This window comes from Oncorhynchus keta, chromosome 19 (genome assembly GCF_023373465.1).
Source record: "Oncorhynchus keta strain PuntledgeMale-10-30-2019 chromosome 19, Oket_V2, whole genome shotgun sequence".
Taxonomy (NCBI): domain Eukaryota; kingdom Metazoa; phylum Chordata; class Actinopteri; order Salmoniformes; family Salmonidae; genus Oncorhynchus; species Oncorhynchus keta.
In genome coordinates, this window is record NC_068439.1 from 37,750,322 (window position 1) to 37,894,500 (window position 144,179).

At 42.8% G+C, this 144,179-nt stretch overlaps 6 protein-coding genes, 1 long non-coding RNA gene and 1 pseudogene across 41 annotated transcripts in view; 1 reads left to right on the plus strand and 7 right to left on the minus strand.

Moving 5' to 3' along the window:
* The window catches only part of LOC118397754 (vesicle-associated membrane protein 2-like), a 7,120-nt gene extending 1,510 nt beyond the window's left edge, over positions 1-5,610 (minus strand). The window contains exons 1-3 of one of the 2 annotated variants that reach the window (XM_035792640.2): positions 5,357-5,610; positions 4,219-4,336; positions 2,074-2,232 (exon numbers count right to left, since the gene is read on the minus strand). In XM_035792640.2, coding sequence (XP_035648533.1) covers positions 2,074-2,232; positions 4,219-4,336; positions 5,357-5,358 — 279 coding nt within the window. In that variant the 5' untranslated portion in view covers positions 5,359-5,610. Of the gene's footprint in view, positions 1-2,073; positions 2,233-2,386; positions 2,555-4,218; positions 4,337-5,356 lie in introns of those variants that run through there. The other variant, XM_035792641.2, reaches the window with a different exon arrangement.
* Positions 5,611-10,206: 4,596 nt separating this feature from the next.
* On the minus strand, positions 10,207-25,224 carry LOC118398214 (non-homologous end joining factor IFFO1-like). 7 transcript variants are annotated; one of them, XM_035793340.2, is made up of 9 exons: positions 23,855-25,224; positions 19,367-19,427; positions 17,909-18,004; positions 17,505-17,645; positions 17,039-17,220; positions 15,220-15,340; positions 14,662-14,754; positions 13,994-14,124; positions 10,207-12,113 (listed from the first exon to the last, which is right to left on the minus strand). In XM_035793340.2, exons 1-9 carry the CDS (start codon positions 24,871-24,873, stop codon positions 11,951-11,953), a joined length of 2,007 nt encoding a protein of 668 aa, XP_035649233.1. In that variant the 5' UTR covers positions 24,874-25,224; the 3' UTR covers positions 10,207-11,950. The 7 variants fall into 7 exon arrangements, with proteins under 7 accessions (XP_035649233.1, XP_035649231.1, XP_035649232.1 ...); XM_035793338.2 differs by having other exon boundaries at positions 14,662-14,757; XM_035793339.2 differs by having other exon boundaries at positions 17,039-17,223.
* A 2,751-nt stretch (positions 25,225-27,975) lies between these two features.
* On the minus strand, positions 27,976-32,909 carry LOC118397685 (glyceraldehyde-3-phosphate dehydrogenase-like; annotated as a pseudogene).
* Positions 32,910-48,210: 15,301 nt separating this feature from the next.
* On the minus strand, positions 48,211-56,340 carry LOC118398216 (glyceraldehyde-3-phosphate dehydrogenase-like). The gene is made up of 12 exons (XM_052470481.1): positions 56,225-56,340; positions 55,643-55,688; positions 53,208-53,307; positions 53,007-53,116; positions 52,642-52,732; positions 52,261-52,376; positions 51,933-52,014; positions 50,021-50,172; positions 49,776-49,854; positions 49,554-49,637; positions 48,957-49,054; positions 48,211-48,482 (listed from the first exon to the last, which is right to left on the minus strand). Exons 2-12 carry the CDS (start codon positions 55,663-55,665, stop codon positions 48,413-48,415), a joined length of 1,005 nt encoding a protein of 334 aa, XP_052326441.1. The 5' UTR covers positions 55,666-55,688; positions 56,225-56,340; the 3' UTR covers positions 48,211-48,412.
* A 7,395-nt stretch (positions 56,341-63,735) lies between these two features.
* LOC118398218 (inhibitor of growth protein 4-like) lies at positions 63,736-69,680 on the minus strand. 4 transcript variants are annotated; one of them, XR_004828582.2, is made up of 9 exons: positions 69,564-69,680; positions 68,949-69,020; positions 68,611-68,777; positions 68,195-68,309; positions 67,776-67,887; positions 65,707-65,851; positions 65,523-65,584; positions 65,175-65,236; positions 63,737-65,023 (listed from the first exon to the last, which is right to left on the minus strand). XR_004828582.2 is itself a non-coding variant. In XM_035793351.2 (8 exons), exons 1-8 carry the CDS (start codon positions 69,673-69,675, stop codon positions 64,984-64,986), a joined length of 825 nt encoding a protein of 274 aa, XP_035649244.2. In that variant the 5' UTR covers positions 69,676-69,678; the 3' UTR covers positions 63,739-64,983. The 4 variants fall into 4 exon arrangements, 2 of the variants coding, with proteins under 2 accessions (XP_035649244.2, XP_035649245.1); XR_004828581.2 differs by having other exon boundaries at positions 63,736-65,023; positions 65,175-65,584; positions 69,564-69,679; XM_035793351.2 differs by lacking the exon at positions 65,523-65,584 and having other exon boundaries at positions 63,739-65,023; positions 69,564-69,678.
* A 14,956-nt stretch (positions 69,681-84,636) lies between these two features.
* On the plus strand, positions 84,637-107,399 carry LOC118398217 (protein FAM131B-like). Of its 6 annotated transcripts, none has more exons than XM_035793347.2 (9): positions 84,637-85,138; positions 93,138-93,185; positions 93,620-93,657; positions 98,448-98,541; positions 99,734-99,958; positions 101,994-102,134; positions 103,371-103,693; positions 104,066-104,314; positions 106,723-107,399. In XM_035793347.2, exons 1-9 carry the CDS (start codon positions 85,111-85,113, stop codon positions 106,936-106,938), a joined length of 1,362 nt encoding a protein of 453 aa, XP_035649240.1. In that variant the 5' UTR covers positions 84,637-85,110; the 3' UTR covers positions 106,939-107,399. The 6 variants fall into 6 exon arrangements, with proteins under 6 accessions (XP_035649240.1, XP_035649239.1, XP_052326442.1 ...); XM_035793346.2 differs by having other exon boundaries at positions 84,638-85,138; positions 98,448-98,550; XM_052470482.1 differs by lacking the exon at positions 93,138-93,185 and having other exon boundaries at positions 84,638-85,138.
* Positions 107,400-110,605: 3,206 nt separating this feature from the next.
* LOC118398220 (chloride channel protein 1-like) overlaps positions 110,606-144,179 on the minus strand; it is a 39,666-nt gene continuing 6,092 nt past the window's right edge. The window contains exons 2-23 of one of the 2 annotated variants that reach the window (XM_052470483.1): positions 136,857-137,166; positions 136,439-136,570; positions 133,096-133,224; positions 132,532-132,665; positions 132,349-132,426; positions 132,049-132,127; positions 131,656-131,781; positions 131,444-131,528; positions 131,005-131,106; positions 128,068-128,152; positions 124,738-124,893; positions 124,205-124,274; positions 123,886-123,996; positions 123,060-123,273; positions 122,727-122,860; positions 122,451-122,635; positions 120,489-120,570; positions 119,958-120,040; positions 116,167-116,214; positions 115,588-115,692; positions 115,346-115,432; positions 110,606-115,124 (exon numbers count right to left, since the gene is read on the minus strand). In XM_052470483.1, the coding sequence (XP_052326443.1) occupies positions 114,654-115,124; positions 115,346-115,432; positions 115,588-115,692; positions 116,167-116,214; positions 119,958-120,040; positions 120,489-120,570; positions 122,451-122,635; positions 122,727-122,860; positions 123,060-123,273; positions 123,886-123,996; positions 124,205-124,274; positions 124,738-124,893; positions 128,068-128,152; positions 131,005-131,106; positions 131,444-131,528; positions 131,656-131,781; positions 132,049-132,127; positions 132,349-132,426; positions 132,532-132,665; positions 133,096-133,224; positions 136,439-136,570; positions 136,857-137,166 (3,006 nt within the window). In that variant the 3' untranslated portion in view covers positions 110,606-114,653. The remainder of the gene's footprint in view (positions 115,125-115,345; positions 115,433-115,587; positions 115,693-116,166; positions 116,215-119,957; positions 120,041-120,488; positions 120,571-122,450; positions 122,636-122,726; positions 122,861-123,059; positions 123,274-123,885; positions 123,997-124,204; positions 124,275-124,737; positions 124,894-128,067; positions 128,153-131,004; positions 131,107-131,443; positions 131,529-131,655; positions 131,782-132,048; positions 132,128-132,348; positions 132,427-132,531; positions 132,666-133,095; positions 133,225-136,438; positions 136,571-136,856; positions 137,167-144,179) is intronic. The other variant, XM_052470484.1, reaches the window with a different exon arrangement.
* On the minus strand, positions 120,918-122,165 carry LOC127909383 (uncharacterized). 19 transcript variants are annotated; one of them, XR_008071001.1, is made up of 4 exons: positions 122,083-122,154; positions 121,918-122,016; positions 121,060-121,323; positions 120,918-120,993 (listed from the first exon to the last, which is right to left on the minus strand). It is a non-coding gene; the product is annotated as an uncharacterized LOC127909383 (long non-coding RNA). The 19 variants fall into 19 exon arrangements; XR_008071004.1 differs by having other exon boundaries at positions 121,918-121,983; positions 122,050-122,154; XR_008071000.1 differs by having other exon boundaries at positions 121,918-121,983; positions 122,017-122,144.

Below are 144,179 nucleotides of genomic sequence, written 5' to 3' on the forward strand. Positions count from 1 at the left end.
GAGTGACTGATTTCCTTATATGAGCTGTAACTAAGTAAAATCTTTGAGATTGTTGCATGTTGCATTTATATTTTTGTTCAGTGTATATTGCTCTCAGTTGCTTCTCTCCCATCGTTATTTACAATGTACAGTAGATGCAAAAAGGGCTTTATAAATACATTTCATTAATTGAATGATAGATACCGATCATTAACAGATTAAACTGTCGTTCGTCACATCGGCTGGGATTCAAATCAAGGCGCGCGTTATAAAACAGCGCACTGGAAATGTCACGGATCCCTCTGGAACTTTCATTGTGCACACCTGGCTCCTATTCCCACTGATTGTATTTGTATATATGTGCCCTTTGTTCACCATGGTGCTGTCCATTACTGTTACTATGTCCGTTGGTGCGTGTGAGTACCTGTGCTGTGTTTTTTGACTTTCGTGCCCTTGTGGATTGCGCAGATGATTACGGGTCTCGTCCCGTTTGTTAATCATTGTGCGCTTGTGTTATTTATTCGAGGTATTTCACGCTGTTTTCTTTGAGTTTCAACCTGTGTATACTTGTTTGTTTGGTCCTCATCCCCATGCCTTTACATGGCATGCTGTAATTTGGGTTAAAAAAAATATTAAAAAATATTACGCATTCCTGCGCCTGTCTCCCGAATCATTCATACCAACGTGACAGGAAAGCCAACAATGCACCTTTTTTTAAAGGCAATTTCCCCAATATTCGCACCCGTTAAACAGATGCACATGTCGGATCAAGAGTAAATTACCTTAAAAATACTGATCTATAACTCCCTTTTGAAATCCCAGCCATAGTATAAACAAATAACACTAATGTGATACTGCTGCAGTACGTCACATGGATTATGTGCCAAGAGGGTGTAAGCATTACTATGACACTACTGCAAGCCAATGACCTAAACAGACACACCTGGGTGATGTAGTTTATGCCTGTATGGCAAAGAATGATTCGATTTCAGAGTGTGAGGTTAGCCGTGATGAATATTATATTAGAGGCGGCTCTGTAGAGCATAAGAGAGGAAATAAATACAAATCAACTACGAGGCTTGCAGATCAAATGACTGAGATGAGGAGAGAAACAAGTGGAGCGAGAGAGAGCTATGGAGGGAGTGAGGGAGGAATAGAGGAAGTATTAGAGTGATAGGGATGAGCTGAAGGGGTTACATCACGAGTTGAGCCACAGCTGGGTTTTGGGTTTAATCTTGCATCACACTGTAATCCAGATTGGGTTTTCTAACCCCTCCCCCTCTTCAACAGACACACATGATTGGACTGGCAACGGGACAGCCATCTGTGCTCAAAAGCAGAGGCGGGAGGGGGGGGGGTGGGGGTTGGTTAAGGGTTTATAAATTCATGCTGTGAGAAAGATGGATTGAAGGATAGTTGGATAGAAGGATCTACATTTTTTTTATATAGCAAGGGCTCTATTCAATCCATATCGCGGAAGTTCAGCGTGATTGAAATGTAAAGGCAATGTTCCTGCGTTAGCGGCTGCATTCGCGATGAAAAATGTTGCAATTGTCGGCTCAATCGGAAATTACCTTCACATTTCTATTGCGCAATCTGTAAAGCTTCAGCGATCCAGATTGAATTAGAGCCTTAAGTGAGGTCACAGGAGAACAGAGCAAACAAAGGGCTAAAATGGTAGTTGTAAGTACGAAGAGTCACAGACTGGCAGTTATTCCTCCATGTACAGGGACATCATTGGTATAAATTGTCTGAGCACTGTGGAAATACCCCAACGCCTTGTCATAATATACAGCTAGTGTGTGACTGCCATGGTGTGGCGGCCTGCACTATAGAAGCCTAAGCATAAAACAGCAGACTCACTTTAATTATAAAGAGTGACCCGTGTGAAGGGTGTATTACAAATAATTCCTGCCTGTGTGAAGAGTTGCCTGAGACCTGAAGACTTGTGTTAGCCCCGTGAGCTAAAGCCTAGGCTTTTACTAAGAGGGTTAACGCAGACATGTGGTGTGTAGGAGAACCGGATTCGAACCCAGTCGGTTACATATACACACAGACAGACAGACAGACAGACAGACAGACACACACGCAAACCTTGAGGTTTTTCCACCAGTACTTGTTCTTAAGCTTGGCAGCGCTGCTCTCAAACTGTGAGGCCCCGGCCTGCAAAGCATCGGCCCTGTCGTCCAGCTCCGACAGTCTCTGATCCCTCTCCAACACCTTGTCCACGTTCACACGCATGATGTCCACTACCTGTAGGGGGCAGGAGTGGAATGGAGAGGACAGTCAACATTTTATTATTGTTCATGAAGAAACCTACAGGTAATTGCCAAAATAAAGGAAGGGCCAACATAAAGTGTCTTAATAGGGCGTTGGGCCACCATGAGACAGAACGGCTTCAATGCACCTTGGAATAGATTCTACAAGTATCTGGAACTCTATTTGAAGGATGAGACACCATTTTCCCACGAGGAATTCCATCATTTGGTGTTTTGTTGATGGAAAACACTGTCTCAGGCGCCGCACCAGAATATCCCTAAGTGTTCAATTGGGTTGAGAACTGATAACTGAGACGGCCACGGCATATGGTTTACATCGTTCTCATGCTCATCAAACCATTCAATGACCACTCATACCCTGTGGATGGGGGCATTGCCATCCTGTGGGGGCGTGGTCAAGGTAACCAAAATATTAGCCTGCCCAGCAATTTTATAATTTTATGCATGACCCTAAGCATGATGGGATTTTAATTTCGTAATTAACTCAGGAACCACACCTGTGTGTAAGCACCTGCTTTCAAAATACTTTGTATCCTTCACTTACTCAAGTGTTTCCATCATTTTGGCAGTTACCTATAGAACATCTGCAGTCGAGGCGAGCATTGCACCTAACAGTCGAGAAATCAATTCTTACTGAATAGAAATAATGTGAACTTTTAACTGCCAGTGTCACTAAATGTACAGTAGACGGCGAGGAAGGGACAGAGTCGGCATTGCTCCATGAGAAGGTAATCAATCACGTCTTATCAGAATGTAAATACCAATGTCACTGTTACCCAATGGTCAAGGAATCAATTGACTGAGAAGAAATGATGTGAGCCTCCACTACAATTGTTGATGCCACAGGTGGTGAGGACAGTCAGCATTTCTGAATGAACGGTCAAGAAGTGGTCCTTCTGTAGCTCAGTTGGTAGAGCATGGCGCTTGTAACGCCAGGGTAGTGGGTTCGATTCCCGGGACCACCCATACGTAGAATGTATGCACACATGACTGTAAGTCGCTTTGGATAAAAGCGTCTGCTAAATGGCATATATATAAGTGAGTTATTTCAAAACTAGTGCACCAACATCCAACGAACAGGTGTGGCGTACAAACAATGCCATAGGAAAAATCAGAATACCTGCATAGCACACGCTGGTTGAATGATCCGGTATTTCATTAGGAAAGTGTTTACCTCTATGGGCCCTCTTCATCCTCATTAGGAGTGATTGGAAAGGATGTGTACACCTCATACAGATGACCAGAGAATATTCTGTGATCAATGTTTATGCCCTTGTAAACTCTCACTGACTCATCCCTCTTTTCTTTGACCATTCTTCCTTTTACGGACCACTGCCTCCCATCCCCTTGCCCATCTCCTCCACTTAGGAGCCCGTCCTCCCATCGTTCTTGAATTTGATTCTCTCAGGAACAATTTTCATCTTTCGTCACACAACAATAAAGAAAATGCAGTATCCTTCATACTTTCATCTCTTCTTTCCCCTGCCTTTATCCTTTCATCCTCCCCTCTATTCATTCCCATCATTATCCTTTCATCTCTTCTTTCCCCTGCCTTTATCCTTTCATCCTCCCCTCTATTCATTCCCATCATTATCCTTTCATCTCTTCTTTCCCCTGCCTTTATCCTTTCATCCTCCCCTCTATTCATTCCCATCATTATCCTTTCATCTCTTCTTTCCCCTGCCTTTATCCTTTCATCCTCCCCTCTATTCATTCCCATCATTATCCTTTCATCTCTTCTTTCCCCTGCCTTTATCCTTTCATCGTCCCCTCTATTCATTCCCATCATTATCCTTTCATCCCACCTTCCACACGGTCTTTATAATTGTTCACTTCACATATAAGTATTCTGTACATTTTTGACAAATAAAGGTTGTTTACAGGGCTGCCTAAATGAGTAATCGCACTGATATATCAAAAGATCAACACTTCAAAAATGGTACTCTTCTTTGAGTCTTACCTCGTCCACCTGTGCCTGCGTCTGCTGCAGTCGTCGGTTACTGGTGAGGTTGGGGGCTGGGGCTGGGGGGCCCCCTTCTCCCTCAGGGGCCCCCGGGGTTCCTGCGTCTGTGGTCGACCTGTGTAGAGAGAGGCATTAACTTACTAACAACAACAACAACTGCCAAAACCGCACCAAAACTGGTAAGGAAAATGAACGATAAAAAGTATGTATTATGTATTATTTGTGTACCTGTTTGAAATGTTATTGCATTGTCAGGAGCTAGTAACATAAGCATTTCCCTGCACCCGCATAGACTTTGATTTGATTTTGATTTGATCTTGCTAAGCCATACAGCATAGTAAGTAGGCAATACTAGTAATGGTGTCTAAGTGAAGAATAACTTGAACTGCTGAAATAGCCCTCTTCAAACACTAAGGACTAATAAGCACAAAGACTGAATGAATGTGAACTATATCGGCTATGGTAGAAAATGATACATGTGATGTTTAAACCAGAAAAGCCAATCATAGAGGCCTGTTCTCTCATCATGTCTGAGCCACATCCTGAGCAAACAACCACTCTGATTTGATTTGGTACAGAGTCTGTATTAGACAGGCTTGATTTCCACTAGCAAAATGGAGAGAGATTAGAGGGGGAAAAAACGTGAAGGCTGCTCTTTTCAAAAATGGATGAATTTTGCTCCAGATTAACAAACCAGGCAAGGTGCTGTACACTAATTATTCAGTAGATAACAACAACAAAAACAACTAAAAATCATATATATATATATATATATATTTTAAATATTACAACAGCTAGCTTCATAAAGAAGATGGATGATGAATATTGACTGAGTCATTGTGAAGGAGTCATTCTACTATTGATATTGTGAGACTGAGAGACATGTAGCCTAATATTCATTTGCAATAGGCCTACTTTCTATGATATATTTTACGTTTGGGTAAACTATTCAAATCCTAAAATGAATATATAATAGCAATGAACTATTTCAACAGATGTTTAGTCTTAGCAGTAAAACAATCCATAATTGCAATTAGTTGACACAACAATACAATTACTCTAACATCCTTAAATAAGTATTCAAAATCACACATATCATATACATTTAGCTGAAATAAGAAACACATTTACTCACATGTCGATGGTAGCTGCTTTATAATAATCCGCGGTCAAGGGGGAGTAGGGAGTGGGGGCACGAAAAAGACAGAGAGAGATACACTATAGCTACAGTATATTTGAGAAAGTAGTACTATCCACAGGCACGGGAACGATTGTTTCAATACTCCGAAGAAATCCAGCCGGTTTCTGTCACTTTTGTCCAATTTCTAACAAATTCTGCGAGCCGACGCCTGTGGAAAATGTCGACGCGTCTTTGACGCACAAACTCGCAGTCTGTACACAGCGGTAGATATAACGGTCCCAAATCGATGGTTGTAAAAAAATATTCTGTACATTTTTATATATATTATTTTTTACAACCATATGCAGTACCAGTCAAACGTTTGGACACACCTACTCATTCAAGGGTTTTTCTTTATTTTTTACTATTTTCTACATTATAGAATAGTAGTGACCACATCACAATAATGAAATAACACATATGGAATCATGTACTAACCAAAAAAGCGTTAAACAAAATATATTTTAGATTATTCAAAGTTGCCATCATTTGCCTTGGTGACAGCTTTGCACACTCTTGAAATTCTCTCAACCAGCTTCATGAGGTAGTTACATTTACATTTACATTTAAGTCATTTAGCAGACGCTCTTATCCAGAGCGACTTACAAATTGGTGCATTCACCTTATGACATCCAGTGGAACAGCCACTTTACAATAGTGCATCTAAATCTTTTAAGGGGGGGGGGGTGAGAAGGATTACTTTATCCTATCCTAGGTATTCCTTAAAGAGGTGGGGTTTCAGGTGTCTCCGGAAGGTGGTGATTGACTCCGCTGTCCTGGCGTCGTGGGGAGTTTGTTCCACCATTGGGGGCCAGAGCAGCGAACAGTTTTGACTGGGCTGAGCGGGAACTGTACTTCCTCAGTGGTAGGGAGGCGAGCAGGCCAGAGGTGGATGAACGCAGTGCCCTTGTTTGGGTGTAGGGCCTGATCAGAGCCTGGAGGTACTGAGGTGCCGTTCCCCTCACAGCTCCGTAGGCAAGCACCATGGTCTTGTAGCGGATGCGAGCTTCAACTGGAAGCCAGTGGAGAGAGCGGAGGAGCGGGGTGACGTGAGAGAACTTGGGAAGGTTGAACACCAGACGGGCTGCGGCGTTCTGGATGAGTTGTAGGGGTTTAATGGCACAGGCAGGGAGCCCAACCAACAGCGAGTTGCAGTAATCCAGACAGGAGATGACAAGTGCCTGGATTAGGACCTGCGCCGCTTCCTGTGTGAGGCAGGGTCGTACTCTGCGGATGTTGTAGAGCATGAACCAGGTAGTCACCTGGAATGCTTTACCAACAGACTTGAAGGAGTTCCCACATATGCTGAGCACTTGTTGGCTGCTTTTCCTTCACTTTGCAGTCCAACTCATCCCAAACCATCTCAATTGGGTTGAGGTTGGGTGATTGTGGAGGCCAGGTTAGCAGATGCAGCACTCCATCACTCCCCTTCTTGGTCAAATAGCCCTTACACAGCCCACAGGTGTGTTTTGGGTCACCATCAAAGCACCCCCACACCATCCTACCTCCTCCTTCATGCTTCACGGTGGGAACCACACATGCAGAGACCATCCGTTCACCTACTCTGCGTCTCACAAAGACACGGCAGTTGGAACGAAAAACTCAAATTTGGACTCGTCAGACAAAAGGACAGATTTTCAACGGTCTAATGTCCATTGCTCGTGTTTCTTGGCCCAAGCAAGTCTCTTCCTATTATTAGTGTCCTTTAGTAGTGGTTTCTTTGCAGCAATTTGACCATGAAGGTCAGATTCAAGCAGTCTCCTCTGAACAGTTGATGTTGAGATGTGTCTGTTACTTGAACTCTGTGAAGCATTTATTTGGGAGGTACAGTTAATTGACGGTTTCTGAGGATGGTAACGCTAATGAACTTATCCTCTGCAGTAGAGGTAACTCTGGGCCTTCCTTTCCTGTGGCGGTCCTCATGAGAGACAGTTTCATCATAGTGCTTGATGGTTTTTGCGACTGCACTTGAAGAAACTTTCAAAGTTCTTGAAACTTTCCATATTGACTGACCTTCATGTCTTAAAGTAATGATGGACTGTCATTTCTCTTTGCTTATTTGAGCTGTCCTTGCCATATTATGGACTTGGTCTTTTATCAAATAGGGCTATCTTCTGTATACCAACCCTACCTTGTCACAACACAACTGATTGGCTCAAACGCATTAAGAAGGAAAGAAATTCCACCAATGAACTTTTAAGAAGGCACCTCATGAAGCTGGTTGAGAAAATGCCAAGAGTGTGCAAAGCTGTCATCAAGGCAAAGGGTATCTATTTGAAGAATCTCAAATATAAAATACATTTAGATTTGTTTAACACTTTATTGATTACTACATGATTCCATATGTGTTATTTCATAGTTTTGATGTCTTCACACTATTATTCTACAATGTAGAAAATAGTTTTAAAAAACAACAACAAAACACTTGAATGAGTAGGTGTGTCCAAACTATTGACTTTTGACTAATGTATCCATTTTACAACCATATATTTGTATATATTTTTTAAAAGTCAAAGTTTAGAGTCTATATTGTCGACTATTGCAAAAATATAGTGAACGGAAATGGAAGCGATCACTTGCGGAAACGTGCGGTCTCTCAGAAATGATCATTCCATTTTTTTTAAACGACAGTTCCTCTGACTTGCCTTTGTGAACCTCTATGGATAGCCTACTGCTTTGTTTTGTTTTTCTTAGATCAACAACGCTTGAAAGTACGCCATGTCAGTGTCTAAGTCAATCCACTGCTAAACAGAAATGGAGCTCAACATAAAGTGTTTGTTGGTGTCTGTGTTCGTGTGTCTACTGGCCGCTTCAAGCTCAACGCAGAAGCAAGAAATACAGTGTAGGCAGCAGATTGTGATGAAGTTGAGCTCAGCTGCTGCCGTGGCCACGTAGCAGACGTGCTTTCGAGCAATGTCTCCTCGGAGTCCACAATGACTTCAAAGTTCACAATGCGACAGTTTTCCTTTCAGCCAGAGGGCACAAAGGATTACTGGTACAGTGTTTAAATGCGCTGAACTGGTAAATGAATGTTTTTGCAATGGGCTTGTTCTCTGTTTTTAGGGTTGTTTTAGTGCTCACTCGTTGATTTGCTTGGGTGCTTCCTCCTTTTTACATCATTTCATTCTTTTAGGAAAGTCCAAATGGAAAGCGAATGATACAATCATTAGGGGGTATGCCTAAGGAAAACAAACTACAGCCATGGAAATGAATGGAAACAAATACAACTCCAGGGACCACCGTCTCCTTCAAGATATTTTATTTTGTACACCACTTCCATTAATACATTGATTGTTTTCCTATTGTTTCCAGAAACCTGGAGGTTGTGATGTTACACAGATGCATTGTATACACAGTCCCAGATCAATTATATTGGTCTCAACGGAGTACAAGTCTTCTTTTTGCAACCACTTAATCATTATAACGTCTCCATACAATGCTGCTGTTTGACACATTCATATTTGTAAGTCACCTGCATTTCAATCATGTTGACCGATATACACTGAGTGTACAAAACATGAAGAACACCTGCTCTTTCCATTACATAGGCTGACCAGTCAGGGGTGGGCAATTCCAGGCCTGATTGGTGTCACAATTTTGCCCCTGCCCCAGCTAATACACCTGACTCCCATAATCACCTAATCATGATCTTCAATTTAGAATAAAATTTGATTAATCAGCTGTGTTTGCTAGGGATGGAGAAAAAGTGTGACACATATCAGGCCCCCAAGGACTGGAGTTGCCCACCCCTGCGTGAAAGCGATGATCCCTTATTGATGTCACTTGTTAAATCCACTTCAAATCAGTGTAGATGAAGGGGAGGTTACAAGTTAAGGAATTATTTTTAAGCTTTGAGACAAGGATTGTGTATGTGTACCATTCAGAGGGTGAATTGGCAAGACAAAAGATTTAAGTGCCGGTTGGTGTCAAGAACTGCAACGCTGCTGGGTTTTTCACGCTCAACAGTTTCCCGTCAAGAATGGTCCACCACCCAAAGGACATCCAGCCAACCTGACACGACTTTCGGAAGCATTGGAGTCAACATTGGCCAGAATCCCTGTGGAACGCTTTCGACACCTTGTAGAGTCCATTCCCCGATAAATTGGGTCTGTTTCAATATTAGGAAGTTGTTCCTAATGTTTGGTATACTCCGTGTATATCATTTGAGACTGGAAATGTAATTGTTCAACTCTTTCACCACATATAATCGTCATTCTCACACAGCTGTTGCTAATATTCATATTTCAACATTGATGTTTTCAAAAGTTTACTTGCTGAGCTTCTGTACACAGTTGCATCACGAGGTATGGCAGTCTATTGATGGCTATGGCGATGCACGTTTTAACACGGCTTTTGCTCTTGTTTTCTTCCGTGTTTACTCTTTTGCGGTAAAGATGAGAGAATTTACTAGGCAGACATTCAAGTTTTATAATATGAAAGATATGTTTTGATTCCCCAGAGAGGCGAACAAGTAAACTCTGAAACATTCTTGCAATACAAGACAGACGGCACGAGACAGAGGTACATGCACGCCAACGAAGCCAGTCTCAGAACACGCAAAGACACTCCCTATACAATGGCCACCTTTTCACTCATACGGTCTGAAATCTCTTCCATGCATTCCTGGCTTCTCTTACATGGATTTGTCTTCTCAGTGTACATTGACATGTTATTTACATTCAGTAACAGCTAGTACAGGTGTTATATGTTTTCAGTTTTTATACAGTGTTTATCATTACTGTTGAATATAGATCCATTTGTGCAACCTATATATGGAGATTTACAAACTGTACAATATAGGGGGAGTATTTACAATAGGCTTTCAGACATCAATAAACAAAGGAGCGGCTCGATTCAATCCGGAGCGCGGACATGCTGTGTTTGTAGTGTGATTGAAATGTAAAGGTCGTTTCTGATTGAGCCGAGACATGCAGCGTTCACCTTGAACGGGGTCTCCGCGAACGCGGAGTCTTGCTTTTAAATGTCAATCGCGCTGTAACGCTGATCTTCCGCGCGACTGATTTGAATCGAGCCCTAGTTATGTTTGTTTTACGTTTTCTCCAACTGTAAACACTGAGCATGTTCAAGTGCAATGAAACTGTGCCACATCCAGAGACAAAACCGCAGATCTCACAAAGCAGATGGTTAAACACACTGCCCGTGTTCAGATAATGAAGGTCTCATGTGCTACTACATAAAACATGTCACAGTTTGAGTGCCCTTGAACGAGCTCCCAAAGAAGTTATTCGCCTGCTAGCAGTATGTTAGATTGTCCTGAACAGGACCAACATCTACTCTAGCCTACTTCTCCCTTTGTCCACGTCCTTTAAACTCATACCGCTTGGCTGTCCATTTTAAAAGTGCACCAAAATAGCAGTCGGATTCCCCCGTTGATTGATCAGAGAGCTTTTTTGAGTTCAAGATAAAGTCACTGCTGGCTGGGGATTGATACGCTAGCATTGAGTGTGTGCTTTTGTAGGTCTTATTTATGTGGGTTGTGATATCAACACTATCCATGGGTCTAATGCAGTATGCTTCTATGTTTGCTTATAGCTTGGAATCCCAGCAATGTGCATGACAGTGCAAAGCTAACGGTACCAATGTTTTACTTTTGACTCTAGACTTTATAGCAATGGCTTTTGTGAATTATCTTTGCAAAACTACATAATATTATCCTCTGCATTTCATGTTTTAAAAAATCTATCAACTATCATACTTTCTTTATAGTTATTTGAATATAAAAAAAAGACATAGCGATCTGAATTTCAATGATGACTGAAAAAGGGCTGAAATAAATGAATCAAGTATGTATGAATATGTAATCAAATAAAGTAAAGGATAATCAATTTAACATAAATACAAATGTTGTGAACTTCTGTTAATAACATGTTGTGTATATACGAATGTTGAAGGATGTAAAGCCTTTTTAAGCAATCTTTCTACAGGTTTCCTAGAAGTGGTATCCATTCTTTTAAACAAAGGGAAAATAGATCATGAGAAGGACATTAATTATAAAGAAAATACATTTTCATAGATGACTATCAACAGCTCGGTCCTTTCCTTTTAGCAAATTGCAAATGCTAATTTTGTTTGTCTGCAACAGACTACTAGATAATTACTTATCCTGTGCAAATAGTTTGCCATTTTTTTGTTTGCCATCAAAAATGCAGCTGTGGTTTCAAATCTGTAACTGCAATGTAACATAAGGCATTTATTCCACAAAAACTGTGTGCAAATAGTTTTTGGGTGGACCTTGCTACAAACAGCAAGGTCAATGTGCAAACTTAACAAAAATGTATATATTTTGATCATTCATATCATATAAGAAGAGATATAAATAGCACAATGTTAAGAAATTCATTGAAATGTTTTTAAGTGCCATTTAGTCCTATCCTCAGATTAGGTATTGTAATAACCTGAACCACAAGAGGGCAGTGATGACATATGGCCCTGGAAAGAGTCTGCTAGTTTTACATAATTGATGGCAAAAAATGTAAACAGCAGCACTATCCAAACTATGGTACATCTACAGGGCATCATCAGTAAGGATTAGGACTTCCTCCATGGTAAGTGAGGGACCGTACCACTATTAACCTGTGTTTCACAGTAGGGTTCATCACTTTCAGAGTCTGTGGGTGGGGACGCCTTTTTCCACTCCTTCTCTCCGTCATCAGAGTCTTCCATTGCCGCAGTAATGAGAGGGGGAGATTTCCTGAAAGGGAGTCAGAGAGGTGGAGTCAAGACAACAGGCAATAAATGTTCTCGAGACAAGATGACTCAATGGTCCGTAATTCCTAGCCTGGTCCCAAATCTGTTGAGACGTCTTGCCAACTCCTATGGTCATTGGAGTAATAATGACCATAGGAGATGACAAAACAGCACAAACTGATCTGGGACCAGGCTACCACACTCACAGACGGGTCAATGTAACGATAGTACAGTGAGGTACAGTGTGGCTAACGACAGGACCTGTATTCTCCATTGCGTATACCTGTCTACAATCTTGTGTGTTTATCGCTGCCATTGTATGATATGTTGTCCTTATCCCTCTGGCATCGTGGAATAGAATATTGTTCTTCTGTCACTAGCATTTCCGTCTGTCTAGTATTGCATAGACAGACCTACATCCACGTCTCTTCGATATACTGTATGAAATCTATCAGTACAGTTGTGAGAATTAAAGAGTTAACCTGAGTGCCAAATCTAGGTCCAAAAGGCTCATTAGCTTCTACCCCCAAGCCATAAGACTGCTGAACAATGAATCAAATGGCTACCCGGACTATTTGTATTGACCCCCCCCCCCTGTTTATTATCCCTTTACCCCTACCTACATGTACATATTACCTCAATTACTACGACTAACCTGTACCCCCGACTCGGTACCGTGCCAATGTGACCACAGACGGTGTGGTGAAGAAGGCACAACAGCATCTCTTCAACCTCAGGAGGCTGAAGAAATTTGGCTTGTTACCTAAAACCCTCACAAACTTTTACAGGATACTTATGGCACCCATCCTGCCGGGCTGCATCATCGCCTGGTACTGCAACTGCACCGCCCATAACCGCAGGGCTCTCCAGAGGGTAGTGAGGTCTGCATAACCTATCACCGGGGACAAACTACCTGCCCTCCTGGACACCTACGGCACCCAATGTCACAGGAGGCCAAAAAGATCATCAAGGACAACAACCACCCGAGCCACTGCTTGTTCACCCCGCTACCATCCAGAAGACGAGGTCAGTACAGGTGCATCAAAGCTGGGGCCGAGAGACTGAAAAATAGCTTTTTTTCTCAAGGCCATCAGACTGTTAAACAGCCATCACCAACACAGAGAAGCTGCTGCCTACATATAGACTTGAACTCATTGGCCACTTTAATAAATGGAACACTAGTCACTTTAATAATGCCACGTTAATGTTTAAATATCGTGCATTACTCATCACATATGTATATACTGTATTGTATACCGTCTATTGCATCTTGCCTATGCCTGTCAAGCCTGTCTATGCCTTGGTCATTGCTCATCCAAATATTTATATGTATATATTCTTATTCCATTCCTTTACTTATTTATTAGGTAGTTGTTGTGGAATTGTTAGATTACTTGTTAGATATTGCTGCACTGTCGGAACTAGAAGCACAAGCATTTCGCTGCACTCGCAATAACATCTGCTAACCATGCGTATGTGACCAATAAAATTTTATTTGATTTGATACCGGTACCCCCTGTATATAGCTTCGTTATTGTTATTTTATTGTGTTACTTTTTTAAACTTTAGTTTATTTAGTAAATATTTTCTTAACTTTTATTTTCTTAAAACTGCATTGTTGGTTAAGGGCTTGTAAGTAAACATTTCATGGTAAAGCCTACACCTGTTGTATTCGGCACATGGGACAAATTAACATTTGATTTGATTTTGATTTGACATCTTGCTATCTTTGACCTCTTTCTGGTATCTAATACCAGGGCATCTCTAGGTATCCCTAGGGTATCTCGTTGACCGATTGCATATCTCATACAGGTATCTCATACCTAGGGTATCTTTCTGAGCGTCTAGGGTGAGCGTTCAGCACCATGCGGAGGTGTCTGATACCTGTCCCCACTCTGGGTGATGAGTCTCCTGCACGTCTCCATCTGCACGTCCAGGCCTCGCTTCATGGAACACATCTCCATGTACTCGTGCAGGTGTCGGTTCATGTCACTCTTAGCCGTGGCCAGCTCCAACTGTGGAGACGTAACGTGAGACAATCCATACTGTAAGTTTGCTGTCTGGTGTTGAAGTGTCACCACAAACATGTTGGAGTGATGAGGGGCAGGATCTTTGCAAGCGCAAAACCAAACAGGCTGCAGTCGTTTGCATAAATCTTTTTTTTCTTTCTAGTTTGTTGTCTTCTTTTAGGTCGATTGTATTTGTACTTCCTATCGTTGCCACGGGGGAACAGAGAAACTAGCAAATGAGCAAGAAAGAGGAGAGCTTCTGGAAAGACTACACTGCCTTCAATTGGTTACTTCAATGTATCTTATCATCTACATAGGAACTCATTTCAACGGTGATTCATGTAAGCACATGGAATGGCTGACTTGTTCATTTCCATCATTTAATAATCCCAGAGAAACGTCTATGTATTTACGGCTCTGTTTACATCTCTGCAGGCTTATAAATAAGCCTTATCCTGCAGCAAAGTCCTCATATTGTACAATCTGCAGGGGGACAACTGTGGTACTTGGAGAAGGGCTTTTGTATGTTTGGGTGTGTCTCACCTCGATCTGGTCGATTGTCTCCTGATACTCCTTCTCTCTAGTCTGGAAGAGGGACTCTGTGTCCTTTATCACCTTCTCTATGGACTCCTCCTGCTGCTGCGTGGTGTGTGTGCATGTGTGTGTGTGTGTGCGTGTGAGAGAGAGAGAGAAACACATTGTTTTGTGCTTATTTGCCTAATATACATGAGATAAAAGGAATGTCAATCAGTATATGGAAATGTAATATACTGCCAATCCATTGCATAAGTACAGCTCAATTCCAAAGTGTCTCTATTGCCCTGCCTCTCTGTCTCTCTGTCTCTCTGTCTGTCTGTCTGTCTGTCTGTCTGTCTGTCTGTCTGTCTGTCTGTCTGTCTGTCTGTCTGTCTGTCTGTCTGTCTGTCTGTGTGTGTGTGACAAGGCAGCCCAACCATAAGAATAATTAATAAGCATGAGGTACAGTGAAACACGCCCTTTAACACAGTTCTGGGATCAGCTTACCTAGCCAGCTCCTAACATTAACCATTACAGTGGTAAATACAAAACTTAAATCAGCCAGTGGCAGGTATAGTGGCCTACCTCTCCCTGGGTCTCCACTGCTCCCAGAGTGTATCCTGGAAAATCCTCCCACAGCAGCAGAGTCTCCTCAGTCTCCTCCCAGGCCAGGCTGTCACAGTCGTCCTCAAACTCACACTCCCTCCTGCAATAGTATGGCTTACTAGTTGTACATATATTTACATACAGAACAAAAATATAAACGCAACATGTAACGTGTTGGTCCCATGTTTCATGGGCTGAAATAAAAGATCCCAGAAATGTTCCATACGCACAAAAAGCTTATTTCTCTGATTTTTCCTGCTAGTGAGAATTTCTCCTTTGTCAAGATAATCCATCCACCTGACAGGTGTGGCATATCAAGAAGCTGATCAAACAGCATGATCGTTACATAGGTGCACCTTGTGCTGGGGACAATAAAAGGCCAGTCTAAAATGTGCAGTTCTGTCAAACAACACAGTGCCACAGATGTCTCAAGTTTTGAGGGAGCGTGCAATTGGCATGCTGACTGCAGGAACGTCCACCAGAGCTGTTGCCAGAGAATTGAATGTTAATTTCTCTACCGTAAGCCCCCTGCAACATCGTTTTCGAGAACTTGGCATTACATCCATCCGGCCTCACAACAGCAGACCACGTGTAACCACGCCAGCCAAGGCCCTCCACATCCGGCTTCTTCACCTGTGGGATGGTCTGAGATGAGCCACCCAAACGGCTGATGAAACTGTGGGTTTTCACAACCAAAGAATTTCTACACAAACTATCAGAAACCGCCTCAGGGAAGCTCATCTGTGTGCTCGTCATCCTCATCAGGGTCTTAACCTGACTGCAGTTCGGCGTTGAAACCAACTTCAGTGGGCAAATGCTCACCTTTGATGGCAACTGGCAGGCTGGAGAAGTGTGCCCTTCATGGATGAATCCCGGTTTCAACTGTACTGGGCAGATGGCAGACAGCGTGTATGGCGCTGTGTGGGCGAGCGGTTTGCTGATGCGACAGTTTTCAACAGAGTGCCCCATGGTGGCAGTGGGGTTATGGTATGGACAGGCATAAGCTAAGGACAACGAATGCAATTGTATTTTATCGCTGGCAATTTGAATGCACGGAGATACCGTGACGAGATCTTCAGGCCCGTTGTCGTGCCATTCATCCGCCGCCATCACCTCATATTCTGTACATAATTCCTGGAAGCTGAAAATGTCCCAGTTCTTCCATGGCCTGCATACTCACCAGATGTCACCCATTGAGCATGTTTGGGATGCTCTGGATCGACGTGTACGACAGGGTCTTCCAGTTTCACCAATATCCAGCAACTTCACACAGCCATTGAAGAGGAGTGGGACAACATGCCACAGACCACAATCAACAGCCTGATCAACTTAATGCGAATGACATGTGTTGGGCTGCATGAGGTAAATGGTGGTCACACCAGATACTGACTGGTTTTCTGATCCACGCCCCTACCTATTTTTTTAAGGTATCTGTGACCAACAGATGCATGTCTGTATTCCCAGTCATGTGAAATCCATAGATTAGGGCCTAATTCATTTATTTCAATTGACTGATTTCCTTATATGAACTGTAACTCAGTAAAATCTTTGAAATTGTTGCGTGTTGCATTTATATTTTTGTTCAGTGTAATTTACTGGCCGACTCTGGTCCGCTCATTGCTTACAAGTGACAGACTAGTCCTGGTGATGAGCAGTGTGCAAGCTTTTAATCCAGACCAACTCTAACAGTCCTGATTCAAATAATCATGGTCTGAAATGTAGAGTGTCTCCCCAGTTGTGGTGATTGAGACTTTATCAGACCTCGATTGCTGACCATTTCCACATAGTTAGGACTCACAGCTGGTTCAGCATCCTCTGCATCTCCTCGTTGATCTGATTGGCTGACGTGCTACATGACTCCTCATCATTGCCCCTCTCGCTCTCAGAGATGCTCGTTGGTTCATCCCCATCACCGCCTTTAACCGACTGGGCCGCCTGCTTTCGGGGCCGGCGATTCAGAGTGGAAGGAGGTGTGGCCATCTGCTAGATAAAGGTGGAATAACAGTGTAATAGCAGTGTGATAAAGGTGTAATTAACATGAATTGACCTAGAAGATATGAGTGGACTTGCTTCCACAGAATGGGTCATGCTGTAATTATACCAATCGACGATTTCTCCAACAGATCTAGAATCAGCTTACCTCGGGAAAATCCTACACTTAACCATTATGGTGGTAAACGCTAAACGGATCTCATATCAGTGTCTAGGGGCTACCTAACATATAGTATAGTTAGTTGTATAGTGGCCTAATAAGCAGTCCTGACCTGGAAGATCTGGATCATGTCTTCACAGTTCCTCTGCTGGGCCACATCACACAGGCGAGCCGTGATGTCGATGCGTCTACAGATGTCCATGTCCACCTTCATGGCCTTCTCCTGGATCTTACTGTCCAGATCTGACAGGTTCTGATAGAGAGAGAGAGGAGAGGAGAGTGAGTGACCATCGCAATAGGAAATATGTGTTCACAAATCTTTTTTTTATTTTAAAATACATTTTTGAAGTAAACCCCACCAATGTGATACCAATTAGAGATGTTCTATGATTTTATAACTCAAAAGTGAGTAGGACAAAACTCCTATTCTAAGCCATCTCTCATGGGACTACTTTTGAGGTATACAAATCTCAACAGCTTGAGTGAGCTATTCCAACGTTGCTATGAGGGACTCACGTTGCTCATTAGGCCTTTGAAGAGGACCAGCTCAGCTTTCAGCTGTTTCACCCTGAGAGCCAGCTCATCCTGACACACCTCACTCTCCTGGAGATCCTGTACACACACGCACGCACGCACGCACGCACGCACGCACGCACGCACGCACGCACGCACGCACGCACGCACGCACGCACGCACGCACGCACGCACGCACGCACGCACGCACACGCACACGCACGCACGCACGCACGCACGCACGCACGCACACGCACGCACGCACGCACGCACACGCACACACGCACGCACGCACGCACGCACGCACGCACGCACGCACGCACGCACGCACGCACGCACGCACGCACGCACGCACACACACACACACACACACACACACACACACACACACACACACACACACACACACACACACACACACACACCTTATTTGCATTGCAAGTATGACATAAACATAACTGATTATAAGTATGCATAATAAATAGAATGGGTGGTGTATTGCATAGTTCATTTGTAGTTCTTTCCAGCTCAAGTTACACAATACACTATCTCTCTACTACTGCTTTCCAATCAACCCAGCTGATCTGAGGTGGAATCATAATGTTAGTGTGATGGGAAATTTTAAAAGGGGTAAACTGCAGTTCAAACGATAACAAAGCAGTCGCCCTCCAGCTTTTTAGGTACACAGCTTAGGGATGGGGGGTTCGGAGAAATGCAACCACTATCAAATTCATAGACGGTGCTATGGACACAAGGACTCACCATCCATGAGTTCAAAATGATAGATTTAACATGTTTTAAAGCTACACTATACAGTGTTTGTTTACAATGACATTGTTTACCAACAATGGAGTAAAACCCACTTCTATTTTGGGTTCTGAGGGGGTTTGACTGTTGAACTAAGCTCACGAGGCATTTACATATGTTTTGTTTTTCAATAATCAATGGCTATATGTAATTTATTAAAACATGTATGCGTAACCGATACAGCTAGTTAGCGGTGGTGCGCGCTAATAGCGTTTCAAACGGTGACATCACTCTCTCTGAGGCCTTGAAGTAGTGGTTCCCCTTGCAGAGGCCGCGACTTTTGTGGCGCGATGGGTAACGATGCTTCGTGGGTGACTGTTGTCGGTGTGCAGAGGATCCCTGGTTCGAGCCCGGGGCGAGGGGACGGACAAAAGTTAAACTGTTACATTGATGCTGTTGACCCGGATCACTGGTTGCTGTGGAAAAGGAGGAGATCAAAAGAGGGGTGAGTGTAATCGATGTGAAATGGCTAGCTAGTTAGCGGTTGTGCGCGCTAATAGCGTTTCAATCTGTGACATCACTCGCTCTGATGGGTAACGATGCTTCGTGGGTGACTGTTGTCGGTGTGTGCAGAGGGTCCCTGGTTCGGGGGACGGACGAAAGTTAAACTGTTACATATGTTGCCCTTTATCATTGACACAGCTAAGGGCTTACCTCCTCCAGCTCAGCCACTTTCTCCTGGAGGTCCACTCTGAATGTATATTCTTCCTCCCATCTGTTGAAACACACACACACACACACACACACACACACACACACACACACACACACACACACACACACACACACACACACACACACACACACACACACACACACACACACACGCACACAGTGATCATATAGATAAGAATGGAGATGGATGAGGAAGTCATCACCACAACATCGCACTATCATCACTGTCTCTTCTGGGAAGACAACTTCCAATTACACACCCAATTTTAGCAGTTCAGTCCCACAATCACCATTATTGTCTATTTAGGCTATTCTAGTACCTCAATTTTCCCGACCATCTGTGACTGAGTGTAAATAACGTTGTCAAAGGCAACAATGTCTCACAAATAGTATGATAGTAACACTGGATCAAATCCCCAAGCTGACAAGGTAAAAATATGTCATTCTGCCCCTGAACAAGGCAGTTAACCCACTGTTCCCCGGTAGGCCGTCATTGTAAATAAGAATGTGTTCTTAACTGACTTGCCTAGTTAAATAAAGGTTAAATAAAAATGTATGTAAAAAAGTTCCAAATAACAGATAGATAGAAACCATCTCCTATAGGCTACAGTGGTGTGATTATGCAGTTCAATTAACCAATAAGGCCCAAGGGTGTGTGGTATATTGGCCATATATCACAAACCCCAGAGGTGCCTTATTGCTATTATAAACTAGTCACCAACCGTGGAGGCTACTGAGGGAAGGACGGCTCATAATAAGGGCTGGAACAACGCAAATGGAATGGCATCAAACACCATGGAAACCATGTGTTTGGTGTATTTGATACCGTTCCACTGATTCCGCTCCAGTCATTACCACGAGCCCGTTCTCCCCAATTAAGCTGCCACCAACCTCCTGTATTACCAAAATAACTAGACCAGTAAAAATAAATGTTTCGTCATACCCTTGGTATACGGTCTGATATACCACAGCTGTGAGCCAATCAGCATGCAGGGCTCGAACCACCCAGTTCATTCTAAAGTTTGATGGAGTCTGTATATCCACGTTGTGTGTCTAATCTCCCTTACTCAGCTGTGTTACGGAACAGGACACCACGTAGTATGCATATAGAGCACCCTGCTGCAACACTTACTGAAGGTGAAGTGGCCTAACCCAGGAGGGTGCATGTGCCATAGTCCACGTTGCCTATACACACATCAGTCTGCTCAAGTGGGGATGCAGTAGCCTGTGGTTAACAGTATACGTGGGTAGCCTATGCTGTAAATTCAACCTGGTCTCATAGCATTTTGTATTATTCCGTACGTAAATCCGAGACACTCCATTTAGTATGATATGTTATGTTTCGTACGGTATGTATTAAATTGTGGATGTCCATCACCCATTTCATATAATATGTTACAAATTACAAAACGCACTATATGCTACGAATTTGCAAAACTTATGATATGTTAACCTTTGGGGAGACGATCGCATTGTACATCCACCCAGACCAACCAGTTTTTTTATCCCACAGGCCATAAACTTTCTGAATCTGCACATAAAATGAAATAATATATTTGTATTGCTGCATTTTTATACAATTAATTTAACCCTAGTAAAAATTCCCTGTCAGTTAGGATCACCAGTTTATTTTAAGAATGTGAAATGTCAAAATAATAGTAGAGAGAATGATTTATTTCAGCTTTTATTTCTTTCATCACATTCCCGGCGGGTCAGAAGTTTACATACACTCAATTAGTATTTGGAAGCAATGCCTTTAAATTGTTTAACTTGGGTCAAACATTTTGGGTAGCCTTTCACAAGCTTCCCACAATAAGTTGGGTGAATTTTGGCCCATTCCTCCTGGCAGAGCTGGTGTAACTGAGTCAGGTTTGTAAGCCTCCTTGCTCGCACACGCTTTTTCAATTCTGCCCACTAATCTTCTATAGGATTGAGGTCACTCCAATACCTTGACTTTGTTGTCCTCAAGTAATTTTGCCACAACTTTGGAAGTATGCTTTGGGTCATTGTCTATTTGGAAGACCAATTTGCAACTAAGCTCTAACTTCCTGACTGATGTCTTGAGATGTTGCTTCAATATATCCACATAATTTTCCTACCTCATGATAACATATATTTTGTGAAGTGCACCAGCCCCTCCTGCAGCAAAGCACCCCCACAACATGATGCTGCCACCCCCGTGCTTCACGGTTGGGATGGTGTTCTTCGTCTTACAAGCACCTCCCCCTTTTTCCTCCAAACATAACGATGGTCATTATGGCCAAACAGTTCTATTTTTTGTTTCATCAGACCAGAGGACATTGCTCCAAAAAGTACAATCTTTGTCCCCAAGTGCAGTTGCAAACCGTAGTCTGGCTTTTTTTATTGCGGTTTTGGAGCAGTGACTTCTTCCTTGCTGAGCTGCCTTTCAGGTTATGTCGATATAGGATCGTTTTACTGTGGATATAGATACTTTTGTACCTGTTTCCTCCAGCATCTTCACAAGGTCCTTTGCTGTTGTTCTGGGATTGATTTGCACTTTTTGTACTAAAGTACGTTCATCTCTAGGAGACAGAACACTTCTCCTTCCTGAGCTGTATGACGGCTGCATGGTCCCATGGTGTTTATACTTGTGTACTATTGTTTGTACAGATGAACGTGGTACCTTCAGGCATTTGGAAATTGCTCCCAAGGACAAACCAGACTTGTGGAGGTCTACAATGTTTTTTCTGAGGTCTTGGCTGATTTCTTTGGATTTTCCCATGATGTCAAGCAAAGAGGCACTGAGTTTTGAAGGTAGGCCTTGAATTACATCCACAGGTACACCTCCAATTGACTCAAATGTTGTCAATTAGCCTATCAGAAGCTTCTAAAACCATGACATCATTTTCTGTAATTTTCCAAGATGTTTAAAGGCACAGTCAACTTAGTGAATGTAATCTTCTGACCCACTGGAATTGTGATACAGTGAATTATAAGCGAAATAATCCGTCTGTAAACAATTTTTGGAAAAATGACTTTATGTCATGCACTATAGGTTGTTTACAAGAAATGTGTGGAGTGGTTGAAAAACGAGTTTTAATGACTCCAACCTAAGTGTATGTAAACTTCCGACTTCACCTGTATATGGTTGTCACTGTTTTTAATGTTGTTGTTTTATATTGTTGAACCCTGACTGCACAACACATTTCCCAATTGGCACAATAAAGATAACTTGAACTTGAACCCTACTTTCGGTTTTGCCTTAAGTATACACTGTATAAGTTGAATGGAAAATGAAGTTACATTCTATTCCAGCTTCACACAGCCCCCTGGAGACTTATTACACAAAAACTAATTGTATTGTTACTGTATTGTTATGAGACAGTCGTTTTTCATGCGATCTAAGGCAGATGATTGGAAATGTTCCCATGTTGAACAATTTGACCTTCTCAATAAAAGAGAATTAGAGGAAGGTGTTTCAGCTGGCAAGGCATAGAGGCTGGTGAACAGAGAGTTGACGTTGCCCTGTTGCCATTAACATTCAGACAGTGGATTATAGGCTGTAGTGAAGGTTACTGGTGTCATTTAGTGATGTCAGCATCTTCTCACAGATGCTGCAGAAGGCGAGTGCGATGGGTAGAGGGGGTGAGAGAGAGAGAGAGAGAGAGAGGAACAGGGAGTTTGTATGTGGAAGAGAGAAATAGAGTGGGAGAGGGTTCAAGTGAGAAAAAGAGGGGCAAGAGAGGGAGTGATAGAGAGAGTGTGAGAGAGGAAGAGAAAGTGGGAACAAGAAAAGGAGAGAATAATGTGAACAGCCGCTAGCGGCCCCACTAGCGGTCACAGGTTTCAGTACAGTGCTGCATTGCAGGTGGTGAGACGAAACGCAGATGGGCGGAGGAGGGAGAGGGAGCGCGAGAGAGAGAGAGGCCATGTGAGAGAGAAAACATTGTACTGCTGACTTCTCCCCAGCCAATTCAGCCCTCTCTAGATAATCTCCTATTGGATAAGAGATTGGCCAGTGCTGTTCTTTTAAACGCTGTGATTAGCCATGTTTGAACTATGATCCCCAACCAGCCTATAGTGAAGCCTTGTAATGGCATATCACTTGGGAAGTACAGGGGCAATTTGAAGAGAAAAAGTAGAGTGGCTAAAACCAGAAGCCATCTTATGGAGGATGATGATGCCTCTTCATTTCAACTTAGTTCTAAGAAAGCAAAAACACACTATGGTTGATTAGGCTCAAATCAGGTTACTGTTAGACAAGACTTTGGCAGAAGGACACAGATGTTAGGGTATCTGTAACTATAAAAAGGATCACTGATTAGTAGAATCGGGTGTGTAATTAGAGCAGGGCTGGACAACCCCTTCACTCTCCAGGATGAGGGTTGGCCAATCCTGGGGTATAGAGACAGTAAATGACATCACACATCAGGCCTACAGTTGACAATAACATCGGCTTAAAGCCCCAGGCCTTTAACTATAATGGTTAGACCGCTTCATCCATACCTGCGTTTATACTCATCCCTCTCTCGTTTCACCTTGCCCAACACGTTGTACAGGGCCCGTATCTCAGGGGTGATGGTGTCGATTTGTACACCTACTCCGTCCGTTTGGGCACAAGGCACACCCGTGCCTGTTATGCGCGAATCCCTCCCCGCGCCAAATCTGCGGTCGTGGTTGTAGGACCAAACTGCGCCGGGAATGAACCGGGGAGGCGGGTTAGTAGACATACCAGTCCCAAAACGGAAATATTTCTCGTTAATGTTGGATATCGTCTCGCAAGGATCGGTAGGGGTTAATAAAGGACTGATGGAAATATGTGGAGTGAGTTGGTTGGAATTGAGGTTGCAATTCGAGTCAGTCAGAGTCGAGTTCCTAAATACTGATTTGCTGTTGGACTCAAAGACGGGAGTTGTAGGCCTGTTGAGTGATGGAGAGAGAAGGCCTCCGGGCAGGTATGCAGAATTATTTACGTTCTGGAGGGGGATATGTCCGGGCCTAACTGCGATGGACCCTACGAAACCAGTCTGGACTCCCATTTCCTTAGTCAATGGCTTTTTCCTGTGTCCTTCTCCTGAATTGTCCTCATTATTTTCCAAAGCCTGCTGAAGCTGCTTCTCTAAAGCTTTATTCCGACGCTCCAGCTCATGAACTTTAGCCAAAAAGCAGCGGAAGCGCAAATTCAGGGTCTTGAGAACACTGATGTTGGAGCCCAAGTCATTACGCAGGGCCATCGCTGCAGGGGGCGGCGGCGCACGGTGCATGTTGTTCAGGTGCAGATACCCGAGTCCCGAAGGTGGCAGCGCACTAAATTCCAGACCAGACAGCCCATCTTGTCCAAAGCCAGTGTGCTCACCCAAGATGAAGCCTGAGTCAGGTGCACCGTATGAGTCTAGGCCTGTCATAGAAGAATCCGAATTGCTGCCCATCTGGTTATGCTGCTGTTGCTGAACCAGGTACGCGTTCTCCCCCAATAACGGATTCATGCTTGCGTATGAAAATCTGAAATGTTCGAAATCCGGCATGAAAACAGACTTCTTAATTTAGCTTATTTGATTTGATTTGATCTTGAAAGCTAACTCCTGATGCAAATAATGGCCTTACTTGCTCTATCCCTAATAGCCTTGCCCTGTGAAGAGTTAGCATATGCGTCCTACCAGGACAGAATAAGATAACTGAACAAAATCAAATCATTTATAGGCTATAGGTAAAAAGGTGCTATTGAACAAGTAGCATATTCCACGTCTTAAAATTACACCCGTCAGTGACTAAAAAAGCCGCAGCAATCAAGCGGTGAAGGAAGGCTACCTGGCTGGCCGCAGCGCAACTACTAACTTTGGCGTAGGGATGGATGTCTGCCGAAGTAACAGTACAGTCAAGACCATGGCCAGGCAGAAATAAACAAGCTACTGCGGGTTTTAACTACCGCCATGACTAGAGTAAACGCGCAATCACCTACTGCTTGGCTTGAGTAAATTCTCGACACGTTTCATTAATGTCACATTGTGTGTTTATTTGACCCTACACGTGAGTAATATCAATGCCATTATTGTCTGTAAGTCTAACTTTGTCACCATTATTTCAATCAAATATGGCTCACGATTTAGGAGTTTTACGGCACCCTCAGCATCCCCTGGGGACGTCAGAGAGAGCCCATAATAACGTTGCCTGTAAGGTTCTCTGCTCATATTGTCTAAAAGCTATGGGCTACTGGCTTACTGAAACGTTTGGACTGTGCTTTGGGCAAAAATAGGCCTACATCTGGTTGAAACGTATGCTACACATCCTCCATTACACAATTTCCTGTTGTTTGATCGAGGAGGGCTGAAATATGGTAAAATACATTTGATTTCATTTGACACATACATAAAAACAATAGAATAAAAAAAAAAAGTTGAATGTTGGCAATTGGATCAGTGGAGAGAAGAGTGTGACTTGCTGACAGGCCACGCCCTCTTAGTGTGGATAGATGTTGCTGTTGGTCATGAATTCCTGACGCATCTTGTGTAGATCTCCACCCCCCCAGCACCTGATCTATGTCAATCTCTGGCCTGCTGTTCACTGAAATGGCGGAGGGAATGACATCTCCACCCGGCACAGCCAGAAGAGGACTGGCCACCCCACATAGCCTGGTTCCTCTCTAGGTTTCTTCCTAGGTTTTGGCCTTTCTAGGGAGTTTTAACCTAGCCACCGTGCTTCTACACCTGCATTGCTTGCTGTTTGGGGTTTTAGGCTGGGTTTCTGTACAGCACTTTGAGATATCAGCTGATGTACGAAGGGCTATATAAATAAAATTTGATTGATTGATATTTACTAACATCACAAGATCCTCTTCCAATAGCATTTTGAACATGTACCGTGTGTCCCCCACAGGAATCTATCTACCCATTAAAATCAGACTGATGTGTCGTAGTGCAACTGGAAGTGGCATTCCCAGTTGCAATGGAGGATGTTGCTCTTTTCTCAATGGGGGTTTTCACAGTAATGGTAGAATGGTCGGGTGTATACTGACTTGTAATTGAGGAGAATGGTGTTATCTCAAAAGTTCTGGTGGTCTTCGTTGCGGTAGAATTGTCAGGGCTAAACAGACTTGAATTTATGGATGTTGGTATCATTTCAGTGGTTGTATTCTGTGTTCTGGTAGCATAGGGAAGGGCATAAATCAAAGATGTAGCTGGTCTCTTCTCAATAGTTGCTATGTAACCATGGTCCTGTCCTGAACGAGTGAAAGGACAGAAACAATCAGTTTAAAGAGATTGTTTTCTACAGAAAGATCTGTGAAGTAAACAATGCATAGAATGTGTTTGCCACGCTTCTCTAAAAACATCCCAAAAATGCCTTGTCGATACTTAAATCAGACTTCCATTGCCACAATATCACTCCAGAAGATCTGTGTTCATCTACGTTTATGGAACATAACTTTTCCCAAAGATTTTTAGTATATGTCTTTACTCCCAAGCCATACATAGTTTACTTCATTAGGGCTTTCTGTAGAGCCTGTATTTTAAACAAATCGACTGTATTTTAAATAAGTTAGAACACAAACCAGTTAGGATTGCAGTAAAAACCCAGCAAGCTATCCCTTTAAGTAGTAGTTAAAGGGAGCATCCAGCCAGGACGGGTTGTGCCGGCTCAGCGCTCCTGGTCTCCAGTACTTCTCCTCGGTCCAGGATATCCTACGCCGGCTCTACGCACTGTATCGCCAGTACGCCTTCACAGCCCAGTGCGTCCTGTGACAGCGCCCCGCACTTGTCGGGCTAAAGTGTGCAAGCTCTACGCTCCAGACCTCCAATGTGCCTCCACAGTCCAGTACGTCTTGTGCCTGCTCCCCGCACTAGTCCTGAGATGTGTGTCACCTGAGATGTGTGTCACACCTGAGATGTGTGTCCGGAACCTCCAACGACGGTCTATGGTCCAGAACCTCCTGAGACGGTCTGTGGTCCGGAACCTCATGAGACCCTCCCCTATTGAGTCAGGTTTTGCGGTCGGAGTCCGCACCTTTGGGGGGGAGGAACTGTCACGCCCTGACCATAGTAAGCTGTTTATTCTCTGTGTTGGTTGGGGCGTGATAGAGACTAGGGTGGGTCATCTAGGTTTTTTGTATGTCTATGTTGGCCTGATATGGTTCCCAATCAGAGACAGCTGTTTATTGTTGTCTCTGACTGGGGATCATATTTAGGTAGCCATTTCCTCATTTGTGTTTGTGTTTGTGTTTGTGGGATCTTGTGTATATTTAGTTGCCTATCACGTTTCGGTTGGTTGGTTGGTTGTTTTGTTCAGTGAGTTTCGGTTTATTAAAATTATGTGGAACTCTACGCACGCTGCGCCTTCGTCTACTCATTACGACGAGCGTGACAACATGTGACTATATTTAGTATAGTTTGATCTAAAAATGTGAACTTTAAACATTTTACCATTTTAATTTTGGATAAATTCACTGAGGATGCCCCCCCCCCTTCCTCCTCTGAGGAGCCTTCACTGCTAGCTGTTGAAAATACATAGTTGAACCATTATCTTGTCATGATAATTAAAGGAGTTGACTATAGGTGGAAGAAGGTTCCTGTTGTCAGACTTGAGCAAATGACTGGCAGATTTTGGCATGCCATTCATGGTCCAAATGTTTTGTTTCACAGCCTCTGTGCAGCTTTAATGAAATGTACCATGACAAGCCTGCTGGAATGTACCATGAGAACACTTCAACAACAGAAGACGACAAACACTTCACAAACAGAATACTTCTATTGTGTGACCGAGTGAATTAAGGCACGGTGCGGTGGACAGAAATATTTTGCAGGCAAAAACAAGACTCCATCCTCTGCACAGAAATGTCACTTATTCTAAACCTGTTGCTATGTACTTTGCTACCGGTTCTTTCTCTGGCGGTGGACTGGTGGGATGTCCATTCAGGAGAAGGAAGATGTCATGGGATGTATATTGTGTATATGGGATGTATATTGTATATATTGTGTGTGTGTGTGTGTGGGTCTGGATACATACCATGAGACCAGCTTGACAAAGTGGTCATTGAGTGCAATGCCTACGCCGGCGTCGAAGATTGAGGAACGTTTGTCACCATTGAAGTCAGTGGAAACCACCTGAGGGGAGAGCAACAGGCTCATTATGTGAAAAACAGAAATGTTTTAGTTCATATGACCTTTAGGTTCAGTTCATGAGAGCAGGGAAAGCCCTGTTCATGTAGTCTTAAAATGCATCCTTCCTTATTTCCTTCATTGTGGTACTCACTGACATGATTAGGGACTGCAACACAGACCCTTGCTCACACCTATCAAATCATGTTCGAACAGTGATTTCTATAAGTATGGAAGGAATGATTCATTTGATAGTATTCAAGCAGGGTCTTGGAATGGGAAAATATTTACCTGGTCCTCTGTGTATCCCATAATTCCTTTCATGGGTCCTGTGGAGGCCTCCTTGATGACTCTCTTGATCTCTTCATAAGGGGCCTGAGGCAAACAGGAGAAAACATTATTCATGTAGAACAAGAATGTACCTAAAGGGAAACAAATTACGATGTATTAAGTCCCTGTTGTGTGTTACATTTACAGTAACTACAGGAAAGGTGCAAAAACAAGGGTAGCTTGTAGTTGGGTTGGGAGGGTGGTCAAGGGGAATTAAGTAGAGCTACTCTGAATTCCTGTTTTTTTACCCCTTTTTCGTGATATCAAATTGGTAGTTACAGTCTTGTCCCATCGCTGCAACTCCCCTACAGACTCGGGAGAGGCGGAGGTCAAGAGCCATTCGTCCTCCGAAACACGACCCAAGCCGCACTGTTTCTTGACACACTGCTCGCTTAACCCAGAAGCCAAGAACACATCAATGTGTCGGAGGAAACTCCATCCATCTGGCGACCGGAAGTCAGCTTGCAGGCACCCGGCCCGCCACAAGGAGTCGCTAGAGCACGATGGGACAGGGAAATCCCGACCAGCCAAACCCTCCCCTAACCCAGACGACGCTGGGCCAATTGTGTGCCGCCTCATGGGTCTCCCGGTCATGGCCGGCTGTGACACAGCCTGATCAAAGAGTAGCTCTACTTGTGTAGAACATCTTGTATTTCAATAAAATACCCCAAAAAGTGTAGAGAGGTGACAAGACTTACGGCCTTCTCAAGACAGACAGTCAGGTCAACCACGGGCATGTTGGGGGTGGCTTCGTGTGGGTCAGATGGTTCAGTTAAATCTACATTCTGGGTAAATAAAAAAATGACAGCCCTGCCACTTGTTTTGATATACAGCTGAGGGATGAGGCTATAATACTTTTTTATCATGCTTTCGAATGTTGAGACGCGCCCTTAGTGAAAAGGACTATACAAATCCCATCCATTATCACTATGGTCATAAAACCTCCATTACGAAACCAATGGTCCTGGATTGGTTCTTACCCATTCAGCTCGGGGATAACCTTGCTCACCGCCTTAGAGGTGCCGGTGGAGGCAGGGATAATGTTCTGGCTGGCACCACGTCCATCTCTCCACAGCTTACCGGAGGGCCCGTCAACAGTCTCTTCTGAGTGGCTGTGACGGAGTGAACTGTGTTCTGGGGGAGGAAACAAGTGATATGGATGCTAGTCTATCCAGGGTTTTGTTCATAAGGCACCAAAAGGAAGAAAACAGGAAGTTACTATCTGAAATTAACCATATTTTCTTTTTCTGTTGTGTGCTCCGATAAACATGACTCAGAACTTGTGCAGAGCAGAAACATGAGCGTTGTTAGCATGTACATTAATCAAGATCTCAATGTCAACATCAGTGCTGACCCACTTTTATCAACTACATTCCAGTCCGTGTGATAATTGTGCTTTTAAACACAATTATCATTCGTTCTTACCATGGAGACCCTCAATGATGCCAAAGTTGTCGTTGATAACCTTGGCGATGGGAGCCAGGCAGTTAGTTGTACAGGAGGCGTTGCTGTGAGAACGTGACATCATTATCAACATAATCTATTTCCTCCCACTAGGAAAAACCCAACATAATTTCAACTGTATCGTCAGCAGCACCAAGTCACTCCTCCACCCACCTTTGACCCACATTAAATCCTGCCTTTCCGAAGTAAAATAGTTTCCCATGTTACCTCATCTGAATTGTTTTCTTACCTCAAGGAGTTATACAACTTCCATAGAATTTGAAGATAAGGCTTATGGAAAGCAATGGAAAGTAAACAGTGCTTAGAATGAGAGTACATTTTTCTTTACAAAACCATTGTTGAAAACAGTTATTTTCCAAAATCTGTCAAACACAGGACCTTGTTTAGTGATATTGTCCCAAAGTTTAATTGAAGTGTGTGAGCAATTCTAGGATGTGTTTAGGGCCTTTTGTACTGCTGGAACTGAGTGTGCGTGTCTGTCTGTTTCAGCAATTGTTTGTACATGTGACATGTCACCCTGTGGCAGGAATGTTTGTACATGTCACACTGCTCCATCACGAACATGGGGGCATCGGCGCTGGGGGCGGAGATGATGACTCTCTTGGCACCTCCTTGCAGGTGAGCCTGTGGGCGTGATGGGTGAGAGGTCAACGGGTATGTTTGTGTAACAACAAATATAACAGCATCAAGGCTGCCTTGCTTGGTTCAGTTGCATTCAGCGGATGCAAAATCGTCAGTCTGTAGGAAAAAAATGAAGGTAACAATGTAGACAATTTACAGCATAAAAACACATGCTCACAGCATAAAAACACAATGCTCACTTGCTGCTCACCCACAACCTTATAGCCATGAGGTCTTATATATATATATATAAATATATATATCCACCAAATTCAAGTATAGACCATTGTCAATATGACCTACAGCTAGCGAAGAGGTACTTACAGAGGCCTTGTCGATGGTGGTGAACACACCGGTAGATTCCACAACACCGTCAGCTCCAGCCTCGCCCCACTTGATCTGGGAAAGGTCCCTCCTGAAGATGGCAAAGAGATAGAAGTTAGGATTATACCATAAAACGAGTGTTAGAATTACAGAGAAAAGGGAAAAGGAACAACACTTACTCATGGAAAACTGGGATGTGGAAGTTGCCAATGATCAGCGTGTCATTCAAACTGGGATGTGGAGGTTGCCAATGATCAGCGTGTCATTCAAACTGGGATGTGGAGGTTGCCAATGATCAGCGTGTCATTCAAACTGGGATGTGGAGGTTGCCAATGATCAGCGTGTCATTCAAACTGGGATGTGGAGGTTGCCAATGATCAGCGTGTCATTCAAACTGGGATGTGGAGGTTGCCAATGATCAGCGTGTCATTCAAACTGGGATGTGGAGGTTGCCAATGATCAGCGTGTCATTCAAACTGGGATGTGGAGGTTGCCAATGATCAGCGTGTCATTCAAACTGGGATGTGGAGGTTGCCAATGATCAGCGTGTCATTCAAACTGGGATGTGGAGGTTGCCAATGATCAGCGTGTCATTCAAACTGGGATGTGGAAGTTGCCAATGATCAGCGTGTCATTCAAACTGGGATGTGGAGGTTGCCAATGATCAGCGTGTCATTCAAACTGGGATGTGGAGGTTGCCAATGATCAGCGTGTCATTCAAACTGGGATGTGGAGGTTGCCAATGATCAGCGTGTCATTCAAACTGGGATGTGGAGGTTGCCAATGATCAGCGTGTCATTCAAACTGGGATGTGGAGGTTGCCAATGATCAGCGTGTCATTCAAACTGGGATGTGGAGGTTGCCAATGATCAGCGTGTCATTCAAACTGGGATGTGGAGGTTGCCAATGATCAGCGTGTCATTCAAACTGGGATGTGGAGGTTGCCAATGATCAGCGTGTCATTCAAACTGGGATGTGGAGGTTGCCAATGATCAGCGTGTCATTCAAACTGGGATGTGGAAGTTGCCAATGATCAGCGTGTCATTCAAACTGGGATGTGGAGGTTGCCAATGATCAGCGTGTCATTCAAACTGGGATGTGGAGGTTGCCAATGATCAGCGTGTCATTCAAACTGGGATGTGGAGGTTGCCAATGATCAGCGTGTCATTCAAACTGGGATGTGGAGGTTGCCAATTATCAGCGTGTCATTCAAACTGGGATGTGGAGGTTGCCAATGATCAGCGTGTCATTCAAACTGGGATGTGGAGGTTGCCAATGATCAGCGTGTCATTCAAACTGGGATGTGGAGGTTGCCAATTATCAGCGTGTCATTCTCTTGCCTCACTTCACTGTGTTTCCAAACACCGTGGGTGGAGTGATATGTGAACATGTCGACCTATGGAACAGTGGTAGAGAGCTGGTGATATTGCATACAATCTTTAGGGAGGTGTTGAATATGTGTACAGTAAACTTGTGCACCTGAGATATTTCTTGTTAAACCGAAACAGATCTGACCCACTCAAGGTCTGACTTCAGTAAAACAGGTTAATATTTCTCAATTTATTTCAATTTCCATACCTTTTAAATTGTATATTTGTCAGTATATAAAGCAGGAGCCTATATAAAGTTCTCACCATGTGGTCCAAGTCGATGGGGTCTTAGATGGCAACGATATTGACCTCTCCGCACTTGGCGGTGGCACGGGTCACCGGGCGTCCAATACGCCCAAATCTGTGAAGCGAAATCAGATAGTTTTACGATTAATCCCCATGTATCCATATGACCATACCAGCAGGTGGCAGCAGCCCTATACTGACAACTCTACAAGGCCTGCCAACCTTGACTGATAACAATTACTTGACATTTGTAGCCCAGAGCCTTTGTTTATGCCTAATATGGTTGGGTTTGTGCAGCACGCTGACCCATAGAACAGACAAGTGCGGGTTGAGGACACAAATTGTAGAAGCAGGGAAGGGACAAGGCTGGTCAGTGTAACATTTGTCGTTTACCTATCCAGTAGTCTGATGTCAAGATTAATCCACGCTCCACACTATCAGTTGTGCATATCTAGCTCCCTCAACCCCAAAATAATGGAAAAGAGGAGTACCGCAAATGACATGGTGCGCATCTTGGGTAACACGGACTTCAACAGAAAACCACTTGTGTATGAAAATAGTTCAGGAACATGGAGTGTAATTCCCCTTTAAATGCCCAGTTGCAGCATAACTTGGGGGGTAAAGTTCAGCAGAATACATACTGTATGTACGGTATGCACCGTTCCCTTTACTGTTGAACTCGAGCAGACTACTGATAGGCATACATTAGTCAAATACTGTCAACACTGGAGACTTAAGTTGTCACCACTCACAAACGGTTGAGACACGTCTAGACTATTCGCCATACTGCAGGCTCTTGTAGACAGTTAGTGAAACGATATAGAGAGAGCTAGATAGACCAATCAAGTCCACCGACAGTGGAAGATCAAATCTTTGTGATTGAGGAGTCGGTGTGACGATCGTTGTTCGAACAGAACATATTGGAACGTTGCCCAGTGACACCAAGCAGACAAACCCCCACCTAAAATGAGCCCTGCACACAAGGGTCAATGTATGGCCCGGCAAAATAGTCAAAGTACGTCAGAAAGGAGCCAGTGTACAGCGTGTCAGAAACAGTGGAGGCTGCCGAGGGGAGGACGGCTCATAATGGCTGGAACGGAGACGAATGGAATAAAACTGTGAAACCAGGTGTTTGATACAATTCCAACTCTTCCGTCTCAGCCATTACCACGAGTCCGCTCTCCACAATTAAGGTGCCACCAAAAACAAGTGTTTGGTAACAGTTTTGTCAAAGTCATTTTGTTCTGCGCCCACTTTCCCAAAAGCTTTAAGATGCTAAGTTCATTGTTAGAACCATAGAACCATACGATCCTATGGTTCTATGATTAACTTAGCCTTAAGATGCTTTTGGGAAACCTGGCCCAGGTCAATAAAGTTAAATCATAACCATACTCAACAAACCATTTTTCAATGGGTCAACAAGATTGGCTTTGCCGGAACTGTGAACAGCCAGCATGATCAATTAGTCAGTCATTACGAGACACATCATTTAGTTGTCATGCTAAGGTTGATAGCAGGAGTGAAATATCAAACTGCAAGGCACAGTGTTTGGTCTTTCAAGTAGGTACAGTTAAACATTCGGGTTGATTTGGGGAAAGGGCCTATCAACGCAAACTTGAATCTTCCTGTGGCTCTGCAGTGACAGCTGCAGATTGGTCAAATAAAGGTTAGAGGGATATGATTGGTCTAACAGCTCCTCCAAACAAGTCTCAGTGTGACCTCTGAACTTTAGCTGAGAAGCTCAGCAGGATATTATTAGATGGATAGAATAAAGGAATGTGACAGCTGAGGAGAGATACAAGAGTGTTGCAGAGAGGCGTTTGGAAAGAAGTAGAGAATGGTATTGGCCAGACCAGGGTCTTATTCATTAGGGCACAAGGTGACAAAAAAAATGCAATGGAAAATGAAAAGCAGCATCTTATTGGACAAGTTCAGGTAATCCCTTCTCATTTCGTCCTGTTTCTAGTGAAAACTGTACAACCCAGGCTTGTGAACTTAAGAGCAAGCACCTACGGTTTGTACAATACAGAAGTGCAATGCAACCCAGGATCTGTCCTGTGACCCGATCCTGTCAATTGCCATTCCTTATGTTCTCTTTAAGATGTGCAATTTTAAATATGCAATTTTAAATATGCCATATAAAAAAATGCCCCTTGACAGAAGCAGACACACCTCCAACTAAAAAAGGAGTCCTACACACAAGGGTCAATGTACGGCCCAGCAGTTTGGTCAGACTTATGAACTTGATAGCAAGCACCTATGGAACGTACAGCACGGAAGTGCAATACAACCCAGGGTATTATCTTGTCACTCGATCCTGTCAAGTCTGTCCTTCTGTTCTTTTGAAAATATATCATTTAAAGGTTAATTTGCACAAAAAAAAGCAACATCACCATTTTCCTGATATGGTCTAAGACCTCTGAAAGTAAAAAAAGAATATACTTAATAACTTGTTTTACTTTAACTGTACTTGGTTATATTATGTATGAGGCAACATTTGAATAAGTAACTAAAATCCTCTTGGTACCTCACTACATTAAGCATCAGTGATTAACAGTCACTATAGAAAGAAACTAGCTGTGATAGATGCTGATCTATTTTGTGACATCTATAGAATCCCCAATAATTGTACATTCCATATATTACAATCATTTCAATCATTTCAAAGAGCCCATTTAAAATGTTTTGCTCCCCTAAAATATTCAACTATGCACGCCAGGTAATTTATTATCTCATCTACACCAATTGTAGCCTACATCTATACAAATTGCAGTCATACAAGACAGCTATTCAAAATGCCAGATAGAACTTCACCTGCCAAAGTGCAAATTGCCACATGTAATCAACGCATAATTGTATAATTAAATGTCAAGTTGGCTACGAAGGCATAAAGAGCTAAAGAAAAAAATAATAATTGTAAAAACATTTTTTTGTTTTACAATTGTGCGTTGCTCTGTCCACAATGTTGGCAAGGTGTGCTCACAATTTATGTTCCTATAGGGTACCTGGACACGCCCCCGCGTGAACACAAACGCAAGTGCGCACACCCCTTCAGAATGTCAAGTCCCAGATGGACAGCAGAGCCAATTGGTCATTGTCCCAATCGACTTCGATTTGAATTACAGAACAGGACAATCATTTGGATGACACCGCCCCACTACTGATGTGATCATCATGGCAACATTGCGTATGTAATGAACTCGATGCATCTTTGCAAAAAGTAGGAAGATGGGAAATGTGTATTCAGATTGATTTGATAGTTGGATAATAATTGGATTAACCAATTGTTTAACTTGAACTTTATTGAAAGGCTATAATCTTTGGGGGAAAAAAACATTTATAATCTTTGGGGAAAAAACATGTAATAATATTTCTTCCATTTCACTGGGTGTGCTTGGCTGCAATATAGTATGTTGCAATGAAAGGTATTTTAAAGAACATGGGATAAAGCCCAATGATAACAGTGTGTCCATCAGTTGGAATTTTGCAAAGGTAAGACCACCAGTACACTTGGACTAGTTTACAGTCAAGGGCGCTCATCTCAAATTCAGAGTATGACACTTTGAGCAGTGCTTGACTTGGGCAGGAGCTCACTGGAGCTGAGTACCGGTACCTCAAATCAAATCAAATTTATTTAAATAACCCTTCGTAACTCCCTAGAAAGGCCAAAACTTAGGAAGAAACATAGAGAGGAACCAGGCTATGTGGGGTGGCCAGTCTTCTTCTGGCTGTGCCGGGTGGAAATTATAACAGAACATGGCCAAGATGTTCAAATGTTCATAAATGAACAGCATGGTCAAATAATAATAATCACAGGCAGATCAGTTGAAACTGGAGCAGCAGCACGGACAGGTGGACTGGGGACAACAAGGAGTCATCATGCCAGGTAGTCCTGAGGCATGGGCCTAAGGCTCAGGTCCTCCGAGAGAGAGAAAGAAAGAGAGAAAGAGAGAATTAGAGAGAGCATACTTAAATTCACACAGGACACCGGATAGGACAGGAGAAGTACTCCAGATATAACAAACTGACCCTAGCCCCCCGACACATGAACTACTACAGCATAAATACTGGAGGCTGAGACAGGAGGGGTCAGGAGACACTGTGGCCCCATCCTGATACCCCCGGAGACAGGGCCAAACAGTCAGGATATAACCCCACCCACTTTGCCAAAGCACAGCCCCCACACCACTAGAGGGATATCTTCAACCACCAACTTACCATCCCGAGACAAGACCGAGTATAGCCCACAAAGATCTCCGCCACGGCACATCCCGAGACAAGACCGAGTATAGCCCACAAAGATCTCCGCCACGGCACAACCCAAGGAGGGGGGCGCCAAATGTTCTACTGCTTGAGCTCCGGTTTTTCTTATAGAATATTAGCTCAAAAGTATTGTGGAGCTCCTGCACCTAAATATAAACAGTACCAGCACCAACTCAAGCACTGACTTTGAGAAATTATGGGTCATGTGATGATCTGGTGCCATTTTCTATGTGATATCTTGCACGAGGTTTAGGATGCCTAATGCAGCAAGATAAATTAACGCTATCCTACATTCTCAGAATTTGGATGTAAAGGGAACTAAAGTGTTGGGGGTTCTATATTACTTATGAACCTAGGCATCAATGTTCTCGGGACCAAAATAAATCTGGAGAGAGAGAGAGATAGAAAGAGAGACATATAGAGAGCGAGAAAGCAGGAAGTGTGTGAGTCCATGTAGGAAAAAAAAAGAGGAGTCACTGGTGGTTGACATTTACAAGACCCTCTAAACCCCCATCCCCCTCCCACATGTCATTGTCTCAGGACCAAAAGAAACCTAGAGAGAGAGAGAGAGAGAGAGAGAGAGAGAGGACAGGGAGTGTGAGGCCATGTAAAAAAACAACAACAAGAGTCACTGGTGGTTGACATTTACAAGACCCCCCCCACCCCCCACCCCAGAGAGGTCTGCATAGTGAGGGGATCTGTTAGTGCATAACCTGAACTACCCATGCCCAGAAACACTACAATAGGCTAATGTAAATGCAGCATTCAAGCTTAATTTATAGCCTACTTAAGTATGGAACGCAAGTTACAATTACGTACACTTAGGTTGGAGTCATTGAAACTCGTTTTGCAACCACTCCACAAGTTTCTTGTTAACAAACTATAGTTTTGGTAAGTCGGTTAGGACATCTATTTTGTGCATGACACAAGTAATTTTTCCAACAATTGTTTACAGACAGATTATTTAACTTATAATTCACTGTATCACAATTCCAGTGGGTCAGAGGTTTACACTAAGTTGGCTGTGCCTTTAAACAGCTTGGAAAAATCCAGAAAATTAAGTCATGGCCTTAGAAGCTTCTGATAGGCCAATTGACATCATTTGAGTCAATTGGAGGTGTACCTGTGGATGTATTTCAAGGTCTACCTTCAAACTCTGTACCTCTTTTGCTTGACATCATGGGAAAATCAAAAGAAATCAGACAAGACCTCAAAACATTTTTGTAGACCTCCACAAGTCTGGTTCATCCTTGGGAGCAATTTCCAAATGCCTGAAGGTACCACACCCATCGGTACAAACAATAGTATGCAAGTATAAACACCATGGGACCACGCAGCTGTCATACCACTCAGGAAGGAGACGCGTTCTGTCTCCTAGAGACTAACATACCTTGGTGCGAAAAGTGCAAATCAATCCCTGAACAACAGCAAAGGACCTTGTGAAGATGCTGGAGGAAACGGGTACAAAAGTATCTATATCCACAGTAAAAATGGGTCCTATATCGACATAACCAGGAAGGCCGCTCAGCAAGGAAGAAGCCACTGCTCCAAAACCGCCATAAAAAAGCCATACTACGGTTTGCTAATGCACATGGGGACAAAGATTGTACTTTTTGGAGCAATGTCCTCTGGTCTGATGAAACAAAAAATAGAACTGTTTGGCCATAATGACCATCGTTATGTTTGGAGGAAAAAGGGGAGGCCTGCAAGCCGAAGAACACCATGCCAACCGTGAAGCACGGGAGTAGCAGCATTATGTTGTGGCGGTGCTTTGCTGCAGGAGGGACTGGTGCATTTCACAAAATAGATGGCATCATGAGGGAAGAAAATAATGTGGATATATTGAAGCAACATTTCAAGAAATCAGTCAGGAAATAAAAGCTTGGTCACAAATGGGTCTTCCAAATGGACAATGACCCCAAGCATACTTCCAAAGTTGTAGCAAAATAGCTTAAACTTCTTGAGTGTAGGGGGCAGGATTTTCATTTTTTGCAAAAAACGTACCCATTTGAAACTGCCTATTTCTCAGGCCCAGAAACAAGAATATGCTATATAATTGTCAGATTAGGATAGAAAACACTCTAAAGTTTCAAAAACTGTCAAAATATTGTCTGTGAGTATAACAGAACTGATATTGCAGGCGAAAACCTGAGGAAAATCAAACCAAGAAGGGTTGTTTTTCCTGAAAGCACTCTGTTCCATTGGATGCCTTGCCTCCATTTAAAGGGATATCAAACAGATTCCTTTTCCTATGGCTTCCTCACGGTGTCAACAGTCTTTAGACATAGTTTCAGGCTTTATTTTGAAAAATGAATGAGAAAGATAACATCGCGTCAGTGGATAGCTGGGTGTTCGCAGAGTTTTGCTCGCGCAACAGAGTGGGGCAGCCATTGTCTCTCCCTCTCCTATTGAAAAAGCGACAGTCCCGGTTGATATATTATCGATTATATATTTTAAAAACAACCTGAGGATTGATTATAAAAAACATTTGACACCTGAAAGACACCTGAAACCCCACCTCTTTAAGGAATACCTAGGATAGGATAAAGTAATCCTTCTCACCCCCCTTAAAAGATTTAGATGCACTATTGTAAAGTGGCTGTTCCACTGGATGTCATAAGGTGAATGCACCAATTTGTAAGTCGCTCTGGATAAGAGCGTCTGCTAAATTACTTAAATGTTAAATGTTAAAATGTTAAATGTTTCTGTGGACATTACGGATACTATTTGGAATTTTCATCTGCGATGTCGTGACAGCTCGAGCCTGTTGATTTCTGAACATAACGCGCCAAACAAATGGAGGTATTTTGGACATGAAAATAATCTTTAAGCAACAAAAGTAACATTTATTGTGTAACTGGGAGTCTCGTGAGTGCAAACATCCGAAGATCATCAAAGGTAAGCGATTTAATCTATTGCTTTTCTGACTTTCGTGACCAATCTACTTGGCTGCTAGGTGTTTGTAATATTTTGTCTACAGAGAGAGATGTTCTTACATAAACGCTTGTTATACTTTCGCCGAAAAGCTGTATTGAAATCTGACACGCCAGGTGGATTAACAGCAAGCATTTTTAGTAATTTAATTTGAATTTGGCGCGCTGCAATTCAGCTGGTGTTGATGAAAATGATCCCGCTAATGGGATGGGTGCTTCAAGAAGTTTTAAGGACAACAATGTCAAGGAATTGGTCATCACAAAGCCCTGACGTCAATCCTATAGAAAATGTGTGGGCAGAACTGAAAAAGCTTGTGTGAGCAAGTAGGCCTACAAACCTGACTCAGTTACACCAGCTGTCAGTAGGAATGGGCCAAAATTCACCCAACTTATTGTGGGAAGCTTGTTAAACAATTTAAAGGCAATGCAACCAAATACTAATTGAGTGTATGTAAACTTCTGACCCACTGGGAATGTGATGAAAGAAATGAAAGCTGAAATAAATCATTCTCTCTACTATTATTCTGACATTTCACGTTTTTAAAATAAAGTGCCGATCCTCACTGACCTAAGACAGGGAATTGTTACTCGGATTAAATGTCAGGAATTGCGGAAAAACTGAGTTTAAATGTAGTTGGCTAAGGTGTATGTAAACTTCCGACTTCAACTGTATGTCAAAAAAAAAGAAGTGAGGTGGTGACACTGAGTGGCAGGCTGTGGGATAGAGGATAGTGGATGTCACTTGGATGGTGAGTCTCTTGAGTCGCTATGCCTCACTCCCTCGTTCCTCACAAGCTTCCTCATGTTTTACTGTCTGTTAAGAATACCTGTTTAGGCCCCTGGAATGGCACAGCGGTGTGCTTGAGGCGTCACTACAGACCCGGGTTCGATCCCAGGCTGTGTCACAACCGGCCGTGAACGGGAGTCCCATAGGCCGGCACACATTTGGCCCAGCGTCGTCCGGTTTAGGGTTTGGCCGGGGGTGCTTTACTTGGCTCATCGCGCTCTAGCGACTCTTTGTGGCGGGCCGAGCGCCTGCAGACTGACTTCGGTCGTCAGTGTTTCCTCTGACACGTTGGTGCAGCTGGCTTCTGGGTTAAGCGAGCGGGTGTTACGCAGCGTGGGTGTTTCGGAGGACCTTTCGCCTCTCCCGAGCTCGTTGGGGAGTTGCAGCAATGAGACAAGATCATAATTGGATTGCAAATTGGATATCCCGAAATTGGTTCGGAAAAGGGGGTCAAATAAAATAATTTAAAACATATATAAAAAACTGTTTTGAGCTGTGCTGGTAAGCTCTGACACCTACTTCAGCTCTTTCTCAAGCTCCCCGACACTCAGCTTTACTGCAGAAGACAGCAGAGACATAAAACAGGAGGATGGTGAGCTTCCCACTGTGCCCAGACGTCTAGGTTTCTAGATATAACAATAATATATTATTAATAATAATAATACACTGGCACACAAAGTTTCTCAAAGTGTTTAAAAAAATCGAACCAAATTGCAAATTCAAACATACTGTAGCATACAAAAACAGAAATATGAGATCGGGAAGGGAGTTGAAGCAGTGTCTTTGGAGTGACGAAGCATCTCAGCCACCTGTAACTCTCTGTAACTGTCCGTGACCTGAATGACCAGGCATCCCATCGGTCCCATTACAGCCTGCCCAGAAAATCTCCTCACCTCTCCCACTAGCCACAGTTTCCCAGCAGCAGTGCAGAGTCTCAACACCTGGCACCCGATCTTCTGAGCGGCTCTCATAAAGTTGAGTGCCAACTGTACGTCTGGCATTGTTGTCCCTATTCTTATTCATTGCGTCGAGTTTGTATTGCTACCTTTATACGGTCCTTTGTTACCTTAAAGTGGCTGTTTCTCTATTGTGCCATCAATAGTTTATTATTCTATTTCCTCTGCACTTCCATTTCATGCTTATTCTTCCTGTTGTGATCGTTACATTCATGCATACAATCCTACTTCTGAGTCAGGAGGATGATTTCTTATCGCAGGGTTATCACCCAGCAGAGGAATCTACGGTGGATCCAGAATTGCTGCTGGAGGTTGGACCAGGGCCAGGCAAAGATCCGGGGAGGGCTTTGGCAACCACTGCTGGTGCCGGACAAGACTCCACAGTAGGAATCTTCTAAGGTTTCCGTCCAAGTCATAATATGTCTCAATTAAAGCCGAAGGCAAATGTTTACATAGTGACTTGGATAGGGGCTATTTGGTTGAAATACCTCTGGCATCCTTTACAGTAAAAGCCTTTCAACTCCATTCCTTCAGGGTCAGATGTTGGCAATTGCTCCAGCACCACTCTTCATACCATCACTCATGACGCGATTGACAATTGAGTTATTTAGCAGATGCTCTTCTGCAGAGCGACTTGCAACCACATAGCTTAGTCATTGCATGTAGACCCTTCTTCAAAAGGCTTGATTCGTTCGATAAACCCACATTTCCGTTTAACGATACACCACTTTTAGGATGTTATTTGAGCTTTCAACATCAACATGTCTCGACTAGACTAAACTTGGGAGAGTTTGGGGTTATTAAATTGGATAAATTGATGAGTAACAATACGACATTTGCTGCATAATCAGTGTCCCTGCGGATATTATCACTCACTGAATGGAGATGAGTGATTAGACTGTAGCTTGTTCAACTTGCACCCTACAGTGAGCTTCAGAAGTATTGGGACAGTGACATATTTTTTGCTGTTTTGGCTCTGTACTCCAGCACTTTGGATTTGAAATGATTCAATGACTATGAGGTTAAAGTGCAGACTGCTACCTCTATGGATAACCCTGAATGAATTGTGAATAATGATGAGTGAGAAAGTTACAGGTACACAAATATCACCCCCCCCCCCAAAATGCTAACCTCCCCTGTTGGAATGGTGAGAGGTTAGCATGTCTTGGGGGTATGATATTTGTGCGTCTCTTAAGTTTCTCACTCATTACTCATGAATAATTCAGGCATATCTGTATTCATGGTAGCATCCACATGAATGTAGAAGTGTTTAGAAACATATTCTATTTTTTATGTACGATAATAGTGTCTCCAAAATGACACAATACATTATTTACCATTCATTTCTATTGGGGACAGAATAATCTGAAACACAACCAAAGCAAACAGCAAATGCATCCAACAGGTTTGTAGTCACAAGCTTGATGTAATCATTGCGTGCTAGGAATATGGGACCAAATATTAAACGTTTGACTACTTTAATACATATACTGTATAAGTGAATTTGTCCCAATACTTGTGGTCCCCTAAAATGTGGCGACTAGGTACAAAAAGGGTTGTAATTTCTAAATGGTTCACCCGATATGGACAGTCTGCACTTTAACCTCATAGTTGTTGTATCATTTGAAATCCAAAGTGCTGAGTACAGAGCCAAACTACAAGTTATAACCAATAGGGCCATGGTCTGCCCTTTTCATGGACTACAGGTTATAACCAATAAGGCCATAGTCTGCCCTTTTCATGGACTACAGGTTATAACCAATAGGGCCATGGTCTGCCCTTTTCATGGACTACAAGTTATAACCAATAGGGCCATGGTCTGCCCTTTTCATGGACTACAAGTTATAACCAATAGGGCCATGGTCTGCCCTTTTCATGGACTACAAGTTATAACCAATAGGGCCATGGTCTGCCCTTTTCATGGACTACAAGTTATAACCAATAGGGCCATGGTCTGCCCTTTTCATGGACTACAAGTTATAACCAATAGGGCCATGGTCTGCCCTTAGGGCCATGGTCTTCATGGACTACAAGTTATAACCAATAGGGCCATGGGGCCATGGTCTGCCCTTTTCATGGACAGGTTATAACCAATAAGACCATGGTCTGCCCTTTTTGGACTACAAGTTATAACCAATAGGGCCATGGTCTGCCCTTTTCATGGACTACAAGTTATAACCAATAGGGCCATGGTCTGCCCTTTTCATGGACTACAAGTTTATAACCATGGTCTGCCCTTTTAGGGCCATAGGGCCATGGTCTGCCTTTTCATGACTACAGGTTATAACCAATAGGGCCATGGTCTGGTCTGCCCTTAACCAATAGGGCCATGGACTACAAGTTATAACCAATAGGGCCATGGTCTGCCCTTTTCATGGACTACAAGTTATAACCAATAGGGCCATGGTCTGCACTTTTCATGGGGCCATAGTCTGCCCTTTTCATGGGTTATAACCAACCAATAGGGCCATGGTCTGCCCTTTTCATGGACTACAAGTTATAACCAATAGGGCCATGGTCTGCAAGTTATAACCAATAGGGCCATGGTCTGCCCTTTTCATGTTATAACTAGGGCCATGGTCTGCCCTTTTCAGGTTATAACCATATGGTCTGCTTTTCATGGACTACAAGTTATAACCAATAGGGATGGTCTGCAAGTTATAACCAATAGGGCCATGGTCTGCCCTTTTCATGGACTACAAGTTATAACCAATGGTCTGCAAGTTATAACCATGGTCTGCCCTTTTCATGGACTACAAGTTATAACCAATAGGGCCATGGTCTGCCCTTTTCATGGACTACAGTTATAACAAGTTATAGGGCCATGGTCTGCCCTTTTCATGGACTACAAGTTATTATGGTCTGCACTTTTCATGGACTATAGGTTATAACCAATAGGGCCATAGTCTGCCCTTTTCATGGACTACAAGTTATAACCAATAGGGCCATGGTCTGCAAGTTATAACCAATAGGGCCATGGTCTGCCCTTTTCATGGACTACTACATGGAAGGTTATAACCAATAGGGCCATGGTCTGCACTTTTCATGGACTACAAGTTATAACCAATAGGGCCATGGTCTGCAAGTAGGGCCATGGTCTGCCCTTTTCATGGACTACAAGTTATAACCAATAGGGCCATGGTCTGCCCTTTTCATGGACTACAGGTTTAACCCAAGGGCCATGGTCTGCCCTTTTCATGGACTGGTTATAACCAATAGGGCCATGGTCTGCATGGACTACAAGTTTCATGGGCTACAGGTTATAACCAATAGGGCCATAGTCTGCCCTTTTATGGACTACAAGTTATAACCAATAGGGCCATGGTTGCACAAGTTTTCATGGGTATAGGTTATAAAATAGGGCCATGGTCTGCCCTTTTCATGGACTACAGTGTTATAACCAAAATGGTCTGCAAGTTATTATGGGCCATGGTCTGCCCTTTTCATGGACTACAAGTTATAACCAATAGGGCATGGTCTGCCATAGTCTTTTCATGGACTGCATGTTTTAAGTTAGGGCCATGGTCTGCACTTTTCATGGACTACAAGTTATAACCAGGGCCATGGTCTGCAAGTTATAACCAATAGGGCCATGGTCTGCCCTTTTCATGGACTACAAGTTATAACCAATAGGGCCATGGTCTGCAAGTTATTAGGGCCATGGTCTGCCCTTTTCATGGACTACTAACCAATCATGACATGGAAGTTATAACCAATAGGGCCATGGTCTGCCCTTTTCATGGACTATAACCAAAAGGGCCATTTTCAGCCCTCTTCATGGACTTCAACTTATAACCAATAGGGCCATGGTCTGCCCCTTTCATGGACTACAAGTTATAACCAATAGGGCCATGGTCTGCCTTTTCATGGGCTATAGGTTATAACCAATGGCCATACCTTTTCATGGACTACAAGTTATAACCAATAGGGCCATGGTCTGCAAGTTATAACCAATAGGGCCATGGTCTGCCCCTTTCATGGACTACAAGTTATAACCAATATGGTCTGCCCTTTTCATGGACTGCAGGTTATAATGGTAGGGCCATGGTCTGCACTTTTCATGGACTACAAGTTATAACCAATAGGGCCATGGTCTGCAAGTTATAACCAATAGGGCCATGGTCTGCCCTTTTCATGGGGTTATAACCAATAGGGCCATGGTCTGCCCTTTTCATGTCATGGACTACAGGTTATAACCAATAGGGCCATGGTCTGCCCTTTTCATGGACTACAAGTTATAACCAATAGGGCCATGGTCTGCCCTTTTCATGGACTACAAGTTATAACCAATAGGGCCATGGTCTGCCCTTTTCATGGACTACAAGTTATAACCAATAGGGCCATGGTCTGCAAGTTATAACCAATAGGGCCATGGTCTGCCCTTTTCATGGACTACAAGTTATAACCAATAGGGCCATGGTCTGCCCTTTTCATGGACTATAACCAATAGGGCCATGGTCTGCCCTTTTCATGGACTACAAGTTATAACCAATAGGGCCATGGTCTGCCCTTTTCATGGACTACAAGTTATAACCAATAGGGCCATGGTCTGCCCTTTTCATGGACTACAAGTTATAACCAATAGGGCCATGGTCTGCCCTTTTCATGGACTACAAGTTATAACCTAGGGCCATGGTCTGCAAGTTATAACCAATAGGGCCATGGTCTGCCCTTTTCATGGACTACAGGTTATAACCAATAAGGCCATGGTCTTCCCTTTTCATGGACTACAAGTTATAACCAATAGGGCCATGGTCTGCCCTTTTCATGGACTACAGGTTATAACCAATAAGGCCATGGTCTGCTTTTCATGGAGCAAGCATAATCATAGGGCCATGGTCTGCCCTTTTCTGGACTACCTGAGGCCATGGTCTTCCCTTTTCATGGACTACAAGTTATAACCAATAGGGCCATGGTCTGCCCTTTTCATGGACTACAGGTTAAAAACCTAGGCCATGGTCTTCCCTTTTTGGACCATTTATGATGGTCTGCCCTTTTCATGGACTACAGGTTATAACCATAAGGCCATGGTCTGCCCTTTTCATGGAACAGGTTATTGGGCCATGGTCTTTTATGGACTACAAGTTATAACCAATAGGGCCATGTTCTTATAACCAATACATGGTCTGCCCTTTTCAAAGCTACAGGTTATAACCAAAAGGCCATGGTCTGCCCTTTTCATGGACTACAGTTATAACCAGGTCATGGTCTTTCTTAGGGCCATGGTCTGCCCTTTTCATGGACTACAGGTTATAACCAATAAGGCCATGGTCTGCCCTTTTCATGGACTACAAGTTGTAATACTTTTCATGGACTACAAGTTATAACCAATAGGGCCATGGTCTGCCCTTTTCATGGACTACAGGTTATAACCAATAAGGCCATGGTCTGCCCTTTTCATGGACTACAAGTTATAACCAAGGGCCATGGTCTGCCCTTTTCATGGACTACAAGTTATAAAATAGGGCCATGGTCTGCAAGTTATAAATAGGGCCATGGTCTGCCCTTTTCATGGACTACAAGTTATAAAAAGGGCCATGGTCTAGCTTTATGGACTACAAGTTATTGAATGGTCTGCCCTTTTCATGGACTACAGGTTATCAGTAGGGATTTCATGGACTACAAGTTATAACCAATAGGGCCATGGTCTGCACTTTCATTTACAGGTTATAACTAAATAGGGCCATAGTCTGCCCTTTTCATGGACTGCAGGTTATAACCAATAGGGCCATGGTCCAAGTTATAACCAATAGGGCCATGGTCTGCCCTTTTCATGGACTACAAGTTATAACCGGCCATGGTCTGCCCTTTTCATGGACTGCAGGTTATAACCAATAGGGCCATGGTCTGCACTTTTCATGGACTACAAGTTATAACAATGGGCCATGGTCTGTAAGTTATAACCGATTTCATTCTGCTACTGTTCTGGAGCAGTCAGGCTAGACTTACAAGATGGGTTGTCAGGTCAGACAAGGGGGTACACACAAGGCCATGCTGGCTTACAGGGCAAAGTTTAATTTAGAACCACACTAAACAAGTCCTACATTTAAACAAAGAATCCATTCAATACTGTGGTTCATCTTAAGTTAAACCCTTTATTACATGTCACAGCAGTTGGGTACGTCAACTAATTTAGACCAGCTGCATTGAAATGCCTCTCCGTATGACGGCTTTAGAATTGAGATTTCAGCCGAGTGAAAAGCAGTACACCAATCACAGGTGATACCCTATTAGGGACAGTGGTCCTGGATTGGACAGCCTTAGTGACACGAGTGATGTTCTATCTGGTGCCTCTCCAGCTTACTGGAGTGCCCATCTGTTCTATGGCGACGTGAACTATGGGCTAGGGACGTTAGTCCATGCAGGGTGGTTTATTAGGCACCAACTGGAATAAAATAATTTATTTTCTGTTGCACAAAGTAAAGATAATCAGAATGCTGTTTGCGCGCCATAATGAAAATGTGCTCTGGAAGAACATGGACAGTTTTCACAAACGGGACCTTTATTGTCAGAGTGCAAATTTAGCCATAGTGCAGTAAAAAGATACTATTCAAGCAAAAATCATATTCAGTCCTCACTAGAGGTGACGTTGAATGAAAATGTTGCCTTGGAGTTCCCTACAGGCTCTTTTTCCTCTGGTGGGATGTCCGTTCAGAAGGATGTGCGGGTTTGGAGTTGTGTTCACTCCTTGGAGGCCATGTGCAGACACAGGTCAACGACACGGTTGCTGTAGCCAAACTCGTTGTCGTACCTATGGAAAAGAGAACACAATACCATACATATTACAGAAAAGACTATACTAATTCAATGACTGTCGTAATTCACGATTGTTTCTGGGTGAGTGACACCAATGAACTGAATTCAACAGTGTGGTCCAACAGAAGTCATTAATCTTCAAATCCCCCCCCCCCACACACACACTTGTGTTGCATTTCACCATCCCACAATAACAGGACACTTTAATAAGCTATTGTGTTTACAATTTTTTTGGCCTGGTTTAGATCCTGACACGGTATCAACTTGTTGATTGAAAATCAAATTAAAGGGATGTTGCTCAAGGCTCTGTGCATTATATATATATATAAATATTTACACTGACCTTGGCAAGGTTATAACAGCACATTCACTGCAATGCAAATAATACACCGCTGTACATCAATGAAACATTGAGTCGGTGGACACCTGGTGAGAGATTGCAAGGGTGTGTCGGTTCCTGCATACATACCACGAGACCAGCTTGACAAAGTGGTCGTTGAGTGCAATTCCTGCACCGGCGTCAAAGATTGAGGACCGGCAGTCACTGTTGAAGTCTGTGGACACAACCTGCAGGGGGGGAGCACTTGGAGCTTAGACATTTCAGCCCGACTTTGAGGCCCCGGGCATTAGAGTAAGGAAATGTTGCCTGTTCTTGGTGTGCACTACAGCCACGTAGTCGATGCATCCCAGAAATAGCACAGTAGTCAAATTGTCAACTAATAAGCCCTCATTCAAATCAGATGTACTAGTTCTGGAATACATCATATAGAATGTCTTAGGAATGAAGTTCAAGAAAACTGATCTAGACAAGGGTTTCTCCAAACTGCAAGTTTTGGTTTTTGCCCGAGGACTAAACAGCTGACTCGGATAATCTAAACTTGATAATACATTTTTGGAGTCAGCTGTGTAGTGCAAAGCAAAAACCAAAACATGCATTGGGGGAGGCGTCAGGTCAGTTTGGTAGACGGATCTAGACTAATCTAATTGTTTTAATCATAAGGAATATTATACAAGTGGACACTACGAAAAAAAAAGAGATTGGGATAGAGTTACTAGGGAAATTTACCTGGTCCTCTGTGTATCCCAGAATTCCCTTCATGGGTCCTTCAGCAGCAGCCTTGATGACCTTCTTGATCTCGTCATAAGGTGCCTAAAGCAGACGAAAATGTTTAAAAATGCTAGACCATACATACATGAAGTGCCTGTTGCTGTAATGCCAGTAACGCATCCCAAACACCCAGTTTAACCCTAGTAGACAAGCGAACGTATTAAGTGGTTGGAGACTTACAGCCTTCTCAAGACGGACAGTCAGGTCAACCACGGACACGTTGGGAGTGGGGACACGGAAGGCCATGCCCGTCAGCTTGCTGTGGGTTAGAAAGAGCAACAAGGTTCAGGAGCCACACCATTGCACAATTCAAGTATATACATTTTTTTTTCAAAACTTGTCACTAGTAAAAAGCACTAGGGCCATATAAATCACAGCCTTTATCACGTGTCAAAACCATTAAAGTGATCCCGATTAGTTCATACCCGTTCAGCTCGGGGATAACCTTTCCCACGGCTTTGGCGGCGCCGGTGGAGGCAGGGATAATGTTCTGGCTGGCACCACGTCCATCTCTCCACAGCTTACCGGAGGGCCCGTCAACAGTCTTCTGTGTAGCTGTGACGGCATGAACTGTGCTCTGGGGGAACCAGTGGTAGGGATGTTAGTGTAGGTATGGTTTATGGAGGGCACCAAAATTAAATGGATATGACAGTCCAGAATCTAGGTTTTGGAAATGTTCTCAATAGACTACATTTGAGTTACGCCCATGAGTCGTCGCAGACTGATATAACAAACATTGCAGAAAAATGTATAATTCATTGATATACTAATAAATGAACCAGGAGAGTTTGGATAGATTGATACACTAATTTGACTTGGCTGTAATGACCTTGTTAACACTGATAATGTAAATGCTAAGTACACACTTTACTACTTAACTAAAAAAAAATTGTCCCTTTTTCAGGACCCTGTCTTTCAAAAGATAATTTGTAGAAATCCAACTTCAGATCTTCATTGTAAAAGGATTCACTGTTTCCCATGCTTGTTCAATGCACCATGAACAATTAAATATGCACCTTTGGAACAGTCTTTAAAGACAGCAGCTTACAGACGGCAGGCAATTAAGTTCAGTTATGAAAGGACACTAAAGATGCCTTTCTATTGACAAAAAAGCTCAAGATGCCCAGGGTCCCTGCTCATCTGTGTGAACGTGCCTTATAGGCATGCTGCAAGGCGGTATGAGTACTACAGATGTGGCCAGGGCAATCAATTGCAATGTCCGTACTGTGAGATGCCTAAGACAGCGCTACAGGGAGACAGGACGGACAGCTGATCGTCCTCGCAGTGGCAGACCACGTGTAACACCTGCACAGGATCAGTACAGCTGAACATCACACCTGCGGGACAGGTATAGGATGGCAACAACTGCTTGAGTTACACCAGGAATGCACAATCCTCCATCAGTGCTCAGACTGTCCACAAGGCTGAGAGGCTGGACTGAGGGCTTGTAGACCTGTTGTAAGGCAGGTCCTCACCACACAGCAACAACGTCACCTATGGGTACAAACCCACCGTCGCTGGACCAGACAGGACTGGCAAAGAGTGCTCTTCACTGACGAGTCACAATCTTGTCTACATGGGGTCATGGTCGGATTTGCGTTTATCATCGAAGGAATGAGCGTTACACCGAGGCCTGTACTCTGGAGCGTGATCGATTTGTTGGAGGGTCCGTCATGGTCTGGGGCGGTGTGTCACAGCATCAGACTGAGCTTGTCGTCCTTGCAAGCAATCTCAACGCTGTGCATTACAAGGACGACATCCTCCTCCCCCATGTGGTACCCTTCCTGCAGGCTCATCCTGACATGACCCTCCAGCATGACAATGCCACCAGCCATACTGCACATTCTGTATGTGATTTCCAGCAAGACAGAAATGTCAATGTTCTGCCATGGCCAGCGAACCGCCCGGATCTCAATGCCATTGAGCACGCCTGCGACCTGTTGGGTCGGAGGGTGAGGGCTATTCCCCTGAAGAAATGTCCGGGAACATAGAGGTGCCTTGGAGGAAGAGTGGGGTAACATCTCACTGCACAAACTGGCAAACCTGGTGCAGTCCATGACATGCAGCACTTAATGCAGCTGGTGGCCACACCAGATAATGACTTACTTTTGACCCTCCCTTTGTTCAGGGACACATTATTCAATGTCTGTTAGTCACATGTCTGGAACTTGTTCAGTTTATGTCAGTTGTTAAATCTTGTTATGTTCATACAAATATTTACACGTTAAGTTTCCTGAAAGTAAACAGTTAGTGTGAAGACTTCTTTTTTTGCTGAGTTTACATTCCAGTAAGTACTGCACTTCGACAAAGTCAAACACTGAAGGAAACTGTTCTTACCATGAGACCCTCCACAATGCCAAAGTTGTCGTTGATAACCTTGGCGATGGGAGCCAGGCAGTTAGTTGTGCAGGAGGCATTGCTGTGAGGACATTACATAATTACTATCATACCAGCGCAAAAGTTGCCTAAATAAACATTATGCAACAAATGCATTGCAGACTCAGCTTAAATGGCCTATTTATTTAAATAGTATTACCTCAGGACTGAGGGGTAGGAGTCCAAATAAAGCACAGAGAATGGCTGAAACTATGTACACATTATCTTTTGGCCACAGGGAATTACCACTGCTCTTTTAAGATGCAACGAGGGGGGGGGGGAAACTTACCTGACGACCTTCAGGGAGTTGTCGTACTTCTCGTGGTTGACGCCCATCACAAACATGGGGGCATCTGCACTGGGGGCGGAGATGATGACCCTCTTGGCACCTCCCTGCAGGTGAGCCTGTTGTGGCAGTTGGGGTTAGAGGGAAAATTACATTGTGGAATAGCAAAGCCAGTGGATTAACCAAGCCAGACAACATTTAGGCACAGAGTTTAAAAACCAAGTTATGTTAGAAAGCAGTAGTTTAGAAGTTTAAAAAAAAGTTACTGTGAAGTGGGGTCATGGCACAACATGCCTACTAAAATTGTAATGACTGCTCGCCAATATCCCAAACTAAATAAAAATGTGACCATGGCCTTCCTACAGCTAGCGAAGACGTACTTACAGAAGCCTTGTCGATAGTGGTGAACACACCGGTAGACTCCACAACATAGTCAGCGCCAGCCTCGCCCCATTTGATGGCAGTGGGGTCCCTCCTGAAGATAGAAGTTGGGATTAAGAGCCACAAACCTAGCATTCAATTACAGATATTGAATGGTTCCAAATGGTGTGAAACCCATAGGCACCCTAACATAAGTGGTCTAGACTGATCAAGCACGCCCAAGAGTCAAATGGGTCAGTTTCGCAGAACCAGGGAGACATTTCCATTGAAAGTGCTTTTTAGTCAACTTTTAAGCTTTAATATGGGTGGAGGAAAGCATCCAAATGTGTAGTTTGAACCAATGTACTTAAAGAATAAGGAAAACCCACTCATGGAAAACTGTGATGTGGAGGTTCCCAATGATCAGCTTTCCACCCTCCTGCTTCACTTCACTGTGCTTCCAAACACCGTGGGTGGAGTCATACTTGAACATGTAGACCTATGGAAACAGGGGCAAGTACAGTAAAAACCTGAGAAAAGTTTAGTTTACATTTAAGTGTACTGCACTGAATGTAGTATAAAGTTCTCACCATGTAGTCTAGGTCAATGAAGGGGTCATTTATGGCGACAACCTCAACTTTGCCACTCTTGGCGGCAGCACGGGTCACCAGGCGCCCGATACGCCCAAATCTGAGAAGCGAAATCAGATCATTTTACGATTAATCCCCATGTATCCATATGACCATACTAGCAGATGGCAGCAGGCCTACAAGGCCTGCCAACCTTGACTGATAACAATACTTGACATTTGCAGCACAGAGGCTTTGTTCATGCCTAATATGGTTGGGTTGGTGCAGCGTGACGAGAAAGTGCAGGTTAGGACAAATTGGAAAATCGGGTTAGAGAAAACAGATATGTAAGCTTGGTTGGCCTGTGCAGTTAGTGACATTACCCACCAAAAGCAAATAAATGTTTTCGTAGTGTTTAAACTAGATTAAAAAAAACCCACCTCTTTAAGGAATACCTAGGATAGGATAAAGTAATCCTTCTCACCCCCCTTAAAAGATTTAGATGCACTATTGTAAAGTGGCTGTTCCACTGGATGTCATAAGGTGAATGCACCAATTTGTAAGTCGCTCTGGATAAGAGCGTCTGCTAAATGACTTAAATGTAAATGTAATTAAGCCACATTGCCATCAGTTGTGTAGGGCTCATTTCAGCATGATGTCAGGGAAGTGTTTAGCGCAATCCACATGGGTGAAATAAATTCAGTCTGATGGTTACTGTAACTCAAGCAGATTACTGACAGGACCACAGTCAAATGCTGAATGCGGAAGACTTCAGTTTTGGTAGTTGGGAAATGTTTATGGTCAATAATAAGGCATATGAATCTTGATGACACTGAAAGCACACTGGATTGAGAAATGTTTATGGTCAATAATAAGGCATATGAATCTAGATGACACTGAAAGCACACTGGATTGAGAAATGTTTATGGTCAATAATAAGGCATATGAATCTAGATGACACTGAAAGCACACTGGATTGAGAAATGTTTATGGTCAATAATAAGGCATGTGAATCTAGATGACACTGAAAGCACACTGGATTGAGAAATGTTTATGGTCAATAATAAGGCATATGAATCTAGATGACACTGAAAGCACACTGGATTGAGAAATGTTTATGGTCAATAATAAGGCATATGAATCTAGATGACACTGAAAGCACACTGGATTGTAGTCTAGACTTGTTTTCAGTCTGAATTTTAAAAAAGTCAGTTCTGGGCAGCTGAAGTATTAACTTCCTTGTAGATACTGTCAGCAGTCAATTAGTGCAGAACTGTCTTGGAGTGTATATCTAGAACAATCAAGTTCACCGAGTGGATACTAAAACTCTGAGGATTCACTGTCATAGTTGTGATTAGGTTATGGTTATTTTTAAACACATTTGAACTTTGTCCAGTGACGCAAGCCGACACACCCCCCAACTACAAAGGTGTCCTGTTCACAAGGGTCAATGTATTGACCAAGAAAAGGACTCAGTGCATCAGAACAGAGTATAAACAAAGTGAAAAACAAGTAGCCCATTTGGTAACATTAGGACGTAAACAGTTGGTGTTCTGAAGCAAAACCCTTGTTATCCAATCCCATTAACAAGTCCTGTTCTAGTCAATTAAGTTGTCACTCAACACGTCCATGACATCGGTTAAGGGAACTGAACAGTCAGGAGGATTTATTGCACTCAGTGATAAGAACATTTAGCTTCCACACTGTATAAAGGTCAATCAGAACAATGACATGTCATAGTTTCCAGTTTAAAATGGGCAATGTTATAGGTTGTCTTGGACTTCATGTTTATTTGAGAAAGGGCCTCTCATATCCAACTTTAATCCTTGTGCTGCTCAATTATTCAGTCATTGGGCTCCCAAGTGGCACAGCCATTTAAGGCACTCTGCAAGAGGAGTCACTTCAGTCCTGGGTTCAAATCCAGGCTGTATCACATCCGGACGTGATCGGGAGTCCCATAGGGAGGTGCTCAATAGGCCCTGGTTTGGCCATCCTAAATAATAATTTGTTCTCAACTGACTTGCCTAGTTAAATAAAAAGTTCAATTTAAAAAAGATATTACAGCCATCTATTGGCCAGATAAAGGTTAAAAGGAAAGGATTGTTTGTGGAGGAGCTCTTAGACAATCTGAGCTCTGAACTTTAACAGGGTATTATTAGATAGAATAAAGACATGACAGCTGAGAGGATTTCTACGTGAGCGTTGCAGAGGCAGTGTGACACCCAAACTATAAATACATAGAGAATGGACAGGGGAAGTGTCCAGACTTGGCCTATGAACTAGTAGCTACAGTATGGCTGTCCACCTTTGTTCTTAAGTACACAAACTGTATCATGGGATTTGTGAAATGCAAGCCAAGGTCTCTTGTGACCTTTTAAAAACATATTCTCTAGCTTTAATACAAAAGTCAAAAGTGTGTTAAAATATTCAAGAGTATTTAAGCAAAAGCAACTTACCCATTGATCCCAATCTTCACCATTTCACCTGATATGGTCTAGTCCTCTGTAAGTAAAAAGTAGTTAACTTTGTATCACATGTAATATGAGCACAATGCAAAATTTTAATGTCAGTGTTACTTAAACCAGTTGTCTTTCACCCTAGCAGTAGACAGCTGATTCAAATGATCAAATAGCCTAATCAACTCGAGTTGATTAGGCTGTTTGAATTAGCGGTGTCGTGAAAGCAACAAAAAAAGTCCACTAATTGGGGTCCCCAGGACTGAGTTTGGGAGACGATGGTCGTCAATCAAGTCATAAAAAAAATTATTAAAATAGCCATGAGAATCTAGTCTGTGGCAATGAGTCATTTATTAATGTACACAGTTGACCAAACAGTCTTGGAAAACGTTGAAAGAAAAATGAAGCGACTAAATATGCATGCCAAAGAAAACATTTAAAAACACGATCCGCAAAGTCATAAAAGAAAACAATTAAAAACGCCAGATAAGCGTAGGCCTACAATGAGTAGTGCGTAAATCACATACATGATACTGAATTAAAATTCGTTTTGAAGGCATAACAAACAAAATGTTAAAGTACCGTTCTTGTATAGCCTCTGTCTGTCCACTTGTTTGCAAGGGGAAGCGTGGACGAGCAAAGGTGCGCTCCCATTTTATCTTCCCATTGAGTCCTTGGACACGCCCTCCGCGCCCGTACGCCCTGTCAGAATGTCAAGGTCGTTGTCGCTTATCAATCGACAAGGAAGTACAGAACAAAAAACCTACACCATTATTTTGGACGGTGGCTGCATCTTGGCAAAATCATGTTTTAAATCATTTTCAGTCTAATTTTATATTTAATTCATATGCTAATCAATTAAAATGGTGGGTTTGGATGGATTGATTAACTAATTTGTCAATGTTTAATACACATGGACTAAAAGCCCATTTATTATTGATCTGGCAATACATTTCTAAAGGGTGTGACACAATAGAGGTGGAGGTGTCATAATACCCATAAAACCTAGTATTCAAACAGGGAAATGGTTCCAATTGTTTTCCCACCATTCATTTTCCCCATAGGGAATATTAGAAACACTTAAAATAAGGGCTGTGTTTCGTGTAGGCTTGCCCTGGCGTAACATTTTGATAACCATGTAAATCTCTCTCGGACAACGCGACTTTTATAAAAATTACATTAAATGACGTGGTCAATATAACAATTTGTTCAGCACTTTTGAAATGTACAGCGACATAATTCAGAACATGGGCCGTTCTTACAGTATTCTCCCTGTACACCAAGTCTGTACTGTAAAATAAATAAAAGGAACATATAGGCAGACAAAGGAAGCTCTTACAATATTTCTCAAAAACATGCTATAGGCACCACCAAGTCAGAACAGTAGGCTGAATTATGAGGGGAAAATGGACCAAATTATTAGGGTGAAGCACATGGGCTACTAACAGCTTACTACACAACATACACTTAGTATTACTTTCTTGGCTTCAGTATACATATCTCCCTGGAATATTGCATAATTTATGCAGCAGCATACAATACCTTTTTGGACTCACCTTGTTGTGCTGTGCTCACTTGAACAGGAAGGTGGCACGGCTGTTCTTCGTGGAATAATTCTGTCATCAAACTTTGTCATCAAAGTCTGACATTTGTGGTGCTTTGAAGACGTTTCTGACATAGAATATGTGGACAACTACAAATACCTAGGTGTTTGGCTAGACTGTAAACTCCTTCCAGACTCGTATTAAGCATTTCCAATCCAAAATCGGCTTCCTATTTCACAACAAAGCATCCTTCAGCCATGCTGCTAAGCATACCCTAGTAAAACTGACTATCCTACCGATCCTTGACTTCGGCGATGTCATTTACAAAATAGCCTCCAACACTCTACTCAGCAAACTGGATGCAATCTGTCACAGTGCCATCCGTTTTGTCACCAAAACCCCATATACCACCCACCACTGCGACCTGTGTGCTCTCGTCAACTGGCCCTCGCTACATATTTGTGCCAGACCCACTGACACCAGGTCATCTATAAGTCTTTGCTAGGTAAAGCTCAGCCTTATCTCAGCTCACTGGTCACGATAACAACACCCACCCGTAGCACGCGCTCCAGCAGGTATATCTCACTGGTCATCCCCAAAGCCAACATATCATTTGGCCGCCTTTCCTTCCAGTTCTCTGCTGCCAATGATTGGAACGAATTGCAAAAATCGCTGAAGTTGGAGACATATCTCCCTCACTAACTTTAAGCATCAGCTATCGATCACTCCTGCGTTAATTTGCTAAATTGTAATTACTTCGCTACTATGGCCTATTTATTGCCTTACATCCTTACTCCATTTGCCCACACTGTATATATATTTTTCTATTCAATTGTGTTATTGACTGTACTGTTTTGTTGCACTGCTTTGCTTTAGCCTGGCCAGGTCGCAGTTGTAAATGAGAACTTGTTCTCAACGGGCCTACCTGGTTAAATAAAGGTTAAATAAAATAAAATAAATTAAAATGTTCATATCATCTTACCACATCATACGTTATAGCAATCTGTCAGTCGATGACTCAGTCGATGACTCAGTTCGCTCTCATACGGAGTGTCTGTGCTTGTGCACGGTGTTCGCTTTACGCTATCACAGCGTGGTAGCCATGGGACATTAAACAGCGGAGAAGTTGAGCCTCGCGCTTCAACGCTCTTAGTTGTTGCGGGATTTGACCCACTATGCTGTTTAATTTCTGCATCTACGTCATATCGCTCTTCCTTTAAATTGGCACCCTGCCAAGGTAAGACTCGAATTCTGTTGTACTAGGCTACTTGTTTAGAGTCAAGGGGTCTCTTCTCAAATTCAGAATATGATGCTTTGAGACTTGGGGCATGTGACTATGTGGTGCAAGTTGCTAGTGTACATCTTGCATATGTACAGTGTAGACTAGGCACACCATTGAGGAATGTTTTCAGAAACAACATTGCATGGGCCTATATGATTTTTGATCATATCCTTTCTCAACATTGACACATCCAACAGTCATCCTCCAGGATGTATTGACTTTTCATATACCTAATTTGACAATACTTGTAGGCATATAGTCAAGCACAATGTATTGTAATGAAACGGAAGGGAGCAGGTCTCGAACCCTCGACCTTCGAGCCCGAGGTCCGCGTGCTAATGCGGCAGAGTCGATTTCCGCGCTTATAAACCCAGGGTCGTTACAGTATTATTACCTGAATATCCTTGCCCATATGCTGTATGAGTTGAGCATTCTCTGGGACAATTTACTGCAATCTGAATCAAATGAACTAAATAATAAATACCACAGTTAATGAGGCTCACAGTTGATTAATGTGAACTTCTTGTGACCAATCATAAAGAGACCTGCAGAGGGGAAACAAGTGGGTGAGAGAGAAAGAAATTGGTTTCCACTGGTGGTTGACATTTTACAAGACTCTCTGCCCCACTCTCATGATGTCTGAATACTGAGGAGATCTGTGAGTGCACAGCCCAGAGCATGGCCACTGGCAAAGGTACCGCCAGTGTGCCTTTGAAAAGTGGAGTCAGATTTGTCAGCTGTTTGGCATCTGCAGTATCTGCTTGCACAGTTTGGATGTCAAACCCAAAGTCACCAAAAAGCTAATTTAATTCGGTCAGAGTAGTCAATTGCTCTGCATATCTGCATATCTGCATAGACTTCCAGTCATTGTGATAATGCTAGTTAGCATTTGCTCACAAAACTACATCTGACATAAATTTGTCAACTGTCACTACATTACCCCCTTCCTCCCCACATTTTTCTATATCAAGTCCCTCTTGATTACACTCGGCAGATGTCGGGTAGCCTTCCACAAGCTTCCCACAGTAAGTTGGGTGAATTTTGGCCCATTCCTCCTGACAGAGCTGGTGTAACTGAGTCAGGTTGGTAGGCCTCCTTGCTCGCACACGCTTTCATTTCTGCCCACAAGTTTTCTATAGGATTGAGGTCAGGGCTTTGTGACGGTCACTCCAATACCTTGACTTTGTTGTCCTTAAGCCATTTTGCCACAACTTTGGAAGTATGCTTGGGGTCATTGTCCATTTGGAAGACCAATTTGTGACCAAGCTTTAACTTCCTGACTTATGTCTTGAGATGCACATTCAATATATCCACATCATTTTCCTCCCTCATGAGGCTATCTAGTTTGTGAAGTGCACCAGTCCCTCCTGCAGCAAAGCACCCCCACAACATGATGCTGCTACCCCGTGCTTCACGGTTGGGATGGTGTTCTTCGGCTTGCAAGCCTCCCTCTTTTTCCTCCACACAAAACAATGGTCATTATGACCAAACAGTTCTATTTTTGTTTAATCAAACCAGAGGACATTTCTCAAACAAGTACGATCTTTGTCTCCATGTGCAGTTGTAAACCGTAGTGTGGCTTTTTTATGGTGGTTTTGGAGCAGTGGCTTCTTCCTTGCTGAGCGGCCTTTCAGGTTATGTCAATATACTGTGGATATATATACTTTTGTACCTGTTTCCTCCAGCATCTTCACAAGGTGCTTTGCTGTTCTGGGATTGATTTGCATTTTTCCCACCAAAGTACGTTCATCTCTAGGCGACAGAACGCGTCTACTTCCTGAGTGGTATGACGGCTGTGTGATCCCATGGTGTTTATACTTGCGTACAATTGTTTGTACAGATGAACGTGTACCTTCAGGCATTTGGAAATTGCTCCCAAGGATGAACCAGACTTGTGAAGGTCTACAATTTTCTTTCTGAGGTCTTGTCCGATTTCCCCATGATGTCAAGCAAAGAGGTACTGAGTTTGAAGGTAGGCCTTGAAATACATCCACAGGTACACCTCCAATTGACCCCCAATTATGTCAATTAGCCTATCAGAAGCTTCTAAAGCCATGACATAATTTTCTGGAATTTTCCAAGCTGTTTAAAGGCACAGTCAACTTAGTGTATGTAAACTTCTGACCCACTGGAATTGTGATACAGTGAATTTTAAGTGAAATAATCTGTCTGTAAACAATTGTTGGGAAAATTACTTGTGTCATGCACAAAGTAGATGTCCTAACTGACTTGCCAAAACTATAGTTTCTTAACAAGAAATTTGTGGAATGGTTGAAAAACGAGTCTTAATGACTCCAATCTAACTGTATGTACACTTCCGACTTCAACTGAATGGTCACTGAATCACTGAATGGAGATGAGTTGAAATGACAACACATAGGCCTAGAGTAGCTCTCCAGCACCCCGCATTTGAACCCTTGCAGTAGTTAAGTCACATAGGTGAAGTAAACGTCAACCTAAAAATATGGCCGATAATCTTCTCATGGTCTTCCAAGCTACTGAATACACTGCACTCTGGGATGACATATCCTACCAGTCAAAAGTTTGGACACACCTACTCATTCAAGGGTTTTTCTTTACTTTGACTATTTTCTACATAGTAGAATTATAGTAAAGACATCAAAACTATGAAATAACACATATGGAATTAGTAACCAAAAAAAGTGTTAAATCAAAATATAGTTTATGTTTGAGATTCTTCAAAGTAGCCACCCTTTGACGTGATGACAGCTTTGCAAACTCTTGGCATTCTCTCAACCAGCTTCATGAGGTAGTTACCTGGAATGCATTTCAATTAACAGGTGTGCCTTCTTAAAAGTTAATTTGTGGAATTTCTTTCCTTCTTATTGAGTTTGAGCCAATCAGTTGTTTTGGGACAAGGTAGGGGTAGTATACAGAAGATAGCCTTTGGTAAAAGTCAATATTATGGCAAGAACAGCTCAAATAAGCAAAGAGAAACAACAGTCCATCATTACTTTAAGACATGAAGGTCAGTCAATGCAGAACATTTCAAGAACTTTTAAAGTTTCTTCAAGTGCAGTCGCAAAAACCATCAAGCGCTATAATGAAACTGGCTCTCATGAGGACCACCACAGGAAAGGAAGACCCAGAGTTACCTCTGCTGCAGAGGATAAGTTCATTAGAGTAACCAGCCTCAGAAATTGCAGCCAAGATAAATGCTTCACAGAGTTCAAGTAACAGACACATCTCAACATCAATTGTTCAGAGGAGACTGCTTGAATCAGAACTCCATGGTTGAATTGCTGCAAAGAAACCACTACTAAAGGACACCAATAATAAGAAGAGACTTGCTTGGGCCAAGAAACACGTGCAAAGGACATTAGACCGGTGGAAATCTGTCCTTTGGTCTGATGAGTCCAAATTTGAGATTGTTCCAGCCGCTGTGTCTTTGTGAGAGGCAGAGTAGGTGAACAGATGATCTCCGCATGTGTAGTTCCCACTGTGAAGCATGGAGGAGGAGGTGTGGGGGTGCTTTGCTGGTGACACTTTCTGTGATTTATTTAGAATTCAAAGCACACTTAACCAGCATGGCTACCACAGCAATACACCATCCCATCTGGTTTGCGCTTAGTGGGACTATCATTTGTTTTGCAACAGGACAATGACCCAACACCCCACCAGGCTGTGTCAGGGCTATTTCACCAAGAAGGAGAGTGATGGAGTGCTGCATCCGATGACTTGGCCTCTGCAATTACCTGACCTCAACCCAATTGAGATGGTTTGGGATGAGTTGGACCGCAGAGTGAAGGAAAAGCAGCCAAAAAGTGCTCAGCATATGTGTGTACTCCTTCAAGACTGTTGGAAAGTCATTCCAGGTGAAGCTGGTTGAGAGAATGTCAAGTGTGTGCAAAGATGTCATCAAGGCAAAGGGTGGCTACTTTGAAGAATCTAAAATATATTTTTTTGTTGATATGTTTAACACTCTGTTGGTTACTACATGATTCCATATGTGTTATTTCATAGTTTTGATATCTTCACTATTATGCTACAATGTAGAAAATAGTAAAAATAAAGAAAACCCCTTGAATGAGTAGGTGTCCAAAATTTTGAATGGTACTGTATATATAATAAACAAAGCAATTCCTAATAATCTCCACCCATAAACACCTTCCACATACAGGTAACTGCCAAAATAAAACTAACACCAATATTTGTATTATTTAACTAGGCAAGTCAGTTAAGAACAAATTCTTATTTACAATGACGGCCTAGGAACAGTGGGTTAACTGCCTTGTTCAGGGGCAGAACGACAGATTTTTACCTTGTCAGCTCGGGGATTCGATCTAGAAACTTTTCAGTTACTGCCCCAACGCTCTAACCACTAGTCTACCTCCCGCCCCACAGACTTAATAGGGCATTCTGCCATCATGAGCCAGAAAAGCTTCAATGTACCTTCGCATTAGTATCTGGAACTCTGGTGTCGCATCCTTCCAAAATTCTTCCAGGAGAAATGTAATAATTTTGTTGATGGCGTGGAAAACGTATCAGGCACTGCTCCAGAATGTCCTATAAAAGTGTTCAGTTGGGTTGAGATGTCGTGACCGAGACGGCTTATGGTTTACATTGTTTCTATGCTCATCAAACTATTCAGTGACCACTCGTGCCCAGTGATGGGGGTATAGCCATTGTGGCCAAAATAATGGGCAACTGGTTCTACCCAGCATTTTTATACATGACCCTAAGCATCATGGAATGTTCCTTGCTTAGGAATTTCTCAGGAACAACACCGGTGTTGAAGCACCTGCTTTCAATATACTTTGTATTCCTCATTCACACAAGTGTTTCCTTTATTTTGGCAGGTGCCTCTATATACACATTTATTTTATATGATTCACTAGTGTCATATGAAAAAAGGGAAGACGGACACCTTCTGGAATTTTGGAAAGCACAGGACATGCTATGGTCTATGATAGAGCAGTGATGAGACTTTTAGTCAGATTGAACACTGCACTGGAGTGGGGGTGATGGGGTTTGAAGTAGTACAGGGATTTAACACTTAGGGAATGGGCCAGCTGTGTACAATGGACTTATGAAGTTATTTGATGTCTACCAAAATAACAGTGGGGTCGAAGGAAAGAACATCTCAGTGATAAAGTATTGGATGACGTCAGATTGATATTGTCAACAGTATCCATGCAAAGATGTGTCTTTCTTAGACATCTCACACATTGGGCCAAAAAAAATATTACATGCAGGAAATACAGCAGGAATACACATGTTAAGCTAATGAGAATATAGCAACTTCTAGAAACAAATTTCATTTTACTATTTCTTTTTTTAAAGCTTTATTGCTTAATGGAAAAACACCAAAAACAGCACCCAATGTTTCAGTACAGTATTCAATTACACTTTGAATACAAAAAGTAAATGGTAACAAAATAAATGTTCATTAGTTTAACTTGAAATAATATTCTTGAGGCACCAGTCAAAACCTACTGGGCAAAGTATCAGGCAATTCTGATACGTTTCAGCACATTTAAATTGTTATTCTTACAGTAATGATCAATAAGGCTCTTCATAAACACAGCCAGTCAAAGATATGCCTCTCCATAATAGAAATATACAGGACATTGTTGAATGATGCGAGTTGGGGCCTATCAAAATATCCATATATATTTTAAAGTGTTAGCATCTACATTCCTTTAAGCAATTCCATTTCCAGCGCACTAATTTTGTGCAAACAACCTGCAATTCAGGTCACTGCTGTTAAGCGAATGTGCGAGAGAAATTCTGTCCAGTTTGCTTCCGACTGCATTCTGAACTAGGACATCTAGATCTGTATATTCTCATTGAGTCAAATCTATCAACTAAATCAATGACTCTGCTTAATCAATAAATGTTCTGTCCCCCTAAAGTCTGATATGGAAATAACCAGGGGTGAATTAAGATAAGTTGGAAAATAAGAGTTAACACATGTGATCTGCGTGTATCAGGGCTGAATTAGTGTTCAGTATAAAAGCATCCAGTAGGAGTCGCTGTTAGTCTGTCATGAAGCAACAGAGTGGCTGAGAGCCATATAGAACCACCGGCTGTAAAATAAGGGTATACGTCCCTGTATTACTCTGCATATAAAGGCATTAAAGCAACCGTCAAAAAAAGTTCAAAAATAAAATGCAACATAATAGTCATGATTGGGGGACGTCTAACTTCACCTCTGTCAAATGTCCATCATAGCTTCTTTCTGTTTAACAGAGAATTATACAGGATGGCAGACCAGCAGGACCCTAATACTGTGTGTGTGTGTGGTCGTGTTCATTAGACACTGAACTGAAGAATATGGACGATATGGATACAGGGAAGGGGCTACTCTGGACTTGCCCAATAGGAAATGCCCATTTTGGTTTTGACAATTTGCGACGGTGTGAACTATTAAACATGACCCTGCGGGGTCCATGTTAGTGTTTATGGAGGGTTTCCCCATGTTCCAATACAAACACTGAACCCTCCTTTGTAAACTCTAGCTTTATGATTGTTGGTTATGATGGTCTCTGGGTTCATTTTTTCTTCCTCTCCTGAGTACACCTTGGACAGTACCTGGGCGTAAGAAATGATAGAGGAAAAGAGAAAAGAAAGGGTGAGAGATAAATGGTGGTACGTTCAGGGTCTTGATCTCTTCCATGTTATAGGTGAAAACTCCATATATTCCAATCTGAAATTCCTGATTTCCATCTCTTTCTTGACTTACCATTTTCCTCTGGGTTTTGTTGTTAGCCCCACACAGGCGAAGTGGAACCACTCAATGGAGCACTGCAATGAGTCCAACACAATACATTCTGCTTAGTATTCCATTAGTGCCGGGAGAGACTTTTATAATGCTTTACTGCCCTCTAGTGGGCCAAAAGGAACTAGCCTTTATTTAGGTTTTACTTAATTCATCTTTGATTTAAGTGCCAAAAATTCCAAAGCCATCGCTCATTTCTAAACACTATTTTATAAATCAAACTTTTAGGTAAATGTCAATATGGTATTTTTTGTAGGAACATTCTAGTGCCCAGATATCAGGTTAGGATTTGGATCATAGTGAATAGTTGACCCAATCAGGGTTGGGGTTCATTTCAATTCCGTCATCTCAGGACGTGATGTCATTGCTTCTCTCTATGAGAAAAAAAGGGAATTGGAATGTCAGTTTCCTTCCTGAATTGAAAGAACTGACCTCAACTCTGGACCTAGTGCTCATGTACCACTAGATCGTCATTGGCAGAAAGCTGTGGACTCACGTCTGTGTTGTCACAGCCAATCATCTCTCCGTAGGACACTTGGTGACACAGGCAGTAGGTGGGCTCGTTGGGGTCCACGGGCATGTCCAGCACGTCCGAGGGGTGGACGTTCCCAAAGTTCACTGTAGGGGCTGTGAACTCAGGCCTAAGGACAACAAGGGAGGACAATGGGGATGAATACTGAGAGGAAGAGATGTACTGCATCAGAAGCTGCTGCAAGATACGTAGTGAGAGAAGACCAGAACGGCACATTTCGGTGAGGTTCACGGGAGTTATTTGAGTGGAGATGAAAATGAGCTGTCTTGCTTATATCTGGTACAAAGTAGTGATGCACTGATATGACATTTTTGGCCCGATACTGATAACCGATACTTAAGTTTTAGCGGCCTTTAAAGCATTCTAGTACAGCGTTGTCCATGCAGTCATTGTAAATAAGAATTTGTTCTTAACCGACTTGCACAGGTAAATAAAAGGTTACAAACACACACACTGACCAAAAAGTTGTTGTAAATGTAAAACATAATCAAAACCTATTTATTTTTTACATCTATTTTTCCTGTATTTAACTAGGCAAGTCAGTTAAGAACAAATTCTTATTTTCAATGACGGCCTAAGAACAGTTAGTCAACTGACTTGTTCAGGGGCACAAGGACAGATTTTTACCTTGTCAGCTCGGGGATTCGGTCAAAAGTCCAACGCTCTAACCACTAGGCTACCTGCCACCCATGTTTTGTTTTTCATTTGTTCAGTCCTTTCATTCTCTACCAAGATTTCTATGGAACGCTGTTTGGGTCTTTGCATGTCAAAAAAGATATACGTCAAGTATCAAATAACACGACAGAATCGGTTTCAGTAGCTATAGTTAGCTAGCTAACTATATAGCTAGGTGTCATCATCTAAAATAACCCTAATTTATAAGACCGTTCTTAATTGATTAAAGGTGGTCAGACCCATCTATGTAAAGCTAGCCACAATAAGGATTAGCCACAAGAGTAGACTTTGCGTTTAGCCTTCAAAAATAAAAGTATGGCATAATTCTACTATTTGTATTCATTTACATCACTGTCAACGACATACTTTTATTTTGAAGGCAAACCACAAATTCCACTATTGTGCCTAATCCTTATTATGGCTAGCTTCACAACACATAACCTGGTCTGGTCGAGCCTCACTAGCCAGATGAACCTAGCTGGCTGCTTATAATGTTAGCTTTGGGCAACAGGGTTAAGCAGCTAGCTAGCTATTTATTTTTCATGGATCTGAAGTTCAAATTCAATAGGCAAACAACAATACTTAGTCACAAGGATTCATAAATCATTGCGAAGAATAATGAAAATGACTGCAGTTTCTACTGGTCAATGTTTTCAGGCTGGTTGTATTGGTGCTAGCTAGGTACCAGGCTAAAGTTAGCTACCCCAGAAGTTGCGGTCGATCAAATAATGCTTTATTGCCAACGCGGTATTGTAAACACATCGTTTGTGGCCGGTGTTTGCAGACTTTTTTGTCCAGCTTTGACAGTGCTACTGTATCTTTTATGACACGCAAAGACCCAAACGGCATTCCATAGTATGTTGTGAAGCTAATAGCAGTGGCGCCATTACCGTGCAACTCCGGTAGGGCAACATCTGAAAAATAGCACACTGAGTATTGTGTACCGGTGCTCGACCAGTCAGCAAAAGTCAAAATCAACCACGACAGAGAACGGTTGATTGTCAAGGGCAAATTAATTCCATTATCTTGGCTTTAATGGATTTCACCTTTGAGTTGTCTGGCTGAAATTTTGTTACTCTTTCAAATGACTGCTCGATCCACACAGCAGACATTGTGTGGGCTAGGTTAGGAATGCTGTGTTGCACGTGTAGCGCTACCTTTTACGCGGCGTTATTACATCATGTCCTTATGTTATATAGGTATGCACGGTAGCTTTGACATCGGTTATTAACGTCGGGCTGATATCGATGTTGGCATGTTTTAGCTAATATCGTCCGATTCCGATATGTTCACCGATATATCGTGCATCCCTCGTACAAAGCATCAGCCTATGAAACATATGTTTTAAGTGTACATACGCTTGTGTTAGTTTGACTTTCTTCTGTCCGCTTTTGGGGCTGCAGTCGTCGTCTGACTTCACCTTTAACCTTGTGCGAGCCACCTTCTTCTCTTTTGGCCCCTTGAGCTCACCTGAAGAAAGACAAAACTTTTTGGGCTATGGACACATTTGGAGCTTATCTGGGTTGTTTATTAAGCACCAAACAGAAGAAAATAGACAAATAAAATAAATAAGGAGGGACTCCCTGGACGTGTCCAATAAGAATAAGCAAATGTTTGTTTTTGCTAAATGTTTTCCATTGCATGCCATAATGAACATGGCCCAATTCACAGCTATCTATAGGGTTGTACGTCAGTGAGACAACACTAAAAAGTCACATTTGGGTTGAAGGGACAAAATTGAATGAAAATGAGCACAAAGTGCCCGAACAAAACTTACTCTTGATTCCCTTACTGGAGGTGGAGTCATAGTCTGTGCTCTCAATCTTTTTCTCCTTCAGGTCTGCCTCGAAGCGGGCCAGGTCTGTGTCCAGCCTGCGAATGTGTTTGTCCACCTGAGGGGTCACAATGAATAACAGGACTCTGACTGAGACATTACATGTAGAAATGACAGACATCTCAACTTGCCTAGGCTAACTAATCAGAGTCAAAGCAGAAAGTAGTCAACATTTCCATTTTCAGCTGCATCAAACATGCTAATTGAGAATATAACACACATTTCACTATGTAAAGCTTACCTGCAACCTGAGGTAAACCTCTCTCCAAGGAGCACCTTTCCTTTCCTCATTACTAGTATGGACCCCAAGCAGCGCTTCTATTCCCAGTCTACTGTATCCATCTTAAGGTCCTACTCACCATCTCATAGGTCTGCATGGCCAGTTGGACCTTATCATCTCCAAACTCTTTACACTTGCCATATGACTGCTGGATCTGCCGGAGCAGGGAGAGCTTCTGCTCAGAGGAGAGGGTGTGTGTGTTTGACGTGTACTCACGAGCCAACGAGTCTATCTGCCCTTTCAGATCTGAGAGAAAGAGATTAATTAAATGTATAGTCAATAGTGGATACAACCATCACATGGACTACATGCACACTGACTTCTGACTTTAGCCTAGACACTCTGGATAAGTGTTTTCCATTTACCTGTTATGATAGCAGCAACAATCATAATATCAGATCTGTGTGAGTCTCTCACCCTCTGTCCGTGTGTCCAGCTCTCTCATAAGAGTGAAATTCCTCTGTAGCTCAAACGGCAGATTTTCTATACCTAGAAAAACAAGGTTGTACAGTATATCACGTTATATACCGGGTTCCAAATACACCAGTAAGTATCATCAGCGTCAGTGGGCTGCAACATTGCTAGATTCTTGTGTTAGGTAACGTTACTAAAATTGTCAATGCTGGTCTATAAATATGTATAACGTTTATTACGTAAATGTTTGGGATACCACTGAATAGAACCCTACGATATAACAAAGTCATTTAGAGTCGACCAAGAACGGTATAATTATGCACCGCATTGTTAGCTGGCCATCTAGCTAACTTGAATTGCAAGCGCGCTAACTTAGCTAACGTAAGTTAGCTTTCTCGCGTGCTCTTTGTCCCTGGGCTTTTTTTTATGTAGTAACGTTAACGTTAGCTGAACCAGTAACTGGGCTTCTTGTCTCCTCCTCAAGCCCTGGTACTGGTTCTGGGAGTAGCTATGCGTGCAAGTAAAACAAAAATACACAAACAAATTCCATTACACAATATTTTAGTAGGATTCTACATTATTTCACGAATAAAACATGAAAAAAGGAAACTATCTTACTGTCAAGGTAATGTTCTAAATACATTCCCGCCGCCATCTTGAAAATAATAAACAATGGTTTTTCCGAGGTTTTTATGAGGTTTAACGGCGGTTGGCATCCAATTTGTTGCATTACCGCCACCTACGAGACTGGAGTACAACTCCCTTATAATTTGCTTGGAAAATAAAAATGTACTAAATAAATACCCTACCATCTAACACTACACTCATTAATTTCAAAATGATATAAAATAAAATGAACACCACCTTACTCTACTAATTAAATGTATTTATTCCTACCTCATGCCATCACAACCCTGTAACTCTTCTGATTGTCAAGTCTCTCACACCCAAATACCTCTCTGCAGGTGCCACCACAACCTCAATTTTCTGCGACTTCCATTCCATCCCTGCAGTACAGTTGATAACCATTCCTATAAATGCTAAATATCCAATCTTACTGAAACTTATATCACATTTTGGCCTCTCCCTCCGTACTGGTATATCTCTACTACTCTCACCACTCCTCCCCTTAACATTTACATTTAAGTCATTTAGCAGACGCTCTTATCCAGAGCGACTTACAAATAGGTGCAAACACCTATGACAACCAGTGGAACAGCCACTTGCATCTAAATCTTGTTGGGGGGGAGAAGGGGGGTGAGAAGGATTACTTACCCTTACTTACCCTATCCTAGGTATTCCTTGAAGGGGTGGGGTTTCAGGTGTCTCCGGAAGGTGGTGATTGACTCCGCTGTCCTGGCGTCGTGGGGAGTTTGTTCCACCATTGGGGGCCAGAGCAGCGAACAGTTTTGACTGGGCTGAGCGGGAACTGTACTTCCTCAGTGGTAGGGAGGCGAGCAGGCCAGAGGTGGATGAACGCAGTGCCCTTGTTTGGGTGTAGGGCCTGATCAGGGCCTGGAGGTACTGAGGTGCCGTTCCCCTCACAGCTCCGTGGCGAGCACCATGGTCTTGTAGCGGATGCGAGCTTCAACTGGAAGCCAGTGGAGAGAGCGGAGGAGCGGGGTGACGTGAGAGAACTTGGGAAGGTTGAACACCAGACGGGCTGCGGCGTTCTGGATGAGTTGTAGGGGTTTAATGGCACAGGCAGGGAGCCCAGCCAACAGCGAGTTGCAGTAGTCAAGACGGGAGATGACAAGTGCCTGGATTAGGACCTGCGCCGCTTCCTGTGTGAGGCAGGGTCGTACTCTGCGGATGTTGTAGAGCATGAACCTACAGGAACGGGACACCGCCTTGATGTTAGTTGAGAACGTCAGGGTGTTGTCCAGGATCACGCCAAGGTTCTTAGCGCTCTGGGAGGAGGACACAATGGAGTTGTCAACCGTGATGGCGAGATCATGGAACGGGCAGTCCTTCCCCGGGAGGAAGAGGAGCTCCGTCTTGCTGAGGTTCAGCTTGAGGTGGTGATCCGTCATCCACACTGATATGTCTGCCAGACATGCAGAGATGCGATTCGCCACCTGGTCATCAGAAGGGGGAAAGGAGAAGATTAATTGTGTGTCGTCTGCATAGCAATGATAGGAGAGACCATGTGAGGTTATGACAGAGCCAAGTGACTTGGTGTATAGCGAGAATAAGAGAGGGCCTAGAACAGAGCCCTGGGGGACACCAGTGGTGAGAGCGCGTGGTGAGGAGACAGATTCTCGCCACGCCACCTGGTAGGAGCGACCTGTCAGGTAGGACGCAATCCAAGCGTGGGCCGCGCTGGAGATGCCCAACTCGGAGAGGGTGGAGAGGAGGATCTGATGGTTCACAGTATCGAAGGCAGCCGATAGGTCTAGAAGGATGAGAGCAGAGGAGAGAGAGTTAGCTTTAGCAGTGCGGAGCGCCTCCGTGATACAGAGAAGAAGAGCAGTCTCAGTTGAATGACTAGTCTTGAAACCTGACTGATTTGGATCAAGAAGGTCATTCTGAGAGAGATAGCGGTAGAGCTGGCCAAGGACGGCACGCTCAAGAGTTTTGGAGAGAAAAGAGAGAAGGGATACTGGTCTGTAGTTGTTGACATCGGAGGGATCGAGTGTAGGTTTTTTCAGAAGGGGTGCAACTCTCGCTCTCTTGAAGACGGGAGGGACGTAGCCAGCGGTCAGGGATGAGTTGATGAGCGAGGTGAGGTAAGGGAGAAGGTCTCCGGAAATGGTCTGGAGAAGAGAGGAGGGGATAGGGTCAAGCGGGCAGGTTGTTGGGCGGCCGGCCGTCACAAGACGCGAGATTTCATCTGGAGAGAGAGGGGAGAAAGAGGTCAGAGCATAGGGTAGGGCAGTGTGAGCAGAACCAGCGGTGTCGTTTGACTTAGCAAACGAGGATCGGATGTCATCAACCTTCTTTTCAAAATGGTTGACGAAGTCATCTGCAGAGAGGGAGGAGGGGGGAGGATTCAGGAGGGAGGAGAAGGTGGCAAAGAGCTTCCTAGGGTTAGAGGCAGATGCTTGGAATTTAGAATGGTAGAAAGTGGCTTTAGCAGCAGAGACAGAGGAGGAAAATGTAGAGAGGAGGGAGTGAAAGGATGCCAGGTCCGCAGGGAGGCGAGTTTTCCTCCATTTCCGCCGGCTGCCCGGAGCCCTGTTCTTAACCCATCTTCCTCTACTTTCTTCACTGCCTCTGCATATGACAATGTCTGCTCTACGCTATAACCCTGGAAACCTCAACCTGCCTCTCTCACATGGGACATTTCTGATCCCCAGCTCCATGGGCACCCCTACAATGAACACATTCCACTACTTTCCCCAATGCTACACATTCCTTTGTTTCATGCCCTTCTGCACATTTCTCACAGCTTGGACCCTCGCTCTTACACACTACTGCCACATGTCCATAAGCTTGACACCTGTAACATCTTAATGAATTCGGCACATACGGTCGGTCGTACAGGATAACTTGTATATCCTAACTTCACTTTGTCAAGCAAAGACTCAACTTCAAAACTCAAAAGAGCAGACAATGTTCTGTTCCCCACTCTCGCCACCCTGTCTGCGTCTCATCAAATGACGAGAATCACATACACCGGGAATCTTTCCCCTCAGCTGGTCAACTTTTTTATTTTACTGCTACTCCTTTCATTGGTGCCCATTTCTTGAGAACAAAACAATTCACTTTTCTTGCTCACATTCATTTTATTCCGAGCTCATTCTCCCTCTGACCAACAGAAACGCAAACAATTATCACTAGACCACTTCTGGTTACCCTCACCGATTCCACATTACCCAACCAATTTTTTCACCCACCGTGAAACCACAAATGGATCAGCCAAAAGGCAAGAGTCCACGTTTTCCATGAACTTCACTCCTACTGTCACAGACTCATCTTTCTCCTGATCCTCGGTGCATACCTCGGTCTCATATAACTTCACTGCACCTACCACCTCCGATACTTCACCCTCATTCACTTCCATTTCTCCTCCTGTCTTCAGCTCCCTCTGCTTACACTTTCTAACTTTCTTCAAATAGGCCTACTTTCTTCAAATAAGCCTATTCACTATGGGCTGTGGTCCATTCACTACCATTTCTTCAACATCACTTGTTCTCTCAATTATTTTGATCGCTTCCGCCTAGGAGATCTGATGGAGCGCCTAAATGCCACTTCAACCTCCTTCACCCTTACAGGACATTCCACGACCTCTGGGTCATGATCAGTGGTGTAAAGTACTTAAGTAAAAATACTTTAAAAGTACTACTTAAGAAGTTTTTGGGGGGTATCTGTGTATTATTATTTAGATTTTTGACAACTTTTACTTTTACTTCACTACTTTTCTAAAGAAAATTATGGACTTTTCACTCTATACATTTTCCCTGACACCCAAAGGTACCTGTTACATTTTGAATGCTTAGCAGGACAGACAATGGTCCAATTCACACAATTCTCAAGAGAACATCCCTGGTCATCCCTATTTCCTCTGGTCTGGCGGACTCACTAAATACAAATGCTTTTTTTGTAAATTATGAGTGTTGGAGTGTGACCCTGGCTATCTGTAAATAAATGTTTTAAATTGTGCCGTCTGGTTTGCTTAATATAAGGAATTTTAAATTGTTTGTACTTTTACTTTTGATACTTAAGTATATTTTAGCAAGTACATTTACGTTTGCTGAGGAGTATTTATGTCTGTAATAAAGCCCATTTGTGGGGAAAAACTCAGTGGGTGGGCATGGCTGCCAAGACCCTCCCAGGCCCATCCATGGTTACACCCCTGCCCAGTCATGTGAAATCCATAGATTAGGACCTAATTAATTTATTTCAATTGACTGATTTGACTTTTGATACTTAAGTATATTTTAGCAACTTCATTTACTTTTGATACTTAAGTATATTTAAAAGAAAATAACCTTTAGACTTTTGCTCAAGTAGTATTTCACTGGGTGACTTACACATTTCCTTGAGTCCTTTTCTATTCAAGAGGAAAACCTTGTGACATGAATCCCTGCATGGTGGATGGAAGAAAGGAAGAAGGTTTGTTGGTTCTATTGTTTTTTTTTTACGGTGAGCAACTCCCTATGTATGTAGTAACGCTCGCTGGGGTATATGAGTTATGCAGAAAGATATTTTGTCTCTACACCACGACAGTGTAAAATAACATAACAATTTGGCCATGTTTCAAGTGTGTGCAGACGGGTGGAGTATACAGAAGATCGGAGTGAAGAACAGTCTTGCTACAATTATGGTGGGGATCATGACCAGTGGGGGGAAAAAGTACCTTGTTTGTGAGCATTTCTCTTTTGCCAAGATAATCCTTCCACCTGGCAGGTGTGGCATATCAAGAAGCTGATTAAACAGTATGATCAATACAACAAGCCCTTAACCAACAATGCAATTAAAGAAATAGAGTTAAGAAAATATTTACTAAATTAACAAAAGTAATTAAAAAAAAAAGTAACAATAAATAACAGTAAAGAGGCTATATACAGGGGCTACTGGTACCAAGTCAATGTGCGGGGGTACAGGTTAGTCGAGGTTATTTGTAGATGCAGGGGTAAATGTACATAGTCCGGGTGGCAATTTGATCAATTGTTCAGCAGTCTTATGACTTGGGGGTAGAAGCTGTGAAGGAGCCTTTTGGACCTAGACTTGGCGCTCCGGTACCGCTTGCAGTGCGGTAGCAGAGAGAACAGTCTATGACTTGGGTGACTGGAGTCTTTGACAATGTTTTGGGCCTTGGGAGGGTCTATGCCCTCCCAGGCCCACTCATGGTTACTCCCCTGCCCAGTCATGTGAAATCCATAGATTAGGGCTTAATTCATTTATTTCAATTGACTGGTTTCCTTATATATGAACTGTAACTCAGTAAATCTTTGAAATTGTTGCATGTTGCATTTATATTTTTGTTCAGTGTATATATATATATATATATATATATATATATATATATAAATAAAATACAAACACAAAATTAAACACATAAAACATAAAAAAACAAAACCACCAAATTACCCAAAATAAAATAAATCAAACTTCCCTGGTAAAAAAAGAAACAGATCTGATCCCTACGCAGGCTCAAGGGGAGCCTGGAGGGCGGGCGTCTTCCTGCACTAGTACCCCTTGCAAGTCTTCTGATGTCCTTAAGTCTCAAAAACTTTTATTCCGCAGCCACAATAATGTCCAGTTCCTTAGACTTCATTTGAGACTTGAACCTTACAGATTATAACTGTGGAAATGCTGAAATCTTCTTCTTCTTCTTCTTCTTTGGTATTATGGCGGTCCGCAAACAAATGTTATAGGTGCAAGCCGCCACCTTCTTTATTGGCGGCCTACTATTCTGTAGTATGAATTCATTACACTTAGTCCCTAAAATGTTATTCTGTGGATTTCATATGGAGATTGGCAACCAACTTTAAAGGGGCAATCAGCATGCATGCCTCAGGAGTGTAATTCAACTGTCGTACATCATCAGAACCTAAAATGTAAGCTTTTTTACTCCATAGTTAGTTTAAAAAAAAGTAAATATAGGCTCAAAACATGGTTAAACTACAATTTTGATATCATCAGTCCTTGCATCCATAGCTCTGTCTATGAATTTGAGAGTGGTTACATTCCTCTAGCCCTATCCCTCAGCTTTTTACTGAAACAGGGGTGGGGAGTTTGCTTTGCTTTTGTTTCAATTGCTGATTGCCACTTTAAGGTGCAGTATGGCCAGGAACTCCATGATGTATAAAGATAAATGATCCGTTGCTGTTTTTGTCAGTGCCACCTTAAACTCAGGAACACTAAAAGCGGCACCTGTCTTCCTTGTTTTAGGGTCCTTAGATCCATTAGTGAATATATTCAAGAAATCATAGTACTGTGTTCTTAAATGTTCACTTACAACTGAATCTACTCCTTCTTCAACATCTCTTACCCTCTCAGGCAACCCTAGTTATATCATTGGCTGAGGGAGCAACCAAGGTGGAATAGCAGGAAGAGGCTGAACTCCTTCCCAAACAATCCCATTCCCATCTCTTACCTATCCAGCCAGAACTTCTATTCAGATCTCGTTCATGCTCCCAGCACTCTAGGAGCCCCTTATGTGTAGGATGTGTAACCTTATATCCTTGAAGATTTACCCAATATATCATGGTTAGTTTTTGTCATCTCAACTTCAATGGTATCTCTCCCAACTCTACCTGCAGCGCTGCCACCGGGGAGGTCCTGACTGCTCCACAACATATCACAACAAAACATATCTAGGTCTTGTGCCTGGATTACATCAAGCTTTTTTAAAGATGTCTGAGCTGCTGATCCATACGCTACACTACCATAGTTCAGTGTTCAGACAGGAAATGAAGTTCGGGGGAACCCAGTAGGGGACATCCCTTTTAATTTTTTTGCCTCCAAAATAAGGTTTTCATACATTTAATACATAATAAAGATTCTCTATTGCATTTTAAAAAATCAAGTGAAACTATTTTACGTGGGCCTATTTTTCCCCTTCAGTAAGCTATGTTACAAACGAGATGCAATATGCATTAGTCTAAGGAGAAAAATAATATAAATATTATCTGAAATACATACCTTTTGTTATAGAACAGAAATATTTATATGGAATTGGCAAAAATATAAATAAATAGTAGTTCTATCTAAACCTCAGATGAAGAGGCTACTCCTCTTCATCTGAGGGATCCTGATTGATGCATATAGACCTCCTTTCTACCACTTAACTCTGGTAAACTGTCATTTCTCCTTGTGCTGTCCTCTATGCTAGAATGGGATTCTAATCAACTCACCGGAGCCATTCAACAGCTGGTAGGAAACCAGACAGAGTGAATGGAATAATTTGGTCAGAGGATGCAGAGGAGACAACACTTGGTTTGTCAATTCGTTCATTTGTTCATTCATTCATTCGTTCATTCGTTCATTCGTTCATTCATTCGTGCAATATCCATTTATTTATTATATGGGACACTTCAAAATTACAAAGGATTCTGTTTGTCACCAATAGGTGGCAGTGTACTATATTCTATCACCATCACAATTCACTGTCAGTTAAAGAACCTGATGAAATGGAAGTAGTTTCCCCTACCACTGATCCAGAATCAGATATTTGTCAGTCTCCTAATGACTCTGAAAATGACAAGCACTGAGTAAGTAGCAACAAAGGTGAGATGCAAGGAATGACCAACCTATCGGGGCAAAAGCACTCGACCAACTGGAGACGCATCACTAAGAGAGACAAACGCGAACATGAAGAGAGGTCGACAGACTAACAGGCGGAGGAGGGAGGAACACAGACGTGTGCACCGCACGACATGCAGACGAGTGTGAAAAGCTCTGAATTATAGAGAACACACACACACACACACACACACACACACACACACACACACACACACACACACACACACACACACACACACACACACACACACACACACACACACACACACACACACTGCTACTCTTTATCCTCATCAGTTGTGCCCCACTATGTCAAGCAGGCCACGCACTTTTGTGGGGAGGTTAAACTAGAATAGCTCTTTATTTCACTTCCTCTCTCGGGACTGTCTTATGTCTCACTGTCTAAGATGGTTCCAAAATATGCTGTTATTTTGTCATCCAAAATATGCTGTTATTTTGTCAATCTGAAACGCTTTCATGTAGAAAAACATGACTGTTGCTAAAGCCACAACCCTGAGTCTGTGTGTCAGCAAACGGCACCCCTTGACACTTGATTTTCTAAGCTGAGGAAAATGGCTAGAGAAATGTAAGCACTCTCACATTTCTAGATAAATCTATGGATGCAAGACCTGACAGCAACTTGAAGCTATGGGGTACATTGTTTGTTGACAAGGACTCAAATTACAACAAAACCTAAACAATGATGTAAACCATCCTTATATTTTGGGTTATGATGGTACTGGAACTGACCCTGTATATGCTTACTTACAGTAGTTTATCGTGTTTTTCTTATTTCTTATTTTTATATATTTTGTTCTACCTTACATTATTATTGACTACTGAATTATTGGGGGTAATGCTTGCAAAAAAAGCTTGAAACTTGAAATGACTATTGAACAGCAGTAAATATGGTAGATTTTTACCTTAAGTCAAAGATGTAAAACATACTATCTAGGTGTGCTTTGTTAGTGTCAAATAGCCCTGTACCAAAACTTGGCACAGAAATGATGAGAAGAACACAGCTGCAGAGTTGATATGACCACTTGGTTACGTGGCAATAGCCCCTTATCTGGCAGTTGTCACGCCTTTGCAGCATAGGTTATTCACTCAAGCCCTTAGTGAGGGAATTGAGAAATAACTTTCTTATCATTTTTAATTTCCTTAAATATGTTGTTTTCTTTTAAAACTTTTTGAGTTCGTTTTTTTTTGTTAGGATCTGGAGTGAAATCTAAAAAGTAAAAAAAAAAGTAAAAAGTAAACAGTTTAGTAAAGGCAGAGGTTAAAATTCACTCCAAGACAGAGAATGTGCACGTATATGGATCGGTGGGGTGATCCACCAATGATGTCAAGCCTACCGGCCTCCCTGCCCTCTCTGAATGAGATAAAAGGACAGGGCCCACTGCTGCACAGCTCACCTATAGTGCCTGCCTACCGGCCCAACACTCTGCAACATGTTCGTGTTCCTCTGTGTCGCCTTTCTCCACTGCCTTGCTTTGGGTGCTCCTGTGTTTTTACCAGGGGGAAGAGCTACCCCAAAACTCCTGCCCAGTGGGCTGGTACGATTTTAACGGACGCTGCTATAAGTATGTCGCTACACCACTGAACTGGCCTGATGCTGAGTCCTACTCTTTGACTCAGGGAGCAAACCTGGTCTCTGTGCACAGTGAGGCAGAACACCAGTTCATCAAAATCCTGATCCAGAGATTCGACCCTGCGGAGAGAGGAACCTGGATGGGTCTGTCTGACATCCACATATAACCATAGGACAACCATGCTCTCACCAAGCCCTAAGAAACATATGGTTCTCAGAACATTATTTGCTAGCTGGGAAATGCCTTTGGAATGTGGTTTTCCTACCACAGTAACTTGACCTAAACCCAAACCAGACTATCAAATATAAACAAACTTATGCACTTATAGGGGCGTTGATGCAGTTTCACACGTTACACAGTAGCAATCTTTTACTTCATTACTGGGAAGAGAGAGAAGGGTTTTACTTTTATAATTAGGAGCATTATTTAGAATCAATAGCAGCGAAGAGATACAATTTACTAATTAAAATGTCACAACAGTTAGAAAACAAATACATGTTTTCTTATAAACCATCCTAATGCTGAAGATAAGGTAAAAGCTGGCAGTGGGGATATGATACAGTCAGGAAACAGTCACAATAGTCAGACTAAAGTGGCAGTGCACATTGCTCACTGGCTGCAAAATGTTGCAAACGGAAGAAAACCTGTTCAAACCAGATGGTTGCTGTCTCCATAGAGATCCTATTCAATTAGAGGGGGGAGGGGGCTATGTCATAAACCCTCAAAGTTCCAGAAGGGTGTGAAAATGGCAGCCATATTGTTCAGGGAGAAACCGAACCCAGTCTAACTGGAATGAATGGCAGTCGAGACATAATCCTTTTACTTATGCAGGAAATGAAAGGTAAAGGCATGTGATGTATCAGAAATGGTGTAATAGAATTATTGTCCACCTAAAATATTTTCATGTAATTATAAGTACAGTTTATACAAATTTTATACACATTTTCCGTATAAATAGACTCTAAAATATAAATGTCTACATTTTTGTTTTCTTTGAAAGCTGTGTGCTTTTATATGATACAATATCAGTGCTTGTTGCATTTACAACTTGTGAAATCATCAACTGATTTGAGCCAGTGTATGACAATGGATTGATTAACTGTATTGTTTGAATGGAATGTGGGCATATTGGCAGTTTGTTTGAAAAATTAATTGAATCATTCCTCTAAATCTGTCTGGGTAGCTAGCTAACAAACATACAGCGCAGATCAATTCTTCAAATTCATTATTTTAAACAATATCTTATCACAGCACTGGCAAACCAAAATGGCTGACCTTTATCCCATCATAAGAAGGTTCACGCCCATTCTAGTATTCTAATTCTATGGCTGACTCCATCTCAGCACAGCGAAATACTCTACATCCCCATGAGAGTCCTAATGAAACCAGAGTCGTCTACATCAGTCGCCATGGGTGATGGCGTCTGCCGAACCAATAAGCTGGCAAGTAAATAAAACCCTGCTTGATTGCTCCTATTCCACCCAAAGAATTGATTGTCGCCAAGGGCAACCAATCGGTACAGGTGGGGGCCCCAAGTAGCGGCTCTCTGTCTGGATTAGTGGGCTGTCAACAGCGGCAAGGCCACCACATTCATTCTGGCTGGGCACTGTTCCACCGGGCCTGCATTCAACACAACACCTAAAGTGTCACTATGGCTATTACAGTGTGTGTTTTGAGTGGCAGATGTGAATGCTGTGTGATTGGCTCTTTATAGCTATGGCAGTCAGTCTTGTAGTGAAATGTATAGTACCATATGCTTTGAGCGATCATGCATACGGTTGGTTTCTGATGAGCTGATGCTATGTGGAAAGGCTATTTATTTCTGTTGATGCTTCAGGGCAGCTCGAGCAACCAGATGGTAAAACAAGGGTAAGAAAAATGTATTTGGAGGAAGAAGCAGACCTGGGCTCAAATACTACTTGAAATCATTTTAAACACTTTTGCTGTGATTGATTGAGCTTGCCAGCAACAAAGGAACCAATAGTAAAGTCCCAAAAGTGTAAACCCCGCCCATATGGCATTCCAGGCAGGCAAAGCAAACATTCAAAGTATTTGAAAGATTTCAAATAGTATTTGAACCTAGGTCTGGGAAGAACATGACTCTGTGTGAGAGAAATAACAGATAATGTAAATAAGCCTGAAAACATGAACATATGGCCATTGAGGGAAATGGAAGAATCCTAATTAGGCTACCACCATTTAACAATGACAGATTCTTCAAATTAGTTTTGGACCTCGGACAGGCTTGGAAGGCCATGAGCACAGTCGAGTTTCCCCTTAACTTTTTAAACCGAACCAAATTTCTTAATCAAACTTTACCCAGGTTGGGCCCGAGGAAGAGCAGCTTTGGGGATGGGGATCCTAATAAAATACTAAATACTAAACCCATACTTAACCCTAATCTCAACCAATTGAAATTCCTTGCCTAAACTTAACCAATCACATTCCTTGCCTAAACTTAACTAATCACAGATTTTTTTTTGCCATTGACGCAGAGCTGCCCTTATAACAAGACTGAATCTGGAAAACTCCAATCTAGGATATGGATTGGATAATCCTGAGAGACGTGGTTTTTAACAAGGGAGCAGAGTGGGAGGATTAAGAAAGTGTTCCTTAGAGCGACTTGTCTCAGGAGTCCCAAATGGCATCCTATTCCCTATGGGCACTGGTCAAAAGTAAAGCACTATGTAGAGAACAGGCTGCCATTTGAGACACAGCCTCAGAGTCCTCTTCCCTGCGAGAGAGCAGCAGAGATCAGATGCTTTACCTTCAGCTGTTTGAAGGCGAAGTGAACCTATTGATTAAGCTGCAGTCGCGAGTGTGGGAGGGATCGTTATTTGTCTTTGCTGTAAGCTTTTGAACCTGACAAGCCTTTTGTGGGATTTATATCAGTATGTGCGTGTGCGTGGAATGATGATAATGCCACAAGACTGTGGCCACATATTACAGTGAAGCCAAATATTTTTTAAATACGAAAGTCACCACAGACAAAATCACTCAAGGTTGATAAGGAAGTAGTCATGTCTGTCTGTCTGTCTGTCTGTCTGTCTGTCTGTCTGTCTGTCTGTCTGTCTGTCTGTCTGTCTGTCTGTCTGTCTGTCTGTCTGTCTGTCTGTCTGTCTGTCTGTCTGTCTGTCTGTCTGTCTGTCTGTCTGTCTGTCTGTCTGTCTGTCTGTCGTCTGTCTGTCTGTCTGTCTGTCTCTCTCTCTCTCTCTCTCTCTCTCTCTCTCTCTCTCTCTCTCTCTCTCTCTCTCTCTCTCTCTCTCTCTCTCTCTCTCTCTCTCTCTCTCTCTCTCTCTCTCTCTCTCTCTCTCTCTCTCTCTCTCTCTCTCTCTCTCTCTCTCTCTCTCTCTCTCTCTCTCTCTCTCTCTCTCTCTCTCTCTCTCTCTCTCTCTCTCTCTCTCTCTCTCTCTCTCTCTCTCTCTCTCTCTCTCTCTCATTGTCTCTCTCTCTCTCCTCTCTCTCTCTCTCCTCTTCTCTTGGCATCTCTCTCTTAGTGTCCTTCCATGAGACTCAGCATGTGATAGACCAACTCATTGCCAAGAATAGGATTACCCACACGTGTGACGCATGCATGTGCAAAGATAAATATGCAGACATGATGTGCATAGATAAATATGTAGACATATACAGACACACAAGTACAGTACATAACAAATACACGGAAAGACCCATAGTCAACCAGCCAGCCAACTAGCGAGCCAGCGAGCCAACCAGCCAGCCGGCCACACAAACGCATGTGCACACAGGCACACATACACAGTGTTATCCCGGAAGGTCTACCCCGAGGGTTGTTGATTGAGGGGAGGTACGTTCCGTGACGCTGGGTCACTCTGCTGGGAGTACACGGGCTGGGCACCCCGACGCTGTTGGCCCCAAGTAGAGGTAATTAGGGGAGAGTGCCAACCAGCCATGCAAGCCACATAAATGGAGCACCGTGGCACACCGTGAGGAAGACAAAGAGAGAGGCAAGGAGTGAGCCTATCGAGGGGAACGAAGCCCCCGGAGGCACGAAGCCAAATATGAGAAGAAGGACTGAGCCAACCCTATGTTATTTTTTGTTGCATAGTAAAGTTGTGTTTTCTGACTAGATCTCGGTCTCTGTGTCCATCTCTCCACACTCAACCCAACACCCCACGGTTTACCACAACAGGTAACACACACACACACACACACACACACACACACACACACACACACACACACACACACACACACACACACACACACACACACACACACACACACACACACACACACACACACACACACACACACACACACACACACACACACACACACACACACACACACACACACACACAGCTATAAATAGAAACATGGCTGTATGTTTATTTCTGTATGCAACCCACGAGCATCCATCGCTGCCTCTGTCTCCCTTTCACCTCTCCTCCTCTGTCACCTCTCCTCATCCCTCCCCCTCTCTCCTACAATACTAATTTGTGCATCTCAGTATCACCACTCCTTAAAGCGCCACTGAACACGCCGATTGGCAAGAGTGCTTTTCTGTTGCTCATTACAAAAACTAGATTTCAGTATTGAAGGAGTGTTTCCTGACCGATTAAGCCTATTTCAATTCCTCAAAATCCCCAGAATGAATCAAAAGTAACTCTAGTAATCTGTCATAAATGTTTTATGATTTTTCCAAGGATTTTTTAGTTGCACACTTTTACATCTAAGGTGTTTGGTGCAGTATTTCTCAAGTAAACAAAATGCAAATGTACATTGTCAAATCAAAACCCAACCTTCATTTTATCTGTTGTGATGCACGGATTTTCCTAACTTTGTTTTAGAGGAGACTGACTTCCTGTTTACACTTTGTAATCAATTTTGACACAAGAATAACTCTTTCTAACACATATCGATGCCACACAGGCTATTTTCAAAGGGATTCGTAGCTTTTTAAAGGCCGTCGCTCTTTAACACGACTCACAGCGCCCATCCTCCATCCTCCATCCTCCCTCCTCCATCCTCTATCCTCCATCCTCCATCCTCCCTCCTCCATCCTCCATCCTCCCTACTCCATCCTCCCTCCTCCATCCTCCATCCTCTATCCTCCATCCTCCATCCTCCCTCCTCCATCCTCCCTACTCCATCATCCATCCTCCATCCTCCATCCTCCCTCCTCCATCCTCCATCCTCTATCCTCCATCCTCCCTCCTCCATCCTCCCTACTCCATCCTCCATTCTCCATCCTCCCTCCTCCATCCTCCATCTTCCCTCCTCCATCTTCCCTCCTCCATCCTCCCTCCTCCATCCTCCATCCTCCCTCCTCCATCCTCCCTCCTCCATCCTCCCTCCTCCATCCTCCAACCTCCCTCCTCCATCTTCCCTCCTCCATCCTCCATCCTCCCTCCTCCCTCCTCCATCCTCCATCCTCCCTCCTCCATCCTCCATTCTCCTCAGCTCCCCCTCTCTTCCTCTCCATCTGTCTCTCTCTCTCTTGGTGTTAGATGAATACTTACCCATAAGTTATTATTTGAGCTATTCTATTCTATGTTAACCAATAGGATGTTTGCGTATTTTAAACATATGTTTCATCAGTTTGAACACATTTGACATTTTTGGACAGCCAATGCTGTCAAAGCATTGAGCTCCCTAGGGGAAAAGCCAGTATTCATTGTGTGAGATTGGACTCTGAGCATAAAATCAGAAGCAGAGGGAGTAGGAGAGAGTCAGAGAGCTTAAGGACTCTTCCATTGTCCCCCTGCCTCGCCTCCTCACAATTGAATCCCATTCTGTGTTTATATGCATATTGTGTGAGTGAAATGGAGAGAGACAGAAAGAGGGAGGGGCAGAAGGAGAGGGAAAACAGCTGGGCTGCATTGTTAGAGCGAGAGAGAAAGAGAGGTGGGGGAAAAGATATGTACTGGACACTCATTCTTCACACAGAAGATACAGAGGACATTTCCATTTCCTAGAATAGGTCAATATCTCTGCTAAATTTGTGATGCTTAAATCATTTAGAGAGTTGGGATATTAATGGCATTGAAGTAGCTAGTACTTGCTTGTCATCTTTCCCTCCCTCCCTCCATCCTCCCCTGCTCTCAGACACATTGACTTGCTGACTGACTAACTGGGATGCTCCAGCATCGCAACGCTGGACTTTGTGTGTCCCCGTGTCTGTGCCAGTGTGCTTGACGGAGGTAATGAGAGAGAGAGGGAGCGTGAGAGAGAAAAGCAGAGCAAGAGGAGGAGAGAGAGAGAGAGAGAGAGAGCGCGAGTGAGAGACGTGCACAAACGCACACACACATACGGAGCGAGACGGGAGGAGAGAAGAGGAGTGGAGAGAATGCCTGGTGAAAGGGTTGCGCTTCCTCGCTTGCTGCTTCCAAGGCCTCTGTGAGAGAGACACCATGGGCTGCATCGGCTCCCGGACCATCAGTAAGCAGACCCCCATCTTTTCCCCCTTCTGCTTTTCCCCCAGTGATGAGAGAAATGGAAGAGGGTGGGAGTGGGGGAGGTAAGGAGGGCTCTCAATTTCTCCTCTGAAACTGTATGTACGTTTCTATGGAGACGTGTTGGGTTAACCTGGCTCAGCAGCGTCTGACCGAGGCTAGACATACAGGAGAGTTTTTTTGTTTGATCATGGTGAATGCTGAATGTGTGTGTGGACTAGGGAGTAGATGGAAAGGCACCAGCATGACAGTGGAAGTGAAGGCAGGACGTGAGACGATTTGTAGTGGACTGGAATAAGGGGCGACTCGGGTTGACATTTCAGCTTTATATGTCTGATGGGCTGTACGACCATGTGCGAATGGCGATTGGTGTGTGTGTGTGTGTGTGTGAGAGAGAGAGAGAGAGAGAGAGAGAGAGAGAGAGATGCAGAAGGTTCTGAGGAGACAGAGAGACTGAACGATGACGTTAGAGGCTGTTTACAATGATCTCAGGGGGGACAGGTGAAAGGAGAGAATGAGAGAGAGGAGAGAGAAAGCGAGTGAGAAGGAGAGAGGGAGGGAGGGAGAGAGAGAAAAGAATGATGAGAAATCCTGCTAGCAGTGTCTGCATGGTGTACTGTTGCACGTATAAATAGTGATGGAGAGAAAGAAAAAGGAAAGAGTGAAGCAGAGAGAAAGAGAGCAGACCTCTGAATTTCATTATGAAGAAGGACTGTTAGTTTGACTGTGTGTTTGTGTGTGTGTGTGTGTGTGTGTGTGTGTGTGTGTGTGTGTGTGTGTGTGTGTGCGCGCACTCCCTCTTGTTTAGCTGCCCTCTTGCCTTGACATAGAGCTAAGGTAACCATTCCCTGTGTCTGAGAACATCGTAAATGCTCCTCTCCTCTGTCTCAGTGCGTTATGCCAGCGGGTAATAAATTGAAGCATGCGTGCGGCAGCGCATTTCAGGTTAAGAGGTACTGTATCAAATTGAGACACACAAACACACACTCACACTCACTTGGCTGGACTATGACCCGCATTGGATGAGTCATGACCGGTCAAACCCAGGTGTGAGCCCGGGTGCGCTGCACATGTAGGTTCGTTCATTGAGGAAAGTTAATGGTGCCAGTTGTAAATACAGCCGGTGTAGCTACATTGAGGTGTATGGAGAGTTTCAGTGCTAAAACTAGTTTCATGGAGCATACTGTTGACGGAATGGAATTACATGGTCTGTGGAAGTCCTACGGTCCGTCCGGCTGTGACATAGGCAGCAGATGATTTCACTGAGCTCGATCTCTCTCCGATTGGATAAGATATTATCGCGAGTGTGTTGTACTGTAGATAGTATAACAGATGAATTAAAGAGTGGTGTGTCGTTGTCTGGGGGGATACATAAGAGAGGGGGTTGCCTTCTTTTAAACACTCGCCAGTTCCTTTATGAAAACAAATGGAGGCTCGCCGTCGGAGATGACCTTTGATTGTCATTGAGTCTGTGGGGGATGTGTAGCTTGTGTATTGAGCGTGGAAATGAAAGCCAGCCTTGGCGTTTTAGAGGCAAATGGGTGTGCGAAATGTGTGTGTGAAAACAAACTAGGGAAGGTGTCAGTGGATGTGGAATTTGTAGCAGGAAAACGACACTAGGGTTTTCCCTGTTTGCTGTAAGGGAGTTTTCCCTCTGACTGGGTTTCTCATTTCTGTCCTCATCTCTCTCTCCGTCATGGTTTGCGTCCGTAGTATTTAACACATGGGGTTTTTAGAAAGATGCTGTAACTTGTATAAAATACCACTATGTTACTCCTACCAATACTTACTGCCAAACAAACAAACAAACAAACAAAACGGTTTGCTTCGTCTACTAAATAGACATGCCCATGTTAGTGTGTCTTATCACGTGCCATGGGCCGTTTGATATCACATATGAACTGAGGGTGATGTCTTGTGATAAACAACAACAGCCCATTGCCCCGAGCGCTATTGTTATAATAAGCATAACTTGCTATATATAGCATCGGGTATGGAGTGACGTCGGTGGATGCGGAATGGAGGGGAGATACTTACAGTAAATATGGGTCAACAGCGCACCCCCACACCGTGTTGAGATCCTCTGGGAAACATTCAGAGGAACCGTGCCATGTCAACAAGAGAGCATGATCTGATTCTACTGTGTCCTACTGTTATTCCGGTGAATTGCGTAGCCTGCCGAACCTAGTTCTTACAGTGTATTCCATTATGTTCATAACGGATGTCGTTCACGATGAATGGTTGGCAGCTGTGTTTATTCCTAGACTCTGGGAGACAACAGAGCTCTTTAATAACCGTGCTCACTCAGTATTGCCTTTGTTCTGTGGTTATGTATCATGGAAGATTATAGCATAGCAATGTCAATCTCAGCAGTTTAGCGTGCTTACTGTAGTGGTTCGTCACAGGGTTTGTGAGGCGGATTACGGCAAGAGGTTATTCGATTTCAAATGGGCACGTCAAATTTGATTGGCGTCGTACAAATACACTGAGTGTACAAAACATTAGGAACACCTTCCTGATATTGAGTTGCATCCAATTCTGCCCTCAGATCAGACTCAATTCACCGGGTATGGACTCTACAAAGGTGTCGAAAGCGTTCCACAGAGATGCTGGCCAATGTTGACTCCAATGCTTCCCACAGTTGTGTTGAATTGGCTGGATGTCCTTTGAGTGGTGGACCATTCTTGATACACACGGGAAGCTGTTGAGCACGTAAAACCCAGCAGCATTGCAGTTCTTGACACACTCAAACCGGTGCGCCTGGTACCTACTACCATACCCCGTTCAAAGGCACTTAAATATTTAGTCTTGCCCATTCACCCTCTGAATGGCACGCATACACAACCCATGTCTCAAATGGTTCAAGGCTTCAAAATCCTTCATTAACTTGTCTCCTCCCTTTCATCTACAATAAATGAAGTGGATTTAGCAAGTGACATCATTAAGGAATTATAGCTTTCACCTGGTCAGTCTCTGTCATGGAAAGAACAGTGTCACGGATCCCTCCGGAACGTTCATAATGCACACCTGTCCCTCGTTCCCACTGATTAGTATTTGTATGTGCCCTTTGGTTTCCATGGTCTTGACGATTATTGTTACAATGTCTGTTGGTGCGTTTTCGTGCCATTTAGCAAAGTACAGTGGCTTGTGAAAGTATTCACCCCCCCTTGGCATTTTTCCTATTTTGTTGCCTTATCATTTGATTTACACAACATGCCTACCACTTTGAAGATGCTAAATATTTTTTATTGTGAAACAAACAAGAAATAAGACAAAAAAACAGAACTTGAGCGTGCATAACTATTCGCCTCTCTGATTAATGCCCTCTTTGCCTGGTCTGTGAGTTCTGGTGGGCGGCCCTCTCTTGGCAGGTTTGTTGTGGTGCCATATTCTTTCAAATGTTTTAATAATGGATTTAATGGTGCTCTGTGGGATGTTCAAAGTTTCTGATTTTTTTTTTATAACCCAATCCTGATCTGTACTTCTCCACAACTCTGTCCCTGACCTGTTTGGAAAGCTCATTGGTCTTCATGGTCCCGCATGCATGGTGGTACTCCTCGTTTCGTGGTGTTGCAGACTCTGGGTCCTTTCAGAACAGGTGTATGTATATACAGTCGTGGCCAAAAGTTTTCAGAATGACACAAATATTAATTTCTGTTTGCTGCTTCAGTGTCTTTAGATATTTTTGTTATGGAATACTGGAGTATAATTACAAGCATTTAATAAGTGTCAAAGGCTTTTATTGACAATTACATGAAGTTGATGCAGAGTCAATATTTGCAGTGTTGACCCTTCTTTTTCAAGACCTCTGCAATCCACCCTGGCATGCTGTCAATTAACTTCTGGGCCACATCCTGAATGATGGCAACCCATCCTTGCATAATCAATGCTTGGAGTTTGTCAGAATTTGTGGGTTTTTGTTTGTCCACCCGCTTCTTGAGGACTGACCACAAGTTCTCAATGGGATTAAGGTCTCGGGAGTGTCTTGGCCATGGACCCAAAATATCGATGTTTTGTTCCCCGAGCCACTTAGTTATCACTTTTGCCTTATGGCAAGGTGCTCCATCATGCTGGAAAAGGAATTTCTCGTCACCAAACTGTTCCTGGATGTTTGGGAGAAGTTGCCCTCCGAGGATGTGTTTGTACCATTCTTTATTCATGGCTGTGTTCTTAGGCAAAATTGTGAGTGAGCCCACTCCCTTGGCTGAGAAGCAACCCCACACATGAATGGTCTCAGGATGCTTTACTGTTGGTATGACACAGGACTGATGGTAGCGCTCACCTGGTCTTCTCCGGACAGGCTTTTTTTCCGGATGCCCCAAATAATCGGAAAGGGGAATCATCAGAGAAAATCACTTTACCCCAGTCCTCAGCAGTCCAATCCCTGTACCTTTTGCAGAATATCAGTCTCTCCCTGATGTTTTTCCTGGAGATAAGTAGCTTCTTTGCTGCCCTTCTTGACACCAGGCCATCCTCCAAAAGTATTTACCTCACTGTGCGTGCAGATGCACTCACACCTGCCTGCTGCTATTCCTGAGCAAGCTCTGTAGTGGTGGGGCCCTGATCCTGCAGCTGAATCAACTTTAAGAGATGATCCTGGTGCTTGCTGGACTTTCTTGGGTGCCCTGAAGCCTTCTTCACAACAATTGAACCCCTCTCCTTGAAGTTCTTGATGATCCGGTAAATGGTTGATTTAGGTGCAATCTTACTGGCAGCAATATCCTTGCCTGTGAATCAATTTTTGTGCAAAGCAATGATGACGGCCATGTGTTTCCATGCAGATAACCATGGTTGACAGAGGAAGACAATGATTCCAAGCACCACCCTCCTTTTGAAACTTCCAGTCTGTTATTTCAAACTCAATCAGCATGACCGAGTGATCTCCAGCCTTGTCCTCGTCAACACTCACACCTGTGTTAATGAGAGAATCAATGACATGATGTCAGCTGGTCCTTTTGTGGCAGGGCTGAAATGCAGTGGAAATGTTTTTTTTTTATTCAGTTAATTTGCATGGCAAAGAGGGACTTTGCTATTAATAGCAATGCATTTGTGAAAATTAATATTTGTGCCATTCTCAAACTTTTGGCCACGACTGTATACTGAGATCATGTGACATTGAGATTGCACACAGGTGGACTTTATTGAACTAATTATGTGACTTCTGAAGGTAATTGGTTGCACCAGATCTTATTAAGGGGCTTCATAGCAAAGGGGGTGAATAGGTATGCACGCACCACTTTTCCATTTTTGTTTTCTTCTTCTTCTTCTTTTTTTCATTTCACTTCGCCAATTTGGACTATTTTGTGTATGTCCATTACATGAAATCCAAATAAAAAATCCATTGAAATTACAGGTTGTAATGCAACAAAATAGAAGAAAAAAAAAAACGCCAAGGGGGATGAATACTTTTGCAAGGCACTCTAGGCCTTCCTCAATTTCCCATATGAAAACGCACTGCTAAACAATCTGTTGAAGGCTTGACCTGGCCAGAGACCTGCTGTAGCTTGTTGTGTCCTATTTTGCACCGCTCATCTTGTTTGTTATTCCGTTCTATTGAGTGTCTTTGAGATATTGCATTACACAGGAATCCCCCCCCCAATATTGATTTCATTAAAAGTGCTGACAGACTGACTGACGGATGCTCGGTATTGAGTGGAGCATGCTCACTGCGTCACATACACCGTACGGCTGATGACGCGAGTTGACGGACAACTCGCAAGGTGACGGACGTGGGGCCAAGGTGACTAGTCGATGGAGTTTACTTTGACGGGTGGTCATGGTTGAGCTGCTACTGACCGTTAGAGTGGAAGACTGCTAGTGCTCATGGGAGAAGAGGGGAGAGAGAGAGGCTCGGGGAGAGGGAGGAGGATGGGAGGAAGGAAGGAATTTGGAAGGGTGAGAGTAAAGGAGGAATGGAGAAAAGAAGACTGGGAGAAGCATGGGTTGTGTTACGATGGCTAAGTGTTAACTTTTTAAACTCTGAGACATATAATTTGAATTAGTAGCATGATGTTTTGGTGATTTGTCTGCCAATAGTGGTTTGGAACAGCTATCCAACTCTTTTTTTTTTTTTTTTTTACACAGTAGTTACCCACTGGGAACACACTGGTTGATTAAACATTGTTCCCATTTTATTTCAATGAAATTGCGTTGAACCAATGTGGAATAGGCATTGAATTGATGTCTGTGCCCAGTGGGTATGTATTTCGGGTCCAATGCTTTTGTATATTAGGTTGACAGTATGTGGTAGCTCCAACAGTTTTTTTTATCACAAATAAAGTCTCCTCATATAGGCTACGGAAATCGATGCTGAAATGTCGAGGTGCCATTTCCCCAGGTTGTCACTTTGGTTTCAAGCCCTGCTCTTACCGTGGCCATTCCTTACCATGATAGTCGCTGCATATGTGCTCAGAATAAAAAAAAAATGCAGTACTATGTCCTGCTAGAACTCCATTTGGCACTGGTACTGGAGCTGAAATGAGTCAGACTTTGGCCTTCACCCGGAATCAGCGTCAGGGCGCACGTCACCCACCGTGTGACAGCCAAGACGCCCTACTCGGCCCCAAGTGATCGCAAAAGACAGATGATGGTGGTGCCCAACATTCCGAACCACGAGATCTGTCAGGAGCGATTGCGGCAGTGGCCGACGATTCTCCTTCCCCCCCTGCCGTTTGCTTTGATGACCCGCGCGGCTTCTGGCTTCTGGCTTCCGCTCGGTTGGTCACAGCAGGCTAATGCACCCGTAAGGAATTCGCTCAATTCAGCGTGAGTGGCGAGCCCCTGCTATTTCGGCCACTGTGTGAACCTAGTCCTACCCTTCCCCAGCTCACACAATTGCTCGGAACAAAGCTTTCCCCCCCCACCTTCGTAATTGTACAGTTGTATCATAAGACTGCTGTGACGGTTGAGACCTTACCTCTCCTCTCAAACGGCTCATTATCTGACTCAGATGTTTTGAATCATCAATGAACGAGGGAAAGAAGAAAATGCTCTACCACGAGGCAAATTCTACAGCAAAGTGGAGGAGGCTTAGTACTCTATGAGATCAAGAGGTCTGCCTGTCTAGTTTATTTACAAGCTGTTAGATGACAGTGATGCCTATGAAGATTGAAAACCTCTTGACAGGCCAGGGTGACAAGTGTGGGAAAAGATGAGTGTGTTTGGGTCTGCTCTTTTTGTGCATGTTTTACAGATGGGTGGACCTCACACACACGAGGTGGTGATCAACTGTGGACACAATTCACTGAAATATTGTGACGATTGTTTTAACACCAACAACAAAACATATTCACCACCTTCTCATTCCATTGGTTAGGATGCAGGCTTGATAACACACCATGGACACCAATTGATACCATTAAAATATTGGCCTACTGGAACGCTCCCCTCCTCCTCCCTCCTCCTCCTCCTCCTCCTCCTCCTCCTCCTCCTCCTCCTCCTCCTCCTCCTCCTCCTCGTAGTTTTGTCCTGTTTTCTCTGCCCCATCTTGGTAAACCCTTGGTTGTCTTGTCCACATTTCCACACCCTCCCTGCCCTCCTTTCTCTTTTTTTTCCATTGAAGTGCTACTACCTCTTACTCGCCCTCTTTCTCCTCGGTTATCTTGGAGCTCCATCAGCTTTAGAGGTCTCTGGTGTGTGAGTGTCTGATGGAGGAAAATGGCCTCCAGCTTCCCCTGTGTGTCAACTCAGCTGTAGTTAAAGTGTTTCAAATCAGATTTTAGAACTCAATTTGACTTTCTCTTATGTTGGATCTATCTTCTATTTCTATCTATATCTATGTTTTGCCTGTTTAAAGGACACGTTCAAGTGTTACACATGTTCAGATTTAGATGGGGGCCCTTAGATAGTCATGAAGATGTGTTTCAAGTGAGAACTTTGTTCGACTCCCCTTTTAACTGTATACGTGTTCAAGTGAGATGTTAGGATATAAAACAATACAGACAAGTGTTTTAAGGATTTTGAATTCAATTAATGACTTTTTTCAGCTTATATCTGTGTGGAGAAGAGGGCACGCAATGCAGTGTCCATTTACAGTATGTGACAATATAATATTACTTTACCATATTTTCTGTATTTTGGGTATAATAATACAATATGCCTTACTAACAGTTGAATAATAATGAAAACATAACAGATTAGCATTTAATATGTATTTGAATGCATGATTTACTAGGCCTACTGTCCAATGCAACCTTAATGATCACGCAGTTGAAATAGGACACACTGAACTGTCATTCGAGGCCGTTTTAAACATAATCAAGTATAGGAATCTAAAGATCTTGGCCCATGATGACACATACTAGTTTTTCCTAATGTGCTAACAGTCGGTGAAAATAATAATCACATTTTATTGCTTTGTGTGAATGTTAGCATACATGTTGGAGAGTGCTGTCAGCTCTACTCAGTAAAGGTTGCATAAGGCTGGCTTCATCTTCTTCTATCTGCTTTCTCTATCTTTTTTTTCTAGCAGCGGACGCTGTTCCCGTACGGAAAGATGGGGAGCAGGTATGAAGGACATTCTCGATATATACAGTACATTTTATCCCCCCTGAAGTGAAATATCATTTGTCTGGATTTTATACCACTCCGGCTCTACTCTCGAGTGTATTTCATATTTATGTCAAATGGATCCTTTGAGCCAAGATGGCCATCGAGGAAAAGGGTCATTTCATGGTTTCTCATATCTAGTAGTGAAACTGAGCTTGACTCGTTCACGCTGCTTCCTATACCGAGAGTGCCATGACATAATGTTGCTCAGAGATGGTTTGTATTGAATTTCTCACAGAGGTCACCGGAGCTGGTCTCGAGAGCCAAAACCATTACGGTGCTATATATAATCTCCCACTCCAGGGACATAGCATACGATCCATCTCACTCCTTTACCACTGTTGCTGTTTTTGTCTCTGGAAAGAGGCTACAAGGCTGAATGTGGGGTCTATTTAAACAGAAAAAAACACACTCCACAATGACAACCAACAAGACCACCTCAGATGTTTTAAATAATAATAATAATAATAATATATGCATTTAGCTGATTTATCCAAAGCGACTTACAGTCATGTGCATACATTCTATATGGGTGGTCCCGGGAATCGAACCCACTACCCTGGCCAAGCGCCATGCTCTACCAACTGAGCCACAGAAGGACCCGAGGAAAGCATATTCATCTACACCCCCATCCCCCATCCGACAAGTAACAAAACACAGTTAAATTTAGACGTTGTGATAAATAAATAAAATGTTACCCCATATATTCCTGGATATGGTGGATGAACTCCGTCCACATTCGGATGAATGAGTCTGTAATTCCAAGATGCCACAGTATGATGTCAACACAGCAGTGGCAGCTGAGCTGAAGGTGGATGCAGCCAGCAGCCTCGTAACACACAAGGTTAGAAAGACAGTATGCGCTCCCCTGGACTGGCCAGAGTTTGATGGCAACAACACGGCCACTGATGTCTGATTGGCCGATTGACACACAAGCGCTTCACCGGGGGAAACCTGTTCCCAGAAATCACTGGGCCTGTTGCTAGGGAGAAGTTCCAAGGACGCTGACGCCCTGCTGCTCCTTGCTCTCCCTTTCTGTTAATGCACATTTGAACCATGATAAATCCTTTCTAGTGACACCCCACACCGCAAGCCCTCATAAATAAAGAGTAAGCACTGACCCCGGTCACTTTTTTTCAGTGAATAATTCAGCATTTTGTGGCATTCGTTTATCACCATCCCAACTAAAGTAGAAATCCTCTGGGCGGCTAGCTTGGACTTCACGGGGGATTGCTAAATCACTCTGACAACTCATGAGGTGTTTTATAAGAAGGTATTACAAGGTGAAAAAAAGATTCACTTGCAGTTGCAATACATACTCTTATAGAAACAACAAGAAATGGCAATACAGTCGAGAATGTTTAATTCGGACATTTTCAGGCCTTTCTCAAGACCAGTCTCCATAATACATATTCCTCGCAATAATTTACACCTGAATATGTGGGAATGGAATCTAAAATGTATCTGTGAATCTCGAATCTAGTCTGTTCAACTAGGTTGGACTGAGCAATACTCATTATATCCAACCAACTTCCAACACCTCTCTAAGGCCAGCCTAATTCTTTATGACAAAATACAATGGCCAATGGGCATACTCCAATAGGGCCACTTTAACTGCCTGCAGAAGTTGCTGTTGGCCCTGGCAACTAGGTTAGATTTGACCTCAAGCATTTCCTTGTTATCATAACATTGGAGTATGATAGGCCTGATGATGAGTCAGATTCCACAATTCTATGACTAGTGTATGCTCTCAGTCGGTATTAGATAGAATGTCGCGACCCGGGCCGCCTTGGGGGAAAACAACCCATTTTTACCTTGTTGATCCTATTGGCTCACAGAAAACACTTGACCTTTTTCAAACGCAATTTTCTTGCAGTATTCTTGTTTTAGCCAATTACAAATCTACATTTAAGAAAAGTACTTTTTGACATTGCCTGCTCCTGGGAGTTCTCACTACTTAGAAAAACATCATATTGTAAGGGCTTCCCTCATGCCTCTTTTTATGGTGGCGCCAGCAGCCGCGTGAGTTCCAGCTAGCTACCGACCAGAACATGAAGCTAACCAAGAGCAACAACACAAACATACAGACTATACTAAACAAGTTAAACGTCTTACCTGGGAGGAAATGTTTTCCACACACATAGCATACTTGGACTCTGGGTCCCCACAATTTCCCACTCTCCCATACCGTATAGCCTGCAGCCACAGGGCTGTTCTCGCAGGCTCTATTTCCCACTCTCCCATACTGTATAGCCTGCAGCCACAGGGCTGTTCTCGCAGGCTCTATTTCCCACTCTCCCATACCGTATAGCCTGCAGCCACAGGGCTGTTCTCGCAGGCTCTATTTCCCACTCTCCCATACTGTATAGCCTGCAGCCACAGGGCTGTTCTCGCAGGCTCTATTTCCCACTCTCCCATACCGTATAGCCTGCAGCCACAGGGCTGTTCTCGCAGGCTCTATTTCCCACTCTCCCATACTGTATAGCCTGCAGCCACAGGGCTGTTCTCGCAGGCTCTATTTCCCACTCTCCCATACCGTATAGCCTGCAGCCACAGGGCTGTTCTCGCAGGGCTCTATTTCCCACTCTCCCATACCGTATAGCCTGCAGCCACAGGGCTGTTCTCGCAGGGCTCTATTTCCCACTCTCCCATACCGTATAGCCTGCAGCCACAGGGCTGTTCTCGCAGGCTCTATTTCCCACTCTCCCATACCGTATAGCCTGCAGCCACAGGGCTATTCTCGCAGGCTCTATTTCCCACTCTCCCATACCGTATAGCCTGCAGCCACAGGGCTGTTCTCCCAGGCTCTATTTCCCACTCTCCCATACCGTATAGCCTGCAGCCACAGGGCTGTTCTCGCAGGCTCTATTTCCCACTCTCCCATACCGTATAGCCTGCAGCCACAGGGCTGTTCTCGCAGGCTCTATTTCCCACTCTCCCATACCGTATAGCCTGCAGCCACAGGGCTGTTCTCGCAGGGCTCTATTTCCCATTCTCCCATACCGTATAGCCTGCAGCCACAGGGCTGTTCTCGCAGGGCTCTATTTCCCACTCTCCCATACCGTATAGCCTGCAGCCACAGGGCTGTTCTCGCAGGGCTCTATTTCCCACTCTCCCATACCGTATAGCGTGCAGCCACAGGGCTGTTCTCGCAGGCTCTATTTCCCACTCTCCCATACCGTATAGCCTGCAGCCACAGGGCTGTTCTCGCAGGCTCTATTTCCCACTCTCCCATACCGTATAGCCTGCAGCCACAGGGCTGTTCTCGCAGGGCTCTATTTCCCACTCTCCCATACCGTATAGCCTGCAGCCACAGGGCTGTTCTCGCAGGCTCTATTTCTAGCCTGCAGCCACAGGGCTGTTCTCGCAGAGCTCTATTTCCCTACGCGGGAGCATTCTGGACTGCATGGCGGGATGTTTGACCTGGTTACATTTACACTGAACAACACAATAGCTTTTGGCATGTTTTTGTTATTTCTGTATAACTACAAATGTATGATGAAGTTGGCTTTTTTTTTACAATGGGGTTCAATGGAAAATAATGTTTGTTGTTCCTAATTTGTGGGTGTGGTAGAGGGGAATTACTTATGACGTGAATATCGACTTGGAGTATAGTAGGAGAATGACATCACACGGGGCACCATTTTATGTATGCGTTTTCCTCACAAGGGGCACAGTTTCGTCCTATTTCTAAGTGCAGGATGTGTTATGATAACATAAGATATCATTCAATTATGAATAATTAGTTCAAGCCTATTATTGGGAGGGAAGCACGACAAACACCAACACTGACTTCAATGGCAATTACAACCAATTTTTGTTTTGTTTTTTCTGATTTCCAAAGCAGATGGTCAAGCTGATATGAGAGAATCTATTCCTACACAGACAGTGAATTCTCATATCTAATCTATCCAAAATGTATCAATATTTAAACCCCCCGCCTGCTTCGTCCAAATCTCTCTTCCTCTTTTGATATTCCATCACTCACATTCTTTCTCTTCCTCCCTCCCTCCACCCAAATCTTGAGTACTTTACTACCACTGGTTTCGTCCTGCGAATCCTTTGCACACCTTATTTGTCTTTTTTGTTGTTTCTGTCATTGTCGTTGTAGCTGATCTTCTTTTTTTTATTCTCCTCTCTGTTGGGTTCCCTTTCCCGCCTCCTCTACACACATACCTACTGTATATCTCTCCCGGATTTCTTCCTCCACCTCCCTCTCTTTCTCTCTCAGCATGGGTGTGCCGAGTTTTCCTGCGAGGGAATCCATGTAAATCCTTTGCTAATCTCGCCCTCTTCCTCCTCCGTCCCGCCGCGCGTGGTTCGGCTCACTCTGTCTGTAGAGCGTTGCTGCTAATCTACTGTGCTGCCTGTGTTACATAGTATCTCCCCGGCTGGGGGATACGAAGCTGTAACAACCTTACCGTAATCTACGGCAGCTAATAACGCTAGCCGCTAGCGTGATGCTCCTTTATTTATCAAGCATATGAATCACAGGCCCTACAGGTACAGTCCAGTGTCTGCACATTGAACTACTACACCACATGTAATGTCAATTTTGCTTAATATGATGGTAGTTGTATTTGATTGTTAAGTCGAATTTCCCCCTATTTTCTCAATTAAATTGTATTTCATATCTAATCCTCAGCCAATAATATTGTTTTGCCCCCCCATCTCAACGATCGGCCATTCCTCTCCCCTTTCTCCTCCACAATTCTTTCTTTCTTTCCTCGCCTCATCCCTTTCTACAGCTCTCGATGGAGGACACCACTTCCATCCTGCCTCGTCTGAAGAGGAACTCCAGCGCCTACGGGATCGGTGCTCTGGCTAAGTCCTCACTGACAGGTGTGTCAGGTGTGTGTCTGTCCTGGTAGACGGTAAACCAACCAGCCATGTTGGCTCCAGACAGGAGGGGGAAATGGAGCCAACATGGGTGCCCTTCCTGTTTCACTCCCTTCCTCCCCATTGATATCTAATGCACACGTCAATTTACCGTTTATGGGCAATTGATGGAATCCAATCAGATTATTATTATTTTATTTTTTAATCGAAATAAAAATCTCCACAGGTGTGTTGGGAAATGTAGCGTGGTGTTTGTGGTGGTGGTGTGTTTTTATTGTGTTGGCAAGGCAGTTTTATGGCTCTGTGCTTGTCTGTGCTTTTAGTGTATTGTTAGTGTTGTGGTCGTGTCTGTTGCGGTTGAAGTACATTTGATTTGATATCGTGTGTATTTAACAGTCAGCCTCTATCGACCTTGGAATGATAAAGACCTCAAAAGCACTACTTTCCTTACTCCCAAAATAACTTTGCATAACACTGAATATAAATCGACAATGGATAATATTTTATGAAGGAAATTATCATTTTTATGAGAACAACATTTGTCAAATCAACAAAGCTTCATATCTGCTTTTGCCCAATGTATTCAGTTCACACTGAATACATTAGTTGATTTAATTTCGATTTGTATTGTTCCCCCCAAACACTTACACCGAAGGAATAGTACATCCCTCGTTATCGTCAGATATTTGCACTTTAATTAAGGATTTGCAGTGGTGCTTTTTCAGAATGATGTTTACAGCGAAGGTAACTTTTTTCCACATTTGAATTACAAACAAATGCTTCAACTCTAATGAATCTCGTCTTCTTGATGAATTTCAAAAGTGAAGACTGAATATTAATATGGTTCATAGAGTTCTCTAGTTCACCCTGATTGCTCACGACAGGTGACTGAGAGATCGATCAAGTCAACAAGCCATGAGGAATAAACAGCCAGCTTTTAATAATGCAGTAAGCCCCATCTACATCAACTTCAATCTCCAACCACCCAGAATTGCTGAGAGACATCCATGAAAGAGGAAGAAGCCATTTTGTACTGAATTCTATGCCTTCCAGAAAGAACGCATAACCCATTAAGCATTTTCCACGCTTCCGAGCCCATTTCACTTCCTGAGCCCAAAGCCGTCGTGGGAGGTGCAATATTCAGAAATTGAATGTGTTGTGTGTGTGTGTCCCCCCCCCTCTATTCTTTATTTAGGCGTGTCCCGTTCCATGAAGGATAAAGTGACAAAGCCCACTGCCATGGCCTCGGGCAAGGTGGCTCACATGATCGAATGGCAGAGCTGGAACACACCATCCACTGGGACTGAAGGGACTGTGGTCGCCAAAATCCCAACCTCGCAACGCGAAAAGGATAGGAGGAGGGAGAGTGAAATGTACAGTGAACTCAGTGAAGGAGAAAAGGAAGCCCGCTTCACCGCAGGTAAGAGTGAACATAAGAACCAGTGAAAATGAAACAAATCAATATGTACAGTGCATTCGGAAAGTATTCAGCGATCTTGACTTTTTCCACATTTTGTTACATTACAGCCTTATTCTAAAATGGATTAAATAAAAATATGTCCTCATCAATCTACACACAACACCTCATAATGACAAAGCAAAAATATTTATTACAAATAAAAAACTGAAATATAACATTTACATAAGTATTCAGACCCTTTACTCAGTACTTTGTTGAAGCACCTTTGGCAGCGATTACAGTTTTGAGTCTTGGGTATGAATCTTGGGTATGACGCCTCAAGCTTGGCACACCTATATTTGGGAAGTTTTTCCCATTATTAGCCATTATTAGCCAGTAGCATACCACGCTGCATCCCACTGCTGGCTTGTTTCTGAAGCTAAGCAGGGTTGGTCCTCGTCAGTCCCTAGATGAGAGACCAGATACTGCTGGAAGTGGTGTTGGAGGGCCAGTAGGAGGCACTCTTTCATCTGGCCTAAAAAAAATATATATCCCAATACCCCAAGGCAGTGATTGGGGACATTGTCCTGTGTCGGGTGCCATCTTTCAGATGGGACTTTAAACGGGTGTCCTGATTCTCTGTGGTCACAAAAAATCTTGTGGCACCTATCGTAAGAGTAGGGGTGTTAACCCCGGTGTCCTAGCTAATTTCCCAATCTGGCCCTCAAACCATCACGGTCACCTAATCATTCCCAGTTTACAATTGGTTCATTCATCCCCCCTCCTCTCGCCTGTAACTATTCCCCAGGTTGTTGCTGTAAATGAGAATGTGTTCTCAGTCAACTTACCTGGTAAAAAGAATTCTCTGCAGATTCTCTCAAGCTCTGTCAGGTTGGATGGGGAGCGTCGCTGCACAGCTATTTTCAGTTCTGGGCTCTGGCTGGGCCACTCAAGGACATTCAGAAACATGTCCCAAAGCCACTCCTGAGTTGTCTTGGCTGTGTGCTTAGGGTTGTTGTCCTGTTGGAAGGAGAACCTTTTCCACAGTCTGAGGTCCTGAGCGCTCTGGAGCAGGCTTTCATCAAGGATCTCCCTGCACTTTGCTTTCCCTCAATCCTGACTAGTCTCTCAGTCCCTGAAAAGGGTGGCAGGTTTCCACCAGACATGACGCTTGGCATCCAAAAGGTTAAATCTTGGATTCATCAGACCAGTGAATCTTGTTTCTCATGGTCCCAGAGTCCTTTGAGTACCTTTTGGCAAATGCCAAGCGGTCTGGCCACTCTACCATAACGGCCTAATTAGTGGAGTGCTGCAGAGATGGTTGTCCTTCTGGAAGGTTCTTCCATCTCCACCGAGGAACTCCAAAGCTCTGTCAGAGTGACCATCAAGTTGTTGGTCACCTCCCTGACCAAGACCCTTCTCCCTTGATTTCTCAGTTTAGCTGGGTGGCCAGCTCATTTAAGAATGATGGTGGCCACTGTGTTCTTGGGGACCTTCAATGCTGCACAAATATTTTGGTACCCTTCCCCAGATCTGTGCCTTGAAACAACCCTGTCTCGGAGCTCTATGGACAATTCCTTCGACCTCATGGCTTGGTTTTTGCTCTGACATGCACTGTCAACTGTGGGACCTTATATAGAAAGGTGTGTACCTTTCCAAATCATGTCCAATCAATTGAATTTACCACAGGTGGACTCCAATCAAGTTGTAGAAACATCTTGAGGATGATCAATGGAAACAGGACACACCTGAGATCAATTTCGAGTCTCAGAGCAAAGGGTCTGAATACTTATATAAATCAGGTATTTCTTTTTTTATGTTTTATACATTTTCTAAAATGTCTAAAAACCAGTTCTGGCTTTGTCATTATGGGTTATTGTGTGTAGATTGCTGAGGGGAAAACATATTTAATCCATTTTGGAATAAGGCTGTAATGTAACAAAATGTTGAAAAAGTCAAGGGATCTGAATACTTTCCAAATGCACTGTAAATAAATGAGATTTGGAACCATGTATTTTTACATTGTTTACAAAGTCTATCCCCTTGTTTCATCCAGGATTAATGGCACAATTTGCCTTATCGGAGGCTACTCTGCTGGGCTGGAGATCTATGGAGGAAGACAGCCTTTGTGCTGGCTCCAACCAAGGCAGTGTGGCACACCTCAGTGAGACCAACCAGGAGAGCATCACCAGCAGAGGTAAAGGACTAGAAACATGGCCACCACACACTAGAATTAGGGCAGCCATTTTATGATAACTTTTGTTTTTAATGTACAAACTACATTTCAATGAACAGCACTCACTGAATCTGTTCATCCAATGCCACAGTGCTATATTGTGAAATTGAGAAGGATGTACAAATGACATTTGATCGCATATAGCATTTAAAGCTGAGATTCGCGATAGACGCAACAGCGCCACTGGTCGCCCCAGGAGCATTTGTTATTGTTTTTTTTTTTTTGGGGGGATGAGCATCCAGCATCGTGGTCAAGAGAAATCGTAGTCCATAGCAATTGATGTCCAAGAGGAAGAAACAGTCTTCGTTGTTTAAATGAGCTACTTTGTTGTTTTGATATCGCAAACGGACGTGGCAGGTTTCAGCTTTAATGAATGAATTCCAGATTCAACCAACGAAGACAAAATGTTTATTTATACTAAATGAAGCATTTACTTTTCCACAACAATATTAGTGCCAAATGCAAAAACACATCGTTGAGTTAATATATATGTCGTTCTGAAGAGAGATCATAATTGACTTGTGAGCTCCACGTCCACTCTGCATTGGACTGTGCTGCTCCCTATTTGACTGTAGAAGGCTTCCTGCCACTGTGATTGACGTTGTTTACTCCGGTTTGATTGATGCCATTTCCACTCCGCTTGACAGGTCGGCGAGAGGTGCATCAGGGCTTTATGAAGAAATGTTGTGGAGAAACTCAAAATGGTAGCTGTGGCCCTGGGGTGTTTGGTTGGGTAGTGTTGTGTTGTAGCAGAAAACCCTGGGGGAGCTTGTAGGTTAACACAAGGACTTAGCCTGACTCTCATTAACCAGCACCATAAGGGCCTATTCTCTGCTATTATCAACCCAGAGACCAATTAAAATCAGATTATTATAGGCATTATAATAACTAAGGCACGGTTTGCCCATCGTCAAGTCAGCTTTCATTTTCTCCTTAGATATGTTTCCAGTGTATTTATTGTCAAAATGGTGACGCTGCTGTAAATATCTTCTGATATCTGGTGATACTGTTTCTTCAAGGCCCTTTGAACCCAACTAATGTAAACCACTGTTATGGAAACTGAAGGCCACGTTTACTTATATCCACTGCCTTCTGTGACACATCAAAAATCTTTGCTTTGTGCTCTTGAGATTACAGTTTATTATGTGTGTCTAATAAAACATGTACTTCTCCCTTCATCCCTCCCTAACACAACAGATCAGGCGACCCATCACTCCTCGGCCGACGTGTGGCCCAACACCTACGTCGCCCAGGGCCTCTATTGCCTCTCCTCCTCCGACGCCTGGGAGCCAATCAGCAACGATCCATCGGGCGTGGCCTCGCCGGCCGCCTACATCATGGCGGGTGGGGGCGGAGGGACGCCCGGTGAGGGCTACGGCGAGGCGGACAGCGTGGGGGGCTACATCCAGCAGCAGTCCCAACAGCTCACCCTGCAGCAGCAGAGCCAGCTGCAGCTCCAGCAGCTGCAGCAGATCCAGCTGTACCAGCACCAGCAGCTAATGCTCTACCAACAGCAACAGGTGAGACAGACTGGATTGCCTCATAGAGTACTGTCACCAGGTGGACTTAGTGTTTCAATAAAATATGGAAGTGTCTAAATGACAACCATTGTAAGACAGCAGTATACTAGCAGTTTGCTAGTGTTATTAGCAGAAAATGTATCCAATTTTTTTAATCCTTCTTACTGTTAATGTAATGCTACCAACGCTTTAGTGTTAATAACAACACATGAGACCTACTAATTATGTACAGAAATACTTGTTGCCAAGAGCAACAGATGACTCATTTCCTCCCACTAGCCATGAGCTGTCGACTCATGGGGATGTCTCTTGATAATGCAATTATTTTGTGTCATGAGAACATTTTAAGGAATTGTGTTGCCTTATCTACAGACAATGGAACACAGACTACACAGTGCAAACCACTCCCTCCAAGCCACGCCCAACAGCACCATCCACAGTCTGGGCCTGCCCACTCACCCTCGCCTGGCTGACCTATGGGGATCCGCGCAGGTGGAGATTGTCGGACAGATGAGCGGGCCAATGGGTGACATGGTTGGGGGTGTGGTTGAGACCTTGGGGGAGGAGCCAGAGGAGGAGAGTGAATGCATCTCAGAGCAACAGGAAGAGGAGGAGACTAAGGTGAGCCATGTGATTGAAGAAAACGTGTTGATTTTCAGACGATCAATCAATCAATCAAATGTATTTATAAAGCCTTACATCATCTTATGTCACAAAGTGCTGTACAGAAACCAGCCTAAAACCCGAAACAGCAAGCAATGCAGGTGTAGAAGCACGGTGGCTAGGAAAAACTCCAAGGCCAGAACCTAGGAAGAAACCTAGAGAGGAAGCAGGCTATGAGGGGTGGCTAGTCCTCTTCTGGCTGTGCCGGGTGGAGATTATAACAGAACATGGCCAAGATGTTAAAATGTTCTTAGATGACCAGTAGGGTGAAATAAGAATAATCATAGTGGTTGTAGAGGGTGGAACAGGTCAGCACCTCAAGAGTAAATGTCAGTTGGCTTTTCATAGCCGATCATTCAGAGTATCTGAATCTCCCCCACGGCACAACCCAAGGAGGGGTGCCAACCCAGACAGGAAGACCACGTCAGTGACTCAACCCACTCAAGTGACACACCCCTCCTAGGGATGGCATGGAAGAGCACGAGTAAGCCAGTGACTCAGCCCCTGTAATAGGGTTTGAGGCAGAGAATCCCAGTGGAGAGAAGGGAACCGGCCAGGCAGAGACAGCAAGGGTGGTTCGTTGCTCCAGTGCCTTTCCGTTCACCTTCACACTACTGGGCCAGACTACACTCAATCATAGGACCTACTGAAGAGATGAGTCTTCAATAAAAACGTAAAGGTCGAGACCGAGTCTGCGTCTCTCACATGGATAGGCAGACCATTCCATAAAAATGGAGCTCTATAGGAGAAAGCCCTGCCTCCAGCTGTTTGCTTAGAAATTCTAGGGAAAATAAGGAGGCCTGTGTCTTGTGACCGTAGCATTCATGTAGGTATGTACGGCAGGACCAAATCGGAAAGATAGGTAGGAGCAAGCCTATGTAATGCTTTGTAAGTTACCAGTAAACCCTTAAAATCAGCCAGTTTTTGTATTGCTTTAGATATAATCCATATTATCACACACATTGTTGCCTAAACAGATTGAGCCAAACTGATATTGCCACTATTAACAGCAGGCCCAACAAGAAGCCAAGTTAAACGTTCAGCCTGCTGCACAGACCCTATGGACGCTCTAGTCTAGAGCTCCTGGTTAAATTGTGTTCAGGAGTATTTTTAAACTCTCTCCGTAGTTAAAGTAGGAAGAAATATATGTCACTGTTGTAAGAATTTGTCCGTCTAATACATTTACTATCGTAATATGTTCAGATATTGAATTACTTTGACATATTTAATTACGTTATGTTACGCAAAATTCTGTGTGGTGGACAGAACGTGTTTCTACATTACACAGATTAATATTTTCACCACACAATTAATTACAGGAAATACACAGTCTTTTACCTCAGATTGGTGATGTTAGTATTAAAGTTTATAGTCTTTGGTTAAGTGTTTTTGCCATATGCGCCAGTCCATAGTGGGACTTAGAATGCAGCTGTCATTTTCAGACCACGGTGGCTAGAAAGAAATTGGCGCTCTTCCCATAAACGTCTCTTGCCTCACATGAATGCATGGATTTGAGGGTTAACCTAGCATTCAAAAGCCAACCCCTGTCGATATTTAGAAACTGGTGTGAGGTGGGGATTCGTTGAAATTATCCAGACATAAAAAGTGTTTTGTTTCTTTTTCCATGTTGGCCATCTACTGAAATAATTTTCTCACAGAGATATAAATTGATAATGGGCTACGACAGGTTGTCATCTATCAACAGATATATGTAGTGTACCCAATTTCATTGAGGTTTATCTGTTAGAAGAGCGCAAATAGTACATGTCGCTGTGGTTATTGTCCCAGTTCCATTGATTGAAATACAATATCAATGTGAGTGATTAATTTGCGCGTGTTATTGATACAGTAGAACAAGCTAATCAATTCCAGTCTTGAGTGACCGCTTGGTAAATATTGGTGCATGTGCAGTTTGAGGTACTAATTGAAGTAATCTGAACACAAGTGTGAAATGTGTAAGGAGTAACTTATGTATGTATTGGTCTTCAAAATATCACAACTTATTTAAGCATATTGATCTAAAACCGGTGTTTTGACACTTGGCCAATGTATGTTTTAGCCATATAAGCGGTACTTTTAACATTATTTCTCAACATGATTTTACTTTATCAGGTAAAAACTACTGAATGAGCCACAAAAAAAAGTGCTATGATTTATTGATTGTGATGATATTAGTGAAATCGAGAAAATATGTTTGTCCTGCCTACTACAAGTGTTTTACGTCAAAGTCAGTCCTCCAGCGACACGATGGCGTGCAATGCTAATAAATGGGTTATTCTGTACCCACAGGTAGGGACTGTTGACTGATCCTCACGGTTTGGTAAGTACAGTATAGTTAGTAAACCATCCATTTACTGTTTTCACAGGAAGATGAGATTACGTTAACCTTGGAGCCAACTTTGACCCCGTCGCCGCTTAGAGAAGACGCCACCCCGATTGGAGGCACCAGTCCACAACGAGCACGCCCAGAATCAATGGGAGAGCGCATACCCTTTGTGGTCACACCCTGCATAGTCCAATCGTTGGAGGAGAAGGATGAAGAGGTGGCGGAGGGGCCTATTGTTGCCGTGGCAATCAATTGAGAAGGACAGTCAGAAAGAGAGATTGACAAACATGATACACTTATCAATAATCAACCAAGCAAGCTATTCCACACCCCTTCCAGCTATTTACCCACTCTGAGACTGAGAGAAAAACAAAGACCAAGTGCTGGAAATGACAATGATGAAAGAGCCACAGGCGACTTTAAAGACAGTTCAATGACTGCTCAAATCTGTGGGTTTGCTGAAACGTAAGGATTTGTTTTGCCGTGATATTGAACTGAGGAAATGAAGTCGAAAGAATGGAGTTCAAGAGTAGAAAGAAAGACAAAGGACACTGCGATAAAGTTCAGTGCAATATAGAGAATCACGAGACAACCAAAAGGAAGTGCATGCTTTTGAAAGGAATCTAACGATAATAGTAAACCGTATACAAAGTAATAATATATAATAATGATTTTTATAAAAACAAAAAAGGAAATAAAGTGATATGTATCAGTGTTTGTTTGTGTGTGTATGTACAGTGTGTGTGTATGTACAGTGTGTGTGTATGTACAGTGTGTGTGTGTATGTACAGTGTGTGTATGTACAGTGTGTGTGTATGTACAGTGTGTGTATGTACAGTGTGTGTGTATGTACAGTGTGTGTGCGTGCGCTTGCATGTATGTATGTGAGAGTGTTCGTATGTATGTATGTATGTATGTATGTATGTATGTATGTATGTATGTATGTATGTATGTATGTATGTAAAAATATATATATATATTCTCGAAAAACATTATTGTTGGTAGTGGTATTTTGTGTGGTGTTCAATAGTTTTACACACAAACTAATTTCCCGTGGACAGGCGCACATAACATAAATGGTATCGTCTTTCAACAAACTGACTAACAAGCAGCTTTATTCCAGTGCCCAGATTTTTCGTCACTGATCATATTGGACAAATCACCATTTTGCAGGTGCTCACATCTTTGGATTTTGGAAGGGGAGGGGACATTTGTCCCATTGACTTGCCCAAAGCTTTCAGAGAGAAGGGGTGGAGCTACTGCCCTGCCTCCGCTTCTCGTTCTAGAATATACCTCTCGCCCAGAACTTAATTGAATATCTGACGCAATTCCGCAAGATTTTATTTCTGGGTTTCCGAGATTACACACACACACAAAATATGGATCATATACCATTTATAGTGCTGGTAGGCTTCTTGTTGGCCACTGTATCGCAGGGTTGAGCTCAATTCAGAATTTTACTCCTTCATCACACGAGTTGAAACTAAAATTGTATTGGCCACACCCCACAGGATGTAGAATTTGAACTTGAGTTTGAGTGACAGCAAGTAGAATTGAATCCAGTGCAATTCAGAGAAACACAATGCCACAGATGTCTCAAGGTTTGAGGGTGCAATGGGCATGCTGACTGCAGGACTGTCCACCAGAGCTGTCGCCAGATCATTTGATCTTAATGTCTCTACCATAAGCGGCCTCCAATTATGTTTTAAAGAATTTGGCAAAACGTCCAACCGGCTTTACGACCGCCGACCATGTGTATGGCGTTGTGTGGGCAAGCGGTTTGCTGATGTCAACGTTGTGAACAGAGTTCCCCATGGTGGCGGTGGAGTTATGGTATGGGCAGGCATAAGCTACGGACAACGAACACAATTGCATTTTATCGATTGAAATTTGAATGCACAGAGATACCGTGACGAGATCCTGAGGCCCAATGTCGTGCCGTTCATCCACCGCCATCGCCTCATGTTTTAGCATGATAATGCACGGCCCCATGTCGAAACGATCTGTACACATTTCCTGGGAGTTGAAAATGTCCCAGTTCTTCCATGGCCTGTATACTCACCAGACGTGTCACCAATTGACCATGTTTGGGATGCTCCAGTTCCCGCCAATATCCAGAAACTTCGCACAGCCATTGAACCAGAGTGCGACAATATTCCATAGGCCACAAACAATAGACTGATCAACTCTACTCTGCATGATGCAAATAGTGGTCACACCTGATACAGACTGGTTTTCTGATCCACAACCTAACTTTTTTCTAAGGTGTCTGACCATCTGTATTCCCAGTCATGTAAAATCCATAGATCAGGGCCTAATTAATTTATTTAAAATGACTGATTTCTATGTATGAACTCTGTAAAAATCTCAGTAAAAGTACTCAGTACTCAGTAAAAATCATTATATACAGTATAATACAATTTGCATACAGGTTATGCTTTCCTTGATCATACATTTTAAGAGTTTGTCCTGAAAATCAATTGTTTCAACAATACTTTATATACAGTACCAGTCAAACGTTTGGACACACCTACTCATTCCAGGGTTTTTCTTTATTTTTACTATTTTCTACATTGTAGAATAATAGTGACGACATCAATACTATGAAATAACACATATGGAATCATGTAGTAATTATTAAAGTGTTAAACCAATCAAAATATATTTTATATTTGAGATTCTTCAAAGTAGCCACCCTTTGCCTTGATGACAGCTTTGCACACTCTCCGCATTCTCTCAACCAGCTTCATGAGGTAGTCACCTGGAATGCATTTCAATTAACAGGTGTGCCTTGTTAAAAGTTCATCTGTGGCATTTCTTTCCTTCTTAATGTGTTTGAGCCAATCAGTTGTGTTGTCACATGGTATGAGTATTATACAGAAGATAGCCCTATTTGGTAAAATACCAAGTCCATATTATGGCAAGAACAGCTAAAACAAGCAAAGAGAAACGACAGTCCACGTCAGCCAATCCAGAAAATGCTAAGAACTTTGGTCGTTTCTTCAAGTGCAGTCGCAAAAACCATCAAGCGTCATGATAAAACTGGCTCTCATGAGGACTGCCACAGGAATGGAAGACCCAGAGTTACCTCTGCTGCAGAGGATAAGTTCATTAAAGTTCCCAGCCACAGACATTGCAGCCCAAATAAATGCTTCACAGGGTCCAAGTAACAGACACATCTCAACATCAACTGTTCAGATGAGACTGTGTGAATCAGGCCTTCATGGTTGAATTGCTGCAAAGAAACCACTACTAAAGGACACCAAATAAGAAGAAGAGACTTGCTTGGGCCATGAAACTTGAGCAATGGACATTAGACCAGTGGAAGTCTGTTCTTTGGTCTGATGAGTCTCAATTTGAGATTTTTGGTTCCAACCGCCGTGTCTTTGTGAGATGCAGAGCAGGTGAATGGATGATCTCTCTATGTGTGGTTCCCACTGTGAAGCATGGAGGAGGTGTGATGGTGGGTGGGGGTGCTTTGCTGGTGACACTGTCAGTGATTTATTTAGAATTCAAGGCACACTTAACCAGCATGGCTACCACAGTATACTGCATCGATACGCCATCCCATCTGGTTTGCGCTTATTGGTACTATAATTTGTTTTGTTTTTAACAGGACAATGACCCAAAACACACCTCCAGGCCGTGTAAGGGCTATTTGACCAAGAAGGAGAGTGATGGAGTGCTGCATCAGATAACCTAGCTTCCACAATCAACCGACCTCAATCAAATTGAGATGGTTTGGGATGAGTTGGACTACAGAGTGAAGGAAAAGCATCCAACAAGTGCTCAGCATATGTGGGAACTCCTTCAAGACTGTTGGAAAAATCATTCCAGGTGAAGCTAGTTGAGAGAATGCCAAGAGTGTGCAAAGCTGTCATCAAGGCAAATGGTGGCTACTTTGAAGAATCAAAAATCTAAAATATATTTGATTTGTTTAACACTTTTTGGGTTACTACATGATTCCATTTGTGTTATTTCATAGTTTTGATGTCTTCACAAGTTTTTTACTATGTAGAAAATAGAAAAATAATTAAATGTACACAATGTATTTTTGGATAGACTACACTGAATATATACTAGAAGAGGCATCTTAATTTCATTTAATTTCACGCAATTCAATTACATTTCCTTTAATTCTAATTCGAATTGCAATTCTGTACCCTGTTATCTACTTCAATTCAAATGAAATTCAATTCAAATAATTTCATTGGAATTTATTAGGCATTCTCAATTAAATTCTGAATTGAGACAAAACTGCTATATGCTTGCTGGCTGGATTAGGATTCAGAGAGTAGGCTGGGTCACTCACACCCATTATGAATAAAGGACAACTAAAATATTCCATTCATTCGGACACAGCTGAAAAGTATTAAAAAGACAAAACATTGATATTTTTTTGGAAGCCGTTAGTTCCTCCGACAATGCTATGAAATCTGGAGTGTTCTAGTCCTGTCAACAATACAGCTGGTCTGGTTCTGTTACTGCCGTCTTACTGTAGGCTTCACTACCCTCTGTCTGTCTCTTCATAACCGACTATTTCTTCTGTCGGAGGAGATTGTTTTACTGCCTGTAACGTTGATGACAATAGAAGTGAGAGACAGAAAGACTGAAGTGTGGGAGTGGAGCTGAGAACCACTCATTTGTTCACCAATTCGTCAATATGACAAAGATGCCTCTACTGCTTTAAACGAACAGGCATGTTGCTATGTACAAAAGTGAATTCCAAAAGGTCACGTTCATTTAATATAGTGTAAGTAGCACCACATTTCCTAGTAATAGTTTCATAAAAGTTGCGTTCGTTTTCAGTTAATCATTTTATATGATTCATTATGCTGTTCCAAATCCATATGCCTTGAATAGTCACAATAATAAAGAATTTGGCAGATAAATTGCTAACATTGCTAATACATTCAGAGACAAATCGGCTCTACGAAAAGATAAATAAATAAATACACGACTAAAGACAAAGAAACGTAAACATGTGTGCTCACACATTCTAGTGTACTGTAAATACAGTTGAAGTCGGACGTTTACATACGCCTTAGCCAAATGCATTTAAACTCCATTTTCCCACAATTGCTGACATTTAACCAGAGTAAAAAAATCCCTGTCTTAGGTCAGTTAGGATCACCACTTTATTTTAAGAATGAGAAATGTCAGAATAATAGTAGAGAGAATGATTTATTTCAGCTTTAATTTCTTTCATCGCATTCCCAGTGGGTCAGAAGTTTACATACACTCAATTAGTATTTGGTAGCATTGCCATTAAATTGTTTAACTTGGTTCAAACGTTTCAGGCAGCCTTCCACAAGCTTCCCACAATAAGTTGGGTGAATTTTGGCCCATTCCTCCTGACAGAGCTGGTGTAACTGAGTCAGGTTTGTAGGCCTCCTTGCTCGCACACGCTTTTTCAGGTCTGCCCACAATGGGATTGAGGTCAGGGTTTTGTGATGGCCACTCCAATACCTTGACTTTGTTGTCCTTAAGCCATTTTGCCACAACTTTGGAAGTATGCTTGGAGTCATTGTCCATTTGGAAGACCCATTTGTGACCAACCTTTAACTTTGTGACTGATGTCTTGACATGTTGCTTCAATATATCCACATCATTTTCTTTCCTCATGATGCTGTCTATTTTGTGAAGTGTACCAGTCCCTCCTGCAGCAAAGCACCCCCACAAAATGATGCTGCCACCCCAGTGATTCACGGTTGTGATGGTGTTCTTCAGCTTGCAAGCCTCCCCCGCTTTCCTCCAAACATAATGATGGTCATTATGGCCAAAAAGTTCTATTTTTGTTTCATCAGACCACAGGACTTTTCTCCAAAAAGTACGATCTTTGTCCCCATGTGCAGTTGCAACCCATAGTCTGGCTTTTTCATGGCAGTTTTGGAGCAGTGGCTTCTTCCTTGCTGAGCGGCCTTTTAGGTTATGTCGATATAGGACACGTTTTAAAGTGGATATAGATACTTTTGTACCTGTTTCCTCCAGCATCTTCACAAGGTCCATTGCTGTTGTTCTGGGATTAATTTGCCCTTTTCGCACCAAAGTACGTTCATCTCTAGGAGACAGAGGCACTGAGTCTCCTTCCTGAGCGGTATGACGGCTGCGTGGTCCCATGGTGTTTATACTTGTGTACTATTGTTTGTACAGATAAACGTGGTACTTTCAGGCGTTTGGAAATTGCTTCCAAGGATGAACCAGGCTTGTGGAGGTCTATAATTATTTTGATTTCTTTTGATTGTCCCATGATGTCAAGCAAAGAGGCACTGAGTTTGAAGGTAGGCCTTGAAATACATCCACAGGTACAACTCCAATTGACTCAAATGACATCAATTAGCCTATCAGAAGCGTCTAAAGCCATGACATCATTTTCTGGAATTTTCCAAGATGTTTAAAGGCACAGTCAACTTCATGTACGTAAACTTCTGACCCACTGGAATTGTGACACAGTGAATTATAAGTGAAATAATCTGTCTGTAAACAATTGTTGCAAAAATTACTTGCACAAAGTAGATGTCCTAACCGACTTGCCAAAACTATAGTTTGTTAACAAGAAATTTGTGGAGTGTTTGAAAAATGAGTTTTAATGACTCCAACCTAAGTGTACGTAAACTTTCGACTTCAACTGCACATCCATACATTAAAAAACATATCGACATCATACAATCAAAATCCTTTTCAATTAACAGACAGGAAGATTCCTCTGTCCAACATCTGCAGGTTTAAAGACATAGGGAGCAACCTGAGAAACTGTTTGAAGAAGAGAGAGAGCGGGAGAAAGAAAAAGGTGGTTGTGGTAGAATGACAGAATTTCATTCATCATCCAACTACTTTTCAGATAAAGCATTGCGTCATACCGTAGATTTTTTTCTTCTGTGCTCAGTACATAGACTTGGAATCACTGGCCACTCTAATAACGGAACACTAGTCACTTTAATAATGTTTACATCCTGCTTTACGTATCTCATATGTATATACTGTATTCTATTCTACTGTATTTTAGTCAATGCCACTCCAACATTGCTCAATCTACTATTGATATATTTCTTAATTCCATTCTTTTACTTTTAGATTTGTTGTGTGTATTGTTGTGAATTGTTAGATATTACTGCACTGTTGGAGCTATGAACACACGTTTTGCTACACCCGCAATACCAATTGCTAAATATGTCTATGCGGCCAATAAAATATGATTTGATTTGTGCCAGAAGAACATTAGGGTTTTGTTCATTAGGGCATGCAAAGGGTAATGTTTTACAATGTTTCGCAGTGTAAAACGAAAATGAGCCTTTCTTATTGGCCAAGGTCGAGGTAGTCCCCCTTGTTTCAGTCCGTTTATCTCCATCTGGTACCTAATGAACACAACCCAGCTTTTTTGGAGGAGGTGGGAAAAGTCACCAATGTAAAAGTCACCAAGTTTCATAATAATGTCATCAGTATGTGTTTGTTTTGCGTTATCAAGTGAGCGATTAATCTAAATTACAGAGGGGGATGGTGGTTGTTCAGCTGGAGTCATGGCATCATTAAGTAAAAAACCTCTAGCATCATTACATCTGAGTTGGCTGTCGTCAGTCTGATTTAACACTGTCATCTATCAACCCAGCATGGTGATCATAAAACTCCCTCCCAAGGTGAGGATGGGTTTAGTAAAGGTCGTTTTGGGGCCTTGTTGATTTTTTAGCTCTTGGAGCACCACTGGTAGCCATTGTCTTCTGTTTAAAAACCAATGACATCAATTCTAATCTTAAAAGGTCAAGTACTACTATCGAGCCCAGATTATTTCTCCTTGTGGATTCACAGACATCATTCATCGAGTGAAGAAAGAGGGTGCGAGAAGGAACAGCGAGAGAGCGAAAGAGGGAAAGGGCAATAGGGAGAGAGAGAAGATGGAGGGATAGAGAAAGACTAAAAGAGAAATTCACACCATAAAAAAAAAACGTTATAAAAAAACATCACTCGTCTATAAGGCTAGATGGGCTGCTCATCTTCACTCTCCTCCTCCACTTGCTGCTTTGCGACAGGCCGGAGGGCAGTGAGGGGAGAGGAGAAGGCGGCGAGGGGGATGGAGAGAGCAACGGTGAGGGGCATGGAGAGGGGCGAGGTGAGGGGGATGGAGAGGGGCAAGGAGTGGGGTAGTGAGGGGCTACTGCTGCTCCCCGTTCCGCTGCTGCTACTACTACTGCTGCTGTTCACCTCTGCCACCTCCCGCCTCGTGCCCTCGATCCACACCTCCATCTCCTCCTGTGTCGGGGGAGGTGGCGGGGCAGTGGCATGGGGGAAGATGGGAGCTTGGGAGAGAGGGGAGGAGGGGGTGGTCGGGGAGGAGGGAGCGGAGGTTGCCTGGGGTTTGGATGACTTTCGGCTGGTGTTGCTGAAGCTGGCCAGAGGGGGACGTAGCCGGACCCCGCTACGGGTGGAGCCCTCGATGGCCTTTTGCAGCTGGGAGAGAATGGGGTAGTGGGAACAGGGAAAGGGAGGGGACACATTAGAAGAACACAACATTGAATTACGTGAAAATAGCATGATGAGTAGACTCATAAGGCAATTTGACTCAACTCTTACTAAACTGTCAGGTTCCCGTCACAAGCAAAATATAATGAAATACTGTGAAACAGAAATAGAGAAAGAGATAAAAGAAAGAGAAAAGGAAGTTTTCTTACCTCTTTAAGTGCAACAACACCCACCAGTTTTCCGATACTGGTGACATAGGCATGACTCAGGCCCAGTAATGAGAAGAGAGTGTGGGTCTGGGACAGGCAGAAAAGGTCAGACGTCAAATTAGGCCGCAACATTTTGGTATGGCTTCTGTTCTAAGCAAATCCACTCGTATTTCCATGTGTCTAGACATGATGTCAGATACTATATCTCCAAATTGGTATGAATTGGCAGCACTTGAACCAACCTTGTGTAATGATGTCCTCTCCACTAGCTGGAAAGGGGAGGGATCTATTCGGATCTGATCAATTTCCATTGGCTTGTCCATCTCAGCCTCCTCCCATTCTTTGATCTGCTCCAGCCAATCAGACACAATGTCAAGAAACGCAACACTGTAATTGGCTAAAAACACTCTAAAACGCAACCTTCAATGTCAACTGCCTCCATAAGAGATGTATGGATGTTGACACTTTTTAACCCTCTTATGTGTTTCAACATGTTAACCCAGACCCTTTTGACAAGTGGTTAGAGCATTGGACTAGTAACCGGAAGGTTGCAAGTTCAAATCCCCGAGCTGACAAGGTACAAATCTGTCGTTCTGCCCCTGAACAGGCAGTTAACCCACTGTTCCTAGGCTGTCATTGAAAATAAGAATTTGTTCTTAACTGACTTGCCTATTTAAATAAAGGTAAAAAAAATGTTTTTTTAAAAAGTACAAAAGTGTTGGAAAATGTACAAGGCAGCCTACTCTAATAATTTTGCATGGCATCAGGGGAAGTAAGGGTCTTGGGGCCGCACTTAAGTGGACCTGAATGAGATCAGTTACCTCTTCTGGTGTCATCGTATCGGACAGGAGAGGGTTGGCGCAAGGCTCCTGATGAGAGAGAGAGAAAATAGAGGTAAGATAAGATCAAATAAAATAAGATAAGACACTTCCCGAGTAACGTCATGCACACATTTTTAGTCCCCCACTGTCTTTGAAGAGTTTCAAGATGAGGTGACGAGAGTCTCTACACTTCTGCTTCCCATAACATAGCTGAGGGCGGCTGTTCTTGAAACCAATAACTCATATTTGTCTCCTCAAAATATATAGAATGATTTGGTTGAATGCAGTGTCAAGAATAACATGTTTTGTGTGGGCTGCATGTTCATCGATGTACTCTTATTGATTTCTGAAGCCAGGCGTTTGTGTGAAATATAACAATAACTTTTCATTATGAAATAGTCATGAGTTTGGGGTGCACAATTCAAACCAAAGGCTGCCCTACCCAGTAGAAAACTGCACAACCACGACAGGTGACTAAATATTAGAATCCTCATTGAATAGGGAGATACAGTAGGTTGAAGAAAAGGTGCACATTCAAACCCTGTACTTACAAGTACATCCTTGAGTATCATTAACATGCATTGTTTTTCATATTTGCAGTATAAAATGGTAATATGAAAAGCCAACCAGCCATACCAGGGAAATAATAACCATAAGTCATATGTTGATTAACATATAGAACTAAGAGGGAATATGTTTGACTATGCACACACTCGGAACAATCTCCATTTGCAATTCATGTGAATTCATGTCACACGCAATTAGATAAGGGAGTGTGTGTACGTAGAGAGCAGAGCTCAGTAATGAGATTCATCCCTCGCAAATGTAATGGCTAAATATTTATATTTCCCATCTTGAAATATGGTTTTACAATCAAACCGCCGAGGATAGAAGATACAGTTGAAGTTGGAAGTTTACATACACTTAGGTTGGAGTCATTAAAACTCATTTTTCAACCACTCCACAAATGTCTTGTCAACAAACTATAGTTTTGGCAAGTCATTTAGGACATCTACTTTGTCCATGACACAAGTCATTTTTCCAACAATTGATTACACTTATAATTCACTGTATCACAATTCCAGTGGGTCAGAAGTTTACATAAACTAAGGTGACATTGCCTTTAAAAAGCTTGGAAAGCTCTGTCATGATGATGTCATGGCTTTAGAAGCTTCTGATAGGCTAATTGACATAATTTGACTTAATTGGAGGTGTACCTGTGGATGTATTTCAAGGCCTACCTTCAAACGCAGTGCCTCTTTGCTTGACATCATGGGACAGTCTGGTTCAAACGCATGAAGGTACCACGTTTATCTGTACAATCAATAGTACGCAAGTATAAACACCATGGGACCACGCAGCCGTCATATTGCTCAGGAAGGAGACACTTTCTGTCTCCTAAAGATGAACGTATTTTGGTGTGAAAAGTGCAAATCAATCCCAGAACGACAGCAAAGGACCTTGTGAAGATGCTGGAGGAAACAGGTACAAAAGTATATACATCCACAGTAAAACGAGTCCTTTATCGACATAACCTGAAAGGCCACTCAGCAAGGAAGAAGCCACTGCTCCAAAACCGCCATGAAAAAGCCACACTACGGTTTGCAACTGCACACAGGGACAAAGATGGTACTTTCTGGAGAAAAGTCCTGTGGTCTGATGAAACAAAAATAGAACCGTTTGGCCATAATGACCATCGTTATGTTTGGAAGAAAAAGGGGGAGGCTTGCGAGTCAAAGAACACCATCCCAACCGTGAAGCACGGGGGTGACAGCATCATCTTGTGGGGGTGCTTTGCTGCAGGAGGGACTGGTACACTTCACAAAATAGACGGCATCATGAGGAAAGAAAATGATGTGGATATATTGAAGCAACATCTTAAGACATCAGTCAGGAAGTTAATTTAAAGCTTGGTCGCAAATGGGTCTTCCAAATGGACAATGACCCCAAGCATACTTTCAAATTTGTGCCAAAATGGCTTAAGGACAACAAAGTCAAGGCATTGGAGTGGCCATCACAAAGCACTGACCTCAATCCCATAGAACATTTTTGGGCAGAACTGAAAAAGCGTGTGCGAGCAAGGAGGCCGACAAACCTGACTCAGTTAGTCCAGCTCTGTCGGAAGCTTTGGGACAAAATTCACCCAACTTATTGTGGGAAGCTTGTGGAAGGCAACCTGAAACGTTTATCCAAGTTAAACCATTTAAAGGCAATGCTACCAAATACTAATTGAGTGTATGTAAACTTCTGACCCACTGGGAATGTGATGAAAGAAATTAAAGCTGAATTAAATCATTCTCTCTACTATTATTCTGACATTTCACATTCTTAAAATAAAGTGGTGATCCTAACTGACCTAAGACAGAGACTTTTTACTGGGATTAAATGTCAGCAATTGTGAAAAACTGAGTTGAAATGTATTTGTCAAAGTTTTATGTAAACGTCCAACTTCAACTGTATCTACATCTCAACAGCTCATTACCCCAGTAATGTATTTGCTGCTCAATTCTCCCTATTTGCTGCACCAGAAATACTTTAGTGATCGTTAGGAAGATATTGGTGTGTGCACGGCAGTGCTGAGCGATTAGTGCTTTGAGGTTGGTTGGGTTTTTTGTCCGTGCTACAGGCGACAATACCGGTCCACTAATACATGACGAGTAAAGGCCAAGAGCGCTACTTTGATTAAGTTTTTTTTTTAAATACATTTTTTGTGTTTATTATTATTATTAGAACTGTTTTAATTCAGATTTTTCACAGTGCGGTGCAGCGCCTTCAGCACCCTTACTTCCTGTGTCAATGGTTGCACCTCCTTTTGCCCTCAGAACAGCCTCAATTGGTTGGGGGTATGGACTCTACAAGGTGTCACAAGCATTCCACAGGGATGCTGGCCCATATTGACCCCAATGCTTCCCACAGTTGTGTCAAGTTGGCTGGATGTCCTTTGGGTGGTGGACCATTCTTGATACACACGTGAAACTGTGAAAACCCCAGCAGCGTTGCAGTTCTTGACACACTCAAACTGGTGCGTCTGACTGCTACTGCCATACCCAGTTCAAATTCACTTCAATCCTTTGTCTTGCCCATTCACACATACACAATCCATGTCTCAAAAATATTCCTTTAAACCTGTCTCAGTATGGTCAGTCTATGTCATGGAAAGAGAATGTCTTGTACACAGTGTATATTACATTTGTATTATTTGATTACTTTATTTCATTCCAAGCCACCATCTCATCTCTATGGAGCTGCTGCCTATGCCGTCTGACAAAATCACAATTTTAGTAGCCTAGTTCTTCAAAGTAAATAAGGCATATTTTTATGACTGCTGAATACAAACTATGAATCACTTAGATGATGTATTTTCAGGTCGAGATACCTCACAAAGTACCTGCTCTCTATCCCTCTCGATAGCGAGTTCTTCTGTCTCATCTCTCCCTCTTTGTGTCTGCACCACACAGACTGGACAAGTAGGTGCACAACGGATTATGATCATTGTAGTCAATTACCATGTTTAATGTGCCAGACTAAGTAGAATATTCGCCTGTTGGAAACTACAACTCCCTACTACATCACACAGTTCCGGGCTTGATCTGATTTATCTCCAGAGAAAATGTGCATTGAGCTCACAGAAGTAAAAAAAAACATGGAATTCAAATATTTGAACCGACGTTGGTCAATTAGTTGTTTAAAAAAACGAACAAGAAAACTGACATGTTGGTTAATCGCCCAGCACTAACGTAGAGTCACAGGCACAGACACAGACATTCTGTACACACACAGTTTTAGACTACCTGTGACTGTCCCTCTGCCTGTCTGTCTCGAGAGGTGAAGATATTCCGTAGAGTTCTCCTAACAGACTGAAGATGGCCCTTTTCTGAAAAGGACAGATGATAAAAGTTGTGATGGACGAAGGTCAAAGTCCTCTACAAAGGTGTCTTGATGTTAAGATTGATAACAAAATAATTCAAAGCTGTATAATAATATGAATATACAATAAGCTGTATAATAATATGAATATACAATAAGCTGTATAATAATATGAATATACAATAAGCTGTATAATAATATGAATATACAATAAGCTGTATAATAATATGAATGCACAATACGCTGTATAATAATATGAATATACAATAAGCTGTATAATAATGTGAATATACAATAAGCTGTATAATAATATGAATATACAATAAGCTGTATAATAATATGAACATACAATAAGCTGTATAATAATATGAATATACAATAAGCTGTATAATAATAGATGACACTGTTGCCAGGCACCCATAGAAGCATTGTTCCCTTGAGATGGTTCAACTCACCAGGAGCTGTGTGATTGGACAAGGGCTCCTGTGGTTTAGGAGATGGCAGGGGGCCATTGCTCTCTTCCTGAACTGGGGTACTCTGGGAAATTGAACAAAACAGTAAATTCATCACGTTGACAGCTTAAATAATGGCACAATACAAGTTCCTTGTAGCAAGGCGCTTCAGTAAGCGTTTTCCAGCTTGTTCCTGTAGATGAACACTTTCTGGTTCCAGGTAGAACCTTGTCACCGAACAAGGAATCCTTTTAGTACCCTTCGAAACACCTATCTGTGTATGCGACTAGGGCTGTGGCGGTCACAAAATTGATTGTCAAGAAAATGACTGCTGGTCTCACAGTAATTGACCGTTAATTAACATAAATGCATTCAGCATCTCCTGGCTTCCACACAGACCACAAGTCACTGATGCAGACCTTTGGAACATCTACATTGTAAAAAGTCTAATAAATCCATGTAATATAGCCTACACCTTCACAATAAATCCATGTAATATAGCCTACACCTTCACAATAAATCCATGTACTATAGCCTACACCTTCACAATAAATCCATGCAATATAGCCTACACCTTCACAATAAATCCATGTAATATAGCCTACACCTTCACAATAAATCCATGTAATATAGCCTACACCTTCACAATAAATCCATGTAATATAGCCTACACCTTCACAATAAATCCATGTAATATAGCCTACACCTTCACAATAAATCCATGTAATATAGCCTACACCTTCACAATAAATCCATGTAATATAGCCTACACCATCACAATAAATCCATGTAATATAGCCTACACCTTCACAATAAATCCATGTAATATAGCCTACACCTTCACAATAAATCCATGGAATATAGCCTACACCATCACAATAAATCCATGTAATATAGCCTACACCATCACAATAAATCCATGTAATATAGCCTACACCATCACAATAAATCCATGTAATATAGCCTACACCATCACAATAAATCCATGTAATATAGACTACACCATCACAATAAATCCATGTAATATAGACTACACCATCACAATAAATCCATGTAATATAGACTACACCATCACAATAAATCCATGTAATATAGCCTACACCATCACAATAAATCCATGTAATATAGCCTACACCATCACAATAAATCCATGTAATATAGACTACACCATCACAATAAATCCATGTAATATAGACTACACCATCACAATAAATCCATGTAATATAGACTACACCATCACAATAAATCCATGTAATATAGCCTACACCATCACAATAAATCCATGTAATATAGCCTACACCATCACAATAAATCCATGTAATATAGCCTACACCATCACAATAAATCCATGTAATATAGACTACACCATCACAATAAATCCATGTAATATAGACTACACCATCACAATAAATCCATGTAATATAGACTACACCATCACAATAAATCCATGTAATATAGCCTACACCATCACAATAAATCCATGTAATATAGCCTACACCTTCACAATAAATCCATGTAATATAGCCTACACCTTCACAATAAATCCATGTAATATAGCCTACACCATCACAATAAATCCATGTAATATAGCCTACACCTTCACAATAAATCCATGTAATATAGCCTACACCTTCACAATAAATCCATGTAATATAGCCTACACCTTCACCATAAATCCATTATTTATTTTAGACTGGTCTAAAGAAACACGATATGAAGAAAATGTAGTCTAATTCAGAAGAACAAAATAACATACTCTGAGTTGTCCTTATGTTAGGTCCTGATCTGGCTGTGTCATATTTAGCTGATGGGTTGACTGCCTTCATGACTCGTAACCGCGGGTGTGGCGGTAATACGGTCACCATAACAACCCTATAGGCGACCAATAAACTTTGATTTGATTGATTTTCTAAGAGTGTGTTTTTGATTCCTCATGAACATTTCCCCTTGGTCTCTCTGACACACCTTATCTCCACTCTCCTCGTCATCTTCATCCACAAAGGCAAAGGATTCCCAGCTGTCTTTGGCATACTGGTTCTGTTCCTGCAAACGCTGTTCCTGCCTGAGGATCCGCCTCTCTGCAGAGAGCCACCAATCACAGAGAGCGTGGAGCTCTGACCGCTCGATGGAGCCCAAAAGGATCATAGAGTCTACAGGAAGAGTCACATGATGATGAACCACTCAAGAAATGAAGACACTGAAATGTATCCTCACGTTCACAAAGAATGCATACATTTTTACCTGTTGAATCCACTAGTGGTATCGTTTTGAGAGAAGTGGAATCCAGGAGGTGTATCAACTCCCTGTAGGTGGACTGTAATGAGAGAAACTTCACTTTCCTAACCATGATGTCCTCCACAAAGATGTTATACTGGCTGTAAGTCAGAAGGAAATGCCAATCATTAATTCATGCTCAACACTTGTGTACTACGGGTGTGTTTATGTTGAAGAATCAAGCATGCTGAGGCGGCCATATTGACTCAAACAACTCATTCTTTTAGCATGAGACCCTCAATGCAACTGGGCCCCCTTAGAGCCAACATGTCACCTTGGTTGCAGCTTCTCTTTGCACACCTGATGTGTCCAAAGCCCAGCTCAGGGAGGTAAGGCAGTTTCTTGATCTGGATGATGGAGTCGTAGAGCGAGGGCTGCAGGCCCTGGGCCACCATGTTAGCCAGAATCACGGCCACCATCATGGGCAGGATGTGGGAGATCTGGCCCGTCAGCTCAAAGCAGATAACCGCCGTGGACACCGTGTGGGTCACCGCCCCGGTCAGTGCTGCCGCTCCTGGGAGTGAGGAGGGAGAAGAGGAAGGAAATGGAAGACAGAGGAAGGGAGAGAGGGATGGGTAGAAATAGAAAAGGATAGAAAACAGGCATTTGCAGGTGAAAGGGATGTGTAGATGGATGATCCATAAGAGAGGGGGATATACAAAAAAATGTGTGTGGGGGGGGGGGGGTGGATGGCAAAAGATGGGAGGGATTAATGGGAAGAGGCAACACACTTCTCATAGTTTGTGGACAAGTACAGGAGGGATGGCAGGAGGGAAAGAAGGGATGAGGAATGGGGTGAAGAACAAGGGATGAGGGGTGAGGAAGAGAAACATTATATCAGGGACCCAGGGTTGGTAATGATGTACAGGACGGCATGTGGGAATATAGCGAAGGAAGAAAGAGTAAAAGGGATGGAATGAAAGGAGCAGAGGAAAAGAGGGTGGTTTGTAGGGCGAGAGAGGGAAGATGAAGGAGATTAATGGTAGCGTATTGGTTTATGGTCACCGAGACAGCAGAGGACAGGAGAGGGGGAACAGACAGTGACATTTCACTGTCACACCAAAGGGGGATGACGGGCAGGCACTGACTGAGACAGGGAGAGGAGGAGGTGGAAAGGGAGACTAACCAATGACTGCATACCCTCCTGGGATGATGCGGTACAAGATTCCATCAAACAGAATCCCATCGGGGAAGAGGGCAGCCATGATCTCCCCCACGAGCCGGCCAAAAGAGGCTCCTGGGGGGGGACAAATGGTGGATATGGGAGGCGGAATGTCATGTTTACTTTGCATGTTGGCTATATGATGTTTAGACCCCCCAGGACTGTAGGCTTTTGGGTCACTCTCTCTGTCAATTTATTTGAACAAAGAAATATAAAAAATGGATATGGAATTTGTGTTCATATTACAACTAATAACATATGATAATCTTGTGCTTCTGTTTACCGAGTATGAAGACAGGCATGAAGGCTCCAGAAGGGATGGGCATCGTCGTCGAAACAGCAGACATCCAAAACTGGGACATGGAAGGAATTCAATTAGTAACTGAGCAGAGTTAATGCATCTGAGGATTTGACTTGAAAGTTTTTTTTTCAAATACTAGACTACATTCCCGACTAGTCTATTCGGTGACATTTCTCCAATCCAATAATACCATTGTGACACGATACACATCACTATCTCCTCGATGGGAAATACTAATCCTACTGATGCTAACACAGTATTGCACTCTTATCCTCCAGTACACTCAGTGGAAATCTCTAGGCAACTATGTCGAGTTTGATACTGATGGAGTGCTAAGGATTACATCTCCACCACAGTCTCTCTGAAGGAGATTCTTATTCTACTGAGATGAGTGACTCAACCAGGAGTCCGCCATTGTACTGAGTGGCGCTATGTGCAACATGTGACCATACTGACAAGCGCAACGGGGTGGAAAAGAAAGAGGGAGGAGGGAGCAAGGGAATGAGGAAGGGTACCTTCATGACGAAGAAGAGCAGGAGGATGACAAAGACGCTGACGTCGGGGTGCAGCCAGGCAGAGGAGCGCCCCAGGCCGGGGGGAGGGGGGGAGCCCCAGATTTTGGTCCAGGTGAAGTTGTCAAACAGGGAGTTGATGCATTCTCTGGGCATTAGCTGGCGGTGGCATGAAAGAAGGGAAAGGAAGATGGAAAACGTAATGGCAAGAACTCGCCCCACGGACGCACAATTGGCCTAGCGTCGTCCGGGTTAGGGAGGGTTTGGCCGGTAGGGATATCCTTGTCTCATCCCGCACCAGCGACGCATGTGGCAGGCCGGGCGCAGTGCATGCTAACCAAAGTCGCCAGGTGCACGGTGTTTCCTCCGGCACATTGGTGCGGCTGGCTTCCGGGTTGGATGCGCACTGTGTTAAGAAGCAGTGCGGCTTGGTTGGGTTGTGTTTCGGAGGACGCATGACTTTCGACCTTCGTCTCTCCCGAGCCCGTACGGGAGTTGCAGCGATGAGCCAAGATAGTAACTACTAATAATTGGATACTACGAAATTGTGGAGAAAAAGGGGGTAAAAAGTCAAATAAAATAAAAATAGTGTTAATGAAAAATAGGTTTAAAAAGTGTTAATGAAAAAGTGTTAAAAACAGTAAAGGTTCAATTGTGTTAAAATGTGTAATGAATAGTTGAATATATACAGTACCAGTCATAAGTTTGGACACACCTACTCATTCCAAGGTTTGTCTTTATTTTTGCTATTTTTATATTGCAGAATAATAGTGAAGACATCAAGACTATGGAATCATGTAGTAATTAAAGTGTTAAACAAATATATTTTATATTTGAGATTATTCATAGTAGCCACCATTTTCCTTTATGACACTCTTGGCATTTTCTCAACCAGCTTCATGAGATAGTCACCTGGAATGCATTTCAGTTAACAGGTGTGCCTTGTTAAAAGTTCATTTGTGGCATTTCTTTCCTTCTTAATGAGTTTGAGCCAATCAGTTGTGTTGTGACAAGGTAGGGGTGGTATACAGAAGGTAGCCCTATTTGGTAAAAGACCAAGCCCATATTATGGCAAGAACAGCATTAAATAAGCAAAGAGATACTTTAAGACATGAACATTTCTAAAACGTTTAAAGTTTCTTTATTAAGTGCAGTCGCAAAAACCATCAAGGCCTATGACGAAACTGGCTCTCGTGAGGACCGCCACAGGAAAGGAAGACCCAGATTTACCTCTGCTGCAGAGGATAAGTTCATTGGAGCTACCAGCCTCAGAAATTGCAGCCCAATTTCTTTTCCACCCCGTAGCGTTTGTCAGTATAGTCACACATTGCACAGAGCGCCACAAAGTAGCAGACACATCTCAACATCAACTGTTTAGAGGAGACTGCATGAAGCAAGCCATCGTGCTTGCATTGCTGCAAATAAACCATTACTCAAGGACTCCAATAAGAAGAGGAGACTTTATTGTGCCAAGAAACACGAGCAATGGACATTAGACCGGTGTAAATCTGTCCTTTGCCTGATGAGTCCAACTTTGAGATTTTTGGTTCCAACCGCAGTGTCTTTGTGAGATGCAGAGTATGTGAATGGATGACCTCTGCATGTGTGGTTCCCCCCGTGAAGCATGGAGGAAAATGTGTGATGGTGTGGGGGGTGCTTTGCTGGTGACACTGTCTGTGATTGATTTAGAATTCAAGGCACACTTAACCAGCATGGCTACCACAGCATTCTGTAGCGATACGCCATCCCGTCTGGTTTGCACTTAGTGGGACTGTCTTTTGGTTTTCATCAGTACAATGACCTAAACACACCTCAAGGCAGTGTAAGCGCTATTTGACCAAGAAGGAGAGTGATGGAGTGCTGCATCACCTGAAATCAACCCAATTGAGATAGTTTGGGATGAGTTGGACCGCAGTGTGAAGGAAAAGCAGACAACAAGTGCGCAGCGTATGTGGGAACTACTTCAAGACTGTTGGAAAAGTATTGCTTGCGAAGCTGGTTGAGAGAATGCCAAGAGTGTTTAAATCTGTCATCAAGGCAAAGGGTGGCTACTTTGAGGAATCTCAAATCTCAAATATATTTTGATTTGTTTAACAGTTTTTTGGTTACTACATGATCCCATATGTGTTATTTCATAGTTTATGTCTTCACTATTATTCTACAATGTAGAAAAATAGTAAAAATAAAGAAATACCCTAGAATGAGTAGGTGTGTCTAAACTTTTGACTGGTACTGTATATATAAATATTGAATCATATTTTGACAAAACCAACTGTACTGTAGTCAGAACTCGTTCAAAATACTGCAGATGAAGATTGCTTTGTGTGCAAATATGTCAACCTGTAGGCCTATTCAATATAGTTCCAAAAGAGAGGTTTTGAAATAATTGCCAATACTGTACTGTGAGCATAATGGTCTGTTTTGGAACCACCTCGGCATTTTAACAAGGTAGAAAAGGGGCACAAGTTCCATCTTTAAAAGATGCTGAACATAGTAGCTTGAGGGTGAAGATCCCACTGCACACAGGTGTTTCTGACTGCTTTAAACACACCTAATTCGCACTAACTATGCAGGCTATTTTAAGGGGTCTCAAAACAAAAAATGAACCTAGGGCATTTTTCTGAATGGCTGGGCAAAAAGGCTTCTTCAATTAATATCCAGCTAATACTGAACATCTAGATTACACAGTCCAGGTTTAACCTGGGTGCCAACTCCTTGTAGAATTGTCTTGAGACCAGAAACAGACTGCTACTAGCAGCCAGCCCACTGGGCACAGACGTGAGTGCAGAGTCTAGTTTTGATTTACATTTGGTTGAGTTGTCAACTAACGTGAATTCAACCCCCAAAAAATGTATGTTAAAAGTTGGGTGACAAAAACGACGTGAATTACTTTCTTTCAAATCCAATCAGTTTTCCACGTTGATTTGTTTTCCACGTTGACTCAACGTCATCACATAGAATGTTTGGGTTGAAATGACGTGGAAACCATGTTGAGTCAAATATATTTGTGCCTAGTGGGTATTTTTAGTTATGAGAAAGCCCAAAAATTCCCAATTGACATATTTTGGTAAATAGTTATACTCGTTAGATGATCCTATGAATGTTGTTCTGCAGTGACGCTTTTCATGATTGAGAAAAGTAGATAACAGTCGCATTTCAGCTAAACAAAACAATATTGGTAACACTTTATAATAACTTATGCTTATTCATCAAAGTGTTGTGAAGTGTTACTAACATGTTTTCAAGTCCCAATAAACAGGGACTTCTACAGAGCATATTCATAGTGAGAGATGAAACAAAAATTGGCAAATACAATTATATTTGAACTCTGACCTCTCCAGCCATGAACTGTCCAAATCCAGGGGGAAAGGTCAAGCTGGCTATCACTAAGGTCACAACACCGGGGAAAATCAGTCGGCTGGGGAAAGAAAAGGGATTAAAAACTCTATGTTCCAACCCTATGTCCCTGTGGTTCTCTGTAGCTCGGCTAGTAGAGCACGCTTCGGCACTTACAACGGCAGGATAGTGGGTTCGATTCCTGGGACCACCCTTGCGTAAAATGTATGCACACATGACTGTAAATAGCTTTGGATAAAAATGTCTGCTAAGTGGCATACAGCATACATTGCCTTCAGAAAGTATTCACATCCTGTTACTTTTTCCACATTTTGTTGTGTTACAGCCTGAATTTAAAATGGATTTCATTTAGATTTTGTGCCACTGATCTACACACAATAACCCAGCAGTGTAAAAGTGGAATTCTGATTTTAGAATTTTTTAAAAATTAATAAAAAATGATGTGTTTGGTCAAGCCTAAATAACGTTAGGAGTAACAATTAGCTTAACAAGTCAGAAAATAAGTTGCATGGACTAATTCTCTGTGCAATAATGGTGTTTAACATAATTGTTTTATGACTACCTCATCTCTGTACCCCACACATACAATCATCTGTAATGTCCCTTAGTCGAGCAATGAATTTCAAGCACAGATTCTACGACAAAGACCAGGGAGGTTTTACAACGCCTTGCAAAGAAGGACACCTATTGGAAGATAACACAAAAAAAAACAGACATTGAGTATCCCTTTGAGCATGGAGAAATGATTATTTACACTTTGGATGGTGTATCAATACACCCAGTCACTACAAAGATACAGGTGGAGGCTCCTCAGAGGGGGAAGAGGAGGACCATACTCCTCAGTGAACTTCATAAAAACAAACATTTTAAAACATTTAAAAACGTTATCCTTTTTAGATAAAACTATGCGAAATTTAACCACACGCTGCTAAAACAAAACAGGGATAAACATACCTGAATTTGTCCAATAGAAACTCATATTTGCAACTGTTGGACTAATGATTACACCCTATACCAGCTAGATGCAGGCAAGAGTGGTAGGTGGTATTGACTGTGTCACTCTCTGTCCATGTGTCACTGTCTATCACCTCAAACTTCTCTCTCGACCTGTGTGGACTTAGGTTGTAAACATTCATTCATAGGCTAGGTTGCAGCAACCTCATGATGGGTACAGGGAAAATTTGAGTATCATGTAGTAGCCTAAACCTATCACTGTTAAATGGAACTGGGTGAATAGAATATGAATGACAGTCATCCAATATGCTGTAATAGAAAATAAGGCCATGCTCATGAGAAGAACATTTTTCTTTGTCCTCCCTCATCTTAAATGGCACTGACGGCCACTGAAAGATACAGGCGTCCTTCCTAACTCAATTGATGGAGAGGAAGGAAACCGCTCAGGGATTTCACCATGAAGCCAAATGGGGATTTTAAACCAGTTACAGAGTTTAATGACTGTGATGGGAGAAAACGGAGGATGTATCAACAACATGGTAGTTACTCCACAATGCTAACCTAAATGACCGAGGGAATCGAAGGAAGACTGTACATAATAAAAATATTGCAAAACATGCATCCTGTTTGCAATAAGGCACTAAAGTAATACTGCATAAAATGTGACAAAAAAAATGCACTTTTTGTCCTAAATACAAAGCATTTTGTTTGGTGCAAATCCAACACAACACATCACTGAGTACCACTCTTCATATTTTCAAGCATGGTGGTGGCTGCATCATGTTATGGATATGCTTGTCATCAGCAAGCACTAGTGAGTTTTTTAGGATAAAAAGAAAAGGAATAGAGCTAAGCACAGGCAAGGTCCTAGAGGAAAACCTGCTTCGGTATGCTTTTTTTCCCAAAAGACACTGGGAGACAAATCCTCCTTTCAGCAGGACAATAATCTAAAACACAAGGCTAAATGTACACTGGAGATACTTACCAAGACGACATCAAATGTTCCTGAGTGGCCTAGTTACAGTGTGGACTTAAATTGGCTTGAAAATCTATGGCAAGACTTGAAAATGGATGTCTAGCACTGATCAACAACCAACTAGACCAGAGCTTGGAGTTTAAAAAGAGAAATAATGGGCCAATATTGTACAATCCAGCTTTGCAAAGGTCTTAGAGACTTACCCAGAGAGACTATAATCGCTGCCAACGGTGATTCTAACATGTATTAACTGAGGGGGTTGAATACTTATCTAACCAAAGTATGTTAGTGCTTTATTTTCTAAGCATTTTTCTTCCACTTTGAGTAGTTTGTGTAGATTGTTGACACAAAAAAAGACAATTAAATCAATTTTAATCCCACTTTGCTACACAACAAAATGGCAAATAAGACACGGGGTGTGAATACTTTACGATGGCACTATATAATCCTCTGAATATAACTGCACCCTATGCCATAATACCCTCTTCACAAATGTCCTGTTTCTCCTCCCATAAGATAACTTCCCTCTTTCTCCCAGTAGGACAGGCCTAAGAACAAGCACCAATTTAACACTCTCAAAGCTGACAATATAATTACATCCTCCTGGTCTCTGTTGGTCTAATTCCAGTGCTCCCATCCATCATCTTCCCCACAGTGTAACTATGTTCAGCTCTGACAAAAGCAGCTGCACTGGTTGCTGCTAAACCATTCATTTCTATTGGAGCGAGAGTGTAACTAGTTTATTTTTCAGAGACCACTAATTGCTTATAGATGGATCGATCAATGTCTGGATGATGGTTTGACTGTCTGTTCTTGTAAAACGCACCAGTCGGCAACACAAATTTGTTTGGAGAAAGACAATGGGTGATTCTATTCTATTCTATTCCATTCTACTAAGCCCCTAGCCTGATCCTCCCCAATTCAGGTTTGCATTTTCCTCATGTGTCTCATCAAAATACACCACCCCCGTCCCTTTAACTCACTGTCTGGTGAGGAAGCGTGTCATGGCGTTGGGTTTCCTCATGAACAGCACCACCTGGCGGTTCAGCCAGACGAAGAAGGCCCCCAGGAAGCCGCAGGAGATCCTGCAGTGACAAGCACCAGCACCTTTACCTCACTCACTCTCAAGGTTCAAATAAGAACAAGAGAAGGTACATTTTCTGAATAATATACAGTATGTGTGCCTGCTTCAGATGTACGTTTAGTTGGTGTCGACCTAGCCTGTAATATCGTTTTTTCTAGATCTGTAATCTAGGAAGCTGAAGCAAGCACACTCCGTTCTTAAAATAACTACCAATGTAAGAGCTTTATGGCACATAGAATGAGGTTAGGCATTCATGTTGGGTTACGACAACGAACTACACACAGTGTGGTCACCGTGCCCTCACCACGCTCCTGGGGGCTCTCGACCCTTTCTCTCACCCGATGATGGCAAATGCAGGCAGCTCCTGGAGGTCAAAGGGGAAGTCCATGCGGAACTTGGTGCGGAAGAGAGCAGTGATGGTGACTGTGGAGGACGAAAAGACAGGGGGTGCAGGGAAATAGAGTCAGAAATTCACACCCCTTCACATTTTCCACATTTTGTTGTGTCACAGCCCGCAATACCTCCTCGTGCATGTGGTTCATGGACCCACCTGCATCTTTGTTGAACACAGAGAGCACTCTGAATATGAAGGCACTGAAGGTGGCGGCGAAATAGCCTCTCCAGTAGTTCCTCACAGCAAAGTAAGTGGACGTCACCTCGATACTGAACAGCACCCCTGGTGGAGCGGCAGGATCAAAGCAAGAGAGAGGTCAAATATCAGTCAGACGTCATATCAGAAAATGTGGCACATAGTTCAACTCCAGATCGCATTGCATTTTGAAGACTTGCCATGACGACCTGTCACAAATACACATAACTGAGGCCATTTCAACACCGTGCCTATATTGATTGTCAGACACATGACAATTGCTTGAGCTGATTTTGTAGCTTGCTTTATACTAGATGGATGGAAGGTGAATCGAAAAGGAAAACAGAGTTGTACCTCCAAGAGGGGTACCGAAACAGCAACCCACCCCAACCGCACAGCCAACTGTAAGGATGTCTGTGTAGCAGTATGGGCTCTACTGACACACAGAGAGACGGTGACAGAGAGAGGGCAGCAGAGATGTAGAGCGGAAGGGACAGACAGACAGATAGAGGGAAAGGGGATCCCATACAAGTAGACAAGGAACCGAGGGAGGAAAAGAGAACCTCATTGGAAAAACATCTAAAAGTATAATGCGAAGTGATCTGACAAAACTGTAATGTCCGTGTTCTCAATGTTGGTCAAGTAACTGCTCACCTGATGGACTCCCGAGAAGAACGTCATACACTTGCTCAGCACAGCAGCACAGATGCTGGCGATATGAACAAACGGGCCCTTGGGAAGAAAAAGTGGAAGACAAGGGGGCAGAAACAAGGAAACTTGTCGTGGTTTTTTAGATAGCTGTAATCAGGGAATCAGATGTGAGTGTGTGTAACCCACCTCTTTCCCTACTGGCATCCCACTGCCCAGACCTGCAGTCAGACCAATGACCTTGGCAGTAAAAGCCCTGACAGTCAGATACTCCTTCAACACTACCCCTCTGAGAATGGTCTTCAGCTCAGGAATACCAGAGCCTGAGAGAGAGAGAGAGAAAGAGAGAGAGACAGAGAGAGAGAGAGAGAGAGAGAGACAGAGAGAGAGACAGAGAGAGAGACAGAGAGAGACAGAGAGAGAGAGAGAGAGACAGAGAGCAAAAGAGAGAGCAAGAGATAGCGAGACAGACAGACAGGGTGGGGAGGTGAAAAGAGGTCAGGGAAGAGGTAGAGTTACAAAATTGTTGTTTTACAGGAAAACCAAATATATGTTTGTCTCAGAACGACAAGGAAAGGTCATAGCTCTAGATAGACAGTGAGGTCATCAGTGTGTGAGGACAGGGCTAGGTAGGTACACAAGCAGAGAGGGGAGAAGATCAATGGATAACGGACTGTGGGTAACAGGTCATTAGGGGTGGCGGGTGATGGGGAAAGTAAGCAGTAAGCATTGAGTGAGTGAGCGCGTACACACCGATGGCTTGTGGGGCGACCAGGTGGCAGAAGAAGGAGGCGAACATGATGAGCGCCATGGGATAGCTGACCCAAGCCAGGTACTGGAGCAGGACATTACCCCTCAGCTCCCAGTGAATCCACTTATACACTGACAGGGGGGAGTGAAATTGAGGGGAGGGGTGAAAGTGAGGCATGTGAAGGGATGTGAGAAAAAGCAGGAAGGTAGAGGAGCAGGTGAGCAAAACAGAAAGGGGAAGGATGAAGGGCAATAGGGAGGAGGGGGAGGAGGAAATGAGGGGAAGACACAGAAAAAGGGGTGAAGATGAGGGAAGAGGATGGAGGATAAGGTAAGGGGGGTGAGAAGAGAGGAGAAAGGGAAGTTGGTTATGACAGGGCAGACACTGACACAGACAGTTACAAAGAAAATACACTAAGATGCCCTATTTCTTGGATGAACTGTCAATCCATCTGGACTGACAGATGTCCTTTCCCTTTGTAGATGTTTGTCTTGCCATTAGTAATATTCTGTGAGAGAGGCACTGGCTTGCTTAGTTTCACCCGTGTTTCAGCGAAATGTACACTGTAAAAAAAGACATTGAGATTCAGTCAAAATGACTAGTTTTATCTAGCCAAGTCAACTCAATTTGTTACATTTGTTGAGTTGACAAAATATTAAGTTTAACATGTCAAAGCTTATCAAGTCGAGTTAGCAAAAAACAATGTTTACTCAACGTAGAAATTCACAACCATGAAGTCAAATCAACTGAAGCAACAGACCCCTTGACCTTTTCCACATTTTGTTACGTTACAGCCTTATTCTAAAATGGATTAAATCGTTACCCCCCATCAATCTACACACAATACCCCATAATGAACAAAGCCAAAACAGGTGTTTAGAAATGTATACACATTTATAAAAAATAATAATAATGAAATATCACATTTACATAAGTATTCAGACCCTTTACTCAGGACTTTGTTGAAGCACCTTTGGCAGCAATTACAGCCTTGAGTCGTCTTGGGCATGACGCTACAAGCTTGGCACACCTGTATTTGGGGAGTTTCTCCCATTATTCTCTGCAGATGCTCTCAAGCTCTGTCAAGTCTGATGCAGAGCGTCTCTGCACAGCTATTGTCAGGTCTCTCCAGAGATGTTCGATCGGGTTCAAGTCCGGGCTCTGGCTGGGCCACTCAAGGACATTCAGACACTTGTTCCGAAGCCACTCCTGGGTTGTCTTGGCTGTGCACTTAGGGTTGTTGTCTTTTCGGAAGGTGAATTGTTGCCCCAGTCTGAGGTCCTGATCGCATATGCAGCAGCTTTCCATCAATGATCTCTCTGTACTTTGCTCCATTCTACCAGTCAGTGCCGCTGAAAAAACATCCCCACAGCATGATGCTGCCACTACCATGCTTCACCAAAGGGATGGTGCCAGGATTCCTCTAGATGTGATGCTTGGCACAAATACATCAATCTTGGATTCATCAGACCAGAGTATGTTGTTTCTCATGGTCTGAGAGTCCTTTAGGTGCCTTTTGGCAAACGTCAATCGTGTGGTCATGTGTCTTTTACTGAGGAGTGGTTTCTGTCTGGCCACTGTACCACAAAGGCCTGATTGGTGTAGTGCTGCAGAGATGGTTGTCCTTCTGGAAGGTTCTCACATCTCCACAGAGGAACTCTGGAGCTCTGTCAGAGTGACCATCGGGTTCTTGGTCACCTCCCTGACCAAGGCCCTTCTCCCCCGATTGCTCAGTTTGGCTGGGCGGCCTGCTCTAGGAATAGTCTTGGTGGTTCCAAACTTCTTCCATTTAAGAATGATGGAAGCCACTGTGTTCTTGGTGATCTTCAATGCTGTAGAAATGTTTTGATACCCGTCTCCGGATCTGTGCCTCAACACAACGAAACTCAACGGTCAATTCCTTCGACCTCGTGGCTTGGTTTCTGCTCTGATTTGCACTGTCAACTGTGGGACCTTATATAAACAGGTGTGTGCCTTTCCAAGTTATGTCTAATCAATTGAATTAAAGTTGTAGAAACATCGCAAGGATGATCAATGGTAACAGGATGCACCAGAGCTCAATTTCGAGTCTCCTGGCAAAGGGTCTGAACATGTAAATAGGTTTTATCTGTTTTTATTTTGTATAAATGTGCAAAAATGTCTAAAAACATTTTTTCACTTTGTCATTATGGGATACTGTGTGTAGATTGCTGGGATTTTTTATTTGATTTAATCAATTTTAGAATAAGGCTGTAAAGTAACAAAATGTGAAAAAAGTGAAGGGGTCTGAATACTTTCCGAATGCACTGTAACAGTAGTGCTGACTGAAAGTGTCAAGTTCAGATGACTTCAACATATTTTGGGGGGGCCGAGCTCATTACAATAATATCCAGCATGCTTTACAACCGTTCATTTTTATATTGATTTTTTTTTACATTTAGCAAACGCTTTTATCCAGAGCGACTTCAGTTGAAGGTAGATTCAAAAGAATAACAAGGTAAACGTTTCTGTCACTGTTGCTGAGAATGCCATTGCAGTTGAAGTGATCTGTTGATTTGTTGACATTACTCAGTACACTGAAAAACTCACACATGGTGAAGTGACAGATGGGTGGGTAATGTTCCTTACTGAAATCTCTATTATATAATTTCAAAGACTTAGTCAGTAATTTTCAAAGTAGTTGTTTCAACTGTATAGGAAGTTGACACAACTTTACATTTTAAGGCAGCCTGGTTGCAAATTTAAAACAACTTATACAAGAAGTTATTAAATACTAATTTGTGAGTTACACTTACTTTACTAGGTTAAAGTAACATTAGAATAAGTAAACTCCACACAAAATCCAGATTGGAATTGAAATCCAATTTTAAGGCAGCTTGGTAACAAACTTTTGTAAGCTATACAGTGTACAGATGTGTATCGTTCACGTATCAGAGAAAATTTACTCTATAAATTATATATCATCACTGAAAGGTATTATATCAAATTTGCACAGTAGCGGGCCAAGAACAGAGCCTTGAGGGATTCCACTGCACAAACTTCACTCAACCCCCTAATTTGGGTAATGACTATAAACATAATTTATAATTTCAAGTATAACATTTTGCAATGTTTGTTTTGCAAGATTCATTTTGCAAATCAGGTTACCGCTGAACTGTTTTGCAACACTTTTTGATAATCATTTAGCCTAACCCTCAACAATAAGCAACCAGGTGTCTTGTTAGATAACTATTTATGCTGTAAAAGCAGTCATGCAACTGTATGAATTGCCGGTTCAGTGGCTTGAATGCAAGCATTGTAAAAACATATCTCATCGTCATAAAACAAGATGGTTTAGTGTGTGTTGCATTGTGGGTATTGTAGTACATTGTAGACTTTTGGCACTGGTGTAGTCCATGGTCCAGCTGACCAGTGCCATTGAGATGCCCAGCAGCACCAGAAAGATCCAGTCCTCTCCCAGCTTGGTGACCAGGAACCTCTGTACCCGTGCTACACAGTCTAAGAAAACACCATGACAGACGATAATTCACAATAAAGCTTCAACTACATGTATACTTTGTAACTATACAGGGTTAAAAGGTCATCAATTCTAAAATCAGATTTGATTTTAATACAACAATAACCAGTTTTGGTCAATGTTCATGTTCAACTATTGATCACAAGCTAACAATTTTGAAAGTGCAACATTAACTCTGAGTATTGTGGGGCAATAAAGACACTTTTAACTTGAACACTGTTAGAGTCAATTTAACATCTGCGACTTTAATGAGCACTGACTTCTCACCTCTGCACTTTGAGTAGGAGCGACGTTTCTTTATAGACAAAGGGTTGCCTTGCTCTGTAGCCATTTGTGCATGTCCCACCTCGTCTGAGTGATGCCGACCCCTGTGCCTGCTGTGGTGCCCGTGTCCATGTGTGTGACCGTGGTGGTGGCCATGGTGGTGCCCGTGGTGATGGTGGCCACGGTGATGCTGTGGATGGTGGCCATGGTGATGGTGATGGTGGTGGTGTTTCTTCCATTGTCTCTCTGTTAGAAGTCGGGTGGCCTCTCTCCGGCCAGACCCACCCGGGTGTTCACGGTATTCCCCATACAGCTGAAAGTGACAGGAGGAAGAGAGACTACAGAACATGACCCATATGTTCATGAACAAAGGACGACAGTGAAGACCCCCCCGAAAATGTAGTTCAGGTAAGGTTAGGATGACAACATTCTATTTTGGGAAAATAAAAAACAACAGTTTAAGATATTTTAATTTGCTCTGAATGTGTATATTTTAAAGAAAATATATATCATGCAGTATATATACTATTATTATTACATACAGTATATTTGCATGTAACAGTTCATATTTCCTACATTGTAGATGTAAGGTTCTGCATTTATTTTCTTAGTCACCCTTGTGTTCTGTTTCGTTGTGTTCTTGAACGTAGCCTTGTTTCTTTGTGTTCTTGAACGTAGCCCTGTCTGTCATTTTTGTTCATTGATTTCACCTGTGTTAGTTACGCACCTGGTCTCATCAGCTCCTTATTTAGTTCAGTTCATTCTGTTTGTGCCTTTGTGAGGTATTGTTCGTTTGACTCTACTTAGCCTTTTCCTAGCTCGTTTGTGAGAACCAGTTATAGACTTCAGTCAGAGTTTGGATTTACCTGCCTGTTTGCCTACCTGTGTATGACCATTGCCAGCCTGTGACCACGATTCCTGCCTTCTGTGAGTGTGAAATAAACACCTGCCGGGCTCTGTGTGTGACTCTAGACCTTTTTCTCCCTGAGTATTCATAACAGTAGAATAATAGTGAAGACATCAAAATTATGAAATAAAACATGTGGAATCATGCAGTAACCAAAAAAGTGTTAAAAAATCTAAACATTGTGTGTCTTGTGAATTTGTGGAATTTCTTTCCTTTTTAATCAGTTGTGTTGTTACAAGGTAGGGGTGGTATACAGAAACCCTATTTGGTAAAAGACCAACAGCTCAAATAAGCAAAGTGAAACGTCAGTCCATCATTACTTTAAGATATGAAGGTCAGTCAATCTGGAAAAATGTCAAAAACTTTTAGTTTTTTCAAGTGCAGTTGCAAAAACCATCAAGGGCCATGATGAAATTGGCTCTCATAAGGACCGTCACAGGAAAGGAAGACCCAGAGTTACCTCTGCTGCAGAGAATAAGTTCATTAGAGTTACCAGCCTCAGAAATTGCAGCCCAAATAAATGCTTCACAGAGAACAAGTAACAGGCACATCTCAACATCAACTGTTCAGAGGAGACTGCGTGAATCAGGCCTTCATGGTCAAATTGCTGCAGAGAAACCACTTCTAAAGGACACCTATAAGAAGAGACTTGCTTGGGCCAAGAACCACGAGCAATGGACATTAGACTGGTGAAAATTTGTCCTTTGGTCTGATGAGTCCAAATTTGAGATTTTTGGTTCCAACCGCTGTGTTTTTGTGAGACACAGAGTCGGTGAACAAGTGATCTCTGCATGTGTGGTTCGCACCATGAAGCATGGAGGAGGAGGTGTGATGGTGTGGGGGGTGCATTGCTGGTGACACTGTCAGTGATCTATTTAGAATTCAAGGCACACTTAACCAGCATGGCTATCACAGCATTCTGCAGCGATACGTCCTCCCATCTGGTTTGTGCTTAGTGGGAGTATCATTTGTTCTCCATCAGGACAATGACCCAACATACCTCCAGGCTGCGTAAGTGCTATTTGACTAAGAAGGAGGGTGATGAAGTGCTGCATCAGATGACTTGGCCCCCGCAATCACCCGACCTCAACCCAATTGGGAGGGTTTGGGATGAGTTGGACCGCAGAGTGAAGGAAAATCAGCCAACAAATGCTCAGCATATGTGGGCACTCCAAGAACCGTTGAGAAAATAATTATTTTGGTTGAGAGAATGCCAAGCATGTGCAAACCTGTCATCAAGTCAAACGGTGGCTACTTTGAAGAATCTAAAATCTAAAATATATTTAGATTTGTTTTTTCAACTTTTTTGCTTTCTACATGATTCCACGTGTTAATTCATAGTTCGGATGTCTTCACTATTATTCTACAATGTGGAACATAGTAAAAATAAAGAAAAAACATTGAATTAGTAGATGTGTCCAAACTTTTGACTTGGTACTGTATGTTATGAAAATATATAAATATAATGTGAATGGTCGTGTATCAAAGAAGAACTTAAAATAAATAAACATATGTTGATTGTTTCAGAATGTGGGAGAGTTCAAGTGTCATAATGTACAGTAAGCTCCAAAAGTATTGGGACAGTCACACATTTGTTGTTGTTTTGGCTCTGTAGCCACAAATTTCATACCCCCCAAGACATGATAACCTCTCACCATTACAATAGCAGTGGAGGTTAGCATTTTTTTTTTGTTGGGGGGGGGGGTATGATATTTATGCCTCTGTAATGTTTTCACTCATCATTATTCACGATTCATTCAAGATTATCCGTAATCATGGTAGCATCCATTTCTACTGTATTATTGATTGTATGTTTGTTTATTCCATGTGTTACTCTGTGTTGTTGTTTGTGTCGAACTGCTTTGCTTTATCTTGGCCTGGTCGCAGTTGCAAATGAGAACTTGTTCTGAACTAGCCTACCTGGTTAAATAAAGGTGAAATATATATATTTTTAAATACACAATGTAGAAGTGTTAAGGAACATATTCTATTCTTATTTACAGTAAAATTGACTCCAAAATGATACAATAAATGATCTACCATTCATTTCTATTGGGCACAAAGTAATGGTAGCATCCACGTTAATCCAAAGTGCTGGAGTACAGAGCCAAAACAAATCAAAAATTGTCACTGTCCCAATACTTTTGGAGCTCACCGCATCCTGGCGGACGAGGGTATGTTTGGCAGCATGAGTGAAGGATGCTTTGTTGCGAAATAAGAAGCCGATTCTAGATATAATTTTGGATTGGAGATGCCTAATGTCAGTTTGGACGGAGATGTTACAGTCTAACCAGACACCTAGGTATTTGTAATTATCCACATATTCTAAGTCAGAACCGTCCAGAGTAGTGATGCTGGACGGGCGGGCAGGTGCGGGCAGCGTTCGGTTGAAGAGCATGCATTTAGTTTTACTTGCATGTAAGAGCAGTTGGAGGCCACGGAAGGAGGGTTGTATGGCATTGAAGCTCGTCTGGAGGTGTCCAAAGAAGGGCCAGAAGTATACAGAATGGTGTCATCTACGTAGAGGTGGATGAGAGAATCACCAGTAGCAAGAGCGACATCATTGATGTATACAGAGAAAAGAGTCGGCCCGAGAATTGAACCCTGTGGCACCCCCATAGAGACTGCCAGAGGTCCGGAAAACAGGCTCTCCGATTTGACACACTGAACTCTGTTTGAGAAGTAGTTGGTGAACCAGGCGAGGCAGTCATTTGAGAAACCAAGGCTGTTGAGTCTGTCGATAAGAATGTGGTGATTGACAAAGACGAAAGCCTTGGCCAGGTCGATGAATACGGCTGGACAGTATTGTCTTTTATCGATGGCGGTTATGATATCGTTTAGGACCTTGAGCGTGGCTGAGGTGCACCCATGACCAGCTCGGAAACCAGATTGCATAGCGGAGAAGGTACGGTGGGATTCGAAATGGTCGGTGATCTGTTTGTTAACTATGCTTTCGAAGACCATAGAAAGGCAGGGTAGGATAGATATGTCTGTTACAGTTTGGGTCTAGAGCGTCTCCCCCTTTGAAGAGGGGATGACCATGTTAGTTTTCCAATCTTTGGGGATCTCAGACGATATGAAATAGAGGTTGAACAGGCTAGTAATGGGGGTTGCCCTCATCCTCATCCTCAATTTAAATAGATGGACCTTTATCTATGTACATACTGATGGAATTACATAATGACGTTTCAGACCTGAATAATGTCATAATCAGTGGTGTAAAGTACCTAAGTAAAAAATACTTTAAAGTACTACTTAAGTTGTTTCTTGGGGTAGATGTTCTTTACTTTACTATTTATATTTTTGACAACTTTTACTTCAATACATTCCTAAAGAAACATTAATACTTTTTACTCCATATGTTTTCCCAGACGACCAAAAGCATTATTTACATTCTGAATGCTTACCAGAACAGGAAAATTGTGAAATTCACGCACTTATTGTAACAATGTGCACTGAGAGTCGCTAAGCAAGTTCCGGGAGTGAGTGTTTTAATAAATAAACACAACATAATACAAAATAAGAGACATGAACAACGAACAGACATGACACAGGAACAGAAGCAATAACGCCTAGGGAAGGAACCAAAGGGAGTGACATATATAGGGAAGGTAATCCGGGAGGTGAAGGAGTCCAGGTGAGTCTGATGACGGCAGGTGCGCCATAACGAGCAGCCTGGTGACCTAGAGGTCGGACGGGGAGCACACGTGACACTATCAAGAGAACACGTGGTCATCCCTACTGCCTCTGGTCTGGCGGACTCACTAAACACAGATCTTTTGTAAATAACGTCTGAGTGTTGGAGTGTGCCCCTGCCTATCCATGCATTTTAAAAAGAACATGGAGCCACCTGCTTTGCTTAATATAAGGAATTTGAAATGATTTATACTTTTACTTCTACTTTTGATACTTAAGTATATTTTAGCAATTACATTTACTTTTGATACATAAGTATATTTAAAACCCAATACTTTTAGACTTTTACACAAGTAGTATTTTACTGGGTGACTTTCACTTTTACTTGAGTAACTTTCTATTAAGGTATCTATACTTTTACTCAAGTAGTATTTTACTGAGTGACTTTCACTTTTACTTGAGTGTCACGGTTTTCATATGGTGAAGGAGAGTCGGACCAAACTGCAACGTGTTGATTGCGATTCATCTTTATTTAAACAATGTAAACACGAATCAATACAAAAACTCAACAAAACAATAAACATAATGAAAACCGAAACAGCCTAAACTGGTGCAAACTGACACAGACTAAGGCCGTCAAGACACTAGGGACAATCACCCACAATACAACCAAAGAATATGGCTGCCTAAATATGGTTCCCAATCAGAGACAACGATAAACACCTGCCTCTGATTGAGACAGCCATAGACTCTCCTAGAACACTCCACTAAGCTACAATCCCACTAAGCTACACACCATACAAAAATCAATGTCACACCCTGGCCTGACCAAATACATGAAGAAATACACAAAATACTTCAACCAGGGCGTGACATTGAGTAACTTTCTATTAAGGTATCTATACTTTTACTCAAGTATGACATTTGGTTACTTTTTCCACCACTGGTCATAATACAGTTCAGTTAATGTGAGATTCCATGTAAAACACAAATAATCGAATGATTTATGTTTGCTAATTACCGATACACTATGTGCAGCCTCCATTGTTGTAGTCTACATTTATGTCTTTTAAAGAAATTGTTATACACAACATTGCCACAAATATGTGGACATCTGCTCATCAAACATCTCATTCCAAAATCATGGTCATTTGGTCCCTTTGCTCCACTCTTCTGGGAAGGCTTTCCACTAGACATTGGAACATTGCTGCGGGGACTTGCTTCCATTCAGCCACAAGAGCATTATTGAGGTCTGGAACTGATGTTGGGTGATTAGGCCTGGCTCACACTTGGCATTCCAATTAATCCCAAAGGTGTTCGATAGGGTTGAGGTCAGGGCTCTGTGCAGGCCAGTCTAGTTCTTCCACACCGATATTGACAAACCATTTCTGTATGGATCTCACTTTGTGCACGCGGGCATTGTCATACTGAAACAGTAAAGGGCCTTCCGCAAACTGTTGCCACAAAGTTGAAAGCACAGAATCGTCTAGAATGTCATTCATTGTAAGCTGTAGCGTTAATATTTCCTTTCACTGAAACTAAGGGGCCTAGCCCCAGACCATTATTGCTCCTCCACCAAACTTTACAGTTGGCAGTATGCATTCGGGCAGGTAGCGTTCTCCTGGCATCCACCAATCCCAGATTAGTTTGTCGGATTGTCAGATGGTGAAGCCTGATTCATCACTCCAGAGAATGTGTTTCCACTGCCCCAATGGCGGCGAGCTTTACACCACTCCAGCCGACGCTTGGCATTGCGCATTGGTGATCTTAAGCTTGTGCGAAGATCCCGATGAACAGTTCTTGTGCTGACGTTGCTTCCAGAGGCAGTTAGGAAATCGGTAGTGAGAGTTGCAACGGAGAACAGAGGATTTTTACGCGCTACAGCACTTGGTGGTCCCGTTCTGTGAGCTTGTGCGGCTTCCGTTTCGCTGCTGAGCCGTTGTTGCTCCTAGACCTTTCCACTTCACAACAACAGCACGTACAGTTGACCGGGGCAGCTCTAGCAGGGCATATATTTGATGAACTGACTTGTTGGAAAGGTGGCATCCTATGACGGTGCCACGTTGAAAGTCACTGAGCTCGTCAGTCCGGGCCATTCTACTGACAATGTTTGTCTATGGAGATTGCATGGCTGTGTGATCGATTATACACACCTGTCAGCAACGGGTGTGTCTGAAATATCCGAATACACTCATTTGAAAGGGTGTCCATACTTTTGGCCATGTAGTGTATCTGTTCCACAAAGTGAAGGCCTACATTGCAACTCCATGCTATGGCCTTTTCTCAGTTGGATTCGCTGAACTCCTGTGTCCTCTCTCCTACATCCTTCCTCGCTTCCCTTTGAAAAAGGTCTCTTCAAACCACTCATCGGTTTCCAGGCCACGGAGTAGAGAAGACGGAGGAGAGAGGGTGGAGGATGGACTTTTGCCAAAAATGAGAAAAGGCCCATGACACAGTGGATAGGGCATGTTGACACAAAACATCCTCCTGAAATCAGACACAGATCAATGTCAATGGGGTGCTGGGCTGCTTGGGACAATATGCAATATCGAGTAGAACCCATACATCCATACACATACTGTACCTTTGTTAAGTGAACATTCTGATCTGATAAGCGGATCTTTCTCACGTAATTTACCGTGGTACACCGCAAGCACATAGACATCATACATCATTGAGTTAGTGAAACAAAATATTTTGTGGGAAACCAACAATCTGTTGTGTGGAGTCTGAAAAGCATCGAATGTATACTATGAGCGCTCAGATACGAACAGCATCTGCAC

Coding starts and splice junctions, on each gene's coding strand:
- LOC118398218 (XM_035793351.2), bottom strand. CDS start 69,675: ATGCAACAAATTGGATGCCAACCGCCGTTAAACCTCATAAAAACCTCG. Junction 68,310..68,610: donor CCATGCAGACCTATGAGATG/GTGAGTAGGACC, acceptor GTGACCCCTCAG/GTGGACAAACACATTCGCAG. Junction 67,888..68,194: donor CTCCAGTAAGGGAATCAAGA/GTAAGTTTTGTT, acceptor GTCTTTCTTCAG/GTGAGCTCAAGGGGCCAAAA.
- LOC118398217 (XM_035793346.2), top strand. CDS start 85,111: ATGGGCTGCATCGGCTCCCGGACCATCA. Junction 93,658..98,447: donor TACGGAAAGATGGGGAGCAG/GTATGAAGGACA, acceptor CCCTTTCTACAG/CTCTCGATGGAGGACACCAC. Junction 98,551..99,733: donor CTCACTGACAGGTGTGTCAG/GTGTGTGTCTGT, acceptor TTCTTTATTTAG/GCGTGTCCCGTTCCATGAAG.
- LOC118398216 (XM_052470481.1), bottom strand. CDS start 55,665: ATGGTGAAGATTGGGATCAATGG. Junction 49,055..49,553: donor TGGGATACACAGAGGACCAG/GTAAATTTCCCT, acceptor CCCCCCCTGCAG/GTTGTGTCCACAGACTTCAA. Junction 48,483..48,956: donor TTTGTCAAGCTGGTCTCGTG/GTATGTATGCAG, acceptor TCTTTTCCATAG/GTACGACAACGAGTTTGGCT.
- LOC118398214 (XM_035793337.2), bottom strand. CDS start 24,873: ATGCCGGATTTCGAACATTTCAGATTTTCATACGCAAGCATGAATCCG. Junction 19,428..23,854: donor AGGGATGAGTATAAACGCAG/GTATGGATGAAG, acceptor GTGTTTCAACAG/ATGGGAGGAAGAATATACAT. Junction 15,341..17,038: donor CAGAGGATGCTGAACCAGCT/GTGAGTCCTAAC, acceptor ATACTATTGCAG/GAGGGAGTGTGAGTTTGAGG.